Here is a 144,179-nt window from a genome sequence, read left to right as displayed (position 1 = left end):
AGATCTGTGCTCAGTGCAGTGGTTACAAAACTTTAGCCTTGATATGCACACCCAGAGAGTACATCCCCGTTGAAGCACAAAAGCAAATTACGAAGTGAGAATAACTAGTTAACGAGAAAGATGTTGGTAAAGAGAAAAGAAAGAGGTTGTTGTAGCAAAAGCCAGATTATGGAGGGTCCCCTATGCCATATTCAAGAGTTTCCAACTCTTTCTATGCAAAACTCTATAAAATAATGTAACAGGAAGTGATAGAATCCTCATGACTCACAGGGGAAAGATTTACAGGTTCACGAACCAGAGGCCATCAATGCTGCCCTCAAACCACGGAGCTGATAAGAAGAGCCTCAGCCGCCCCAGTTTGCAGGTTCAGTTGTACTTAGGCAAACTGCATTTGAGTGTATCATTCCCACCTCTAAACTTTTCTTGAGTTAAAAGCACAATTTAATATTGATGTTTTTTCTGGAGCATATCATGACCCCTCGGGACTTCAAAATTAGTCAGGAAATATCCCACAGGCAGGCTCGTCTGACATGCTTTCCAGACTTCGCAAGAGAATCTCAAAGGGTTTTATTTCTCAGGGAAATACAGTATTCCTCCCTCAGCCCAAAGTTAGCTCTTTATCTTCAAGTAACTATAAACAAATACAGTTTTGGCAATCACCACTGGGAAAGATAATGCTGATGCGGTTATCAAAAATTCCACTTTCACTCAGCCTCTCTTTTTCCCAGGATTTCACAGCTGTTTCATGTTTCCTTGCATTCTTCAGTTGCACTACATTTTGTTCAGTATTAAATGGGCAAAGCAGAGACTCTGCTTTCTTTAGAACATGACTTTCTGTCTCTGAACTGGAAGCTCTGTTTTAAGTGTTAAGACTCTCGGTTCCCAATTTACCAGTTGCTCTCCATTTAAAGCAGCAACAATATCCCCAGGGCAATTGAGTAAATGAGGTTACATTCTCTACAATTAATGAAACACATTAATATCATTACACTTTTCTCCACTTCTTTTTCCAAATTTTTAAATAAGATTTCCAGGCATATCTGCTTTATACTGCAAAACCAGAAGAATGATACTGAATAAAAAGGAACATAAATGAGCAATATTTTACATTAAGGGGGAAAAACCATTTTACAGCATTTTTAGTCCTGTATGCCCTTTCTTGATGAATTGTGTTGACCCAAGGCTAAATTGGCTTAGTGGACTTTTCTTAAAGATACAACATGCTAATTTGCTTTTATATTAAACATTTAATTTAATTTAATATATTTTCTGGGCTTATTCTGGAAAATATTTTCCTCATTTCTTGGTAAGAATAGACTCCAATTTTACTAGCATCAGAAAGCAATAACAACAGAAAAGACTAGTGCCATCGATGACAACATTAGAATACTACTACAAACGTGTGACTTAAATTATAGCTCTATATGAATAAAAGATGGGGAAATTCTCTAGTGTTATCAACAGATAAACAGATAACTGATAGCTATTAGTCTACTTGATTATGACTTTTTATATATTTTTAATTTTTCTACTAAAAATTTATCTTACTTTTGAAGTCAGAAAAATAATGTAAATTTATTTAAAATTTAAAAATATATGTAATTTGAAATTATGTATATATTGCCTTGATCCAAAACTGATTTAAGGCAAATTTTAGATATGTGTAGGCTTAAAATTTATATTTTGATTATCTCAAATAATAGATACATTCATCAAACATTCATTGTAAACCTACTGTGTGCTAAGCACTGTGCTAGGAGAATAGACATCGTTTGGAATATCTGGTTAAAGTGCACCTGCACACACACACACACACACACACACACACACACAGAAGATATAATTTGTCCCTCAGCAGATTTACCTTTCTAATTATGCTTTTCTTAAGCCAATATTAAAATCAGCTAGCACTCCCTAAACACAAATCCACTAATGGTAGAGGAAGTGGCTCTGGAGTAAAAGTAATCTCAGGGTATTAGCAGTTCAAGCTCTTCAGGCTCTCTCAGCTTCACACCAAAAGGACTACAGCAGGCCCTCTCTTGCAGAAAGTGTAGCAATGATTTACTACCCCACTAATTCCTCATGTGTTGTGCTGTAAGCAGCAGACCCTTGGTTGTCAGAGATGACGTCTTTCAGATGCGAAGTCAAGATGATCATTAAAGCACCCATAGCATGTTCCACCAGTGCAGGATGGTTGTTAGTTCTAATGATCCTGGCAGCATTCCAAGCTGGGAAGCCATGTGCTACCTCTCTTGAACATTCCCCTGAAATTTCAGCTGAAGAAGTTGCTTTTCAGTTACCATCCCCATCTATTTCTAGTGCTTCAGACAGCTGCTAGACAGATGCCCTGTCACACCCCAGACATGACTGATTTCAATAATAGGCATAACAATGTCATTGGAATCATTATTTTGGATTCAGGGTCCAAAGATGCTAGTTTCCGTGGAAGTTATAACTATAAAATTATTAATATTGCTGGCCGTAATGGTTGTACTAGGATGGAAGTTGCACTATTTTAGATATTTTCTTTTTTCATTTTTTGAGACAGAGTCTCTCTCTGTCACCCATGCTGGAGTACAGTGGCACTGTCTCGGCTCACTGCAACCTCTGCCTCTCGGGTTCAAGTGATTCTCCTGCTTCAACCTCTCAAGTAGCCAGAATTATAGTCACCTCACCTGGCTAATTTTTGTATTTTTAGTAGAAACTGGGTTTCACCATGTTGATCAGGCTGGTCTTGAACTTCTGAGCTCAAGTGATCCATCTGCCTTGGCCTCCCAAAGTACTGGGATTACAGGTGTGAGCCATGGTGCCCACCCAGAAATGGTTTTACTAGTTGTTATCTTGAATGTGATTTAATCTGGCATAAGTGAATATGACTGATGTTTTCTTTTTGTCTAGTACTTTTACACTTTCACTTACTATCATCTAATGGTTAGAGTAGGTACCGCCCTCTTCTTACAGCTGAGGAAGTTGAGGCTCAGAGAGTTTAATTCATAGCTCGTTTAAGGTAACTTAATAAGTGACAGGGTCTAATTTCTCCCCTATTACACTGTTGTCTACACCTATTAAATTGTGAGTTCCAGGAGGGCTTGGAGCAAGTCTGTTTCATTTATCCAGCACCAGCATTCTCTTAAAACATGAGAATAATTCAATAAAATTTTGAATTCAGGAGCAAAAAGGAGTTGAGTTTTAAACTCATGCCTCCCACAAAACTAGGATTTTTCAATCTGGAACATATTCTACAGACCCATTTTCTGGAAATTGCCATCCTCTACAATTACTTTGCAATTTTTTAATGATCCTATAAAGAAAACATGAGCATATTCTGGACTGTCTGGAAATTAAGTTCTGCCACTCAATTTCAGTGCTGTAATTTACATTTTTTTGTTTTTGATGTATTAAGCCAAAATGAAGGCCAACTTGCATCTGAGTTCATTATTTAAACTGTGTTTAAGATGAATACCATATTCACCTTCAAGACAGACATATTGCATGGATCATGTTTTTATGTATAACAGCATGCGCCATTTCCTTAGCAGTAGGTGTAATGCTAAAAAGACAATGACGAATTTTTTTTCTATTTCTATTTCCAGTTTCAGCAACAATTGAATGAATTACATACCCATTTAATGCAGTTATCACTAATGCAATAACACCAACATTATATTCAAGTGAACGAGAATGTCTTACAGATGTAACAAATAATTCTTGTTGTTCAAGGTAATGAAAAACAGTGCACCAAACCAAATGGTGTTTGAAGGTACGTCACATGCAGTCTGTATAAAATTTGAGGCTCAGTAATCTCAGAATAGCAAACAGGGTCTTAGAAAAGTTGTTATGTGTATATAGAGAACAATTGTTTTTATATATATATAGAAATTACATATCTATGGAACAATTGTTTTATATTTAGAAATTGTTTTATATATAGAAGTTATATGTATACATAATCAGTGCTATGTCTTCTAAGAATTTCATTCCTTTACTGAATTATCATATATGAGTGTGTGTTATATCATATACATATATAAATAATCATTTCTTTAATAAATTATCCCTATACAATTGTAATTATATAACTCTAACTATATATATATATAGTTTCACCACACAAAAATTCTGTAATAACATTGAAGTTAAAATACACACATAAACTTTTTGCATAGCCGTATACGAGGCTACATGCTTCTACTAGAAACCTCAACTTTTTAGTTTCAGTAAAATAAAATAATCTACCACATTAAAGGTAATGTTTTTAATGGGACTTTATTGGCTTTATGGTTTTGCATGCATTGAATTTATGAATTTGCTTAGAACTTCTAGTTGTAAAGGAATTGTAAGCATAAATATTTTCTATCTAGTTACATCTATATGTATTTAACAACATTATAACAATGATGACTTAATGCTATGTCTTCTAAGAATTAATTTCTTTACTGAATTCTCACATATGAGTGGGTGTCATATAATATAAACATATATGTAATAGTCATTTCTTAAATAAATTATCCCTGTATAATTGTAAATTTCCCAAAAGAATTTATTATATCATTGTTGTTTACAAAGTATAAGTGTGCTTGTATGTATGTACGTAATAAACTAATCTCAATGGAGGGAAATGATAGGCTTCAAAAAGAATTAAAAAGTGAAAACTAGAATGCCAAATTTCAAAAAAAGATGAAAAATAACAGCATTTTATTTTTTACTTTTAAGTCCTATTTTTTGTGTAAATAGTAACATTTCAAACTTTAAAAAAAAGCCTGAGATGAAATTACTTTAATGTTTTATCATTATACTTATACATAGTATTTTCAAATATCCAGTATCATATTTTACTCCTGAAGGGATATTTTGAGGAATTACATGTATATTGGAAACTAACAGCAATTTTGAAAACATTATTCACTAAAAATGTATCAATAAGTACAAACCACATTTTAAAAACATTTAACAAATTTGGGGTAAAAAATGGTAACAAGTTATTGTAAATAATTCAAGCAGAAAAATATAAAGAAAAAAAAATGAATTGTTGAGTCCCACCATTCAGAGACAGCCACTGTTAACATTTTAGAGTACATTCTTTCAGACATTCTACTGTATATTTACATACATTATAATGCGTATGTTTTATTTTGAAGCTGTTTCTAAGTAGGTACCAGGTACATGCAAGGAATGATTCAAGCAAGTGAATCCATTTAATAAAGGCAACTAACATCAGTCTCACTATTGAAGAAAACTAAGTAGAAGAACCCATAGATTATGCAATTGATTCGTGTAATTAAATTTAATAGTAAAGAAACAATTATTATGGGATAAAGGAATTACCAATAATTTAAACCAAGGAACTGTAACATGAGTTTCTCCCACTGGATCTAGCTTATGTTGAGCAATTATAATGTTCCTTTAAGAAAGCTTGAATTTGTAATAAAGTAATAGGAAGAGGGAAAGATGTTTTTATGTTATCGTTTTAGGAATTGCACGCAATTACATTATTTGCTAGTATCTCTAAATTAATTAAGAAGTCTTTTAGAAGTATTCTTAATAAAGCTGGCCAATTTTTAATTCAGGTTGACACCCCTGAAGATATAAGTATAATTGCTATTGGTTCAGAATCTGGAGATTATCTGATACCAGGCCTCAGCACATGTTCAAGCGTAGTAAAACCCTCATTAATTTAAACCTCTTCATTTGAATTTCATGACAATTTGAACAAGGTACACTGTCCTTCATTAATTTGATATAGAAGTTCCCAATAGGAAAAAAAAATAGATAAATAAACCCAACATGATCTCAGAGTACAATGTAAAGAATGAGTAGAACAAACAATTTTCAAAAATTTAGTGTTATTTGTGTGTACACAAATGTAGTGACTATGCAATGAACAGATATAACCTGCTCTTGAAGAGAAAGTATATTTATCATGACTTGTATTTGGAAATACTCCTAGTGTAATGTGTTTTCTATCTATTTGTCTGTCTGCCTATCTGTTCATCCATCTTTCTGCCTCATCTATCTAACTCTTAAAGTTCATATCTGCACTAATTAATAATGGCACCCTTCCATGCTTTTTCATATTAATTGCATTTAATTTATTGGGGAAAAGTATGTTATCATACTTGTTGAAACACTCACATTCATATAGACAGTATCTCATGGGAAATGTAAATATGGAAGATCATTTCAATATCTTGAAATCTTTTCTATTGTGAATAGTGCCACAATAAACATATGTGTGCATGTGTCTTTATAGCAGCATGATTTATAATGCTTTGGGTATATACCCAGTAATGGGATGGCTGGGTCAAATGGTATTTCTAGTTCTAGGTCTTTGAGGAATCGCCACATTGTCTTCCACAATGGTTGAACTAGTTTACAGTCCCACCAACAGTGTAAAAGGATTCCTATTTCTCCACATCCTCTCCAGCACCTGTTGTTTCCTGACTTTTTAATAATTACCATTCTAACTGGTGTGAGATGGCATCTCATTGTAGTTTTGATTTGCATTTCTCTGATGGCCAGTTATGATGAGCATTTTTTCATGTGTCTGTTGACTGCATAAATGTCTTCTTTTGAGAAGTGTCTGTTCCTATCCTTACAATAGCAAAGACTTGGAACCAACCCAAATGTCCATCAATGATAGACTGGATTAAGAAAATGTGGCACATATACACCATGGCATACTATGCAGCCATAAAAATCGATGAGTTCATGTCCTTTGTAGGGACATGGATGCAGCTGGAAACCATCATTCTCAGCAAACTATCGCGAGAACAGAAAACAAAACACTGCATGTTCTCACTCATAGGTGGGAATTGAACAATGAGAACACGTGGACACAGGAAGGGGAACATCACACACTGGGGTCTGTCATGGGGTGGGAGGAGGGGGGGAGGGATAGCATTAGGAAATATACCTAATGTAAATGACGAGTTAATGGGTGCAGCACACCAACATGGCACATGTATACATATGTAACAAACCTGCACGTTGTGCACATGTACCCTAGAACTTAAAGTATCATAAATAATAATAATAATAAAATGTAAAAAATATATCTTGAAATCATGGCTTAACCTTGAAAACTTCAAGCTACCAAAATGTTAATGGCAATGCTTCACAACCAGGACTTGTTTTTGCCCATCAGAGAATATTTGACAAGCTCTAGGGCATTTTTATTTGTCACAACTGGGGGTGCTACTGGAATCTAATCAATAGATTCCAGGGATGCTGTTAAACACCCTACAGCGTACATGGCCTTCCCCCACAACAAGGTACTCAATAGGGCCAACATAGTATTTTGATTTTAATGATGATGAAATTGGTTATTGACATAATTTAATACATTTATTGTCCAAAATGCCAAACATGAAATTGACTGGCTGGGCAGAGTGGCTCACGCCTGCAATCCCAGCACTTTGGGAGGCTGAGGCGGGCAGATTATGAGGTCAGGAGATTGAGACCATCTTGACCAACATGGCGAAACCCCGTCTCCACTAAAAATACAAAAATTAGCTGGGTGTGTTGGCTCATGCCTGTAGTTCTAGCTACTCAGGAGGTTGCAGTGAGCCGAAATCGCCCATTGCGCTCCAGCCTCGCAACAGAGCGAGACTTTCTTAAAAAAGAAAGGAAGGAAGGAAGGAAGGAAGGAAGGAAGGGACCAAAAACATTAGTTTGGCAATACTGAGGTCCACTGCAAATCACCTCCCAAAAAATATGACCTAGTTTGCCCCCAAGTTGAATCAGAAATATTAAAGTTGGTGAGATTTTTATAATAATTCCACATAAAAGAAGGACCTACAACAGACTTGTTGACCCAATGCATGCTCAGGTTATTCAAGATGAAGAAGAAGCAACTTGAGGCAAGGGAAGATGTGAAACAATTCAAAGCGATGCATATGACTCCAGCTGCTGCCATTTGAAGTACCACCGTGAGATACAGCAGCTTTCTCAGCAGGCTTGTCTACGAAAACATCAGGGACTCCCCTGGAATTGTGCAAAGTAAAACCTCAGAGTCTTTTTTGGAAGGTAGCAAAGAAGAAAATTTTATTTTTGTCATTGGTCAGAGTTTACCCCATGAGGCGTTTAACTCCCAAACACATTTCTGATTGGCATCATCTCTTCCCTTTTGTGACTTAAAGGATGCCAGAATCCTGCCTTTGCCTTTCATCAAAGTGTTAGTGTGGTAGAAGACTCCAGGTGTGTGGCTGTTTGGCTGGCATTGTCTCAAGCCCAGACCTATATTTACTGACTTAGAATCTATATTTTAACAAATTGGTGATTTGTGCATACAGTGAGGTTTAAAAAACACTACACTATACCACACGGCCTTTCCACAACCTCATGTGGGTCAATTATTCCTTGATATTGGTTCAGAACCAACTTGGGTGCACATCTCAAGGAACAATTGTTTCCTCTTCTTCGGCTATTTCCTTTGAAGACCTGGGGAAATTGTTCGTATGCCACAGACCTCAAAAGTGGGGTACACGCTCAAACCGTCTAGGAGGTTTACTTCAACATGAAATGGCAATGAAAGTTTAGGTTTCTGTCCTGGGCATGCCCAATATGAAATCTCTCCCAGGGAGTAAGGCAAATTTTGTCTGTGGCCTTGAAAATTATGGCCCATGCTTAGAGCTTGGAGCTACCCCAAGCTCTCATGAACGTGATTCAAGATCCTTTCTAATCTGGTCTCATGTTTCTAATGTTCCAGATACCATTTGCAATAACTGTCAACCAAGTGCTAAAGCATTATAACAATTGAATACTGGTGGCTTGAGTATTAGTCTTCATTCAACACACTTTTAGTAAATACCATCTCTGTGCAGACAAGAGGCAAAGTACTGGAAATACAAAATGGATCAAGACACAGCCTCGTTCTCAAGAAGTTCACAATCATTTTGGATGTATTGCTTGACATTAACAAATAAGCAGGCTCACAGTGGGCTTTAACACAGAAAAAACAGCACTAAATGATATACATTGATAACAAGGTCATAGTCAGTGAGAATGTTCATGATAATGATCATCTAATATGTATCATATGCAGATAAATTATGGTTCCACGCTTATGTGGCTCTAATAAGCAGTGTCCGGTATTTGTGGGAGCACAAATTGTAACAGTTGTAACTGTTGTATGTGCTCTACTTGCTTGCAGCAGAATATCTTGTTTGTGTGGGATTCTTCAGTCTGCCCTCCCATGGGAAAACTGATCAAGAGAAAGCAGAGGCATCTACCTGTGATGGATGTGTTGGAAAGTTTATTTGGCATGCATATTCCATGGCAGCATATGTAAATACATTTAAAAGGTACTGACATGTCCTGGGGAAATTAATTTTTGTGTATTAAAATTATTCCAGTCTACCTGGATATGTGAGGCTGCCTTGGATCAGTTTCTCTAATTTTTAACACTGGCTTGGTCCCTAAGCATAGCTACTGTGGGTCTGTTTCATGACTGGGATAAGTCCAGGGAATACCTAAACACTTTACAGAGTTTATTTTTAACATTGAAAACTTCTATAAGAAAGGTATATCTGGAAAAGGATAGAAAACGAACAAATAGAAATGTTATAGCAATTGCAAAAGTGGTCATGATTGTATTTTCATTCTCTACCCTAAAGGTGTCTTTGAATACCATTCCTGGAAAATTCTTGGCTCTTTAAAAGTATGGCATAAACTGACAAAATTCTCATTTCAGGGATAAACAATTCTCAAACAGACTCTTCCTATAAAACCAAATACTTTTAAAGCTTTGAAAATAGTTTTTTAGTCTTCTTTAACTTCCAACGACAGCTTGGGGGATAGAAAAGAAGAGGTTATTTGGCAGGAATCCAAAGGTTGAAATGCTTTCAGTTGACTTCATTTTTATTTCTGTCCAAAGTTTGACCATGTTTGCTTAAAACTGCACTGACCTTCATGAGAGGGCCAGTGGTTGGAAAAATTTCAAAATAAAAATAAAGGCTAATTCCAAAATTAAGCCTACAACATATGGTATAATCTCCTGAATAACATATGCAAATAAAATGTTTCTAACAGAGTTTCAATGCCATGATTGTATGAAACAGAGACTTGACATAACTTAAAAACAAGAAAGACAAGAGAGGGTGCTCTAAGGTACAAGTATCTGAGAAAAAATCCACATTTGCCATTTCAGAGAGCACCCTAGCATGTCACACATAGAACCAGAAGCATATAATCCTGGGGCTATTACCTGCTCTGTGTATCACAAAAAGAGTTAGGTAGCTTGAATAAGTTGCCAAAGGCCTAGGGTTCTTATTTGTTGAATAGAACTGTTAGCAACTTCATTTGGTGTGGGTGTTACATGAGGATTCATTAATTAGTGTTTGCATAGCACACCAAGGATGAAAAGCTCTGAACATTAATGATAACCAATTTCACATTCCTCAGCAATGCCTGCAGTGATTTCTGCATGTAGAGAAATGATAGAAATAAGCTTTCATACTTCATCAACACATCACTTAAAAGGTGACTCTTCAGTGGATTAAACAGAATGCAAAATTGAAAACTGGGAGACAAGGGAGTTTGCAACGGTATTAATTATATACATGGGCATTTTAGTGATTGACAAATGAAAGAGAGAAGCACACAATTTACATACATCTCTGAGCAAGTGAAGTTTGTTTGGTCGAATAATTTAAGGAACAAGACTCTTTGCTATTTGACCCCAAAGACGATGGATAATCACTGTTTCACATTAGACCATCAATATTGGCTTAAATTTTTCAAATGTCTACAAGGAAAATACTGGCACTATCTAGTTGTTAATAGACTATTTTTTTTTCTTTTCAAAGTAATTAGTATTGGCTTTATTTTGTTTGACATAATACATGTTCAGTTCAAGGATAACAATTGCAGACACTGGGTTATTTTTCTTCTTCTTTTGTTTTTCATTCAAATTAGTTTTTAGGTTAAAAGTAGCAGTCTTGCCTCCTGGGACATCAAGCATGAAATATTTTACATTATCCCTAAATTCTCTCAAGTATTTTTTCAGAAATAAACGATCTATCCCAATTGATGAGATCCACAGAAAGGAGTACAACACTCAGTGTCATAATTTTATCATTCACTCAGCTTTATTTTGTAACTCAAAGAGGAAGTTATTTATTTCTTTTCAACTAGACATATGTGCCTTAAAGTATAATGAGTTTCAGCAAAAAGAGCTTTCCTGCCCCTGTAGAACATTTTTAAATTTTAGACTTATGTGGAAAATTCTATTTTGCAATTGATATACATACAACATATACATATGGATAGAATCCAATGAATTTGGTACGATAGCTAGACATGTTCAAATTAGCAGTCTTCATTTGGAGCACAAATCTTGCTAAGGCACCAGCAGAACCTGTCTAGGAAAAAGATGGAGTTCAAGATGGCCAGAGTAATCACTGTAACATCCTTTAGTGTTTCATAGAGAAAACTAAGGAAAGATGACAATAGCCTTTAAAAGTGCCAGGAAAAGGAAAAAAAGGATCCAATTTCCAACGAAAAATAAGTCAGGGGTCAGACCAGATATCAGCATGCATAGCTCACGAGAAATATGCCCCAAGCTCCAGCTGCTAAGTGATTTCTTTAAACCGTCAGATCATTGTCTCTTTTGATAGATATTTAAAACAAATAAATAAACTTGTTAGTGGGGTAACAGGTCATGGAATCCTCCTGCTTGCTACAGAAGAAAAAGAAAATAAATCGGACCAAAGCAAGTTTATATCTGAGATTCACTTCCTAGTCTACAGCTTAGAAGACAGCCTAGTAAAATTGTTTGTGTGTGTGTGTGTGTGAATGTGTGTGTGTATATATTACCACGTTGAGTGACAAAATGGTAGCTGTCATAATGTGCCAGTTAACATGTTCAATAGAAGCTGATTGTTGAGTGTCCCCTGGGAAAAGAAGACAGAAACATGACAAAGAACAAAGAACTTGGATCAATAATGCTTGGGGAAATAAGACAGAGAAGGTTATTTACTTGCATTGATCCGCTGCTGCCGTGGTGTAAACTTGGCCTGTTTTTCTTTTGTTAACCTTTAAGCCTGAGTATACTCAGAGGCAACCAAGGAGCCAACTAACAGGTGTAGATTAAGGATCGAAGGAGGTCACCGTACCTCTGTCACCACCAGGCACCCATGTAACAACATCCCTGAAGAAATTTAAACATCAATAGCCATAATAAGGGCAAATTTATCAAGCCTGGCCAGCTCTAGTTGCGAACCTGACTGCGTCCAGCTGGTTTGCCCTTGCTAAAGCTCAATTGATTTGGACATTCTTTTACTAGAGTTGATTATCAATTGTGACATAGCAAATTTGTTACCTTCCAAGTGCTGAGCGTAATGTAGCCATTGGAGTCTCTGAAGTGAAAACACCTGGACTTAAGTTACCCCTCACTAGTGAAAAGACTGAAGGGGGTGACAGTCTTGCTCTTTGGTGCACAGACCAAGCCAGCTGCACTTTGGATGCAGTCTGGGCTTCTCCCGGAGAAGAAGATGAAGAAGACGCAGAAAGAAAGGATTTTTCAGATCAGTTGAGATTTGTTGAGAAAAAAGTTAAGTTCCCTATTGAAAGCCCCATCTGTAAGCTAGATCAAACTCCTTTTTTTTTTTTTTTTTTTTTTTGAGATGGAGTCTCACTCACTTGCCAGGCTGGAGTGCAGTGGCGCAATCTCGGTTCACTGCAACCTCCGCCTCCCAGGTTCAAGCGATTCTCCTGCATCAGTCTTCCAAGTGGCTGGGACTACAGGTGCACGTCACCACACCCAGCTAATTTTTGTATTTTTAGTAGAAACAGGGTTTCACCATGTTGGCCAGGATGGTCTCGAAATCTTGACCTCATGATCCGCCCACCTTGGCCTCCCAAAGTGCTAGGATTACAGGCATGAGCCACCACACCTGGCCTAGATCAAACTCAAGACATGCTATTTTCTGCACCTGGAACATCCTTGCCCATCCATCTCCATTTACACAAATTAGACCCAATCTCCAAGCCAGAGCTTGGAAGCTCCTTCTCTGGAATTTGTGATGTAAGTAGTTCTCTCTCTCTCTCTCTCTCACTACTCTGTCTTACACTTACTTTTCTAATGTCTCTTTCTTCCCTTGAAAGAATTTATCTACTTGAAAGAGATAAGAGTAGATAAACTCTTTCCAGTAGGTAAACTCCTTGAAAGCAGGTGGTTGGTTTACATACTACTGTATTTACTAGGTCACAATACTGCAAGTATCAAGTATATTTAATAAAACTTGCTGGTGGCTGAGTTCTATGGCTCATGCCTATAATTCTGGCACTTTGGAAGGCTGAGCGGAGTGGATTGCTTGAGCCCAGGAATTGGAGACCAGCCTGGGCAACATGGTGAAACTCCATCTCTACAATAAATACAAAAATTAGCCAGTGTGGTGGTGTGCACCTGTAGTCCCAGCTATTCACGGTGGCTGTGGTGGGAGGATTGCTTCAGCCTGAGAGGCAGAGGTTGCAGTGAGTTGAGATGGCACCATTGCACTCCAGCCTGGGTGACAGTAGTGAGACCCTGTCTCAAAAATAAATAAAACTTGCTGGTGCATGATTGTAAACGAATAGAGAAATATCATAATTTAGATGTAGGTAATAATTCCAAATTGAGGGATTAAATGATTAATATCAGGGTCTAATCAGAGGCAAAATTGCACATAGGTGGTTCATGTTCCATAACTAGATTTTCTTTTCTGGGGCAATTTCCCATGACTAGTATAGCTCTCTCTTCTCCACCTCCACCTCAGCTGCATCTCCAGGCCTCTCTTCTATGTACATTGAGTTCCCTTATCTGCCACTAGCAGTTATAACTAGTTACTGGTTATTTATGGGTCAGTGTAACTCAGTAGTAGGGCTCTGAGGGATACATATATTTGCTAACATTTTGTTAAGAATTTTTGTATCTAAGTTCGTGATAGGTACTGGTCTTCATTTTTCTTTTTTATACTGTTTTGGTATCAGGATAATGCTGGTTTCATTCAACTATTTTTGTAAAGAAAGTTACCAGTGGTGGAGTAACTGACCACCCTTGTAGAAAGCTTTGTACCCATAGCATCCTTTAGATTTACAGTACCAGGTATTTCACATATAAAGTACCCTGCTGGTATGCACAATAGCCATGTGGTAGAAGTATGTCCTACTACCTCTGCTCCACTGTTAAGGAAATTGAGGCTTAGGGTGGCTCATTATTAGCCCAACATCACCCAGCTAGGAATTGGATAGCTTATACAGGAACCAGCATCTTCTGACTTAACACTCCTGTTCTTTGGAGGCCTCTGGATTTTAATCTGTATCCATATAGTGCTATTTCATACAAAACACAAACTATACAAGAAAAAGTAGGATTTATTCTGTAAAAGATTGTAGATGGAAGAAGTAGGGAGCAGATATGCATTACAGAAAGTACAATTCCACATTGTTCCTGCAGAGTACTTCTCACCTACTTTCTCTCTTGATCCATAAGGCAGGTGGGATCACATTCAGAAAACCACTCAGACCACCTTATCCTCCAGTGCCCAAAAAGGATAAGTAATTTAGCAACTTGTAACCATTCCAGCTTCACAATGCATTGTCAACTGTTTCCTACCGAGGGCTGTGGTGGAACTCGGAATCCCTATGAAGTGTCAATGATCTGTGGCAGGATGATCTATATAGCCAGAGTGTGCCAGGACCCCCAGGTAAAAAGGCGCCCCTCCACTGTCCTCCCCTTCCCTTGTGGAGAAGGTCTATGTGGTACAGTCCTCATTAAGACCCATGGTAGCCTTGCTCTGCAGTGTCTGGAAAGCTGCTGTCTCCCAGCAATGTGTCCTTTTCCTAAAACACAAGAGTTTTCAGTTCACTCTTTCCAGGCCTGGTATCCACATCAGGAAAACAAAATAAATTAAAAACCCGAAACACCTTTCTAATGAGCCCTAATTGCTGCCTCTGCTGATGAGATCTGCAGAAAGGCCGAGCTTGGAAGGGGCCTTAGAAAACAGACTTCTTTGTTTTGTGAACTAGACTCCCCCAAGGCGGCAGTAAGTGCTGGACTTGAGGACATGTTGCTTTCCAGTTGCCCATGTGTCCTGCCTCCTGCACGCAAAAGCTGGAGGGTCTCCTGTGGTCGCAGTGGGGTTTCCTGAAACGATCCCTCACCTAAAGATGACAAAGAGCAACACTGAACTCTTCCTTTTTAATTTTGCCTTATTTGGTAGCAAAATGCAAGCAAACATACTCTACACAACATGATAATGCCATGTTGTGACAACTGGAGGGTAAAGGAGTCAGGAATGTGTTTCCAGGAGATTGAATGAACCCCACAACTAGACTTTTGAGTGGAACAGCCAATATGACCATTTTCTTATTCATACATTTATCACAGAATTCCTCGTGGTATTGGTGAGGCCAGCCTGAGCTATGCACTCAAGATAAAGTAGTGCACCTGGCTGCACGGTCGTTCCCTAATAGAGCTACCTGCAAGAACAAGATAGATACTAAACATAGTTGTCAAGTACATGTCAATTTTCTTTCCATTTTTCATAAATCTTAAGAAGGAAAACCAGAAGGTGCTACTGAAATCATAATAAGGGAATGATTTAAGGTAAAGATTTAAGGAAGTTTCCTCAGAAGAAGGACCATTTAAGCCTTAGACATGAAGTGGAAATAGGAGGTAGTGGGGCCCAGAATGAAGGAGGAAGCAAAGAGAGTCAAGTCTTTGAGGGGCAAAAGAGCCTGTTGCATCTGAAAAGCTGAGGAAAATTCACTCTCTGGAGTAGGGTAAATGCTGTGTTGGGGCCATCATCGAGCAAAGAGAAAGGATTTTGTCCCATGTGCAGCAAGAACTCGCTGAAATATTTAAATTAGTTTGATGACATCATCTGGTTAACATTTAAAAAACCATCTTGGGCCATTCTTTGTCAATTGGAGGTTGGCAAGAAAGAAAGTAGAGGTTCAGAATAGGAGGGTCTTGAAATAACCAATGAAGAAGATGATCAGAACTAAGAGTGTAGGATGTACACACACACACAGAGACACACACACACGCCCCTATTATGTGGATACAGGTTAAAAGATAATTTAATATCTTTAGAGAGATGAGAGACTGTATCACATACTTTAAATAAGAGTAGGTTATGTATATAGCTTTATATAATTAAAGATCTTGAAAAAGACAAATACAATGATCAAAATAAAGAAGTAGAATCTAATTCTTGAGAATGGATGGAATGGACAAACTGGACATAGCTGAAGAACAATTGTCAGCGTACTGAAAACCAAAGGAACTCTTCCAGAACACAGATCAAAGAATGTGAGAAAAATCGAGAAAATGAAGCGACATGGACGATTTGGATGATATTCTTCTTACCTCCCTTTCTTGGAAGGGTCAGTCTACCCCTCCTGCGTTATGTTAAGTGTAGGGAGAAAAAGATAGGCATCAAGCTGTTGCATGCTCCTATCCCAAGCCAACTCACGTTAGTCAACAAGAGAATAACTTTCTTCTTTCTGTTATTTCAGGGCACTCTCCAGGCAGGGTGCTGCTAATAGATGACAGAAGCACAACATGGATGTAGAGCCACATAATTAATTATCTACACTGGCTTTCAACAAAGTCAGGAGGAGGGAAAAATGTGCAGGAGGTATGGCTCTAGAAGGTCTCCACTCAAGTTCAATTTAACTAATTTATACACGACCCGATTTATTTCCTTGTGATTTTTCTTTTTTTTTCCCCCTGGGGAAACAAACCCATTCCAAACTCTTTCCAAAGTTATTTCCCATTAAGTATCAAGACAGACAACAAATAGCTCCACTTTTAATTTGCACTTATTTCACACCTGCTATTTTCTAATTATAATGTCATCAGCATGTAGGAGGATTTCCCAAAGCAATGATGGTCCGTGTGTACATAATTCAGGCTTTATTGAAATTTTAACCTCATTTGGTCAAACTCCAGTTTGTAAGTAGTAGAGTCAGGATTGAAATCCAGGCAGTCTGTCTCCAGAGGCCACTTCTGTAAACACTAGGCTGGACCCTGAGCTAAGGCAGGCTTTCCTAACAGCGACATTATTGATATTATGGGTCAGATAATTGTTGTGGGATTCTTTCCCGTGCATTATAGAATGTTTAACAGTGTCACTGCCTTCTACCCACTAGATGCCAGTAGCAACCCTCTGCAGACATTGCCAAATGTCTCCAGGGTGGGGGTGACAACAGTGCCTCTGGTGAGAACCACTGGCCTAGGGTACCCACCGGAAACTTAAAGCAAGCACTATACTTAGGTTGACTATTAAACCATTCCCATTAACATCTATGCACCTGACTTTTATAATTCACCATTGTTTTAGATGGTCTAATCAATGTGTGTTTTTTTTTTTTGTTTGTTTGTTTGTTTTTTTTTTTTGAGAGGGAGTCTTGCTCTGTCGCCCAGGCTGGGGTGCAGTGGCCGGATCTCAGCTCACTGCAAGCTCCGCCTCCCGGGTTTACGCCATTCTCCTGCCTCAGCCTCCCGAGTAGCTGGGACTACAGGCGCCCGCCACCTCGCCCGGCTAGTTTTTTGTGTGTGTGTGTATTTTTTTAGTAGAGATGGGGTTTCACCGTGTTAGCCAGGATGGTCTCGATCTCCTGACCTCATGATCCGCCCGTCTCGGCCTCCCAAAGTGCTGGGATTACAGGCTTGAGCCACCGCACCCGCCCTAGATGGTCTAATCAATGTAATAAAATAAAACAAGACATATAATGTATATCAAACCTACCACTATTTGTAACTGTGAACTCATTTACAAAGAAGACGTTCCTTTCTGATGGCTTCTATCTTATCTTGGGAGAGTTTTAAGAGATGTCATTTACTGAAGTCAAGGAGGAGGGAAAAGCATGGCGTTCTGAGAAGAGACAAAAATATGAGATGTGTCTTAGGGAGAGTGAGAGCATGGTGAGAGACAAAACAGCTTGATTATGGGTCGCATTCATTGTGGTTGAGGTTGCTGATCATGAAGTCTTCATATTTTTATTTCCAAAAAATTGTAGCAGAGATTTTGGTCAGCTGCTTGCCAATGGCCCCACCAACATCTTCCAAGTGGGCTCCTACTCCCTCTCCTTAATAAGCACTTTTATTCCAGTTATGTGAAAACTACCAGCTGCTATCTTTTCCTAGACTGCAAACAAAAATTCATTCATAAATATATAAAGTTTTATAAAATTCAGTGTTAAGAATATGTAAATCAATAAAGTATTTTTTGGAAAGTTTATCAGTATATATCAAAGAGAAGAATGTTCCTACCATTGTCTCAACAGTCCAGTTTCTAGGAAATTTTCCTAAAGTAATAACTGAACAAGTACAAAAAGATGTAACCAGCAGCATTGCAATAGTACTAGAAAACTGGAAACAATCTAAATATTCTCCCTAGGGGATCACTTAAGTAAACATCAGTGCGCACATGCAGTGGTCTCTGATACTGTGTTAAAAAATAATGTTGATAATGTATTATTGAATAAAATATTACAGGTTATAGGCAAGCATTCATGGTGTAATTTCATTTGTAACATACTGTATTTAGGAATATAGGTACTTCTTTAAGGCTATTTTTGTTTGTTTGTTTCAAAGACAGGGTCTTGCTCTGTCACCATGACTGGAGTGCAGTTGCCTAATCACAGTTCCCTGAAACTTCAAACTCCTAGGCTCAAGCAATCCTCCTGCCTCAGCACCTAGATAGAGTAACTGGGATACAAGCATGCGCCACAATGCGTGGCTACTTTTTTACATTTTTTGTAGAGTTGAGGTCTCTTTATGTTGCCCAGACCAGTCTTAAATTCCTGGCCTCAAGTGATTCTCCTGGCTTGGCCTCCCAAAATGCTTGGATTACAGGCATGAGTCACAGTGACCAGCCATCTTTAAGACTATTTTTCAAAGTATTACCTATGATTATATCTAGGCAGTGGTATTTGGATAATTTTCATGTTCTTTTTTGTACTTTTTGGATCACTCGACTTTTCTACATAGAGCATACTTTTTTTTGATAAAACAGCAAAGTGGTTTCCAAAAGAATAAAAATGGTCAAATGACTGACATTGACAGTCAGTGCTGAAGACAAAATGCTTTGATAAACTGAATAGCAGAAACTTTGATTGTTAGATCCCTCCTCTTTGAGATGGCTAAGTCCATTTTATACATAAGAAGGCTGACTCACAGGATCTGGTCTAAAAGAAGAAGCTGATGTGCTTTGCATGTATATTTAGTCTGCAAAGCTATCATTCTATTGAAACTCTACAGCTAATTTAGCAAAAACAAATAATAATATTCAACTCTGCAGCCACAGTCAAGACCTGTCTGTGTGTTCATTTTTTCTAGTGTATGGCCTCTGTGTGGCTGGGTACAAGCAGGCCTGCCTCGCCCAGAGGCCTGGTACATTCTGACCTGCTCACTAGTGTTGGCCAGTTGGCTGCTTGGCACCTTTCCCGGCAGTCATTGCTCTCCAAGCACGACATCTATCATTGCTCCAGTCAGAAAGATGACACCTACCTGATGGGTGGGCAGAAGCGTCTTCTTTTACCATATGCTGGGAATTGTCAGGGACTGTTCATGCCAAGGCTGGCTACTTTTAGTGCCAGGAAACAGGCCTTTTCCAAAGCCTGCCAAAAAAAATACAAATAAAAATTTAAAAAACCAATTTTCACATATCAAATTTTGCGTTGAGTAGTTGTGTAACAAGTGATGCAGAACAGAGAATTATGGACATTTTTCTGGCGTCGACACATGCAACACAGAAGAGAAGAGCAGTTCTCATCTGTGAAATGAGAGAGAGAGAACAAAAAAAATTTCTGACCTACATAAATATTAGGTTTAGACCTAGCCTCAGGCAGAGACAGTGGGTGGCTAACCTATCCAGTATAATTTAATGAACATCGAAATGCCCACCTGGGGTGGAAGCTGCAGTTCTCACCATATGAGTCATTCTTTGGGGTTAAAGCATTCTCTGATGAAGGATCCTGTTGAGTCCCTGTCTGATCTTTGGGGGGACAGAACAACATTAAGCCACTGTCTCCAATGACCGTATTTGTGCAGATTACCTGAGTAGATAGAGTGGATAGGTCTATTTTAATGAAATCATGCAAAATCAGGAAATGTTGGAGGCAAAAGATGCCACTGTTTGCTGTTGCATCGAGACTTCTGTGGCATCAGGGAACACGACAAGGACACAGGCCTGCGATTCTGAGGAACATCTCCAAAAAGAAACTCCGAAGAGAGGGAGGAATCAGAGTCCTGTCAAAAATGAAATAGGAGAATGGCCCCAAGCACAGTTTGGGAACTCAGACTGGAAAGACCCCCTGAGCTAAGCTTCGGACACTGTCAGAATGGAGAGAAAGAACCCAGCTGAGAGGTGCTGGGAGAGTGAAAGGCAGAGACAGAATGAACTTCAAATTTGAGGAAAAAGAATGGGGAATGCAAGAGGCTGCTGCTGCATGGGCAGAAGATAATCATCTCGCAGAGAATGGGGAAGACACAGGGGTGGATAGGGTCAGGCAGTTCAGGCACATGTCCAGGGACTTGCTCAAGGAATTTATTCCATTGCCCTGGAGCATGTGCTCAGAGCAGGCAAAGCTGCTTTCACACACCTATCAACTCCACAGGCTGCTGCAGGGTGTCCAATCTTCATTTTAACTTAGAGCAGTCTCATCAGGTCTTCTACAGTAGCCTGAGGTTTCTGCTCCTGAGGTTTCTGTTTGCTTTGTGTTTCCACCTGGCTGTGCCCATCCTCACCGACTTTTTACAAGAGCATGTGTGTGCAAGTGTGTAGGAGGGCATGCTTGTGTATATATACTTGTAAAATATATTGCTAATTGTTCCCTTAACAAGTTTCTGCTCTCAAAACATACTTTGATGTTTTTATTTATTCCTTTTTTGGTTATTTGGCCATTGTTATAGGAAGACCAAAACAGAGTGATACGGTTTGGCTGTGTCCCACACAAATCTCATCTTGAAGTAGCTCCCATAATTCCCACATGTGGTGGGAGGGACCTGATGAGAGGTAACTGAATCATGGGGGCAGGTCTTCCCTGTGCTGTTCTCATGATAGTGAATGAGTCTCATGAGATCTGATGGTTTTTTTAAGGGGGAGTTTCCCTGCACAAGCTCTCTCTTGTCTGCCACCAGGTAAGACATGCCTTTCACCTTCTGCCATGATTGTGAGGCCTCCCCAGCCATGTGGAACTGTGAGTCCATTAAACCCCTTTTTCTTTACAAATTACCCAGTCTTGGGTGTGGTTTTATCAGCAGCCTGAAAATGGACTAATACCCAGCGCTATAATCAAAGGCAATACACTCTCCAACACTTTTTCCTGACGTTTTGTGGGAAGTGAGAAGTATTCTAAAACTTCCTTTCTTCTCCTGGGAAGCTTAGAACTTAGTAATTCTGCTAACCTATCTTTGGAATTTCAGAAGCCATTAAGGGGAGAAAAATCAACAGAAAAATCTTTATGTTCTAGTAGCCCTGGTGTTAGACCCAGGTTCCAAACCTGGTTAGCAGTTTGCTAGCTGGGTGTCTCTATGTGTTTCAGGGTTCTCATCTATACATCAGGGAATATAACAGAACACAACTCATATAAATACTACTTAAAAGAGATTTGACTACACATTTTTTTTTGTCTACTAATGTAGCAAGAGGCAGTTAAACAGGATATAAAGACAAGTAAAGACAGCAACAAAACATTGGTATTCATACCATATACATGGTTTCTACAAGTCAATAAAAAAAAGAATATGAACAGATAATTCTCAAAAAATATATAAATAACCCACAAATGTATGAAATGACACTAAACATTCTTTTAAAAGTAAGAAAAATGCAATGAAAACATATTCGCATTTATGTTCCCTAAGAAGTTGGTAAAATTTTAAAAGTTTGATATTATCCAAGTTGGCCAGTGGAGTGGAACACAGGCTATCCCCAACAGTGTTGGGGCAAATATAAATCATTGTGACTGTAAAAAGAATGTTATTGTTATTTTTTAAATTGACACATTATACATATTTGTGTAGTACAATAAAGTGTTTCCATACATATTTTTTGTCATGCAATGATTCAATCAGGTTAGTTAGTGGATCCCATCACCTCATGCATTTACCATTTCTTTGTGGTGAGAGTATTCAGAAGTCTCTCTTCTAGCTACTTGGTAACATACAATATTTTACTATTAACCTTCATCAACCTATTGTGCAACAGAACACGAAAACTTATTCCTCCTATATAATTCTAGCTTTCTACCCATTGATGAACCTCTCCTTATCCTCCCCTCCCCACTCTCTTCCACGGTTTCTGGTACTTACTGTTCTACTCTTTGCTTCTATGAAAACTTTTTTTTTTTTCTTAGATTCCTCCGTATGAGTGAGATTATGTGGCATTTGTGTTTATATGTCTGGCTTATTTCATTTAACATGATATTCTCAGGGTTCATCAATGGTGTTGCAAACAACATGATTTCATTCCTTTTTACGGCTGCATAGTATTCTGTTGTGTATTTATACATTATTTTCTTTATTCATTCCTTCACTGTTAGACATTTAGGTTGATTCCATACCCTTGCTATTATAAATAGTGCTGCAATAAACATGAATGTGTGGATATCTCTTTAACATACAGATTTTATTCCCTTTGGAATATATACCTAGTAGAGGGATTGCTGGATCATATGGTAGTTCTAAGTTTTTGAGGACCCCTGATACTGTTTTCCATAATGAATGTACTAGTTTACAATTCTGCCAACAGCCTGTAAGTGATTCCTTTCCTCCACATCTTCCACAATATAGTGAGGTGGTATCTCTATTGTGGTTTTAATTTGCATTTTCCTAATAATTTGAGATATTGAACTGATGACCTTCTGTGTATTCTTTTGAGAAATATTTATTAAGTACTTTTTTCCTTTTTTTTTTTTATTTAGATGGAGTCTTGCTCTGTCACACAGGCTGGAGTGCAGTGGCGCGATCTCTGCTCACTGCAAGCTCTGCCTCCCGGTTTCACGCCCTTCTCTTGCCTCAGCCTCCTGAGTAGCTGGGACTACTTGCGCCCGCCACCATGCCTGGCTAATTTTTTGTATATTTAGTAGAGATGGGGTTTCACCGTGTTAGCCAGGATGGTCTCAATCTCCTGACCTCATGATACGCTCGCCTCGGCCTCCCAAAGTGCTGGGATTACAGGCGTGAGCCACTGCACCCGGCCACGTTTTCCCATTTTTTAATCAGGTTGTTCATGGCATTTGCTGTTTTTATGTTCTGGATATAACCCCTTGTCAGATGTATAGTTTGAAAATATTTTCTCCCATTTTGTCAATTGTTTTTCATTTTGTTACCAGTTTCTTTTACTGTGCAAAAGTTTTTTAGTTTGATGTAATCCCATTTGTCTTTTATTGTGTTTGTTGCCTAAGCTTTCAAGCTTTTATTTTAAAAATCCTTGCCCAGTTTATTGTCATGAAGTGCTTTCCTTATATTTTCTTCTAATAGTTTTATAGTTTAGGGCATGACATGTAAGTCTTTAATCCATTTTGAGTTTATTTTGCAATATGGTAAAAGTAGGGGACTAATCTTATTCTTTGGTGTGTGTGTATACAATTGTTCCAGCATCATTTATTGAAGACTTTCTTTTCTGCATTGTGTGTTCTTGGCACCTTTGTTGAAAATCAGTTGTCTGTAGGCATGTGAATTTATTTTTGCATTCTCTATTCTATTCCATCATTTTTTATGCCAGTACCATGTTGTTCATGTAATGTGTTTTAAAACCAGGTAGTGTGATGCCTCTAGCTTTCTTCTTTTTGCTCAAAATTGATTTGGATATTTAGGATCTTTTGGGGTTCCCAATTTGGGGATCGATTTTCTATTTCGGTGAAGACTTTTTATTTCTGTGAGTCATTGGTATTTTGAAAAGAATTGCATTAAATCTGTAGATTGCTTTGGGGAGTATGGCCATTTTTAACAATATCAATTCTTCCAATCCACGAATATGGGATTCTTTCAGTTTATTTATGTCATCTTCATTTTTTTTTTTGTTAAGGTTTTATAGTTTTCCATGTATAGCCTTTTCACCTTATTGGTTAAGTTTATTCCTGAGTTTTGTAGCTATTTAAAGTGAAATTGTTTTCTTGATTATTTTTGACAGTTTGCTATTAGTACATAGAAACACCACTGATTTTTGTATGTTGATTTTGTATCCTTCAATTTAACTGAATTTGTTTAGTAGTTCTAACAGTTTTTTGGTCAAATGTTTAGGGTTTTCTCTACATAAGATCATGTCATCTGCAAACGGGGACAATTTGGCTTCCTCTTCTATTATTTGGTTCTTTTTTTATTTTTGTCTAGTCTAGTTGCTCTGGCTTGAACTTATAGTTCTATGTTGAATAGAAGTGGTGACAGTGGGCATCCTTGTCTTGTTTCTGATCTTAGAGACAAATCCTTCAGCTTTTCCCTGTTTAGTATGATGTTAGCTGTGAGAACATTATGTATGGCCTTTATTATGTTGAGGGACAAGCCTTCTACACCTAATTTGTTAAGACTTTTTACCGTGAAGCGATATTAAATTTTCTCAAATGCTTTTTCTGCTTCTATCCAAAAGAAGATCACATGGTTTTGGTCTTTTGTTGTTGTTAATGCGGTAAATCACATTTATTCATTTGTATGTTAAGCAATCTTTGAATACCTGTGAGGAATTCCACTTGATCATAGTGAATAATCTTTCTCATATTGTTTTAGACTCGGTTTGTTAGCATCTTGTGGAGAATTCGTTATCATCAGTGTTGGTATGTCATTTTTTTTTTTGGTGTATCTTTGTCCAGTTTTGGAGTCAGGATAATGCTGATCTCATAAAATAACTTTAGAAGTATTTTCTTCTCCTCAATTTTATGGAATACTTGGAGGAGAATTAGTATTCCTTCTTCTTTTTATCTTTGGTAGAGTTCAACAGTGAAATCATCAAATCCTGCATTTTCATTTGATGGAATGCTGTTTATTATTAACTTAATCTTCTTACTCATTTTTATTCTGTTCAGATTTTTGTATTTCTTCAAACATATTTATAAATTTTCATTTAGTATTGGTAGATTGTACATGTACATGGATTTATTCATTTCTTCTGATATAAAATTTATTAGCATATAGTTGTTCACAATAATTTGTCATGATTTTTTGTATTTCTGTGATATCTGTTGTAATGACTCTTTATTCATCTCTGAATTTACTTATTTGAGTTTTATTTTTTCTCAATTAGTCTAGCTAAAGTTTTGTGCATTTTTTTTTCTTTTCAAAAAATTAATTCTGGAGAGGGGAGCCAAGATGGGTGACTAGACTCATCCAGGAAGAGCATCTCCCACTGAGACATCAGACCATCAAGAATACTAGCACACTCCAAGTAGATATTTGGAAGAAAGGCATTAAGGGTGAAAAGAGGGAGGACACAGTCCCTGAGCTGAGGAAGGTGAAAACCCTGCAGAGTGCTGCCAAGCACCATGACTCATTCCAGCCCCCAGTGGTTCCTGGAGAAGGGGAGACTTAAATAGGTGAAGAGTGGTTCATGCCCTTCATGGGCCTCCAGAATCCTAGCTTCAGGAGACCCTCATGATGCCCTCAGACATTTGAGCTTGTAGGAAGAGATGCATGAAGAAGTGGCAGGGATAGTACTCTAGCCTCTGTGGAGCCCAGAGAGTTTGGTGTGAGAATGGCTGCAATGGAGCATGACCAGGGACACCCATCCTCCAAGACATGCCATACTCCTCTAAGTGGCTTTGGGCTTTGTTGGCTCTCTAACCTGGACACAGAAGGGCTCTCTTGCCCATGGGGACAAGGTCAGTTTGTTCTGAACACCCTTCATTTGCTGGCTTCTTGCTGGGTCCCTTCTGACCACATCCACTTGCAGTGCAGGCTTGGATTCCAAAACTAGGATTTCTTGTGCAGCAGACACCACAGCAGATCCCACCTAACCACTGGACAACTTCAGCAGACAGGCCTTAGTAGACACAGGCGTGCCAAACCCCTCCTCCCACTGCTTTTCCAGTGTGCACTTGCCTGTGGCTATCCCCCACAGCTAAACAGGTGCACACATGGAATTCACCATTTTGGTGACACTGGTTCACATGTGTGCATGGGCCTTGCCACCCCAAAGTCCCACCCCTGACAGCATGCATGCACTCAGACACCACTGCATTACCCCCCACTGTTGCTGGCAAACACATGTGCAGACATCACCACACCACTGCCCTATTGCTGCTGGCACACATACAAACACGTACCCCAATGCACTGCTGCCCAGTCACCAGCATGTGCACATAGATACAACTCCACTATCACTCACTCCTCCAGTGAAGTGCTTTTGCAAGCATCTCCCATTGTTGTTGCCAACAGACTGAGAAACTTGGCCACTCCAGTGAAGCAAGTGTTTGTCCTCAAGGGGACAGAGAACACAGCTGTGGACCTCCTACCAACACTCAGGGTTAGAGCACACAAGCCAGAAGTGCTGAGCTTAGCCTGGGCCCCCTAATATCATCCAGAAATGAAGCCAGTCAACTACACCCAACTTATGCTACAGTCAAAACCTCATGAGCATCAAAGAATACAAAAGCAAAAAGCATCATCTAAAAGACAAAAATGACAAAGATTAAAAGAGCATAAGGCCACACAGATGAGAAAGAACCAGCACAAGAACTCTGGTGACTCAAATAGCAGAGTGTCTTCTTGCCTCCAGATGATCACAGTAGCTCCCCAGCAATAGTTCGTAAATAGGTTGAAATGACTGCAATGTCAGACATAGAATTCAGAATCTGGATGGCAATGAAGATGAAAGAATCTAGTAAAACAATACAAAACATGAAAGACAAAAGAGGCATTTTAAGGAAGAACAAAACTGATCTGATAAAGCTGAAAACTCACTACAAAAATATTATGAAACAATTAGAAATATTAATAGCAGAATAGAACAAGTTGAGAAAAGAACTTAAAGACTGTTTTTTCGAGTAAGTTTGTCAGATAAAAATAAATAAAAAGACATTTTGAAACAATGAACAAAACCTCCAAGAAATATGGGATTATGTAGAGACCAAACATATGACCCTTTGTCATCCCTGAAAGAGAAGTAGAGAGAGCAAACAACTTGTAAAATACATTGGAGAATATTGTCCATGAAAAATCCCCCAATCTCACTAGAGAGGTTGACATTCAAATTGAGAAAATTCAGAGAACTCCAATGAGATACTATATGGGATAACCATCTGATGACACATAGTCATCAGATTATCCAAGGTAAAGGCAAAGAGAAAATATTAAAGGGAGCTGGAGAGAAGGGGCAGGTTACCTACAAAGGAAACCCCATTAGCCTAACAGCAGAGTTCTCAGCAAAAACCCTACAAGCCAGAAGAGATTGGGGGCCTATATTAATCTCCTTTTTTTTTTTTTTATGGAGTCTCACCCTGTCGCCAGGCTGGAGTGCAACGATGTGATCTGATCTCGGCTCACAGCAACCTCCACCTCCTGGGTTCAAATGATTCTCCTGCCTCAGCCTCCCAAGTAGCTGGGACTACAGGTGCCCGCCACCAAGCCCAGCTAATTTTTGTATTTTTAGTAGAGACGGGGTTTCACCACATTGGCCAAGATGGTCTTGATCTCCTGACCTCGTGATCTGCCTGCCTCAGGCTCCCAAAGTGCTGGGATTACAGGTGTGAGCCACTGTGCTCAGCCTCAGCATTCTTAAAGAAAAAATATTTCAACCAAGAATTTCATATCTAGCCAAACTAAACTTCACAAGTGAAGGATAAATAAAATCCTTTTCAGACAATCAAACAGGAAGGGAATTTGTTACTACCAGGCTTGCCTCACAAGAGGTCTTGAGGGGAGAGCTAAACATGGAAACTAAAGACTACAGTAGCCACAACAAAAACATACTTAAATGCATAGACCATAAACACTATAAAGCAACTACACAATCAAGTCTGCATAACAACCAGCTAACAACACAATGACAGGATCAAATCAGCACATATCAATATTAACCTTGAGTGTAAACAGGATATGTGCCCCACTTAAAAGGCAGTGAGTGACAATTTGGATTAAGAAAAAGTGTCTCCCATAAAATGGCAGACAGGAGATAGGCAGCTAACAAGCAGCTCCTGCTTAGATGGACAGGACTGTGTCTGGAGACTCACATTGTGAACTTTTGCTCCATGAACCACTGCAGGAACATACCAGAAAAACTGGAAGAATTCACAGACCCTTTGAAAGAAGAGGCTTGCCGCTGCAAACCCCATGAGACAGCCAAAACACTGTGAGTTCCCAAAAAGTGAGGGGGAAAAATCAGCCTTTAAACACACATCCTCACTGGAGAACCTGAAAATTCAGATCACGGGAGAAGGATTTAACCTTACTTAGAGCTGAAATGGATTTAGGCAGCCATGCAAAATATAAAAGTAGAAGAGGCATCAGGACTCTCCTGGTTCTTAGTTTGAGCCCCAGAGAAGTCATTCCTGGCCTCATCTCACAGAGGTCCTTCTGGAAGGGAAGGTGGCCAGCAGAACTGGGGAGGGGCCACAGGGCAAATAAAATTCCTAGCTGAACTTTGTAATAATTTTGACTGATCACAAACTTTCCTGAGCAGAGTCTGAGGGGGGCAAATGGGAAGTGCAGATACAAGTACAGAAGCCCTATCCAATGGTGAGGGCAGGTGAGGAGGCAAGGTCTGAGAGCCCTGCCCACGTTCTTAGTAGGAAGTCTTGTGCCCTAGGGTAAGATCTCAGCTCTGCTGACCTGGATATAAACTCAGTGCAGTTGGGGAGCCATGGCGTGAGAGAGACTGGTCTTGCTGGCTGCCTAGGAGCTAGGTGAGGCCTGTCACTTCTGGCTTCCTCCCATTTCCCTGGCAACCTGTATGAAACAGCAAGGGCAGCCATAATCACCCAGAGAACATAACTCCACTGATGTGAGAACCACCCCCAACTCCCCACAGTGGCAGCAGCAAGCCCCACCCAGAGAGTCTGAGCTCAGACCTGTCTAATCCTGCCCCCACCTGATGGTTTTTCTCTACTCACCCTGGTAGCTGAAAACAAAAGATGTAATCTCTTGGGAGTTCTATGACCACCTCCCCGCCCCCCACCCACCCATCACCTAAGAAACCTGAGTACTCATCCTGGCCAACACAGGGCAAGATTATGTCCCCCTCCTACTACTGCAGCTGGCACTCTCCTGAAAATGTCACCTCCTGGTTGGAGGAAAACCAACTCAAGCCTCTACAGCAACTCAGAACAGAACATCCTTGCTCCAAAGAAGGAGAAAACAACAGTTAATTCCACCACCTTTAACACCTGGACAAAGAGAAGTCCTGAGACTGTCCATGTAACAACTTCACTGCTGGCACAACCAGCATTAGAGATAACCAGTGCACTAAACAAAACTATAACCAAGGACTCTCACAGAGTCCACTTCACTCCCCTGCCACCTCCAATGGAGCAGTTGATGGTATCCATGACTGGAAGACCTGAAGACAGATCATATCACGGGACTCTTTGCAGACATTCCCCAGCACAAGCCTGGAGTCTCATAGCCCTGCTGGGTGGCTAGACCCAGAAGGGCAATAACAATCACTGCAGTCTGGCTCTCAGGAAGCCCTATCCTAGAGGAAGGGAGAGAACACTCTATCAATGGATCATCCTGTAGGATAAAAGAAGCTGAACAGCAGCCCTTGAGTTCAAAATCATTCCACTGAAACAGTCGTCCCAAATGAGGAAGAAGAAAGGTAGTTCTTGTAATATGACAAAGTAAGGTTTTATAACACCCCTAAAAGATCACACTTGATTTCCAACAATGGATCTAAACCAAGAAGAAACTTATGAATTACCAGATAAAGAACTGATAAGAATGATTATTAAGCTACTCAATAAGGCACCAGAGAAAGGTGAAATTCAGTTTAAAGAAATTAAAAAGCACAATACAGGACATGAATGAAAAAGTCTCCAGAGAAATAGATATCATAAAGAAAAGACAATCACAACTTCTGGAAATGAAAGACACACTTAGAGAGATGCAAAATTCACTGGAAAGTTTCAACAACAGAAACGAATAAGTAGAAGAAGGAACTTCAGAGCTCGAAGGCAAGTCTTTTGAATTAAGCCAATCTGACAAAAACAAAGACAAAAGAGTTTAAAAAATGAACAAAGCCTCCAAGAAATTTGGGATTATGTTGAACATCTAGGCATAAGAATAATTAGTGTTCCTGAGGAAAAAGAGAAATCTAAAAGTTAGAAAACTAATTTGAGGAAATAATCAAGAAAAACCTCTCTGGTCTTGCAAGAGATCATACAAATACAAGAAGCTTAAAGAACACCTAGAAAATTCATAGCAAAAAGATCATCACCTAGGCACATAGTCATCAGGTTATCTAAAGTCAAGATGAATCAAAGAATCTTAAGAGCTATGAGGCAAAAGTATCAGGTAACCTATAAAATAAAATCTATCAGATTAATAGCAGATTTCTCAGCAGAAAACCCTGAAAGCCAGAAGGGATTGGGGGTCATATATTTAGACTCCTTAAACAAAATAATTATTAGCAAAAACTTTTGTATCAAGAGAAACTAAGCTTCATAAATGAAGGAAAGATAGTCTTTTTCAGACAAACAAATAACTTAACATCCCTTCATGAATAAAACCCTCAGTAAAATTGGCATAGAAGGGACATACCTTAATGTAATAAAAGCCATCTATGACAAACCCACAGCCAATATTATACTGAATGGGGAAAAGTTGAAAGTATTCGCCCTGAGAATAAGAATAAAAAAAGGATGCCCACTCTCACCACTTCTATTCAACATAGTACTGGAAGTCCTAGCCAGAGCAATTAGACAACAGAAAGAAAAAAAGGGCATCCAAACTGATAGTAAGGAGTCAAACTATTGCTGTTTGCTGATGATATGATCGTATACCTAGAAAACCCTAAAGACTCATCCAAAAAGCTCCTAGATCTGATAAGTGAATTCAGTCAAATTTCAGAATATAAAATCAATCTACACAAATCAGTAGCTCTGCAAAACACCAACAGCGACAAAGCTGAAAATCAAATCAAGAACTCAACTCCTCTTACAACAGCTGCAAAAAATTTAAAATACTTAGGAATATACCTAACCAAAGAGGCAAAAGATCTCTATAGGTAAAACTAGAAAACACTGCTGAAACAAATCATAGATGACACAAACAAATGGAAACACATCTCATGCTCATGGATGATAGAATCAATATTGTGAAAATGACCCTACTGCCAAAAACCATCTACAAATTCAATGCAATTCCCATCGGAATACCATCATCATTCTTCATGGAACTAGAAAAAACAATCCTAAAATTCATATGGAACCAAAAAATAGCCCACAAAATAATGTTATTCACAGCAACCTGGATGGAGTTGAAGACCATTATTCTAAGTGAAGTAACTCAGGAATGGAAAAGCAAGGATTGTATGTTCTCACTTATAAGTGGGAGATAAGCTATGAGGACATGAAAGCATAATAATTATATAATGGTGTCTGGGGACTAAGGGGAAAGCTGAGATGAGGGGTGAGGGATAAAAGACTACGCACTGGGTACAGTGGACAGTACTTGGGTTATGGGTGCACCAAAATCTCAGAAATCACCACTATAGAACTTATCCGTGTAACCAAACACTACGTGTTCCCCCAAAATGATTGAAATAATAATAAAACAAGAAAAGAAAAAAGTTACCATAATTCCACAACCCAGCAGATATTACCACCAGCATTTTGGCCTTTGTACTTTCAGATATTTTCTATCTATACAAATGCATGCATGTGAATAAACATTCTGCAAAAGTGAAATAATAGTACACATATTCTGTAATCTATTTTCTAATTTTATAATATGATGTGAATATCTTTCCTTGTCAAGATATGTACAGGTATGTCATCATTCTTGATGACTATAAAAAATTCAATTTTATGACTCTACCACAATTTAAATAGCCCCAGATGTTGAACATTTAGTTTGTTTCCAGTTGTAAATACTGCTATAACAAACATTCTTGTATGTCCATCTTTGTTCACTGATTTATTGCATCAGAATAAATTCAGAAAATTTACAAAAAAAAAAAAAAAAAAAGAGAAGAAAGACCCATCTATATGCTCTTTTAAAGAAACCCATTTCACGTGTCATGATATCCATAGGCTCAAAGCAAAGGTATGGAGAAATATCTATCAAGCAAATGGAAAACAAAGTAAAGCAGTAGTTGCTATTCTAATTCCAAACAAAACATACTTTAAAGTAACGATGATGAAAAAAGGATAAGAAGGGCACAACATAATGATAAAGGGTTCAATTCAACAAGAAAACTTAACTATCCTAAATATGTATACACCTAACACTGGGGCACCCAGATTCACAAAACAAGTTCTTAAAGATCTACATAGAGGCTAGATAACCACATAACAATAGTGGGAGATGTCAATACCCCACTGGCAGTATTAGACACATCATCAAGGCAGAAACTATCAAAGATATTTGGGACCTAAACTTGACACTTGACTAAATGGACACAACAGATGTCTACAGAACATTCCACCCAACCAAAACAGAATACACATGCTTGTCATCTGCACATGACACATAATCTAAAATTCACCACATGCTCAAACATAAAGCAATTCTAAACATATGTATACACCCTAACTACACTCACAGATCACAGCAAGATAAAAATAGAAATCAATACTAAGAAGACTTCTCTAAGCCATCTGATTACATGAAAACTAAACAACCTGCTTCTGAATGACTTTTGGGTAAACAGTAAGATTAAGACAGAAATCAAAAAATTCTTAGAAAGTAAAGAAAACAAAGATAAAACATATCAGAATCTCTGGGAAACAGCTAAAGCAGTGTTAAGAGGAAAATTTATAGAGCTAAATGCTAATATAAAAAAGGTAGAAAAGCGTCAAATTAACAACCCAGCATGACACCTAGAGGAGCAAGGAAAACAATAGCAAACCATACCAACCCCAAAGCTGAACTGAATGAAACTGAGATGCACAAGAGCATTCAAAAGATACATGGGCCGGGCGCAGTGGCTCACGCCTGTCATCAAAACACTTTGGGAGGCCAAGGTGGGCAGATCATGAGGTCAGGAGAGCGAGACCATCCTGACTAACACGGTGAAACCCCGTCTCTACTAAACATACAAAAAATTAGCCAAGCGTGGTGGCACGTGCCTATAGTCCCAGTTACTTGGGAGGCTGAGGCAGGAGAATCGCTTGAACACAGGAGGCAGAGGTTGCAGTGAGCAGCGATGGCACCACTGCACTCCAGCCTGGGTGACAGAGCGAGACTCAGTCTCAAAAAAAAGCATAAATGAACCCAAAAGTTGTTTTTTTGAAAAAATAAATAAAATCAATAGACCACCACATAGACTAATAAAGAAAAAGAGAGAAAATAAAAATACACACAATTAGAAATGACAAACAGTATATTACCATCTACCCCACAGAAATACAAAAACACCTTCAGAGACTATTATGAACACCTCTATGCATGTGAACTAGAAAACCTAGAAGAAATGAATATATTCCTGAAAATATACATCCCAAAATTAAACCAAAGAGGAATTGAAACCCTAAAAGATGAATAATGAGTCCCAAAATTGAATCAGTGGAAAAAAACAAAAAACAAAAACAAAAACAAAAACCTACCACCTAGAGGTCGGGTGTGGTGGCTCACATCTTTAATCCCAGCACTTTGGGAGGCCAAGGCAGGTGGATCACCTGAAGTCAGGAGTTTGAGACCAGCCTGGCAAACATGGTGAAACCCCATCTCTGCTAAAAATACAAAAATTAGCTGGGCTAACGTGGTGGTGGGTGCCTGTAATCCCAGCTACTCGGGAAGTTAAGGCAGAATTGCTTGAATCCAGGAAGCAGAGATTGCAGTGAGCCAAGATTGCGCCATTGCACTCCAGCCTGGACAACAAGAGTGAAAATCTGTCTCAAAACACAAACAAACAAACAAAAAAAACCCTACCAACTAGAAAAAGCTCTGAACCAGAAGAATTCACAGCTGAATTCTACGACACATATAAAGAAGAGCTGGTACCAATTCTACATAAACTATTCCAAAAAAATTGAGGAGTAGGAACTCCTCCCAAAGTCATTCTATGAGGCCAGTATAATTCTGATACCAAAACTTGGCAGAGACACAACAAAAAGAAAATATCAGGACAATATACTCGATGAACATACATGCAAAAAATCTCAGCAAATACTAGCCAACTGAATCCAGGAGACCATCAAAGCGCTAACCCATCACAATCAAGTAGGTGTTATTCATGAGATACAAGGTTGGTTCAAAATACACAAATCAATAAATGTGATTCATCACATAAAATGAACTAAAAACAAAAATAGATCATACTTATTTCAATAGATGCAGAAAAGGCTTTTGATAAAATTCAACATCATTTCATATTAAAAACCTGCAGTAAACTAGGCATCAGAGGAGCAAACCTCAGAATAATAATAATGATCTATGACCAAACCACAACCAATATCATACTGAATGTGCAAAAGCTGGAAGCACTTCCCTTGAAAAACCAGAGCAAGACAGGGATGCCCACTCTCACCATGCCTATTCAACATAGTATTGGAAGTCCTAACCAAAGCAATCAGGCAAGAGAAGGAAATAAAAGGCATTCAAATAGGAAGAGAGAAAGTCAAATTATCTCTCTTCACAGATGATATAATTTTATAAATAAAAAAAAAAATCTCTGCCCAAAGGTTTCTAGATCTGTTAAACAACTTCAGCAAAGTTTCAGGTTACAAAATCAATGTACAAAAAGCAGTAGCATTTCTGTACACCAATAACGTCCAAGCTGACAGCAAAATCAAGACTGCAGTCACATTCACAATAGCCACTAAAAGAGCAAAATATCTAGAAATACAGCTAACCAAGGAAGTGAATGATCTCTACGATGAGAATTACAAAACACTACTGAAAGAAATCAGAGATGACACAAGCAAATGGGAAAACATTCTATGCTCATGGATAGGAAGAATTATTATTGTTTAATGTCCATACTGTACAAAGCAACTTGTGGATTAAACGCTATCCCTATGAAACTACCAATGATATTTTTCACAGAATTATTAAAAACCTATTCTAAATTTCATATGCAACCAAAAAGAAGCCTGAGTAGCCAAGACAATCCTGAACAAAAAGAACAAACCTGGAAGCATCAAACTACTTGACTTCACACTATACTATAAGGCTATAGTAACCAAAACCAGCACAATGATGGTACAAAAACAGACACATAGACCAACAGAATAGGTTAGAAAACCTAGAAATGAAGCCACACAATCTACAACCATCTTATCTTTGGCAAAGTGGGCAAAAACAAGCAATGGAGAAAAACTCCGTATTGATGAAATGTTACTGGGATAACTAGTTAGCTATATGCAGAAGATTGAAACTGGACTCTTTCTCCCACCATATGCAAAAATAAACTCAACATGGACTACAGATCTTAAGTGTAAAAACTAAAACTGTAAAAGCCCCAGGAGAAAACCTTGGTAATACTATTCTGGACATAGACCCTGACAAGGATTTCATGAAGAAGTTTTCAAAAGCAATTGCAACAACAACAATAAAGACAAGTGGGACCTAATTCAAATAAAGAATTGTTGCACAGCAATAGAAATTATCAGTGGAGAAAACAGCCAACCTACATAATGGGGGAAAATATGTTCAAACTATGCATCTGACAAAGGTCTAATATTCAGAATCTATAAGGAATTTAAACAAATTAACACACATAAAACAAACAATATTAATAATGGGGAAGACACATGAACAGACACCTCTCAAAAGAAGACATACACATGGCCAACAAGCATGTGAAAAAACGATCAACATCACTAATCATCAGAGAAATGCAAATCAAAACAGTGATGAGATAACACCTCACATTAGTTAGAATGGATATTAAAAAATAAAAAACAGACGCCCATGAGGTTGCAGAGAAAAGGAAATGCCTATACACTGCTGGTAGGAATGTGAATTAATTCAGGCACTGTAAAAAGCAGTTTGGAGATTTCACAAAGAACTTAAAACAGAAATACCATTCAACCCAGTAATCCCATTACCAGGTACATACCTAAAGGAGTATAAATTGTACCATAAAGACTCATACACACGTATGCCCATTGTAGCATTATACACAATAGCAAAGACGTGGAATCAACATAGATGCCCATCAGTGGTGGACTGGATAGAGAAAATGTTGTACATATACAACATGGAATACTATGCAACCATAACAAATGTAAAAATTATGTCCTTTACAGCAACATGGTGGAGCTGGAGGCCATTATCCTCAGTGAATTAATACAGCAATAGGAAAACAAATACTGCATGTTCTAACTTATAAATGGAAGCTAAACGTTGAGTACACATGACCAAAAGAAGGGAAAAATAAACAGTTTGTCCTACTTGAGGGTGGAGAGTGAGAGTAGGGTAAGTATCAAAAAACTACCTATCAGGTACTATGCTTATTAGCTAGGTGATGACATAATATGCACACCAAATCCCAATGGTGCACAATTTACCCATGTAACAAACCTGTACTTGTATCCCCTGAACCTAAAATAAAAGTTGGGAAGAAAAAAAAATCAATTATTTGCTCCATTAATTTTTTTAAATTTTTTTGGTGGGTCTCGATTTTGTTTATTTCTCCTCTAACTTTTGTTATTTCCTTCCTTCTATCAATTTTGGATTTGGTTTATTATTGTTTTCCTAGCTTCTTGATGTGTATTAATAGGTTCTTTATTCAGTATTTTACTTCTTCTTTGATGTAGGTATTTATTGCCATAAGATTCCCTCCTAGAACTGCTTTTACTGTGTTTTGGTATAATGTGTTTCTATTTTTGTCTCAATTTTTTTTTTATTTACCTTTCAATTTCTTCATGGACCTATTGGTTGTTGACGAGCATGTTGTTTAATTTGTATGTATTTGTAAAACTTCTGAAGTTTTTCTTAATTTCTAATTTTATACTACTGTGTATAAGAAAAAATATACTTGATATAATCTCCTTCTTATTAAATTTGTTAGGACTTATTAGGGGCATAGCATATGATCTATCCTGGAGAATCTTCTATGTGTAGCTAAGAAGAATCTGTATTCTCTAGCTGTTACATAAAACATTCTGTAAATATCTGTTAGGACTATTTGGTCTATGATGTTTCAGTTCAGTTGTTCAGTTTCTCTGTTGTTTTTTGTCTGGATGATATGTTCAATGTTGAACATGGGGTGTTGAAGTCACCTACTATTATTGTATTGCTGTCTATATCTTCCTTTAGATTTAAAAATATTTACCTTATCTATTTGAGTGATCCAGTGTTGGGCACATATATATTAGAATTTTTGTGTCCTCTCACTAAATTGATCCCTTTTTTGTTATGTATTGACCTTCCTGTCTTTTTTTCCACAATTTTTGACTTAAAGTCTTCTTTATCTGATAAAATTATTGATACCTTACTTGCTTTTGATTTTCATTTGCATGAAATCTTTCTTTACTTTGTTACTCTCATTCTATCTTTGTCTTTAATGGTGAAGTGTGTTTCTATTAGGCAGTATATACTTGGATTTTATTTTTATATTCACTCAGCCACTCTGTATCTTTTAGTGGGAAAATTTAAATCATTATGTTGAAGATTGTTATTAATACACAAGGACTTACTCCTGCCATTTTGTTAGTTGTTTTTCGATTGCTTTGTAAATCTTTTGATTATTTCTTTTTCTCTTGTTGTTTACCTCTTTCATTTGGTGGTTTTCTGTGCTTCAAAGCTTTATTTCCTTTTTCTTTTTTATTTTCTGTATCTGCTGTAATTTATGTGATTTGCATGACTCTAACATGAAGAGTCTTGTAGTTATAACTGATTGATTTAAACTAATAGCAACTTAACATTGTTTGCATAAAAATACTTTAGAGTTTATCCCCACAAACACAATTGATATTTTATTGCCTCAATTTACTTATTTATGTATTATATGTTTCTTAGCTACTAATTATAGCTGTTGTTGCTTTGATTATTTTCGATTATTTTGTCTTTAAGTCTCCATACTATAGGATTGAATGATTTACATAATACTTTACCACACTAGAATATTCTGAGTTTGATTAATGACCTTACCTCTGCTGCTGAGTTTTAAACTTCGTGTGTTTTCATAATAGAAAGTATTTTCCTTTTATTTTGAGTTGTAGTACTCCTTTAAGCATTTCTTGGAAAGCCAGCACAGTGGTGATAAATTCCGTCATTGTTTGCTTGACGGCGAAGGTGTTCATTTATCCTTCATTTTTAAAGAAGAGCTTTACTGAATATAGTATTTTTGAAAGACCTTTTTTTCTTTTTTTCAGCATTTTGAATATATCAACACATTCTTTCCTGGCTTGCACAATTTTTGCTAAAAAATCTGCCAATGATCAATTGGAGATTCTCTTATATGTAATTTGATGCTTTTCTCTTTCAGCTTCTAGAATTCTTTTCGTTTTTTTCTTTTGATATTTTTATTACAGTGTGCCTTGGAGAGAATCTTTTTGGACTGAATCTGATTGGGAACCTATGAGCTTCTTGGATCTGGATGTCCATATCTCTCTCAATATGTTGAAAGTTTTTAGCTAATACTTTGTTACATAAGTTTTCAGTGTCTTTGTTCATCTCTTCTCTCTCTTGCACCATTACATTGCAAAGATTTGTTTGCCTGTGTCCCTTGAGTTCCACAGACTTTTTTTATTCTTCTTTATTCTTAAGTCTTCTTTTTTCCCCTCTGACTGAGTTATATCAAAAACCCTATCTTCAAGTTCAAAAAAATTATTTCTTCAGCTTGAACTAATTTGTGGTTGAAACTCTCAATTTATTTTTTATTTTATTCATTGAATTCTTTAGTTCCAAGGTTTCTATTGGGTTCTTTTTGTATAATATCTCTCTGTTGAATTTCTCATTCTGATGTTGAATTATTTTTCTGATTTTTATTAAATTATTTGTCTGTTTTATCTTGTGTCTTACCGAGCTTCTTTAAGATCATTATTTTTCATTTCTTTTTCTGCATTTTGTAAATGTCCCTTTTTGGGGGGTCTGTACTGGAGACTTACTGTGTTCCTTTGGAAGTGTCATGGTTCCTTGTTTTTCATGTTTGTTGTGTCCCTTTATTGATACCTGTACATCTCGGGGAATAGTTGCATTTTCCAATTTTATGGAATAGCTTTCATAGGAAGAAACATTTTCCCTATGAGTTGATGGGTCCTAGCATATCAGTAGGATGCAGTACATTAATTTCGATTCTGGATAGATTCAGTCGCATGGACTTCGTGCAGTTTCGTCTGCTATAATCTTTGCAACTAGTGTGTCTGATTGTCTCAGTAGTCTAAGCTGAGGAAGTTTGTGATAATGATAGCATGGTTTTGTTTCAGGATAGGGCACTTGGCTGGTTATGGACTGAGCATGATGGGCAAGACCGCTCTACCACAGTCTGTCAAAGGGTCAGGACCACCACAGGATGAGCTCTTGGGTTGGCCATGGTCATATGCAAGCTCATCATCAGGCTGGTTGTGCTGCATGGGTATGCACAGGTGACGTTGGCCAGCCAACTTTTCAGCAATTTTCCTGATGTGAAAGTCTGGCTGTTTCCTGGAGGAAGTGGAGTGCTACATGGGTTTGAACATCGTGGTTTTGTTTGTTTCATCTGCCCTAGGCTCCAAGCAACAGGAGTTCTATTGTAGCAAGTACTGTCGTTAATATTATGTTATGATAGCAGAGACTCAAGGATGAAGAGAGGCAGTGGCTACCGGCCCCCAGAGCAGGATACACTCTGGCAGTAGCCAGAGGTGAAGCTGGCTGGGCTTCTGGGTCAGGTGGGGACTTCGAGAACTTTTCTGTCTAGCTAAAGGATTGTAACCACACCAATCAGTGCTCTGTGTCTAGCTAAAGGTTTGTAAATGCACCAGTCAGCACTCTGTAAAAACGGACCAATCAGCACTCTGTAAAATGGACCAATCAGCACTCTGTAAAATGGACCAATCAGCAGGATGTGGGTGGGGCCAAATAAGGAATAAAAGCTGCCCCCCCCCCCCCCCCCCCCAGCCAGCAGCACAACCTGCTGGGGTCACCTTCTCCTCAGTGGTAGCTATGTTCTTTTGCTGCTCACAATTAATCTTGCTGCTGCTCAGTCTTTGGGTCCGCACTACCTTTAAGAGCTGTAAAACTCAGCTTTAAAGGTCTGTGAAGGTCTGCAGCTTCACTCCTGAAGTCAGTGAGACCACGAACCCACCAGAAGGAAGAAACTCTGTACATATCTGAACATCTGAAGGAGCAAACTCCAGACACACCATCTTTAAGAACTGTAACACTCACAGTGAGCGTTCGCAGCTTCATTCTTGAAGTCAGTGAGACCAAGAACCCGCCAAAAGGAATAAATTCCAGACACAGTAGGTTCAGTTTCAAGAGTGTATCATGCCATTATAGGTTAGATGACAGGAGTGATGAATGCCCACCGTAGGCTTCTACTCAGGTAATACAGTAGTGGGAACTTCAAGCTACTCTCCAAACTTAATTCCAGGACTGTCAGAATTAGAGGACTCTCCTGTGGCAAGGATTGCTGGCATTTGAGGTAACAATGAAGACTGCAGAAGATCTCTAGCATACCTTTCTCCATAGGAAAAAGTCTGTCCTGATTTTGAGCCAATCTAAGCAGAGGAAATAGTGTAGCAGAGGCAAAATGACTTTCTTCCCTCTTCATTGTGCTATCATGGCTGTCTAGATTCCACAGGGATTTTGCTGCTTTCCTTGGGCTCTCTAGCATACTGCTTCAGTAACTTCAGTCAAATCAATATACTGTTGTTTATTTGTTGTTTTGGTTTCTTTTTGTGGGGGAGGATGAGTGCCAGAAAGTCAGCCATCTTGCTCAGCAATCTGTCACCATGACTTTTGGATGGGCTATTAAGCAGTGTCTTTCTAATGTTAATATGTACATATTCATTTGCCCATAATTTTGAATGGCAGGGATTAGAAACATTAGTGAAAATCCATAAAATATAAATGTATGTATGTATTGCAGAATTGTTGCCTAGCAAAAAAGAAATGCTATCAAAATGTTCATCAATAATGAAATATTTAATAAACTGTGGTACAGTATAATAAACAACCATTGAAAAGAATGAAGTTGATCTATACGTACTAATAGAAAAAGTAAGTTGCAAAATGGTTTTACTTTTAAACATTACATGTTTATTTGTGCTTACTGGAAGTGGTAGTGGAATACGTCTATGTGTATTTTTATCATAGTGCTTTGCTCTAAGGAAGGTTTAGAGAAGCAATGTATGTCCAAGATGGCGTCTCCAGAATCGTTTTGGACCACAAGTTATAGCTGACTGAGCTATTTGTCAAAAAGTCTTCAGGGAGTGGTGAAAAAAGCCACAGATACTTGCATCCTGCAAATAGGATTTAAAAATTCAGCTTTCCAACTCTAATATGAGATTTGAACAATGTTGTTTTATAGACCTCAATGTTGTCTAATTCTGATCTTGCAGACTTGCCACAGGAATTAAATAAAATTATATTTATAAATCATAGATCAGACAATGTATTCTCAAGATATGCCATCATCATTTTCAATGTACAGAAATGCATATTTATCTTAGTAAAATTTTAAGCAGCATAAAAAATGATATTTTTGGCTTTGGGTTGGAATAATAACTAGTGGTAGGTAATGTCAATATACATTATGCTAATTAGAAACTCTAATTGCCAATTTTCTTGATTAATAATTTAAGGAAAAGAGTGAACTACTGCTTAATGGAAATTGTTAATGGAACCAGTCTCTCAAATTTATGGAGCAAATCTCTCAAATGTTGAGGGGAAACAAGGAAATAGGTTTGTAGTGATAGTCAGCCTAAGCTTTGCTCAACAGGACACCCTGTATGGCCTTTGCTTAGTCTCCTACAGCCTTTGCATTTGCAGTTTGCACGGGAAGAACGCACTTCCAAACTCCAGGAGACAAACACATCTTTTGAGTTTTGAATCTGAAAACACACTGATAAATGTGATTTTCCTCCCCCTTTGAGGAAGGTAGTATTGAAGTGTTAGAAATCCAGGCTAAAGGATTATTTCAATATCCTCTTGAGGTAAAATCCTTTAATCATAAGAAAAGTCTATTTTCTATTACTCAGCAGTTTATTTTTTCACATGAAAAATTCTTCCCACTTACCTCATCATCTTCCCCTGCCCCACCTAACGTACTTATTCTCTATATTCTTATTTACTCACACATGCATACATATCACGAAATGCGGTTTGATTTTAAATAAAAGGACAATTCTGCAGAAATGCAGAGAGCATCTTTTGGTAAAATGACTTTGAGGTCAGTTTTCAGGGTCCCTTGGTTTTTATATGCAATCTAGCCACATTTCCTCTCTCTGCTTTGCTTGCTTAACTTACTAGAAACTTGGGCACAATTTTGCTGTTGTTGGCAGTTTTATGGTATGGATTCGTGGAGGCTATTTACAAGATGCCAAGGGATGTCAAATCAGGAACATGTGTTTTTTTATTCCATGGTCCTTCCTTGACAGCAGAAATACTCTGCAGATTATCAGATCCATTTGATGATATTTAACATCTTTTTTTTTTTTAATCCACTACAGGTTTTGGAGGAGATGAATTTTAATGTTTCTTCATGCTGAAACTGACAAAAAAAATCCTTTAAACATTTAAAGAGAGGAAATGGGAGCTTTACATTTCAATGCAAAGAGAGCTCATTTCATTTACTTAAACACTTCACAATTACTTTCTTGCCAAAGAAAGTCAGCTTTTTATTTTATTTTTTTAAAGAAATAGCACTCTGCGAACATTCTAAACACTGAGCAGAACTAATGACAACTTGGTTATAGCCATTCTGAATTTGTCAGTATTTGTTTTGCCCAAGTTATCATGATATTGCTGAGGGCTGATTCAAGATTATTTTGTTCCATAAAATGTTAAATTTTTTCTAACTAAAACAGTTATGAAAGTACCTACCATTTTTAGAGAAGATGCAGAGTCATCAAATGTGAGTTAAGATTAGAGAAGAGGGAGTCTGTGTTTCTCATAGTTTTTCTCACATTGTTCAGTTGTTTTTTTTTTTCTTTATCTGGACTCTTTGCTGCAAGATGCTATGCCATGCCTTTCAGATTCTTGCTTCCCAGTCTGTTTCAGCTCCTCCAGAACTCTCTAAAACCAACACCATGCATCCTTTCTATTAACTAATCAGGGCTATAGCACAGGCCTTCCCAACCTGGAGGTCAATCAAAGTGTGTAAGCATTACAGTGATAAGACTGCACTGGGCTCTAAGCTCCCATATGCTAGTGACAGCTAGCTCAACCTGATGGTTCTGGGTGGCTGACACATGCTCTCTGCCTTTCATGTGCGTCTGTGTGAAAAGACCACCAAACAGGCTTTGAGTGAGCAACAAAGCTATTTAATCATCTGGGTGCAGGTGGGCTGGATCCAAAAAGAGAGTCAGTGAAGGGAGATAAGGGTGGGACCATTTTATAAGACTTGGGTAGACAGTGGAAAATTACAGTCAAAGGGGGTTGTTCTTTGGCTGGCAAGGGTAGGGGTCACAAGGTGCTCAGTCGGGGAGCTTTTGAGCCAGGATAAGCCAGGAGAAGGAAGTTTGCAAGGTAATGTCATCAATGAAGGGAGGAACCAACTGTTTTCACTTCTTTTGTGATTCTTCACTTGCTTCGGGTCATCTCGATGTATATGTGCAGATCACAGGGGATACGATGACTTAGCTTGGGCTCAAAGGACTGACATTCCTGCCTTCTTATATTAATAAGAAAAATAACATAAAATAGTATTAAAGTGTTGGGGCACTGAAAAATTTTGGGGGGCGTGGCATGGAGAGATAATGGGCAGTGTTTCTCAGGGCTGCTTCGAGCAGGATTAGGGGCACCCTGGGAACCTAGAGTAGGAGAGGTCAAGTTGAAGGAGGATTTTGTGGTAAGGGGTGATATTGTGGGGTTGTTAGAAGGAGCATTTGTCGTATAGAATGATTGGTGATGGCCTGGATATGGTTTTGGATGAATTGAGAAACTAAACGGAAGATAACAAGGTCTGAATAAAAGAAGGAGAAAAATAGGTACAGTCATGGGGGTCACGTGTGGTATCTGGAATAATGTGGGAGGCCAGATTGAAGTCCAGGCCAGGAACTGTGGTGAGTGTGGGAGACTCAACAAAGAGTGAGTATAGCTGAAGGAACCGGGGAGCAGAGAGTGTATGCATCAGGTGTGAGGAAGAAAATAGATTTTGGAAGTTATGAGAGCTGTAGAGAGTTGAGCATGATTTGTGATTTTGAGGGCCTCTAAATGTATTAGGGCAGTGGTAGCCGCTGCACAGAGACATGATGGCCAGCCTAAAACAGTAAGATCAAGTTATTTGGACAAAAAGGCCACAGGGCACGGTCCCAGTCCTCCTGTTAAAATTCTGACTGCACAGCCCTGCACTTTGGCTGTGTGTAATGAAAAGGGTTGGGATGAGTCAGGGAGAGCTGGTGGGGTGGCAGTCTCTAAAGCTGTCTTCAAGGAACGGAAAGAGGAGTGGGGAAAGGATTTAGGATCTTTGGGGTCAGCTAGGTTTCCTTTTGTGAGTTTATATAATGGTTTTGTTAGGATGGCAAAACCAGGTATCCAAAGGCGAAAGTATCCAACCGTGCCTAGGAAGGAAAGGAGTTTTTGTTTTGTAGGAGGTGTTGGGGTTTGAGAGATCAGTTGGACATGATTGGCAGGGAGAGCATGTGTGTTTTTATGAAGAATTATGCCTAAGTAGGTAACGGATGGAAAAGAAATTTGAGCTTTGGCGGGGGATATCCTTTGGAGAATGAATGTTGAAGGAGCAGGAGGCTGTCTTTTTGAGAAGATTCAAAGGAGGAGCTACAAAGTAGAAGATCATCAATATATTGAATAAGGTGAGAAGCAGAGGGGTGGAAAGAAAGTAAATCATGAGAAAGAGCTTGGCTGAAATAATGAGGGCTGTCCCTGAAGCCTTGTGGCAGCACAGCCCAGGTAAGCTGCTGGGACTGATGGGTGTCAGGGTCAGTCCAGGCAAAAGCAAAGAGAGGCTGGGATGAGGGGTGCAAGGGAATAGTGAAAAAAGCATCTTTAAGATCAAGAACGGAATAATGAGTTGCGGAGGAAGGTATTGAGGACAGAAGAGTATATGAGTTGGGCACCACAGGGTGGATAGGCAAAACAATTTGGTTGATAAGGCGCAGATCCTGAACTAACCTGTAAGCCTTGTCTGGTTTTTGTACAGGTAAAATGGGGGAATTGTAAGGAGAGTTTATAGGTTTTAGAAGCCCATGCTATAGCAGGCGAGTGATAACAGGCTTCAATCCCTTTAAAGCCTGTTGTGGGATGGGATACTGGTGTTGAGCAGGGTAAGGGTGATTAGGTTTCAATGGGATAGTAATGGGCATGTGATTGGTTGCCAGGGAGGGAGTGGAAGTGTTCCATACTTGTGGGTTAAGGTGGGGGGATACGAGAGGAAGACGCAAAGGAGGCTTTGGATTGGGAAGAAGGGCGGCAATGAGATGTGACTGTAGTCCAGGAATAGTCAGGGAAGCAGATAATTTGGTTAAAATGTCTCAGCCTAATAAGGGAACTGGGCAGGTGGGGATAACTAAAAATGAGTGCGTAAAGAATGTTGTCCAAGTTGGCACCAGAGTGAGGTAGTTTTAAGGGGTTTTGAAGCTTGGCCGTCAATACCCACAACAGTTATGGGGGCAAGGGAAACAGGCCCTTGAAAAGAAAGTCATGTGGAGTGGGTAGCTCCCGTATCGATTAAACAGGGGATGGAGTTACCCTCCACTGTGAGAGTTATCCCAAGCTCGGCGTCCATGATGGTCCAGGGGGCTTCCGAGGCGATGGGGCAGCGTCAGTCTTCAGCCGCTAAGCCGAGCAGATCTGGGAAGAGTCAGTCAGAGAGCCTTAAGCTAGAGTTTAGGGGCTCTAGAAGTAGCTTCTGGGCGAGCTGGGCAGTCTGATTTCCAGTGGGTCCCTGCACAGATGGGACACAGCTTGGGAGGAATCCAGGGCTACAGGCATTCCTTGGCCTGGTGGCCAGATTTCTGGCACTTGAAGCAAGATCCGGTTGGAGGAAGTCCTGTAGGAATGCTTGACCACTGCGGCTTAGGCATATGCGGCTTAGGCATTTTGAAGTTCTTGTGTGCTGGAGATGTGGCTGAGTTTTGTCTCACAGCAGAGGCAAGTAATTGTAACTCAGAAATGCATTGCCGTCTGGCTGCCTCCTCTCTATTGTACACATTGAAGGCGAGGTTGATTAATTCCTGTTGTGGAGTTTGAGGGCTGAATTATAATTTTTGAAACTTTTTTCTAATGTCAGGAGCTGAGTGGGTGATAAAATGCATATTTAGAATGAGACAGTCTTCTGACCTTTCAGGGTCTAGGGCTGTAAAGTGTCTCAGGGTTGCTGCCAAATAAGCCATGAACTGGGCTGGGTTTTTGTCTTTACCTTGGGTAGTTTATTTAAGTTTGTCATAATTAACAGCTTTGTAAGCTGCCTTTTTAAGCCCTTCAACTAGGCAGGAAATCATGTAATCTCACCTAGCTATATCATGAATCTGCCTGATGGTTCCATTAGAGATCCTCTCTGGGAACTGTTCTAATGCCTTCCTGGAGGTCTGGCTCATGGAGCAGGTGGTTGTCAGCATGAGATTGGGCCAGAGAAAAAACTCTTTCCCGTTCATCTGGGGAGAAAGTAGAAGTTAGGATGACATTTAAGTCACTCCAGGTTAAATTGTAGGACAGAGTTAGATATTGAAATTCCTGAATATATTTAGTGGGATCTGATGAGAAAGGGCCTAAAGGCTGACTGATCTGAGAGGGGTCTGATAGAGAAAAAGGTACATGTACCTTGACTATGCCTTCAGCTCCAGCCACCTCTCTAAAAGGAAATTATTGGGCAGGTGGGGAAAAGCTAGTCACGGAACCAAATTGTAAGCTGGACTGGGTGTGAGGAGGGGAGGTGATAGAAGGATTATAGGGTGGAGGAGTGGAGGTTGAGGAAGAATTGGGACCTGGATCAGCCTGGTGACGAGGAGCCTGAGGAGGAGGAAAGGGGTCAGATGGCTCTGTAGAAAAGGAAGATTAGAAAGACTCAGCGACACTTGGAGTTGGGACTGAGGGGACAGGCAGGAGGGAAAGAAGGAGGATTTGGGAGGAATTGCATTGGGAACACACACTAGGGAGGGAACAAAGTGTGAAAAATCCCTGGATGTAAGGCACCTCAGATCATCTGCCCATTTTTTGACAAAAATTGTATAGGTTTTGCAGGATGGAGAAATCAAAAGTGCCATTTTCTGGCCATTTAGAGTCATTATCAAGTTTGTATTGGGACCAAGCAGTGTTGCAGAAGAAAATAAGGCATTTAGGTTTTAGGTCAGGTGTGAGTTGAAGAGGTTTTAAGTTTTTGAGAACACAGGCTAAGGGAGAAGAGGAAGGAATGGAGGTTGGAAGGTTGGCCATAGGGAAGGAGGCAAGCCCAGAGAAAAGAGAGGGTGGAGACACAGAGAGAAAGAGCGGGAGGTGCTTGTTCCCCAAGAAAGGGGAGAGAAAAGAGAGAGTAGAGACACAGAGAGAAGGGGTGGGGTGTGCTTGCCCCCCAGGAAAGTGGAGAAGGGGTGGGGGGTGCTTGCCCCCCAAAATAATGGTGCTTGCCACTAAGGGTGAAGGATCAAGGCAGGTGTCCCCGTGGTGATCAGACATCTCTGAAACGTGGGTGAATAATCAAGCAGGTGTCCCCACAGTGATTAAGCACCAAGGGAAGACTGTCTTCCCGAGTCTATGACCGGCGCCAGAGTTTTGGGTTCACAGATAAAACACGTCTCCTCTGTCTCTACAAGAAAAGGAAAGGAACTGAAATTAAGATAAGGGAGAGATTGAAAGATGGCACCAAGATTGAAAGGAGAAAAAGGTTGGGGGGTAGTGAGAGAGGTTGGAGAAGAGAGTAAAAAGAGGCTGCTTACCTGATTTAAAATTGGTGATATGCTCCTTGGGCTGGTTGGTCTGAGGACCAGAGGTTGTAGGTGGATCTTTCTCATGGAGCAAAGAGCAGGAGGACAGGGGATTGATCTCCCAAGGGTGGTCCCCCAATCTGAGTCATGGCACCAAATTCACGCGTGTCCGTGTGAAGAGACCACTAAGCAAGCTCTATGTGAGCAAAAAAATTTTTAATCACCTGGGTGCAGGAGTGCTTGGTCCGAAAAGAGAGTCAGCGAAGGGAGATAGGGGTGGGCTGTTTTATAAGATTTGGGTAGATAGTGGAAAATTACAGTCAAAGGGGGTTGTTCACTGGCTGGCAGGGGTGGAGGTCACAAGGTGCTCAGTGTGGGAGCTTTTGAGCCAGGATGAACCAGGAGAAGGAACTTTGCAAGGTAATGTCATCAGTTAAGGCAGGGACTGGCCATTTTCATATCTTTTGTGGTGGAATGTCATCAGTTAAGGCAGGAATTGGTTATTTTCACTTCTTTTGTGATTCTTCACTTGCTTCGGGCCATCTGGACGTATATACATGCAGGTCACAGCGGGTACGATGGCTTAGCTTGGGCTCAGAGGCCTGACACTTGCTGTTCAGTATTCTCTCTGGAGTCTTTGACTTAGTCTCAGTCTACAGCCACAGATCTTGTTTTTCATTACCTCTGAGGATCTGTATCCTTGACACAACTAGTTCCATCTAGTTGGTGTTCGACAAATATTTGAGTGGGTGAATGAACGAATGAAAAAATGAGGTGTTACCAATGTCCCATCAGACTCCAGGGAAAGGATGAGAAAAAAACTCCACTAATAACAGTAAACACCATTCACATTTTATTCCTGATATTTTTCTCTTTACCATTATCTATTTATTGATTTTAATTGACATATACTAGTATGTATTTATTGGGTACAGTATGATGCTTTGATTCGCATATACATTGTGGAACTACTAAAACAAGCTCATAACATATATGTCACCATACATGCTTATTATTTCTTTATGGTGAAAACAATTAAAATCTTACTATTTTAGTAATGTTGAAATATACACTACATTGTTATTAACTATAGTAACCATGCTGTGCAACTGACCAAAACGTTTTCTTCCTAACTGAAACTTACACCCATTAATTAAAATCTCCCCTTCCCCCTCCATTGCCCAACATCCTACCCCAGCCTCTGGTAACCACCATTTTACCCTCTACTTCTACTAATTCAACTTTTATAGATTATACATATTACTTTTGAACATCAAATCTTATTGATATCTCTTTCTAGACTGGTAAACACTACCAAGAAGTCTGGATACTCCTTTTAGTATTTCACAGGAAGAAAGGCTCCCTCATTCCCTGGATCCCCGTGCAAGAAGATAAGAATTTATCCCCTGGGACCCTGGTTCTCTCTGTTCATCACAGTCAGGAAAATTAACTGGAGTATTTGAGATGATGAAAACTTATTTTTTTCCCTCTCTAAGCAATGCAGCCACATTGGCTGGCACCACATCCCCCAGCTTCTGCAGCTCCATAGACTCTGATGTACTCTTTAAACACAATGCAACAAATGAACCGAAGTTCATTTGAACAACAAAAAAGATGCTGAAGTCTCTGTAGCTGTTATAGCCAAACATCTTGTTGGGATTTTGAAGGAGGAGGTGGAAGCCCTCCATCAATGCCAGTTCTGTGGCCATAGCTTCCTACCCCTCTTCTGTCTCACCTCATTGTCCTCCTTTTCTTCCAAGATTAAAATCATGATTGAGGGAGATACTGTTTTTCCAGATATTTTAAGTAAAGCAGATGCATTAAAGGCTATACAACTGTGCAAAATATAAAAGAGAAAAAGATAACTATGACCAAAATGTAGGACTATACTTTGCAAATTCTAAGTAACATTAAAATGTTAAATTTCTTCATTTTAAATGTAATTCACTAAGTTTTTTACTATGACCTTCCAAAGGACATGAGACAGCTTAAATTAAAAGACATACATTTGAAAATAATATAAATAAAAACAGACAAAAATATAGAGCAAAAAAATAAATATTTCTACCCTATAGATTAATATTCTTGCCATAAATAAATAAATAAATATCAAATAAGAGTCTAATTTTTTTCTCAGAAGCGAGGGTAAAAACTGTGTGACACAGTAATTTACGTAGCTTTCACCATCTGAATGAAAAAAAGCACAGTGGAATCCTTAGGGAAACAAAGATTTTACTGGCAACAAAGTCTTTAAGAAATTTCTCACTTCAGACCTGCTATAAAGAAAGAGGATCATTTTTGCTCCTCAAATGGAAATCATATCATCACAAAATCTGACCCTTTAAAATTAAATGTTATACTCTCAGTGGAAGAAATTTTTAAAATCCTGAATAGGAATTATACACTTAAATAAAAATATCTTTTTGTTATGTAATAAGTTATTATTATTACTAAGTTTAATACCAGTTTGAAATTTAGACAAAAAGGTAAGACTAAGAAATAGAGGGTTTTTTTTGTTTTGTTTTGTTTTGTTTTGTTTTTGAGATGGAGTCTGGCTCTGTTGCCCAGGCTGGAGTGCAGTGGCACGATCTCGGCTCAGTGCAAGCTCTGCTTCCTGGGTTCATGCCATTCTCCTGCCTCAGTCTCCCGAGTAGCTGGGACTACAGGTGCCCGCCACCAGGCCTGGCAAATTTTTTGTATTTTTAGTAGAGACGGGGTTTCACCATGTTAGCCAGGGTGGTGTTGATCTCCTGACCTTGTGATCCACCTGCCTTGGCCTCCCAAAGTACTGGGATTGCAGGTGCGAGCCACCACACCTGGTGAAAATAGAGCTTTTTAAAATAATTTATTCAAGGGAAAAAAATGGAGCTGGCCCAGAGTCTAGTTTCATGGGTTGCACAAAATTAGTGCTCAATAATCCAGCCAATTGAACAAGTTTAGAGGGAGAAATGGCATAATGGAAGGACTCACTGACAACCATTCATGAGTCACTCTATATTTAGTGATTCCGGATAAATCTTTCTTAAGCAGTTATGAAAAGATTTTGAGAAATAGCAGCCAGAAGGGTGAAGGTTTCTGCAGGAGAGCATGGGAGAAAATGACTATGTAGACAGATGTTTTTCCATAAGATTGCCTGAAGCATTTTGAATCTCTACCTTAAATTCTTACATCTGCATAAATAATGCAAAATCTTCACATTAACCAATCATTTTAGAACACTCAAGATTTTGCAGTTTGCATTCTAAGGGTGAAATATTAAGCTGAGTCTATCTCAGCATTGCTCTCTTTCCAAATGCTCTGATCATCCAGTTTTTCTCTTTGATGGCCAATTCATATCATTCTCAATAGGAACTCATGACCAGAATGATGAAAACTACAGTAAGCAAGCGGAAGTCATTAGTCGTAAAGGCTAAGGCAGATGACCAGATAATTTGGATCAATCCCACTTGTTATTGGCGCTAATTCATTGGATTCTGTGTGCTAATATTTTATTTCAAGTTTTTGCTTCAATATGCGTGGAAAATACTGAACTTGGTTTTCTTTTTATATTGGCTTTAGGAATTTAGATACCAGTATTATACTACCTCAAAAAATAAATTATTATGAGGTTTTCCTTCCTTTTAAATGTTCTTTTTTTATTTATAAAGCTATTTTCTGGTCTTTGAACGTATAGTAGAATTCCCTGTGAAACTCTCTAGACCTGATACTTTTTGTGGAATATTTCCAATGGAAACTAAAAGCATTCTATTTGTAATGGGGCCAATTTCAGTTGATTGCACTTCTTTAGTAAGTTTTCAAAATTTATTTGCATAGAAATCTGCAAGATAGTCTCTTAAACATTTTTAAAAATTTTCTTTCCCAGTGCTGTTTCTCTTGTTATTTCCTATTTTGTATGATCCTATTTTTCTTGATAAATTTAGCTGGTGGTTCTTCTATTTTGTTAATTTTCTTAGAAACCAGAACTTACAATTTTTAAACTGTAGTTACTGTTTTTCCATTATTGACCTTACTGGTTTCTGCGTTATTTATTTATTTATTTATTTATTTATTTATTTATTTATTTGAGATGGAGTCTTGCTCTATCGCCCAGGCTAGAGTGCAGTGGCGCGATCTCTGCTCACTGCAAGCTGTGCCTCGCAGGTTCACGCCATTCTCCTGCCTGTCTCGCCAGCAGCTGGGACTACAGGCGCCCGCCATCATGCCCAGCTAATTTTTTGTATTTTTATAGAGACAGGGTTTCACCATGTTAGCCAGGATGGTCTCAATCTCCTAACCTGGTGATCCGCCTGCCTCAGCCTCCAAAGTTACGGGATTACAGGCGTGAGCTACGGCGCTCGGCCTGCTTTCTTTTTAATACTTTCATTCTTCTGCACCTTTTAGTTTTATCTTATTGTTCTAGTTTTTGAACTGGGCATTTAATTTTATTTATTTTAATTTTTACTAATGTATGTGTTTAGTATTACGAATTTTTCTCTGATCATTATGTTAAATATACTTCAGAGATTCTGATATGTAGTGTGTTTGTTGTTTTTAAACATGCATAATTATTTCCTATGTGCAATTTCTGTTTGTATTTCTTCTTCTACTCAAAGTAGTGAAATAATAAAATCCAAAATAATATTCATGGTAAAAATATTAAATGTCAAAGATGAAGATACAAATCTCTAAGGCCTCCAGAAAAAAAGATCTAATAACTTAACACAGGTGAAAGAAATAGACAAGCATCAGTTTCTTCTAAACCAACAAATAAAGTAAGACAATAATGAAGCAATATTTAAAATGAGAAAAACAAAAATGCAATTTAAAAATGTGAGCTTTTATATCTCATCTATTGATCCTTCAGATATCAAGGCTATAAAAATGAGCTTTGGATTAACTTATCCAGATACCCCATAAGCCATCTTAATAATTTTCAATTTTTTCTATTTCTGCAACATTTTTGGGGTTATAGTTTGAAATATTAGCTGAGTTCAATTGGTAAATTTTTATTTATTTTCAGAGACTCTAATAAAAGAAACATTATTTATTCTTTGTGTTTCTTCCACTTTCACTACTTTCTCACTGACCCTTTCATTTTCACTTTCTTGGTTATTTTCCTGTCTTTCTTCCATGCCTTATAAAATTATTATTTGAGTCTATCCTTCTTTGGGCCCCCTGCAATGTATTATTTATTTGCGAGACAGTTTTGCCTTTTTCTTCCATTTCTTTCCCTAATTAAATCAATTCCCTTTGTATTTCTTCTTTTTTGTTGTTGTTCATTTTTGTTTCTATTTTTTAAAGTTCTGACTCAAGATGGGTTTTCATGTACTTATTGCTTATTTGAGTATATTTAATTTTGTTTGAAGTGCTAACATACAGTTTTGTTCTGTTTCTTCCTCCAAACCTCCTCCCCACCTTCTCAGAGGAATGTTCCTCAGTTATTATGTGTGAAATTTTGTTTCCTGATTTTCTGCAATACATCTATGTGAATTTCACTCATCTGTCCGTTTTTATGGTATGTAGACATTTTGTATAATTACTAGTTTAGTAGCAACCTCATCTAACACCTCTAAGTCGATTTTCTTTGATTTAAATTGAATGCTCATTGTTTTGCCATTTGGCTCCTATCCTTTTACCATTGTTCTAATGAAAACTTTTATGACTAATCAGATAGTAGAAAGACTGGAACTAGAAATAAAATTTTGTCATCATGTTATATTCTCATCAGTGTAATTATCTCTCACAACTAAAACTTTTTAAGGGAAGTCCAGATATTTTGGCTGGTCTTTTCTGTTTGTTTTTGTGGTTTGGGTAGGAGATTGCAAGCATTTCAAAATTTTTTTTTCTTTTTTTTGAGATGGAGTCTTGCCCTGTCACCCAGGCTGGAGTGCAGTGGTGCAATCTTGGCTCACTGCAGCCTCTGCCTCCCAGGTTCCAGCGATTCTCCTGCCTCAGCCTCCCGAGTAGACTAGCTGGGATTACAGGCACATGCCATCATGCCCAGCTAATTTTTGTGTTTTTAGTAGAGATGGGGTTTCACCATGTTGGCTAGGCTGGTCTTGAACTCCTGGCCTCAGGTGATCCACCCACCCTGACCTCCCAAAGTGTTGGGATTACAGGCGTGAGCCATTTCACCTGGCTGCATTTCAACTTTATGGTTCTCTGTTGTCTGGCAAGACCTTCCTTTTTTTTTTTTTTTTTTTTTTTTTTTTTTGAGACATAGTCTTGCTCTTGTCCCCCAGGCTGGAGTATAATGGTGTGATCTTGGCTCACTGCAACCTCCCCCTCCTGGGTTCCAGTGATTCTCTTGCCTCAGCCTCCTGAGTAGCTGGGATTACAGGCGCCTGCCACCACACCCAGCTAATTTTTGTATTTTTAGTAGAGATGTGGTTTTACCATGTTGGCCAGGCTGGTCTTGAACTCCTGACCTCAGGTGATCCACCCGCCTCGGCCTCCCAAAGTGCTGGGATTACAGGCGTGAGCCACTGTGCCTGTCCAACCTTACTCTTTTTATTCTTCATTACTGTTGCTAAATTCTGCTTCTCTCTTCTTCTTTTCCCTCCTCAAATCTGTGCCACTTTAAATCACACTTATCCTTTTAAATTATGTTTGCTCTGTTAAATTCAGCCTACCACTTTAATTTACACATATTTTGAAACCTTTGCTTATAGTCCATACCTGTGAAACAGGAGAGTTCCCTGACTCCCCTTGCAAGATGTGCAACGGGGTTGTGGCTTGTCTGTTCAGCTACCATGGGTGCTTGAATCCCTTATAGGAGGGGGATCACACTGATGGGCAGGTGCAGGAGCGGGGCCAAGCGCTTCTGGGCTCTGGCCCCTCAGTAGCGTCTAGGGTGGGTGCCTGTGACTCTTGAAGCAACAGTGGGTGTGCTACGATTTGTCTTTTAGCTCCACTGTCTGCAGACCGCTTAAACGTTAACCAGCTCAGTGCCCTTTTGGTATCCTAGTTCTTGTCTGGCATCCAGGCAGAATCAGGTCACACACAGACTTGAAGTGGTTTTATTGAGTGGTGGAGGTGGCTCTCAGTGGGATGCATGGGGAATTGGAAAGGGGATGGAATGGTAAGATGATCTTCCCCTGGAATTTGGCTGTCCAGCGGCTGATCTCTTCTCTGACTGTCCCCAGATGAACTCCTCTTGACGTTCAGATACTCCTTCTCTTCTCTCCTCCTCCACCACACTGTTCTACCACTCTTCTGCTCTTCTGTTCGTCTGCCCTTGGAGCCTGAGATTTGGGGTTTATATGGGTCAGGATAGTGGGGCATGGCAGGCCAAAAGGCAACTTCTGGGTGTGAAAATTACAATACCTGTTTAGGGCCACTTTCCAGGCTTGAAGGTGGAGCCTTTGCCAGGGATCCACCCTCTTCTACCCAGTATTTCCATCTCCTGTCCAAATCACCTGGATCCACTTGGATACTTTTCAGACTTAGGGAAGACCTACCTTGTTTTCCTGAAGCAGTTTAAGTTCAAGTTTAGGCCGCTTCACAGCCTTTCATCTTCTGTCTTTCCCCACAGTCGGGCATTACTTTGGGTGGAGGCCTGGCAGGAATATGAGAGATTTTAAACTGGAAATCATTGACTTTTTTTTTTTTTTTTTTTAATTAGAGTGATTTGAAAGATTGCACATTGTCTTTCCCCAAGTTATGCAGAGGATGTGATTTACAAGTACAGTCTATTTTTCTTTCTATTATTTTGTCTGTTTTGTACTGTATTAAGGAGGCATGGAGTGGGCTGCCACCACAGTCTTCAGCCACCCTTAAGTTGGATTTTCTTCGATTTAAATTCAATGCTCATTGTTTTGCCACTTGGAGCCAGTCCTTTTACCATTGTTCTAATGATATGATTATTGCTCTAGTGCCTTTTGTGACTTTTGAGATGGTAAAAAGACTGGATCTGGAAGTACAATTTTTTCATCATGCTATGTCATCAGTGTAATTATCTCTCACACCTAAAACTTTTTAAAAAGCACAAATACATTTCAGTTCACTTGATCCTCACATAACCATGATGAAGTATTTACTGTCTTTATTGTACTAATAAAAAGCAAACAAAGCCCCCCAATACCTAAATAGGCTAAGCGTCTTGCCCAAGTCACACAGTTAATCTCAAAGCCAAGAATGTCAAAGTCCAATGTCCCTTTTACTCAAGTTATGGGAAAAAATAGAAATAACATAAAAATAAATGTGCTATAGGTGTAGAAACAATTATTAAGGCATCAGTGTTGTTTAACATCTTTACAAAGTGTAGTTAATTAGGGAATATGTATTTATTAATCCTTGACTCCACGGCAATTTTGGTTGTGGAGTTAATTCTTTCTAGCCCCTGTGGATTCGGGGACTTATCTTGGTAACACTGTGGCAATTCACTTCAAGACTAATATTTTAGAGTAAATAATATGAATTAAAATATTTACTCCAACATAGATTATTGAAGGTTGACAATTGCTTTAGTGTTTGATATAGTTTCCTAAGATGATCAATTTCATTTCTGAAAATGCAAGTGGGGACACCTCTTTGCTTCAGCTCCACATTCCTTTAAAGCTAATAGAGTAGTTTAGATTCAGTATAGAATGACTTGATAGAAAAGTTTTTAATCAACTTGAAGCACTTGGGTTTTGGAGATAGAAAAAAAAATGAGTAAATTACTTCTCACTTATTAAATGCTAAAATTTTCCACTTCTTATTTTTCCCCTTCTTATTTTAAATGTAATTGTGTAGAAAAACTCTTCAGGAAACAATTCAGGGATCTTCTTTACCCTCTAAACCCCTCATCTATGTATTTCTTCCCATTTACATGCATTTATACACTAATGACCCCTAATCTTAACACTAAAATGACCCTTCTCCATAGCAAATCGTTGATTTACAAAATTCAGACATCTCCATCATCTGTGTTCAGACAATTGTGCTGGGAATCTTTTCTTAACAAAATGTTGTGTCAAATTCTTAACAGCAGGTTGCATCTGAAGACTGACTTGTGGCAGAAATTAGTGACTTTGATTTAAACACCCTTTTCTCTAAATGTTTCAAAGAAAGAGTGAGAGGGAATAAAAAGGGCAATTTGTTAAAAAATAAAATGAAATAAATGATAGCCAACACTTAAAAGTAATACATTTATATTGGTTTCTTGTAGCAATTCTGATTTTCTCCCTTTAGGATTAAATGTCAGCTGAAGGTTGAATCGGGCAAAAACTGAAAGAAGACAACAGTTTGAAGCCTTCGTTTTCCATTTCCAAACATAATGCCAAATGACTTAAAATGAATGAAGATGTTTTAGAGCTCTGGGTGTCATGATAAAACATAAGCTTACACATTCACATTGACCCACATATTGTTCTTTCTAAAATGTTTCAAAATGGGAAAATCCTGTGTGTCATTTTATTTAAAAAAATCAGGAAGCACCATTGCATGCATGTGAGCTGAGTAGATGTGCACACAAACATGCGTGTGTGTACACGAAGCACAACCAGCATTTGGAATATCCTCCCTCAGGCAAAGCAAGGACCTGTAAGTAGTACTATTTTTCCTATCAGCCCCAGAGAGTACAGAGGCAGCCCTGTGTGTTATTAATGGATAAAATCTGAACAGCAGCCAACCCCAAGGTGAACCCTATGCATTTAAAACATTTCATCAGACAGCTAAGGTTTTTCTTTTTCTTTTTTTTCAGCAGATATCTCTCCAGCCGCCACTCAATAGATCCCGAGAAGAGAGCAATAGCTGGCATCACTAATGTGCAAATTGATAGTATGAGCTCCCCACCAAAATATAAACAGCTCTTTATTCCTTAAGTATCAATATCATAGGCTGGGCTGGTGTGAGGAAAGTCTGTGGATTACCGTAGAATTATCTGGCAAAAGGAAGTAGTAAATGTAAAATCTTTGCCCAAACAGCTGGCTTCCTGAGTTTCTTTCTGTGATGTTTGAATGCTCTGCTGAGTTCTAACAGCTGGAATCTAGACATTTGTCTAGTTTATGACTTCAATTTTTTATAAGGGTTAATGTGGGTGGTTTGTAAAGTTAGAGGTAGAATAAAAATAATTGTTTACTTATTATTATTTTTATTTGTCTCTGCTTAATTACTAAAATGATTTGAATGTTGGCTGGTTATTTTCATTTGCTGCAGATCTGTTCTTCATTCGGTTTTGTTCCTACAGAGGCTGACTCCTGTGGATTGTATCACCCTGGTTACCTGGCCAACTGGCTTCAAACTGGGCTTGACCACTGGGAGGTCCTGAGAGAAGACTGGAGGACAAGAAGAGGCAGAGACTGTGGTATTTCTTTCTTCCTACTGTGGGCCGATTCCTGGCACTGGCTGTGTCCTTCCAGGAACACAGCTCCCAAAGAGAGTCCCATCTGCATGGCCCCAGCTCTCACTGTGCTTCGCTAACACGACTTCCATTCATGTCCCTTTAGGCTTGAAGTGGCAAAGCCTGTCTACTCTTGCTAGTCTCTGAGTGCCTCATATCCCTAATTTTTCCCTTTTGCTCTATCCACAACTCAGGAAGTAATTTCTTCATTAGAGTCCCCTGTGCCACATGGACTGGATTCAACTTTCTGCTATTTTCAGTATTAAATTAGTTACTATTTGTAGAATGCTTACAACAGTGCCTGACACATAATAAGCATGCTTTATGTTTGTTAAATCAACCAAAATAAACACATATAATTATAACACTGAATCATGTGTTCAGAGGAAAGGGGTGCTGTGTTTGTCCAGGCAGAATCAAGAGCTCACCCCCGGCATAAGAGTTTGTGGAGTCAAGGGGTTAATACTCAGGAGAAAGAAAACCCCCAAGGTGACCAAAACAATAGCAGCAACAACAAAACAGAGTTGTATGCCATATCCTAGTTCCTAAGGTTGCTGTCTTGGCCTCAAGGATTCTTTTTTTTTTAATATTGGTTAAACATGTGTTTCATTTTTCCAAAGGTAGAATTTGAAACAGTGTTTCCCTCCTCCTAACTAAAGAGAACAAAGACTAAGGAGGTATGAGTAAAACAAAAGGAAATTTTATTGACACATCCTGGCAACCTTTAGGCCAGTAGAGAGGAAGAGGAGGAGGGTGTAAACGCCTAGAAAAGAATAGGAAGTCAGAGCCCCTTGCCACTGCAGCCTGGGTGTGTGGCCCATTGATGGTGGCGACAGTGCAGTGGACTATGTCAAGAAAGGCTGTAGTCCCCAAGGAACTAGATCTGCCTTGTCTTGTGGGAGAAATGCAGAGCAGGAATTCAGCAGTCTGGCAGGTGAAGCAGCAAAGGTCCAGCAAAGAATGTGAATCCTGTCATTGAAGACCATCTTAGGGGTTTTTTTTGTTTTGTTTTGTTTTGTTTTTTGAGATGGAGTCTTGCTCTGTCACCCAGGCTGGAGTACAGTGGCACGATCTCGGCTCACTGCAACCTGTGCCTCCCAGGTTCAAGCTATTCTCCTGCCTCAGCCTCCTGAGTAGCTGGAACTACAGGTGCCTGCCACCACGCCCAGCTAATTTTTGTATTTTTAGTAGAGACGGGGTTTCACCATATTGGCCAGGCTGGTCTCGAACTCCTGACCTTGTAATCTGCCCACCTCGGCTTCCCAAAGTGCTGTGATTACTGGCATGAGCCACCACGCCCGGCCTGGGCCCTTCTTTTAACTGAATGTACTTTATTGAATCTGACCAGTCTGACAATGGCTGGTCTGTGCCTGCACAAGAAACTCACCTATACCGTCAAATGATATTGTTCCAATCTAGACTGTACACATGAATGCAACTGCTACACTATTATCATGTTTTGTTGCAAATTTGTCCCCAAAAAGATTGCCCTAGGAACCATTGTTATATACTCTGCAATGCAAATCTCCATTTGCCTTTCAAGAAGCGCCATCCAGTAGGAACTGGCCTCATCTCGAAATCTATTACCCTTTTGCCACTTGTATGTATGCCCAAGTCTGAATTTTTTGTCTAGAACACTGCCTGGGGAGGCTATATCAGAACAGTTTGTGGTTGCAACTCAATGCCATCAAGAAGAGTTAAGGCGCTGGAGAATCCATTTTAAGTTCAGCAGAAGAATGCAGAGTAGGCAATTTATGTTCTGTCCTTTCACAGGTGTTCTTACACAGCTTAGAGGCAGACACATGTCTTTAGACTTCCAATTTCTAGTTGATAATTTCTGGCTTCCACAGATGCATGCACACATGAATAAGCATGTATATGTGCATGGGTACACAGAAACACACATACACAAACTAGGCACAATCCCATACATCTCCCAAGGCAAGCATTACTTCTATTCTAAATCCATAAGAAAGAAAAAAAATATTTTCCTAAGTTCTCCATCATTTGAAAGGCAGCCTTTCAGAGTGGAGTTCACACTGAGCCCCGTCTGGTTCAAGGCAAATAAGAATAATGCACATTGCTAAGACATATATCACTTTTTTTTTTTTTTTTTTGTAGAGATGAGGTCTCTCTCTGTCACCCAGGCTGGAATGTGGTGGCATGAACACAGCTCATGGCAGCCTCAAAATCCTGAGCTCAAATCATTCTTCCACCTCAGCCTCCTAAGTAACTGGGACCGTAAGCATGTGTCACCACACCTGGCTTCTTTTGTTTGTTTGTTTTATACAGATGGGGGTCTTACTTTGTGGCTCAGGCTGATCTCAAACTCTTGGCTTCCTCCTGCCTTGGGCTCCCAAAATACTGGAATTACCGGCATGAGCCACCATTCCTGGCTGAGGGAGTGGTATTTTAAATTACTATGTTTTATTCTTAAATAAAATATGTTCATGATAATTAAAACAAGAAACAAGATTTATAATGAACAGTAACAGTATCCAAGCCCATCCCAGGTCCATTTTCCTACTCCAGAGATACAACCATTAATGGTAGTTTAGTTTTGTATTTTTAGCAATATGTATATAAATATGCTTTCATATTTTTAATTATTTTGCAATAAAATGAATTTCTTTTTTGTCTTTATAGATCAATGATTTTTGTACTTTTTCATTGTGGTAAAATGTACATATAAAACTTACAATCTTAACCATTTTTAAGTGTACAGTTCTGGCATAAAGTACATTTACAGTGTTGTGCAGCCATAATCATGATCCATTTCCAAAATTTTTTCATCTTGCTAAACTGAAACTTTATATCTATTAATTGGCAACTCTTCATCACATCTTTGCCTCAGTCCCTGGAAACCACCATTCTACCTTGGCCTCTATAATACATTTGACTTCTCTTCATATCTTAGATAAGTGGAACCATACAATATTTTTCTTTATGTGACTGACTTATTTCATTTCAAGTTTCACCCATGTTGTGACGTATACCCAAATTTCCTTAGTATTGAAAACTGCGTAATATTCAATTGTGTTAACTTATCCATTTGTCTGTGGACACTTGGGTTGCTTTCACCTTTTGACTATTGTGAATAATGGTGCTATGAATATGAGTGCACAAATATCTTTTTAAGTATTTGCTTTTAATTTAATCTTTTGGGTAGATATCCAAAAGTGGAATTGATGAATAGTATGATAATTGTATTTTTAAGTTTTTGAGGAATCACAATGGCTATATCATTTTACATTCCCACCAACAGCACAAAAGAATTTCAGTTTCTCCACATCCTAGCCATGTGCACTTGAGAAGAATGTGTATTCCGCTATTTTTGTGTGGAGTGTTTTTTAAGTGCCTGTTATGTCCATTTGATCTACAGTGCTGTTCAAGTTCTCTATTTCCTTACTGATCTCCTCTCTGGTTTTTGTATTCATTACTGAAAATGGAGTATTAAAGTCTCTTACTATTATTGTAGGTACATATATTTCTCCATTCAGTTCTATAAATGTTTGCTTCATATATTTAGGAGCTCTGCTGTTTGGTGCATATATGTTTACAATTGCTATATTTTCTTCACGAATTGATCCTTTTATCATTATATAATGTCCTTCTTTGTGTCATGTAACAGTTTTAATGTGAAGTCTATTTTTTTTCCTATTACATGCCACACAAGAGACAGGCAATGGTAAATAAAAATGTTAAAACATTTCCTACCATTTCAAATGTGTGTTTTTTTGTTGTTGTTGTTTTTTTTTTTTTTTTTTTTTTTTTTTCCTGCATTAAGTGTCTATTTGGTTGCTCTTTGGTAGATCTTTGGCTGATTTCCAGAGCACCTGTAAAATTACTTTGGTTAGTTTCTAGTTGCTTATTCTGTGTTTCCATGGGGGAGCCTCCAAGTCTGCCATATTGCTGATGTTACTCTCAGTTATATGGAGATACATATAATATAATATACACACACACACACGTGTGTGTTTATTTATATTTGTATAATCACTACCACACTTAGGACACAAAACAGTTAGAATTCAGAAAAATCCCATCCTCTTAGAGAACTCTCTCATATTATCTCCTTGTAATCACACTGTCCATCCCACACATAGACCCTGGCAACTATGGAGATATATATTACACAAACATAAATTCATACTATACCCACTACTCTGCAACTTGCTTTTTGTACTTATCAGTATTCTAGACACCATTGTAAATCAATGCATGTGGACACATTTAATATTTTAATGAAAGCTTAGTTTTCCACCATCATTGGTTTATCTGGGCTTATATACATGTATAAAATGATCTTCTTTACTAGACTTTTCAAGCTGTACTGAATATATATATTGAAATTGGTCATTCAATACTTGTACTAATGTAACTGTAGGATAATTAGAATTTCTATGTCAAAAGTTATATGAACTTAAGCTTTTAATATATATAGCCAAGATACTGTCCAAATTTTACCCCAATTTTCACTCCTACGAGAGTAAAGTGCCTTTCTCTCCGTGTACTCATTAACGATGATTTTAATAAAACTGTTAAACATTGACAATCTTAGAGAAAAAAAAGTTACAAAACTCTGTTGAGTTTTGCATTTATTCAGAATGAACAAGGTTAACATCCTTTCCTTTGTTTAGCCATTTGTTTTTGTTTCCTGGAGGATTACCTTCTAGAATGTTTTGTCCTTTTTTTTATTTGATCGCCTTTTACACTGATGTTTAAAAACTCATTGTACATTGATGAAATTACTCTTTGTAATGATTTTTTTCAGTCTGTTATTTGTTTCTACTTTGTGATATTTTGCCATCTAAAAAATTTAATTTTCATGTGCTTAGATTTTTATTTTCCTTTCATGCACATGTGTCATGCTTAGGAAAGCATTATCTTTTAATTTATAATAAAATCTAATAATATTTTCTTCATTTTAAGGTTTAACTTTTGAATCTTTTATTTATTTAGCTTTGTTGTGTGGTTTAGGAGGTAAGGTGGAGATCTACCTTTATTATTTTTCCCAAATGGCAATTGAGTTGATCCAATGCATTTTAAGGAGAAACACATTTCCTTTCACTATTTTGAAATGTTAGTTTTATAATGACTAAATTCCAGTATGCAGTTAGATTCACTTCTGGACTCTCTATTGTATTCTTTTGATCTGTGTATTCTTTAGTGCAATTCTTTGCCAAATTGCTTTAATTATTGTACCTGTAAGAAATATTTTACTATGTGCTAGGGTTAGTCAAGCTTTGCTATATTTTCTTTTTAAAAATATCTTGTTTATTCTTAAATGTATTTTAATGAAATTTATGCAAACAAGCAGAAAGTTTAAGACAGAAATCAATAGTAGCAACAACAAAAATAAATAAGATAATTGGAAATAAACCTAAAATTAAGAAAACCTTACACTTCTTTTAAGGACCACAAAATAAAACATGAATAAATGGGAAGAAATAGCTTGACCTCATCTAAAAAGAAAAAATTTTAAACTTTTCAATATTCCTATTTATTAAATAACTGCAATCTAATTCCAACCAAAATTCTAACAGGAATTTTCTTTTTAGTTTAACTAAATGTTACTAAACTTTATCTTTAAAATCTGTGTGAGTCTTCTTAGTCATTCCTTTAACAACACAAACAATCAGCTAAAGCGTTTGAATTAAGGGCCTATTTGTTACATAAGGTCCTTTTGGGGTTCCAGCTTTTGGGGGTGTGGTTTTATTCTTCCAGTTATGTAGAAACACTGACATTGTGTCTTTATCTTCAATATAAACATATACATAGATCGTATGATGACCAGCTTCTAAGGAAAGAAGGCTCTCCCTTTCCCTAATAGCTACATCATTTTCCCGATTTAGAGACCTGGAACATTCTTTAAAAATCCAAATGCCACATACCACCATGCAATGAAACGTTTACTCTATCTTCATTTAAAATGTAAACTTCTCAAAGGCAAGAGTGTTCACTTTTATTCTAACCCATGTTCTAATATGAAGGGGCTTAAGAAACATTTAGATTGTGAATAGGTGCCACACTTTCACGCATTCCTAAGAAATAATCTTCCTATTTCTTTTCCATTCTCTTTTTTCACTTTTTCATCTGATTTTTGTTTTGTTTTTGTTCTTAATCAGAGAAAGTATGACTGTAATTCAATGTGCATCTCTAACAGAAGACTGAATTTTGGAAAACATCAAGATTTCAGAAAATCAGGAAAATTATATATTGTGCCATGTGTTGATAAACTGACTTTTTTGTCAAGACCACCATATAAGAATGTGTTTTCTGCTGGGAACATGTTTCTTTGAAATGTAGGGCTGCCTAGCTAAAATGCCAGATCTTCTACATGTTTATTGAAATTTCTGTCTGCTTGTATAGGCTTCAGGATCCTTTTACTAAATGTGACTCGGTTCGGGGAATCCAAATATGTAGTGGGAGATCATGCCTAAATTAAGAGTTCTTCACACTTGACAGGCTGACAAAACATCCTGTAAGTGAATCTCAGAGGATTCAAGATGAAAAAGTCATGCTCCACTGGAGAAATTGTTTAAAGCAAAGGGAGGTTGTATTTAACATTCAAATGTGCTATTTTCTTCAGAACATTTTTAACCCTAGACACTATGTGTATTATGGCTAAAAAACAAGAGCTATAAATACATATACACATCTTTCTATGGCTACACCAAACCTGAGATACACACACCTCACACATGCATATACACACACCCACAGTTTTTCCAAGTTAGATATTTTTACCAAAGTTTTTTCTAATTTCCAAAGTCTAAGGCTTTAACTATTGAAACAATCAAAAGAATAAGAATTTTACATTTTTAATTGTCACAATTAATGTTTTTCCTCAGCTGGAAAGGCCTGTCAAAATAGATCCTAATTAAGGAGTTGTAAATTATTAACTTGTCCTCCAAATATAAGAGATTTAAAAAAATTTTTTACAACCATTTATTGCAGATGCAGTATGTGCAAACAAGGAATATCTACTGTTGACAAAAGTCAATGAGGTAAGGATCAGTGATAACCAGATCACTTTCAAGAGACGATTTGTTAGCACTAATATAGATGTCAGTATTCTGATGACTTAGAAGTATAGAGAAACATTTAATACAGTTTTCAAAAATTATTACTGTTAATATTTTAAAACCACTTAATTTTAAAAATTCTTGTCCAAAGTTACAAACCATACCAGAAAAATTAGGTAAATTCATCTATATTCAACTTAAGAACTTCTGTTCACCAAGGCAAAGATTTTTGTTTTGTTTTGTTTTTTAGACAGAGCAAGACTCTGTTGCCAGGCTGGAGTGCAGTGGAGTGATCTCGGCTCACTGCCACCTCTGTCTCGCGGGTTCAAGCGATTCTCCTGCCTCAGCCTCCCGAGTAGCTGGGACTACAGGCACGTGCCACCACACCCAGCTAATTTTTGTATTTTTAGTAGAGACGGGGTTTCACCATGTTGGCCAGGATGGTCTCGATCTCTTGACCTCATGATCCACCCGCCTCGGCCTCCCACAGTTCTGGGATTACAGGCGTGAGCCACCGTGCCCGGCCCAAGCCAGAGATTTTAAAACTGTTATCTACATGTTGAAATTGAGAAATGACTTAATATAGGGCCAAAATCAAGGCAAGAAAACCGAAAATAAACCAAGACATACATCTTAAATCATGCTTTTTTCCAGAGATGTTTATTATTTTTGATGTGGGTGTGATTTTAAAATTATAAAATAACTTCATCACTCTCTTTTTATTCTTATGCCGTATCCTTCTTCTCCAGTGCAATGTTTGGCCCAAGTATGCTACAAAATAAATCAATGTGGACAAAAAAAAAAGAAGAAGAAGAAAATAAATAAATAAATGCTATTTTTCAGTGTTCTTTTTTTTTTAAAGGACGCTGTATTTTTCCATGGAAGAACTACATGCTGCAATGTGTTCATCTTGCTCTTCTTGTGAAAGAGTCAGTTAAAATGGGAATGCTTGTTATTTAAATGGACTTGTATCAATGTTCTCTATGAAGTAAAAATGTCAGTATCCTGCACTGACACATCTTATCCTAGTAAAAATTCTTTCTTGTTTTAAAAATTTTGGCTTCTCCCAAAAGCAGATTTGATTTGTGAATACTTCTTAACTTGGATCCAACAGAGACTACTGAGCATATACATTCATTCTAAAGAAATTTCCATTGGACTTTGGTGCTATCACATGAAATACCAAATGGTTTGTAATCTACACACTGCTGGCCACCATTGCTCTCAAATAGATGTTTTTAATGTCATGTGACTTTGCTGCCCTCCTGTGGCTGCTTCTTGGGGTGCCTGGGTCTTGGTTTATGTCTATGGGTTCCAGTGACCCTTTAACTAGGTCACCCCACACTCTATACTGAGTTCTCCTGGCCACGCATGCATGATCCACCTCTTATCTTACACCAACCAATGAACTGCTTGCAGTCTGTCTCATGACTACTCACCCCTGCCATTGTAGCAGGACAGCAGCCATCGATAATATATAAATGAATGAGTATAGCTGTATTCCAATAAAACTTTATTTATAAACTTTCGTTTACAAAAACAGGTGGGGAAGTGTAGGCACTGGGTTTGCTCCATGAGTTGTCATTTACCAACATCCATTCTATAGTTATTTCCTATTGTATCAATGTTGAACAAATTTTCTTGATAAATACATTTGAATGAATTGTCTATTTTAAATCACAAAATATTTCAAACTATTCCATTCATAATTGAATTTATGCAAATATTGACACTGTCCAGTCCAAACTTTATACTCCATCATTATGATATTTAAGTTGCAATATGACTTTTCCAAGTGACTTCTCCAAAGAGCTAGCAAGCTATCCATTGCAATTTATCTATATATATATATCGATTTCAGGAAAATGGTTCTCTGCAGAGCAGCATGTCTGTACTTACAAAAGAGTACCATGTACACTGTGTTTTTCCTTAAAATGACCAGTGTCCCACATTCAATAACCTGCTAAGTCCTGCTGATTTGTTTTCTACGTCTCTTTCCAATCTGTCAGTCTTTAGTTCAGACTCTTAGAAAAGTTTCATCGTATTAAAAATATCTTCAAGTGTATTTTTCTGTTCCACCTCTAGTCTTAACATTTCTACACCCTCATTCACATCATTGCCCAAAGGACCTCTCTACACTGTAGCTCTCCCTTTATCTCTCCCCTGGTCCAGCAGCTTCTTGATCATCAAGTCCAAGCTCCTTAGCATGGCACAAAAAACCTCTCAGGAACAGCTGCCTTCTCCTCTCATAAGCTTCACCTCTCAGGATCCTGTTAAGTCTCTTTCCATGGCACCTTGCTCTTATCACGCTTTCCAACTTTAACATGCCCTTTCATTGAGCTTTTCTTCAAACTGGTTTTCCTAGACTGCCTGTGCTCACTTTCCTGTCAGCTCGTTGTTCTCTTCATCCATTCATTCATCCATCCACTGGCCATTTACCAATATTCATTCAACAAATATTAATATTTGGTAAATGCATTCCCAGTACCACAAAAAGAAAGTCTCTCCCAACTCCCTTCCCTCTATCCCCAATGTGCTTTGTACATACCTCTATTAATCTTTATCATAGTCTACGCAATTTTTTTTCCTGTTTCTGTGTTTCATCCATTAGACTCTAAACTCCTAAAAGGCAGAAGCAGTGTTTTAGTAATCTTCACATTCCTAGCACCACGCATTTTATGTAGTAGGCAATCAAGAAAGATTGAATGAATAAATGAGCAAATTAGTGAGTGAGTGAATAGACTAATGAATGGCTTCCACGCTCACTGATGAACAGAATGTGTTATACTCCATTTAATGTTATCCAAATAACAAGTTCTATGGCTGGCATTAGCTGAACATCAGAAGAGAGGCATGTAAAAATGTTACTGCTCCTCAGACTCTACTTCCCTTAACTGACTTGCGAGAACTACCTTCTCAGCTTGTCAAGTATTTTTTTAAAAAAGAGACACATTTGATGCTTTAGACTTCAATTAAGTAACAGCTCCCCCTGCTGATGGTGGGATAAGTAGGGACCTCAAAATCAACCACGATGCTGCATATCTGTAAGCCAACTTGGCAAGGTGTAAAGCAAGGTGATCCAAAGATCAGGCAGCCTGCTAGACTTAACGTGTCCAAGTGAGAGGTCAGGGGCAGGGTGCTGGCTACAATAACAAAGCAGCCCCATCCTCATCCAAGGACAAATGCAGCTGTAATTTTACAGCTCAGAAGCATTTGCAGCTCCCCCTTCCAACAAGTCTTTAAAAATGCTGATCTGGAAGACCGAAGCAACCCACTTGAGACTCGTTCTCAGTATGGCAAAAGTTCTGAAACCCAGACTGCAAAATCTCAGGAAGCAGCTGGGTTCCTAATTAAAACAAATCGTTAATAGATTTAGCAGTCCAAATTTATGCTTTTCAATTAAAAATGCTGTTGCAGTTGGTGTATCTGCGCAAGAGTATATGTGTTTGGGTGTGCGTGTGAATGTGTGTGAGTGCGTGAGTACATGTGCAAACAAACACGCCTACACTCCGGACTTGGGGTATTCCAGAGTTTAAGAGGCTATTATAAAGGCTGGGTCAATACTAAGATACAACGGTTAATTAAATCAATTCTTAGTTGTTTTGGTGACTTCCTTGAGTCACTGCACATGTTTTGGAAATAGTGGTATTTGAACAAATCAGGCTTTCCTGCCACAACTCCTTTAAGGAAATATTTTTAGCTGTTTTGTAAATGTTAGCTACCTTTTGAGAAGGTATTATTTTCAATTTAAACAAAGAAGACAATTTAAGGTGCATAGCATTCTCTCAAGGCCATCCAGTAAGTCAGCAGAAAACACCCTAACCCCAGTGCCCAGTTATATATACATATAAACAAGATGGCACGTCTCTGGGTGAACAAGCCAAATTTTATCAATGAGATGGACACCCTTTCCTTGGCCACAGGTTTTTAGAAATTGTACTGAGTAAAAATTTATGGTGCCCATAAGCAGAGCAATTAACTCCCTCCTCACCCGGAGGATGAGTTCATTTGTCTTCATCCCATTCAACAATTGCTCTACTTACATTACTGGGGTGTTCTCAGAGCACCAAGTGCTCAGGATAGGAAATAAGTCCTGAAAACCGGCTTACACTGAAACACATTTCCCGTCCTGCTTTAAGACGGAGTTTCACTCTTTGTTGCCCAGGCTGGAGTGCAGTGGTGCAATCTCGGCTCACTGCAACCTCTGCCTCCTGGGTCCAGGCGATTCTTCTGCCCTAGCCCCCCGAATAGCTGGTGTTACAGGTGTGTGCCACCAAACCTGGCTAATTTTTGTATTTTTAGTAGAGATAGGGTTTCACTATGTTGGTCAGGCTGGTCTCGAACTCCTGACCTCAGGTGATCTGCTTGCCTTGGCCTCTCAAAGCACTGGGATTACAGGCGTGAGCCACTGCCCCTGGCCTACAATAACTTTTGTAAGTACCTGGTCAAATGCTAGCATCATGTATCGCCCATGGTAACGGGATGATAATTAGGTGTTATAAAAATACCTCAGTAAAGTAATTTTGGAGTAATTCTTAGTTTATATTTTCTTTCTCTTTCCTCTGACCCCAAGCCTTTTTTAGCCCGCATCTTCTGATGGCATTTCCATTATTTTGGTTTGTTTTTCAAGTTCTATCAATAAGCTTCTGCTTCAGATTCCATACTAATGCTAGCTGGATAAAACAGACTTTCTCCTATACAAAGAGTCCACAAAACTGGCCTCCAGGTGTATATAAATCTCCTGAAGTTATATGCAAAGTTCTTTCTGTGTATATGTATAACTGGAGATCCAGAGCCTTATTCTGCTTCTCAATGGTTCCATGACCCAGTTATGTTCTGCTGCACTATGGAATTTGTATATAACATTCTAGAAAAATATGTTTAAAAATAAACCAGGCCAAATGGTACTATGGTAAGATACTGACACTGTATATGAAGTAGCATAATGTGCTTCAAATGTAGTCCATAATTTATAGCTAATTATTATGATTGCTAGAACAAATACTAAAAAGAGAAAAATAGCTAAAAAGTAAACATAGATGCTAAAATAGAGTATTAAAAATTATAGGACCTACACAAAGAAGGTAGGAAGGGGCAAACCAAAGAACGAATACCAAATGGAATAAAAGAAAACAAAGAAGGGTGAGATAAAAAAACTATATTAGTTACTATAATGAATGCAAATGGATAAATTATTCCACTTAAAGGGCAAAGATTGTCAGAATGAATTTTTTTTTAGCAAGATCACCTATGGGGGTTCTCCTTACAAGAAACATACTTGAAATATATCAATACAGGCTGGTGGAAACTGAAAGTGCAAATAAAAGATATTCTATTCCATCAGTAGTTTCAAGAAACATAATGCAGCTATTAATATACCAATATCAGAAAAAAAAAAAAAAAGCTTCAAGACAAAGAGTAAAACTGGAGACAGAGAAATTTCATAGTGGTAAATGAATCAATTCATCAAGAAAACTTAATAATCCTAAATGCATATCTGACTAATAACAGCTTCATAATATGTGAAACAAAAATGAATACATCCTAAAGAAAAAAAATAGATACACACCTGGAGATTTTAACATAATTATTAAATTAAATCCTTGCTACATAATTGACAGAACAAATTTTTAAAAAGACATGCTATCGTCTCATTTCCTGGTTGTATAATTTTCCATCATTTTTGTGTCTATGAGAGAAAGTTCACTTTTATAAATGAGTTATATTAAATAATTGCTCCTTCTTTATATGTTGTTTTAAGAAGATATTTTTAGAAGAGAGGAAAGGTACCTCCGTGTGAAACTGAGAAAAGGATGTGTGTAGGAGGGAGGGGGAAAGTTCTTATTTGAAGAGTTATTTATTTATTTATTTATTCATTTATTTTTATACAACATCAGTTTGTGCCTTTTTCTCTTCCCTGCTTATGACTCCTCTGTCCCTACTCTATGTTCTTCAGACTTGTGGGGTTTATTTTATTTTCTTGCCTCAGGAAAAACAATTATCAGTGTGTAAAACAATAGATCAGCAAGAAGAAAGCAGCCAGATCAGGTAGAACTTACGTGCTGCGGTTTCCCAGAGACCCATGGCCCATGCTTTGCTTTCTGGAACCTTTCCTTCCAAAGTGGTGTCTGGGGTCCCAATCCATCACAGCGGCTACTTCACACAGCTGCTTCTGGCCACAGGCTTGAGACTCTATACAAGAGGCTGGTCAGCGTTTCGGGGGATCCTGATGGCAAAACAAAAGTACAAGACAAATAAAACTGTCGGCTGGATGAAAACCATCACCACCCAGGGAGGAATTAAAATAAATAATTTGAGAAGAGTCATATAATGTTGTTTTGGGGAATCATTGAATCTCAGATCTGCCGGTGGTCTTGAAGCTCAGTTAAATCAGCTCCTTCAGTTTACAGCTGAGGAAATATACAATTCAAGATGGGGAGTGATGTGTTACAATTCTTGCTATGGGTTTAAACACGATCCCAGTGTAGAACCCAGGTAGGGTGATGCCAAGGCAGGGTTCTTGCAGTTGGGCCTCCATAGGTGGAACAGTGAACTGTGCTTCCTCTATGAGAACGGGGGTGGTAGGTTGGCGGGGTACAGAACATCTGAACTAGAAGTGTAGGTGATAGTCTAGGTCCTGAAGGACTGGATTTTCTTTGCCCAAGGTTTTCATCACATACCACAGCCCACCCTTCCCAGAAAGAGTGCCAGCACACATCTTGCTCCTGTTTCCTATTCCCCAGACCAGAAAGCCAGCATAAATACAATAACCCTCCCAACAAGAGTGCTACATGGTCCTACCAACTGCTTCAATACTCCCTGTCACTTTTCTCTCAGAATCTCAAAATGCTGACCCATTTCTCTGGAAATCGTAATTAACAAAAGAATAAAACAGCAACAATAGCAGATCTTTGGGACATGAATTAATTATTATATGACCATTAATTTTAATATGAATTTAAGTTTCCACTATGGACACTACACAATATTTCACAGGAATTTTTGCTTACAATAGATTGATGGGATGTTTATATATGAACTGGCATGCTATTTCTAAGCAGTATGCCAGGATTATGCATTTTCATAACCAGAGAGAAAACCAAGCCACAGAGGCTTTTACTTGCCCAGGTTAGAATTTAGATTTCCTGGCTCTCTGCCTTGTACTCAGAATGGAGTTGTCAGAATTCATGAACTACTGTTCAGAGACACCTGGCACTATCTTGCTAAAGTCTAGGTGCTTGTGATGCACGTATTTAGGAGCTAATAAGGTCGCTTGCCCACCCACCCCCACCCCAGTCTCATTAAATCACCTTTAGTGCGGGCACAGGACAGAGATGATGTTGCCCTTTGTTTCCATAAGAAAGATGGCTTTCTGTTCATAAGAAAAATGGCTCTCTGCATGTGTGTGTGTGTGTGTGTGTGTGTGTGTGTGTGTATGTGGGGGGCTATTACAAATATTTGGGGGAGCTGCATTAAATAGATACAAATATTCCAATGCATAATATATTTTTGCCTATGTCTCAATAAAATGGATGGGAGCATGATCTAGCAGGAATGGACTCCAGAGTCAAACCTAGGTTCAAATCCTGGATCAACCACTTGAGAGCTCTGTCACTTTGGGAAATCTATACAGCCTCTTTCATCTATTTCTTCAGCAGTAAAGTGGAAATTTAAAAAGGTGTCCCTACCTTGAAGTTTGTTTTCTGTGGATTAGAGATAATAAATGTGGAGTGCTAAGTGTTTCACGGTATGTGTGCTCAACAAATAGAATCACACAGCATTACTCACAGCTCAAATTGTGGTGGAGCAATTGCTGAGCGTGCAAGACTACTGACCGTTCTTGCAAAGCTACTTGGCATAAGGTATATTTAACTTATTGCTCCAGAGGGATGTTGAGGATCATCTGCTTGAAATAAACAAATTCAATTATTCTGCAATGTAGTGGTCTAGAGCAATTCACTTGCTACCCAGAGGTGTGTAATGAACCCATTAGAACATTTTGCATATTTGGGGCAACTGTTGGGGTGTGGGATAAAGCATGCATAACTAATTCCATAGGGCTCTATCTAGAAATTCTGAGAACACCTTCAGACTGAGAGCAAACCACAGAACTGTCCTAGAAGTGAGGAGGGAGACTGGAGGGAGATCCCTGAGATTCTTCTGCTGACTCTAGAGGTCACTTGACCCTGACACATAACTTTTACTGAGTTGACTATATCTCACTTCCTGTAAGTGCCTGTCTCTCATACTCACTTTCAAGGACTTGGCCAATCTCCTTTTGTAAATAGAACAATGCTTTATATTTCTCTATTACTCTAGAGTGACTATATCAATAATGCAGGAAACGCATCTGTCCAGCACAATGAGATTATTTTTCTGATTTCGGTTGACAGTTATGGTAATAGTTTGGCAAACAATCTACTCCACCATCAATGACCACAGATTACAGCTGTTTTTAAAAATCTCAGCCGCTTCTGGAAACTTGGAAGATGGATCGCACACTGAGAGAGAGATGGAAAGACATGCCATAAGCCGTAACGGTAGAAAAATCCTTAACTCTTTCTGTACATAAAAGGCTAAGAAAATATTAAGAAAAGCACAATGTGCTATCTCTGGGTTCACTGTAATGAGAACAAGGTGAGGAATGACAGTACTGAGACACCGTTAGGACAGTCTAACATTGCCACGGGGGCCATAATGCAACAGAGAGAGTCTGCAATATTTCAGAGCACTGCATTTTATGTTGATAAATTTTCCAAGTCACCCAGGAGTTATTGCAAATATTTACAGGAGAGAAAATTGAGAAAGAATATTATCTTCCCTATTGGTCTTGATGAATAGAGCCACTAGCTAGTCAATAATAATGACCCAAGCCCAAGATTGTCATACGTTTGTTGAAAAAATAAACAATAAAACATGGTTTACCTTTACTTCTGCAAAAGTGATGAATAAAAGTTGATTTTTAAAAATTGGAACTTCTTAAGTCTTAATAACATGAGCTTTTCTTAAAAGTTCATAACAACTCTTAGAAAGGTTTGATTTTTGACATTTATTTTCCCCCTGTGGAATTTTTCCCTTTACTTTCGTTTCATCAGAAGCAGAATGCTGATCTTGCTACTGGCCTGCAACCTTGGCATTTGGCCAGCCATTGTTATCCAGGGACCAGGAGACAGAATGCTGGCTGTGCAAGTCTCCCAAGGTGCGAGCTTTCTTTCTGTCTGAGTTAGGAGGCGAAACCATTTGGAAGAGCCATTGTAAAGGGGAGGGCTTTGGGCTATGCATACTCCTCATATCCAGGTGAGTTCATTTTTCTTGTGAACTTTTCACCTAGGCCCCAATTAGTATCCTATTAACCTCCTTAAATATGGAATTGCTAAGATCTTAGAATACTCCAAAATGGACTATTAGCCAGCCCATTTCCTGGCTCCATCAGATGAAAATGCCAAAGTAGGTCATACAACAGAATTATCTTGATTAATGTCAGCTCTCTTGCATGGGCCATGATGTCATGCAAGTTAAAGGAGATTCAAATTTAATGCATCATTTCGATGACTGATTAAACATGGGATTTTCTGAAAAACATTTACAATTCCGGGTTTATAGGGATTCTCCTTTTTTAATATGACAAACATTTAAAATATGCTAAATTGATCAATTATACAAATGATAAATTCCCTTGAATATAATTTTTCATGTTCATGTTCTCCAAGGCCTAATATGTAAAAAGGTTTATTATCCCCAGTAACTACTATGTTAGACAAAAAGCTGTCAGCATTGTGCCCCTTTCCTATCCATGGATGCAGGCTATTGAAAAAAAAAAAAAAACTATGAAGATGCCACATCTACTCCAGAGCCTACTCAGAATGGCATTTCCAAATATAAATGGCTTTGCTAAGGCTAAAAAAAGCAACAAACTTTACATCCTTTATCATGCATTCCTAAAGGACTCCCTTGAAAAAAGTACTTAAAAACATTGTATCTTGGAACATCTCATATATTGGTGCAATTTATTTGCAATAGTTAGATTTAATTTGTTTTCACGTATAAAGCAGCTTTAGGGACTTATTAGCAATTTCAAATGTTACAGGAAAATATGTTGAATCTAAAGTTCATTATCACAAGTAAACTCATTTAAGTGAGATTATTTGTTTCTTAAAATGTATAACTAGTTCTTTAAAAGGCTTCTTGTCTTCTGTTGCATAATTTTACTTAGAAATAAAGCTTTTGGATGCAGCAGTTATGTTCTAAAGTCAGGATTGTGTCTCTTTTGTGTTTATAAGTAACATGGACACAGCCTGCTACTATAAACACTGAACCCAGCTTAACATGCCCTGTGTTTTCCAGATGAAAATGCAACTTACTTTCGTGATTTAGGTTATGAAATTTTAAAATGATGTCATACTTTAATATGCAGGGGTTCCTTCCTGTAATAACCTGCAATGTATATTCATGTTTGCAATTTCTAGCAAGAGGTAAAATAACAGATAGCTTTTATGAGCTATCTGTGAACTTTGAAAGTTCCACTTGTCTGAATCAGAGCTTCATAGACACCCACTTAGCACAGACTGGGTTGTGGCAGGGCTGGAGTAATTGCCTGCCAAAGGGATCCTGACCAACCCTCCTCTTCTTTCTGATCAGGCCACTGATCACTAAGAAACCAGTGGTGAGCTACTACCTTTTAGAACATGAATAAATAAAGGAGCTTGCCACGATCAAAGATAAACATCCAACTTCAGATGGATGTTTATGCTACTGAGCCAAATGTAATGTTCCTAAACATTAGGGAGCTTCAGGACCCCATATCTCTACTCTCTGAAATTCAACTTTTCTCAGATTCAAAACAGGGATTCAGCTTTTCTAGAATCTATGTGTCAAGGTGCACGTATCTGTCATCAGAGGAATTCCATCCTCATATTCTAACATCAGATTATTCCAATACATGTTCTATTCATTGGTTGCCTTAGTTAGAAAATTAGGCAAAATTCTAAGGCATGTTTATGTGGTGACATAAAGAAATAATGTATTTTAGTAAGAGTGGTTAGAAAAATATCATACTCAAGGACTTCAGTCATTTTTTTCTCCATCTGAGAATTTATATGAGTCCCTTTAACTCATTTAAGTATATTCTAAGCATCTTTATCTATTCATGCACTTTTCAAGCAATGTGACTTATGTGTTGTATGATTAAAATGTAGAAATTAAAACTCAGGCCTGGCACAGTGGTTCATGCCTGTAATCTCAGCATTTTGGGAGGCCGAGGCAGGTGGATCACCTGAGGTCAGGAGTTTTGAGAGCAGCCTGGCCAACATGGTGAAACCCCTTCTCTACTAAAAATACAAAAAAAAAAAAAAAAAAAAAATTGCTGGGCGTGGTGACGCATACCTGTAATCCCAGCTACTCCAGAGGCTGAGGCAGGAGAATCACTTGAACTCGGGATGCGGAGCTTGCAGTGAGCTGACATAGGCCACTGCACTCCAGCCTGGGCGACAGAGCAAGACATTGTCGAAAGAGAGAGAGAGAGAGATAGAAAGAAACTTAAACTCAGAGATTTAAAAATCACACTGGGCCTTTCTGCCCACTCCTTTACTTTTCAATTTTATTTCATTTATTATTATTATTATTATTATTATTTGAGTCTTGCTCTGTCACCCAGGCTGGAGTGCAGTGGCGTGATCTCAGCTCACTGCAAGCTCCGCCTCCTGGGTTCAAGTGATTCTCCTGCCTCAGCCTCCTGAGTAGCTGGGACCACAGGTGCCCGCCACCACATCTGGCTAATTTTTTGTAGTTTTAGTAGAGATGGGGTTTCACCATGTTAGCCAGGATGGTCTGGATCTCCTGACCTTGTGATCTGCCTGCCTCGCCCTCCCCAAGTGCTGGGATTACAGGCTACTTTTTATTTTTATAAATTGTAAATAAAGTATTGTTTATTTGTTTATAAAGTACAAAATAAATATATGTTAGTTTTTAAAGAAATTAAAATTAAATAAAGTTGGAAACTCAGTTCCTCAGTCTTACTAGCCGCTTTTCGAATGACCTTTAGATTCAACAGATTCTTATTCTTCACTCCAACACCTTCCCTCTTGCAAGTTGCTAGCACACCGATGTCCCAAGGGAGTACCTAAAATACCAGTCCGCCCAGGTAAGTATGGACGCACTCCTTCAGCCTGGCACACAAAGTTTCAGGAGCTTCAGCATCAATTGGCACAGCCTCCTTCCCCATGCTATGCCTATTCCCTTGTGACTGCCTGACAGCAGCACTTACTCAGGCTGTTCCCTCTGCCTGAGCAAGCGGTGCTTAGAGCCTTGTGTCTTCAACCCATACCTAAGCATCATTATATGTCGCTTTCCACTTTCTCCTTCCCAAACCCTACTCTGCACAAAATCTAACACTATACTCAATTACAATATTTGGACATTGACTTCAATTCCCTTCCCTACTGGTCAGTAAACCCAAGAGTAGATTTTACAATGGATTTCTTGGCTTAATTCAGTGATTGCTACAAGGTAGATGTGACATGAATGGCTGCTAAATCAAATAAAAGAATGTCCTCTGCTCCCTGTTGACCATACAAGAAGTGGGCAGGTGTGAATGTCTGCATCCCTGGCAGCGCACAGTGTGAACTGTCTCTGTCTCACTATCACAGCTTCTTTCTTGTCTTTGGTGAATATGACAAGTAACTGAAAAAGTTGACTCCTCTGAGCCTAGTGGAGATCTTACACTGTTTGACTCAGTTACTTCCCTAAGTCTGCTCATGCATTTTTTCCTGGTTTACTCTAAGCGCCTCCTTTACAAAGTATCAGACATAGGTTAGGGCTGCCTCACCTTATTTTAACAACATTAAGAGAGATGAATTTTCAAAAATGAGACTAGCCAGTGAACTGTGATGGCAGAGTAATCCCATTACTTTCAGAGGACTTGAGTCTGTTAGAATCACTCAAGTGTTGTAGGGTTGTAGTTTAAAAGGGAAAGGATATGATAGTCGCTTGGGGAGGTGGTTTTCCTCAAAATAGAATTCCCAATCTTGGAAGGGTTGTGTATCAATAGAGGCAGGGTCTTTAGGGAGTTCACTAAGATCATTAAAACAATCCAAAAGTGTTTGCTAAAATGGGTCAAAGAAGTTGATACCAATTATGTCCAGTTGTCTTCTGTCTGGGATAAGTGGGCTTCTGTTTCTAAACAAATGAATTCTCTCGTTTTGATTCTTTCTAAAGTATCTCTGATGTGTTGGTATTCAGCCTTTTTAGAGTTAGGATTCATGGGGAAGGTTAAAGGGAAAATTAACAAATGTGAGAAAGAATGGCCCACTGAAAGAACCTTTCAGAAAAAAGGAGTAAGAAGAACCCTTAAATATTATTGATGCATCACTGGAATCCTTGTAACTATATTTCAGTGTTGATCTTAAATGTGGGTTACATAGAAATAGAGAGTAACACATATTTTGTTGGAATGATTAGGCTCTAAAGAAGTGTCTCTCACAGTTAAGTTTTCGGCCTTTTGGTGGGGCTGTAAAGGTCTTCTTGAAGGGCCAAGAACTTACCCCAAGTTTGATCTCCTTCTGTAAATGACATGAAATTCCACTGGAAGTTGGTAGCTATTAAAAGAGTTATGAAGAGTCACTAACATGTGATATTGATGAACTAAAATTAGCATGCTGAGGGAGTTTACTCTAGACCTTAATCTAGTATGGTGCCAGGAAGTCTGGCTGCTACAAAAAGCTTAGCATTGCTGTGAAACTCCTACCATTTAGGGAGGCAAGCTGATTGTTGGAATTCCCATAGTTTCCAGAAAGCTTTGTTATCAGAGCATCATTAGTGCCTTATTGAGTTGTTCTTGATTTTCAATTGCTACTAAGTTTGTAATAACATTTTACTTTTGTTAGTTGTTAGGGTCTTTTGTACTTGCTCTACCTCACCTTTTGGGTTGCTATTAGTTGGGTGCTCTTTGCTCAAATGTCTTAGGAACCCCTCAGTGGCCTGGCAAAGCACATGGCACACAGGTGTGGTATGGAAGTGCAAGCTAACATTTATCAAGGCTCACTAGTGCCTGAACATTTTCGAAGCCTGTTAGTTGTATGATTAATGTAATTGTCAATGCAACCTAAACTCCAGTTTCCTCAAACCCTTCTAACCTTCTAGATCAAGTCTCTGTTTAAAAACATCTCACTGTTTGAAAGAATTTACTTTTTCTCTCAATATTTATTTGTATGTGTGTGTGCATATGTGGTTTTTGTTTGATTGATTGATTGATTGATTGATTGAGGCAGGGTCTTACTTGCCCAGGATGGAGCACAGTGCCCAGGATGGAACACAGTGCCCAGGATGGAGCACAGCCCTCTTGTCACATTTCACTTTTTTGCTTTTTCCTGAATCATTTAAAAGCAAGAGATTTTAAAGAAGAGACTAACACTTCACTACTGAATAATTTCATATACATCTCCTACAAATAAGGGTATTCTCCTATAAAACCACAATGCTTTTATGACATCTAAGCATATACAAAATTGTACTATATTTAATTTCTAGTCTATATTCAAATTATCAAATTACCCAAAAATATCTTCCATAAATTAATTTTTCAGCTAAGGTCCAATTAATGTTGACAAATTACATTTGATGAGTTCTACCCTACCTTTTTATTTAAGACATGGACATTTTGAAAACTCCAGGCCAGTTGATTGTAGAATATGCCTCATTTTTTATTTATCTAATTAACTTTCTCAAAGTGTTGTTCATTTTTCTCTCCTATCCCTTGTATTCCCCATATAAACTCGAAATTAGATAGAAAGCGTTGATTAGATTTGTGCTCACTATTTTGGTGAGGTTAATCCATTGATAATGTGTACTTCATGTTGAATCACGTGAGAAACTACATAATGTCAAGCACTCTTTTTATTGATTAGGATGTTTGACTTGTTTATTTTGTTAATACGATAACTGTTGGATCTATCCATTATAACAGTAGATTTTTCCTTTTGTAATTTATAATTACTGTGTGGGGTGATTGTATTCGTTTTTCCATTCTTGCTGTAACAAATGACTTCAAATACAGCAGCATAAAACAAAACAAATTATCATTTTGCAGTTCTGTAGATTAGAAGTCCAAAACGGATCTCAGGAGGCTAAAGTCAATGTGTTGGCAGGACTACATTACCTTCTAAATGCTATAGGGGAGAATCAGTTTCTTTGGATTTTCCAGCCTCTAGAGGCCACTCACATTACTTGGCTCTTTCCTCTGTCTTCACAGCCAGTGGTGGTCAAGTCCTTTTCAAATCACATCACTCTAACCATCTCTCTGTCTCCTTCTTCCAATTTTAAGAACCCTTGTGGTTCAACTGGATCTATTTAAATAATCCAGTGTAATCTCTTTATTTTAAAATCAAATGACAAAGTATTATAATTCCATCTATGACATTAATCCCCTTCTGCCATGTCACCTAACATATTCACTGGTTCCAGGAATTAGGACACAAACATTTTTGGGGAGGCCATTATTCTACCTTCAACATGATATTTTGGTGTTGTGCAAATAACCTGTTTCCCAGCAACATATCACTTGATAGTTTTAACTTCCATTGATAATCCTTGGTTTTGTCAGTAATTGGGTGATGCAAGCATTGGTGATCTACTTATATTATTCCTCCTACAGTTATGAGCTAGTATTCTTCCTTAAAGAAATGTTCTATATTATCTCCTCTATCTATCTGTCTTCCTTTTTAATATCACTATAGGCTCTTGGGTTTTTAAATTATTATAATAAATTGATGTATTAATTTTGTTAATGTTATAACTGCTGGATTTGTTCATTGTAATAGAAGTTTTTTTTTTATAATACATTATCACCGTTTTTGGTTTTGATCTACCAAATTTGGCCAGTGGGAGTCCTGTAAATCAAGATCCTATGTCCTTTTGAGATATGCCCTTATTTTCTGTTACAAGCACATGCTACAGCTCACCTTGCACTTTCTCTGAAGGAGACGTGAAATCAGCTGTTCCCTCATCCTTCTATTCAAAGACAGCAGTGGAACTTAGAACTCAAGATTTGAGTGTTAGGTGCATTACTGCTACTGGGATATTAAGGTTTTTAGGCTGGGAATGAATAGATGCAATAGAGAGATAGATAGATAGATAGATAGATAGATAGATAGATAGATAGATAGATAGATAGATAGAGTCATGTATAAACCATGAGTTTATATGGATATTTCCAATTCAAATTTAATATTAATATTGTAGTGTGTTGCTCAATTTTTCCCAAATTTTGTACTTTTTTGTGACAGTGAAATTCTTAGTTTCTAATCCTACAATATGGAAAAAGCATTCAAAATTACAATCAGCAATGATCTTTTCGTGTATATTTAAGATTGACTTTTGATTCTCTCTGTTCTCAGAATATACCTCATTAAAAACCTATAGTCAGAGTAGTGTCCAAAAATTACTTGGAAGAAGTATGTCTTCTGTGTTGTCATGTTATCAGTTTTATAAAAACTTAGGTTTATTTTTCTATTTTATTCAATTTTATGGTGATTTTTTTCTTTTTGATTTAATATCATGCTGTGAATGTGTAAAATGTTTCTGTCATTCAGAAGTTAAACCTACAAGAAAGGTGTCCTCTGTCAAGTTTCTCCCTCATCACTACCACCTCCACCCTTTTCCCTTTCTTTTCTTCTTTTTCTTTTTCTTTCTTCCTTTCTTTCTTTTTTTTTTTTTTTTTTTTTTTTTTGAGACGGGATCTCACTCTGTCACCCAGGCTGGAGTGCAGTGGTGCGATCTCTGCTTACTGTAAACTCCGCCTCCCGGATTCAAGAGATTGTCATTCCTCAGCCTCCGGAGTAGCTGCGATTACAGGCACGTGCCCCTGTTTCCCTTTCTATTGAGAATTTTCTTGTGCATTTGCTAATAATCCTTCAAATATTTCTCTTTGGAAAAATAATGTACACATATATAACCTTTTAGTTTTTACATTAAAGTAGCTCACTACTGTTATATACTTTGATTGTTTTACCTAAAAATATATCCTAGAAATCATAGAGTGGATTCTTTGTTCTTGTCCTGACACAGATGTCATAATTTTACGGGGTAGATACTATTACTATCAGCATTTTGCAGATGAAAAAACTGAGGCATAGAAAATGAGTAACTTGCTGAAAGTCATTCAGTTTGTAGGTAGGAAGGGTGTGGACCTAAGTAGTCTGCTTTCTGAATCTGTTCTTTTAACCACACCCTATAAGCATTCAGACACAAATGCACATCCTTTTATCTTGCCCTGTGGCAATGTTAATGAAGCTGGCAAAGTTTCTTCTTTTTTTTTTTTCCTTCTTTCCCTCCCTCCCTTCCTTCCTTCCTTCCTTCCTTCCTTCCTTCCTTCCTTCCTTCCTTCCTCCCTTCCTTCGTGTTGTTCTAACATCATTTAATTTTAAGAAAAATTGAGCCTCTACTGTCCAGTCATTATTAGAAGTTCATGAAAGTATCTCAGTTATTTTACTTCCTTAACACATATATTAGAGTGATAGTCATTGATTTTCGGAGCTAGAAGAGGTCTTTGAAATGATTTAATCCAGTATCTCCATTTTACAGGTTCAGGGTTCTGAGTATAGAGGTAAGAAGACTGATCTAAGGTCAACTAGTTAGAGGCAGAGTGACACCTGGAGCTCTGGTCTCCTAAGTACTAATCTAGAGTTGTTTTTCACTGTAATACAAGACTCAATGGGAAATACATCAAGAGACAGATATCTAATGTCTCCAGTAACACACAGCTCAAGAAAAATGGATACTATCACACTTTGTGCTATAGCCTTTGACTAATGAATCCAATAATCCAAAATCTTAGCTCAATCCTCTCTAAGTCCAACAGTAAACATTTGACAGACTTCCACTAAGTACAGTGAAATCTTCTCATGTAATATCTACTCATCACATATGAAGAGTTTAAGCACACTGAGTTGTTATAATAACATTGCACCAACTTAATAACATTGAAAGTAATGGCAAGAGTCACAATTACTTTTGCACCAACCTACCAGCACAGCACGAAGCTGAATGGCAGTTTAGCAGCTGCATATCAAAAACTGAGTCCAGCTAGAGATACATTCCCAGGAGCCTGCCTCTGAAGTGCTAACCTGCAGAGATTTGGAAAGAAACACATTTCTTCACTATTGTGGAATGTGTATGTTGTGTTGTCTGTGGATACATTAGTAGGTCTCTCTCCTAAGTACCTAAGGGGAAGTTTCTGAACATCAGCCTCACTCACCAATGTCCCAAGAGCAGAGTGTTAATAGTGCACTAACAACATCCTGGACAGCTGATATGGTATCTTACATCTCCAGAATGGTACCAAAGCAGTTACTGGGGGATTAAAAATGAGAATTTGACAGCTGTTGTAAGATTTCACTTTACCCTTACCACTGTGAGTTAAAAACGAGTATCAGGTCAAACATTACTGTGAGTTGAAACCGTCAACTCAGTTCTGGATTATTAACCCGGGAGGCAATTCTTTTTGGGGAGTCTTTCCTGCTTGGTAGAAAGTCTGAGTTCTAACAGGGCTTTGTTTGTTTGCACTTTTCCTATAACCAATTGTCTCTCTTTTCCCTCAATTTTTCATTAAAACAAAAACAAAAACAAAAAAACAATGGAGTAGACAGGTTCACAGTGGTTGATGTTTGAATGTGCCGTTGGCTTATTTTTTCAGTAGAGTCTGTTAATCCATTTTTCTAAATGTTTAAAATAGCATGACAATGTTCTGGGAGGGGGATCACATGCCTGCTCTAAAAAGTCCTAGATTCAGAAGATATTCTGATGGGCCACAGAGCAGTCTCAAGGATGGTAATGGAGTGTGTTTTCTCTGCCATTGTTCCTTTTGTTCCTCACTTCTGGCCTTTCCCCTAGCTTGTACCAACAAAGATTCTCCTAGTAGCTGCTGCATCATACCAGGAGCCCCTAAGTTTCTCCTTGGTTCCATTTCTGGTATTAATGCAGAAGGAGTCATTGGTGCTGTTATAAAAATATAATTATGATAAGCAAGACTGAGAAGCAGCTGTTTAGGGCCACGGGAGAAATGTCCAAGAAAGAGGCGCCAAGGAAAGGAGTTGAGATTAGCCTTGATAGCTGGGTAATGGGTTGACTGATTTTTTTTTTTCTGATTAATTTCTTTATAAGAAATAAAACTAAAATTCCCATGTCATTTTGGGCTTCAGAAACTCCACAAATCCATCTTCTAAAGAAGGTAAAAAAGTAAAAAGAAAGATTAATCTCACTTTCTCACTTTCACTAATTAGACAGGAACAATAACCAATCAGCTCACAGAACATAATAATACCAACAAATGCAGCATGCTTGCCTTTATATGGTAAGTCCACAGACACTAACGAACAGGAGTCATAACTGATCACTTCATGCCAGGAAATTAAGCAAGAGTGGCCTTCTATATAATAATAAAGGTTGTTAACCATCAAAGACATTTAGACTTGAAAAGGCCTGGAGAGCTTCAAAGATAAAAAAAACTTAGTCCAGAGAGAGGACACACATTCTTAGAGTTCTAAAGAGAATTTTGGAAATGCTTATCAAATTTAGTGCATTGAAACATTTACATATTAATAAAACCCAAAATCAATCAAATTAAGGTTTAGATTTCTGGCTAAAATATTAACTCACTCCTTTTGAAATGCATTTATCTTTGGTATGCATGTGTGTGTGTGTGTTCGTGTGTGTATGTGTGTGTATTTATATACAGTCATCCCTCAGTCATCATAAGAGATTTACGCCAGAAGATTTCTCAGGTACCAAACTCTGCGGATGCTCAATATGGCATGTCCTTTGCATGTAACCTATGCACATCCTCCCATATATTTTAAATAATCTCTAGATTACCTACAATACTGTTAGAGGGAAAACCTTTTACAAATCAAATTTAACAGACTTAAAATGAGCAAAGAATGATTTTCGAATCAGGCTGCCCTCGAACCAGAATAGGTTCAGAGAGAACTCAGAGCTGCCACATGGTTGAAGAAGATTTAGGGAGAGAAAAAGGAAAGTGGCAAGTAGAAAATGGAAGTAAGGTCCAGGAAAACCTGGATTGGTTCTAGCTCAGAATTTGCCTTACTTAAACAGCTATCTGATTTGAACAATTAGCTACTTGTGATTGGCCAAAACTCAGTAATTGGCACAAGAGTAGGTTATAGTCAGCTTGCACATTCAGCTGGGTTACAGCTCACCTATGTGTGGAGAAACTTTAGGCTAAACTTCGAATATGTAAGAAGGCAGCTTTAGGCTAAAAACTATACATAATACAATGTAAATGTTTTATAAATAGTTGCCTATAACGTATTGTTTAGGGAATGATGATAAGAAGAAAAGGCTGCATGTGTTTGTTACAGATGTTGTTTTTATTCTGGAATTTTAAAATCTGTTTTTGGTTGAATCCATGGATGCAAAACCCACGGATATGGAGGGCCAACCAGGTATAAAAATTATGTGTATAATTTTGCAAGAAGAAAAGCAATGACATATAAAACAATTTTATTCTCCTATTTTATTCATTAATTTATCCTGTATTTAATAATGCTTGTATAGCTTTTGCCTTGTGCCAAGCATTGTTCTAAGTATTTTACAGAAATGGACTCATATAATCCTCTCAACAAATTAATAAATTAGGTACTATCATCCTTATTTTAGACATGAGAGAGTTGAATCACAAGGAGTTATATAGCATATCCAAGTTCACAGAGCTAGTAATAGTTTTACTTCAAGAAAGTTTTGTCAAAATTTGACATAGCAAAAAATTCCTGGCCTGGTGCGAAGGCTCGTGCCTGTAATCCCAGAAATTTGGGAGGCTGAGGTGGGTGGATTGCTTGGACCCAGAAGTTTGAGACCAGCCTGGACAACATGGTCTCTACAAAAAATACAAAAAAGTTAGCTGGGCATGGTGGCCCACGCCTGTGATCCCAGCTGCTTGGGAGGTTGAGGTGGGAAGATCACTTGAGCCTGGGGAGATCAAGGCTGCAGTGACGTATGATCGCACCACAGCACTCCAGCCTAGGTGGCACAGTGTAACCCCGTCTCAGAAAAAAAAAAAAAAAAAAAAAAAAGAAAGAGAGAAAAGAAACATTCCTCAATTTTTTTCTCTTGACTTCATTGTGTCTCCCTACAAAATTTGTTGAGTGAGTTCCCTCCATTTAGGCCTGGGTAAGAAGGCAGCACTTCCTGTGCTTCTGAATGAAGTCCAGGCAGACTTCATTCTGGTGGATGGGTAGTTTCTACATACTCACACGTAGCCTCAGTCCCTCATTGTATATATTATCATGAGATTTTCAGGTTTGCTGAAATAAGAGAGGAGACTCACAGTAATAGAATATTCGAAAAAACTTGGTTGTGGCAGAAAGAGAAAAATGGTGGAGCTAATTGTAAGTAATGATCTCAGGGAGTAACAAGTTCAAAGAATGACTCATTCCCCTCTTTTTCTAACTCGTAAGTTTTATGGAATCACTGGGTGCAATAACGCATTGGCTTTTAACTCTAGAGGCTTCAGCCTTCTATCACAAGGGTCACTGAACCATGAAGAGTGCTGAACTCCTGTCTCAGGCCTGGCAAACGCACACACTTACGCGCTCACATAATTTTAAGTGTAGCGTTAAGTCTAGTTGGTCACCTCTACACAAGAAAACTCCATGTCATTCAATATGGACTATTTATTGAAGAATCAGAGGTTTCATGCCATAATAATGAGAATGATATCAGAATAGCAATAATATTGTCAATTTATTGAGTATTTACCATGTTCCAGGCGCTGTGCTTTGCAGTCACATGGATTACCTTGTTTAATCCCTACCGTAATTATACCTCAAGTTTTACAACTGCATTTAACTGCCTTTATGATTTGAGGAAATCAAAGCTCAAAGAGTTAAATGAACTTTGCAAGTCATACGGCGATTAAGTGGTAGAACTATCTTCAGTTTTTCTTGGACATCAAGCTCTTAAGTGCTACATCAAGGTTCTCACACATTAGTTTCACTTGATATGTGTACCTCAAGGAATGTATCGACATTATCTGCAGATCCTACTTTACCAAACAGTGGGCCATCTTTTGTTTATGCTCTGTAGGATATTCTCTGATTCTTACGTCATCTCAACAAACTACTACTCACCAGAATCTACACATCCAAAGGAAAGAAATCCTCCAATTTATGACTGATTTATTGTGTATACTCACCTCATTCTAACCAGGAGCCACATAGTAAAGCCAGTGATAAAAACAATTAAATTTGGTTTAGAAAAAAAATGTAAAATCTTTTCTCTTGAAAAGATTTTGTGTTCCACATCCTGGTTTGCCCAGGTCATTCATTGTTATGGACGAATAGTAGAATGATGCAAAAGAAGAATGTGATTATTACAGAATAACTACTCCCCTGGTGACTTGAGACACATAGGGGTCTGTTGTTCCTTCTGCTCTCCAAGGGATGATTGTATGTCTCTGATGGTGTTGGAAATACACTGAGATAGGGAGTCATTCTTCGTGGTATTCTAGCTGATCACCTGCCTGCCTGCATGGCGCAGAGATCATTTGGTGGAATAGGTGAAGCTGTAAAACTACACTGATCCACTCAGAGATAGAAAGGTCTGCAGAGCACAGACTTTAGATCTCCTAAAGAGAGCTCTTAGAAAATCAAAACATGCCCTTTGCTTTACCCACTTGGAGCTGATTTGAACAAGCAACAGGAAAACAACACAGAACGGTATCCAGTATACTTGGCAGAGTTTATTGCCAATTGGAATTAACGGAACACTATCTGTTATCCTGTTATTCACGTCACCACTAACACCAGTAACATTTACCAAACACGAATCTTACCTGGCACTTGGTTGGTGTTACACAAATTAATCATCATCTTCTAAGAGCGTTTTTGCTTTCTTGTCCAAGGCTCAACCTAACAATGCCAGACTGTTTAATTTGTGAATGCAAAATATTATTTATGTTCACAAGTGAGCTCATTTTATCTTGCAAATTTAAGTGTTGCAAAGATAGTGATGTGTGACAGTTGTTTTCTTAGAAACTCCTATTTGGGAAAACTAAGCAGGTTGACTATATCCAGAGCCTTTGACTCTATGCTGACTCAGCACATTACATGATGTAGCATATTTAATATTCAGAAGCCACTATTCACTCCAGGAGATAGTGACAAAGCTCACCTTCAAAGAAGTTTAAATTCTGTGTCAACAGGTATAATACATACAGAATCAATACCAATCTATAAATTACACGTATAACACCATACTCTCGTATGTCTAAGGAAAGTCAAAAATTACAAGTCAGGGGCTAATAATGCCCAGTCAAAACCAGTAGTAGAGACATATGCAACTTTCATCTACATGGTAATTAAGAGGCTGCATGCTCTGCCAAAGAGATCTTCCTTCATTGCAAAATGGCGGCATTGATTAATTACAATGAGAAATTGTCAGTTCTAGGTATATTTGGTGTGATCAGTTTTACATCACAGAAACAATGGCCATAAATTCACAAGCCACTTCCTAATAATGAGGCAAATTTCTGGCCCTAAAGCCCAGGATCAATGCCGTCTGCCTGGTCACAGCCAAGTGTCTGGAACACTGGACTCATCATTCCTTATTCACCACCATGCTACAGAGGTTGCTGTCAATTTTGGAAATAATTAAAGAGGGAGGATTATTTGCACGCTACTATTGGCAGAGAAAAAGAAAGCTTGCAATGATCTTCATTAAGAAGGTGGGACAGAAATATGGATGTGGGGTGCAAAGCGGGGTCAGAGTTGATTTTGGTTTTGCAGTACTCTGGGATGGAGTTACTAGATACAGAATTATAAGTATATAACCCTGTGTTCTGGGCAGAGTTTGAGAGAAAACCTTAGAATAGATGTAGGATTCTCCTTAATTATGCCTGCCTATTTATGCTCTTATTCTGTACTTGCTTTTTATTGCTATTATTTTCTTTATCTAAATCACTAAGAAGATTCTGTCTCGAGAGTCAGAACTCTTCATAAAGCAAGGCATTAACCATTGTCCCCATCCTCCCGTGATGCCATGGCCACCACCCTTGAGCCTCTGCAGAAAGGTGTTGGGACTTCCAGAGTAGTGGGGTTGAAATGGATGATCTGGATCTCGATCATTCTCTCTGCCTCAGGCTTTGGAATGATGCCAACTTACTGCCCACCTGGGCACAGTGCTTTGATCAGGACACAGACCCTGTCAGGGATGTTTATAATCCACACGGAGAGATTAAATGTCAGTACCTTTCCCCAATACAACATCCAAATAAAGATGATTTCATTGGGGGCCAAGCCTTAAGAACATCCAGAACTGCTCAGAGCCATCACTAATTGTTCCTATTTTTCATCTGAAGAGCTTGGCAGGTCCATGACATTATAGCAAAAGTCTTCCCACTAGGACCTTGCCAATTTCAGCTTTAATTCCATCAGTAAACAACTTTGACTGTGTTGGGAAAATTCTATTAATCATTCATGTTCTGCAAATAATGATACACAAAGGAGCTGTCAGCACTAGGCAGCAACTTTCCATTTGTTTGGTAATTAAGAACTCCAGGCCACCTAATGGTGCTGAGATGCAAATTCATTGCCTGGTTGGAGCCACTGGAATGGGCTGAAAAGGATTCACTTGCACTTAAACCCCTAATGTCAGATGATTTGATGGATTTTTCCTGCTTTTCTTAGGTGAACAGCAAGAATATTGCTTCAAGCTGAAATGGTACACTTTGAAAAAACCACGTGCTTCTTTCAAGGAGATACAAACTCTTTAGAACACATAGTTTTTGTTATTATTTTACTTTAAGTTCTGGGAGACATGTGCAGAACATGCAGATTTGTTACATAGGTTACAAGAACACATACTTTTCAAACCTGTTTCTGAGTGATGTTTTGATGATACAAATATATAAATGTACATTTTTCCTGAGCTGAAATTTTTCATCACCTGAATACCATGAAATTTACTTTCATTAAAAACATGAGTGGGATTTTGTTTTCCTCCATAGAAACGCTATCATTTAGCAGAACCCAGAAAACTTTAGAACTGAAAATCTCCATGCAACGGGTAAACAGGTCATTAAAAAAAAAAAAAGAAAAAAAATCTGAGTTGTGCATAACTACATCTATATTGAAACTCAAAAAACAATTTGATACTTAGAGTTTACCAAGAATTCAACCACGACATTAGGAAAGGCCGTGAAACTAATCATCTGGAAGGCCAGAGGTTGCTAGTGGATCTCTACTGGTTTCTTATATTAATCAGAAAATTTCACCACAATGTCACACTTAGGAATCCAGATGGCATTCAAATGCTCCAAGTCCCCTATCTCTATTTTCTTTCCGCCACTACCTTCTTCTTATCATAAAAATGTCCAGTTGAACATTCTATGTCTCATAGGAAGCTACTGGGAAACGGTCCAGTCAGGTGCAACTCGTGCATTTATGGAATTTTTAAAAAGGGACATTCTCAGTGACACTTTCTGAACAACACGCTGTATTCTTTTTTTTTTTTTTGGTGAGACAGAGTGTCGCTCTGTTGCCCAGGCTGGAGTGCAATGGCACGATCTCGGCTCACTGCAACCTCTGCCTCCCTGGTTCAAGCAATTCTCTGCTCAGACTCCCGAGTAGCTGGGGTTACAGGGGTCTGCCACCAGGCAAAACCAAAATCCCCTCTGACCCAGCTTTGCACCCCACATCCATATTTCTGTCCCACCTTCTTAATGAAGATCATTGCAAGCTTTCTCTTTCTCTGTCAATAGTAGCGTGCAAAAAAAAAAAAAAAAAAAAAAGAAAAATTTTGCATTTTTAGTAGAGACAGGGTTTCACCATCTTGGCCAGGCTGGTCTTGAACTCCTGACCTCGTGATCCACCTGCCTCATTATAGCATCCCAAAGTGCTGGGATTATAAGCATGAGCCACCGTGTCCAGCCCAACACTCTGTATCCTTGCCTCTTGGTTACTTGTTCTTCAAGAAGTTTTCCCTCTAGCTGAGAAAAACGTGCTGCAGCAGAATTCCAGGACTTCTTATTAACAAACGTGATTCAGATTTAATTCTTCTTGGATATGTTTAGATTTCAAGTGGGGCTTCTATTTTTAAGTAAAATGTTTTTGTCTATAGCTGAATATGTACTGTAAAATGTAAACTTTAATTATGGCTTTATATGAGCAATCCTTTTTAAAAATGTAAAAGTGTAGGGAATTTATAGTTCCTTAATATTCATTTGTTTCTTATAGTTAGGTAGTAGTCTGCCTTGTATTTAATTCTCTTTCCAGAGACTTCTTCTCAACATTTTCCTTCCCAGTAAATTTTATGGACTTAGACAATAAGAAAATATCCTAAAAGAATCATATTAGAAAAAGCTTTTACTCAATGACCCATTTGCTAGTTAGGGAGATTATTATAAACTCAATACTAATCAATTATGCCTAAAACAAATTGAATACAAAACATAACCAGAGAAAATAACATTGCCCTATACTCTTTTCTTCCTTTCCACATGAAAGGTGTTTATATGAATGCATGATATTCCATTATGCTGTTTAAATTATTTAAAAGCATTTTTCTGTTTTCTTAAATACACAGGCTACATTGACTATGCACGTTTAAATTTCCATTTTGCCTCTATATACATATATATATGTCACACAAATAACAAATGGTTGCATTGATGTGTCTCCAATACCACATTTGTGATTTCTTTTTGGAAAAAAATGAAAATAAAAAAGTCATTCTGTGATGTTTTAGCTCCGGAGGAAGTTTTCACATGATCAACTCACACAAATTGATAATTTGGGTATGTATATTTTGAGAGCTGCATGAGACAGGTGGAAACAGTAATGTTATTTTATTTTATTTTTTTGAGACAGAGTCTCGCTCTGTTGCCCAGTCTGGAGTCCAATGGCACGATCTTGGCTCACTGCAACCTCCGCCCAGGTTCAGGTGATTCCTGCCTCAGCCTCCCAAGTAGCTAGGACTACAGGCATGTGCCACCACGCCTGGCTAGTTTGTTGTATTTTTAATAGAGATGGGGTTTCACCATGTTGGTCAGGATGGTCTCAATCTCCTGACCTCGTGATCCACCCGCCTCAGCCTCCCAAAGTGCTGGGTTTACAGGCATGAGCCACTGCGCCCTGCCACAGTAATGTTATTAAAACACTGACTCCATTTGCCCCCGACTTTCTGCGGTGATCTGGGTGAGAGAGGTTTGTTGTGCAGGAGGAGAATGAGGAAGATGTGAAGAAGACCAGGCTCCGTGGATACCCATCTTCATGACAACTTCGCTACCCCCAACGCAGAATTATTTCCTTTTTATTCCACCTCAGTCTCCTTTACCACAGCTGCAAAAAGGTCAGACTCACATTTCAATCTTAGATCACTACTTCCTAGCTTTTTGGCCCTTTCTCACTCTATACACCATATTCCACCTACTTTTCAACTTCACCAAGTCCTGATCCCTGCACTTCTACTCTCAGGATATTCCTGGCTTCTTTTCCTTTCTGTGCTTAACCTAGAACTCTATGGATAATATCCCAAATATCATCAACCCAACATTATCTGTGGCCTCATGCTCTCTACCTTCAGCTTCTGCTGGGGCCAGCCTCAAAGGCATGAGACCATACACCCTCAGAGGGCCCATATCCTCAGAACGTGGCCCTCATCCGTGGTTTATGATTTTCTACTCATAATCTTAAAATTTTGTCTAACTACCTTTGCGTTTGTATTTTGCTGGTGAAGTCCAATGGGTCAATGAACATGTGTCAGGGGCTGGGACCCTCTGTTCATGCACAGACCTACCTGCCACCCCCTGTTCACCACCTTGGGATAAGTTTTTACCTGTATGCTCCCTCACCTCTACTAAAAATCACTGCTGCCCTTCACCTGCACTGAGTCCTGGAGAAACATACGAGAGGATCAGGGTTGGGCACCTGCACCTCAAGTCATGAGCTACGGGTGTCTACACCAACCTCATGAGTACCCTAGAGCCATAGAGAACATCTCAGCAGTAAATAGCCAATAAAAAATACCTTCACAGGTGAAGAGAGAGATCATGGAAGAAAGGAAAATACCTTTCTTCTGCTTTATTTTTTTTTTAGATGGAGTCCCACTCTGTCACCCAGGCTGAAGTGCAATGGCACAGTCTCGGCTCACTGCAACCTCTGCCTCCTGGGTTCAAGCAGCTCTCCAGCCTTAGCCTCCCATGTAGCTGGGATTACAAGCACCCACCATCATGCCTGGCTATTTTTGTAGAGATGGGGTTTTGCCATATTGGCTAGGCTGGTCTTAAATGCCTGACTTCAGGTGATCCATCCTCCTCGGCCTCTCAAAGTGCTGGGATTATAGGCATAAACCACCACACTCAGTCTTCTCTGCTTTTTGAACAAGGGGCCCCTATATTCATTTTTCACTAGGTGTCACAAATGAGGAAATCATCCCTGGCCTTGGCCTTCCAGCAGGGTCTCACAAAGCTGTGGACTGGCTGTGCTTCTAATCTCATCTCTGCATCATCTTCCAAGCTCACTGGTTGTTGGCAGAATTCATCTCTTTGTGGCTGTAGACCTGAGGTCCTGTTTCTTGACCAAAGACTGCTCTCAACCCCCATAGGCAGTTCTTAACTTCATGTGATAAAGATGCTTCCATATTCAAAACCAGCCCCTCCATGACTCCTGTGAAATTTCTCTCACTTCAGAAAGGCCCTGCCCTTTTTCGGGGCTTGGTGAGGAGGTCAGGCTCAGCAGATAATTTGCCTACTGATTAACTCAAAGCCAACTGATTAATGACATTAATTATATTTGCTATATATCCCCTTTGCCATGTAAGATTACATAATCTCAGTGAAGTCCCATGTAATCCAGAGGTTTCACCCACACTTACAAGGAGGAACTAAGACAAGGCATGCATAGGAAGGGGTGGGGATCTTGGGGACCATTTTAGAATACTGCCCACCACATTAGCTGTTCAAGGAAAGAGGGACATCTCTAGATAAGGTGTCATTTCAAAATGGTAAGCGCTGGGAGCTGCATGCTCCAGGTGCCATGAGGCACGGAGGAGGAGTTCTTGACCAGAGTCGACGATGTGAGAAATCCTGGCCTACATGAGGACACTGGAGTCTTAGAAGAACTAACAAGTGACACTGAGGCCCAGCTTAAGTTGAAGACTACGAGGTATGATGTGTTTGCTGCAGACATCGGCAGCTGAGGAGAGTCCATGCAGAGACTGTGATGCTGGAAAGCAGAGGCCAGGGCTGACTACCTCATTTGTGTTGTTTTAAACTGCTACATTCATGGTGATTTAGTACACAGCAACAGAACATTAATACACATGGGAAGTTCTTCAATATCAGAAACTGAAAGTTTTTTTTTCATTTCTGTTCCCCACTCACGTTCACAACTCCCAATTCTTAACAAGGGTTCAATGCTTCCATGGTTGCATGCTCTTTGAATTTTTAATTTATTCAAGGAAGTCAATAATGAGTTATCATGTTTAAATCCCATTATAAGTAGCATAATTATTATTATATTATTTTTATAAACCTCACCTCAAGAGGCCGAAGGGGGACCTTCCTTTCGTCTGTTTTTCCCTCACACCTCACACTCCACAACCCGCACCTACACACAGATAAAGTTTCTTTTCAACGTTCCCCTACACTTTTCAAGATAAAGCTCATGCTCTCTTCTCGGAAACAAACAAAAAAACAAATTTAGCTTCCAGAAGCTTACATCTCAGGAAATTGTTATTCACAAAGTGCTTTGAAATCTCCAGCACAAAAAATACAAAGAATAAAGTGTCTGCTGATGTACACATATTAAAAACATATGCCATAATATAAGCCCAAGGATCTCAGACCCACAAATAATACAGAAGGCAGCATTTAATTTCCTGGTGGAGAGGCTTCCCATTATTTTCTTTCTCTAACTCCCATTTCCATCAAAGTGAAGAACAAACGCAATTGTCCTACACAAGCAAAATATAGGGAGCTAAAGCCATTATTCGAGACCATTTGGAATCTAAATGTAGATAAACGTATAAACTTACAGGACCTTTGCAATCATGATCAACTGTGGTTAAGAATTGGTGTTTCTGAATGTTAGAAAAGTGCTCAGTCCTGCAAAGGGCCATGCTCACAGCAGATCCCTACTGTAAATCTGGTCAATTTGTTTTTAAATTTAAGTAACATATATATGACATAACATTTACATTTTAAGTGTACAGTTCAGTTATATTAAATATGTTCACATTGTAGTGCAATCTCCAGAACATTTTCACCTGGAAAAATGAAACTCTATACTCCTCATAACAATAACCTCCCATTTCCATTTTCTTCCAGCCTCTGGGATCACCCATTCTTCTTTCTGTCTCTATAAATTTTACTACTCCAGATACTTCATATAAGTGGAACCATATGATATTGGTCTTTTTGTGATTGGTGTATTTCACTTAGCATAATGCCTTCAGGTTCATCCATGTGATAACATGTGTCAGAAGTTCCTTCCTTTTTAAGGCTGAATAATATTTCAGCTTTAGGTATGTGACACCTTTTTGTTTATCCACTCATTTGACCATGGACACTAGGGTGGTTCCTACCTTTGGTCTATCATAAATACTACTTCTATGAACATGGGTGTGCAAATATCTCTCTGGGACCCTGCTTTCAATTCTTTTGGGCATATACCAACAAGGAGAATGGCTGGATTATATGGTATTTCTATTTTTAATTATTTGAGGAACTGCTGAACTGCTTTCCATAGTGACTGTACTACTAGGAATCTGGCCAGTTTTTCAAATGATAATTTCTTATTCTTTCATTATTAAAATAATATTTATACATATATGTATATATACATTTATAGACACTAATTGTTCTTTTTGTTAATTATGTACAATTGACATTTGGTGACCCAGACAAAACTGCTAACTTTAAAACTATAGATTAATTTTATGTAGTTTATTGAAAAAAAGGGGGAGAGGGGATACTTATGAACATGATGGGCAAGTTCAAATTCTTAAAGAATGAAGATATTTTAAAATATGTTAGATTTTAAATTCCTATTCTATCAGTCAGGTCAGGCTGCCATAACAAATACTAGAGAGACTGGGTGGATTAAACAACAGAAATTTATCTTCTCACTGTTCTAGAGGCTGAAGGGTCTAAGATTAATGTGTTCACCTGTTCCCTTTATGGTGAGGGCTCTCTTCCTGGCTTGCAGACAGTCATCTTCTCACTATGTCCTTATATGATGCAGTGAGAAAGAGAAAGAGACTCGTTTTCTTCTTTTATAGCCACAAATTCTATATAGAATTAGGGCCCCGTCCATACAACCGCATTTAAATTTACTATCTCCTGATAGTCCTACGTGCAAATACAGTCACATTGGGGGTTAGAGATTAAATGTACAAATTTGGAGAAATATAATTCAGTCCATGGCACCCACCAACAGTACACAAGGATTTCAATTTCTCCACATCCATACAGGCAATTGTTTTTTTTTTTTGCTTTTTCTGGTAGTAGCCATTCTAATGAGTGTGAGGAATCTGGTCAGTTTTTTTTTAAAAAAAACGAACTCAATAATTTCCTATTAAAAAAATGTTTCATTTAAAAATAATATTTATATATATACATTTATAGACACTAATTGTTCCTTTGTGAATGATGTACAATTGATATTAGGTGCCCCAGATGAAACTCCTAACTTTAAAACTATAGATTAATTTTATGTAGTTTACTGAAAAAAAAACTGAAGAGGGGAGGCTTATGAACATGATGGGCAGTAAGTTCAAACTCTTAAGGAATGAAGATGATTTTTTTAAATGTTTTGGACTTGTATACTTTTTTCATATTCCTTACCATGTAAGACTCTTTACTCTCAGAGTCGAGGATCTTTGCGGTTCTCAATGTTTTGGTGATAAAGTATAAGCCACAGGAGCGATAGGTGCCAGGGCTAATTTCAATTACAATTTGCTGTATAGAGAGCAGCAAGTCATTCAGTTTCTCCCACCCCCAATTTCTCCAATCGTAGTAGAGGAATACTTAACTTATTCAATCTATGACATAAGATTTTTGAAAGGATTAACTGAGGCCAAAGATGACAATATTTCATCCATGCTAATGAAACTTTAAATATGTTGAAGAGATCTTTGCAAAAAGTATTCTTATGTTCAGTGGCTGCAGAGCAAATCATTGTCTCTGCTTCTTTGGCTATAACACAGATTTTGTGCAATTCCACATTGCACAGAGTGCTAGGAGATAGCTGTACCAAGATGGGGAAGGACACCAATGGTGATTTTGGTGCTCATGTCATGTAGTGGGTATTTAGCAATTTCCACAAGCCTTATTATGTAAAATAAAACACATGGTAACCCACACAAAGTGAAATAAATAGTCTCCAAGCTGTGGAAAATATTCTATTATCTAAACTACAGCTGGCTCAACTATCGTATGTTTGCTTATCACTTTATTTCCTTTTTCTTTTTACTGAATTGGAAAATATTTTAAGTCACAATTATAGATTATCAGTAATGGCAGCAACTGTTTGGTGGCATCTGTCAGATAATTCCAGATATTTGGATCTAATATGTGCCCTGAATTATGAAGATGTTTCTCCCAGAAGACTACTTTTAGCACATCATCAGATGCCATGTTCAATCTCACCTGACATTCAAAAACTGGAACGGGAGATGGCTGCACTAGATTCTCAATCCTCTCTTGGTTGGACTCAGCCCTGAATAATATTTCTTCATGTGTAGTACAGTATTTGAAGTATTTTTAATAGCCTCAATAATATATTATCAGTTCATTTTTGTCAAAATGAAAAATATTGAGCCCCCTTAAAATGCTAATTTTTCTTTTCAAAAATAGTAATCATGATATGAATACCCTATAATTAGGTTCAGGTAATTCAAAATAATGAATAACTAAGATGTATCACTTGAAGTCATAGAAAGAGTCTTCTGGCTTTATCCATCTCATGAAAAAAGCATTTGTATATAATTTTACAGTTGACAAACCCAAGTGATAAAGTTTCATTAGCATGGATGAAGTATTGTTTTCTTTGGAAAATCAGATTCTTGGCTTCACTAATAATTTCTTCCTCCAGGATGCTAAAGAGGCTGGCCTCAATATTATCACAGTAACAACTTTCTATAGAACTTCTTAATACTGAGTGTAGATTGGGGTAAACTTGTTGGCCAACTATTCTCTGTTGTTCTCCTACAACCTGTTTTATTCTTATAGCAATGGTGTTTTTTGCTGCACACTTGGAGGCTGTTCTGTTGTTCCTGGTTCCAATGTGACTTTTCTAATCTCACTTCACCTTATGCCCAATGATCAATAATTAATTAAATACTCACATCTTCTGGAGCACAGGTTTTCAACAGTAAACACAACTTCATCAAACACTCTTCTTTCATATATGCACTATATACAACAGAATATTAAAATCAGGGTTTTTGTCTCAATTTTTGCTGAGTCACCCCTTACCCATCCCTAAAAATAACATCAATCAAATCCATATTCCCTAAAAAAGATATTAGGCAATATTTTCAGGATTTGTAAAGACTATATATAAAAACTTGTTTTGAAACCTTCTCCTATCACCTACCTCCAGACTACAAAATCTAAGATAGAGATTGGAGGATTTCTTTGAGAATTTTTAAAAATCCTACAGCCTGTTTTTTTCACTCCTCTTCCTAAAGGGCAGAAGAATGAAATACTTCTCCTTATCTTAAATCTGTTGAGGTAGGCTTCCTAGAGATTACTTAGATTATTTTAGTATATAATTCTTGAAGTTTGGAAGGGTAAGGTGGGACATGGTGGGCAAAATTTAAAAATAGGAGGCTAAGTACATATTAACCAATAGAAAATCTAGGTAGGAATGCCTGTCACTACTGGCCAAAGGAGAAAGAAGGGGAAATAAATGGCCCATGTTAGAAGCCTGTTGCATTTACACTCATGAAGCCACCAGAATCAGTGAGGGTTTTCTTACAGACTAGATAGGGAAAAGGTCAAGGAGAGGGAACAGCCTGGAGACATATTAATTTTTCCCAGATTAACTGCCTGGAGGAAATATTGAACCAACATAGGATGAAGCACAGTATAGCTGATAGATACCTGAGTGACTTTTAGGAAGAAACTAAATTGTTCTCATTATGAGAAGTAGACTCTAAGATCTAGTGGGGGCTAATAATAGTATCCTTACTAGGCCCCAAACAAGGAGGAGAATTTATCTACCATTAGAGACCAAACAAAGTTAGCTCAAGATATCCACCATGGCCAGAGGAAATCAATCCAACATGGCCAGAGGAAAGCAAATCATACTGATCCCAGCCAAGAGAAAAACACAGCCTCGGCTCACAATGATGAGAGAAAGGAAGAAAAACTCATCAAGGGAATAAAGGTGGCGGCCACTTATCACAGGTTCTATGTGAAACTATCAAAGCTGGCTCAAACCAAGGGGAGAGAAGGAGCTTTCTTGAAATGTGTTTTTGCTTATTGCCTAGGCATTTAATTCCTGAACAAAGACTATTTAAATCTTAAAGATTAAAGGATGTTTTTCAAGTCTGAAAATCATAGGACTCAAATTAGCTTTCAATTCAGGGGCCAGGAAATGGCAAGCCCCGCTGTGTGAGTTTGGAGGGGTGAAGAATAGTGGAGGGAAGGTGTGAGAGAATAAAATTTTTTTCTTTTGGCTCCATGTAAGTTATGTATACCCACGCCAGAACTGCAAGAACATCCATGGCATAGACTGCAGCTCCCACCTTATGAAAAGTGTTATCTATATAAGAACAATATTGCATGATAAAATAATTTTATTTACCAGGTGCAGTGGCTCATGCCTGTAATTTCAGCACTCTGGGAGGCCTAGGGGAGTGGATCACCTGAGGTCAGGAGTTTAAGACCAACCTGACCAACAAGGTGAAACCCCATCTCTACTAAAAGTACTAATATTAGTGGGGCGTGATGGCGGGCGCCTGTAGTCCCAGCTACTCAGGAGGCTGAGGCAGGAGAATTGCTTGCACCAGGGAGGCAGAAATTGCAGTGAGCCGAGATTGTGCCATTGCACTCCAGCCTGGGTGACAAGAGCAAAACTCCATAAAAAAAAAAAAAAAAAAAAAAAATCAATTGATAGTTTTGTTTTTCTTCCATGAATAATACATTTTTTTTACATGTGACTAATTTCACAAGTCTCCTGTGTAACTCGTAGCTATTCAAGGCGAAAGTTGTGTAACTTTGAAAGACCCCTGAGTAATTCCAGTTTGTTCTTTATTTTTACTAAAAAGCGTGACAGGTATTTTACGCTCATTTTAGGGAGGAAAAAAAAACAGAACTCAATTGGCTTATCATAAAGGTGATAGATTATGTTTTATAAGAACACAAAGCACCTGTTTCTTGTTAGTCTTTGACTGAACTTCACACTAGTTAACACTCTGGGAACCAGTGAAAGGTTAATTTGTACTATAAAATTCAATTCTCAGATATTCATTGTCATGCTTCTAATCACATTTCTTTTTGGCCACCAGGCCAAATTCAATTGTAACAATACATGCAGGTTTGCAATATGTATTCACACTGGAGACCTGGGCATTGTTTCTATTTATGCTGATATTCTAGGTTATAATAGTGCATTACTTTTTACATCTGAATGAACTAGCCGAATATCTATTTTGGGCAGTTGAAGATACAAAGCAATATAGTCATTGATACAGTTTGGATGTTTACCCTTGTCCAAATTTCATGTTGAAATGTAATCCCCAGTGTTGAAGGTGGGGCCTGGTAAGAGGTGATTGAATCATGGGGACAGATTCCTTATGACCTGATGCTGTCCTCGTGATAGTGAGTTCTTGCAAGATTTGTTTAAGTATATAGTGCTCACTTGCTCCTGCTTTTGCCATGTGACATTCCTGCTCTATTCCTGCTTCTGCTTGGCCTTCTGCCATGAGTAAAATCTCCCTGAGGCCCCCGAAGGCTTAGCAAAGCTGGCACCATGCTTGTACAGCCTGCAGAACTGTGAGCTAATTAAGCCTCTTTTCTTTATAAATTATACGGTCCCGGTCTTTATAGCAATGCAAGAACAACTTAATACAGTCGTGATGGCAAAAATTAAAAACTATGTAGTTAATGAAACATAGAAGATACAATTTCAAATGATTTGTAAAATGTTAGCAGGGATGAGTTGTACCTTGGTAAATTGATACAAATAAACATTGTCTGAAGAATTCACTCTTTGTTTGATAAAAAACTATCTTTAAGAAACTGATAATAATGAGGCAAGAAAATTTCTATAAAAATAATAATAGGCAGGGCCCCGTGGCTCACGTCTGTAATCCCAGCACTTTGGGAGGCCAAGGCGGGCAGATCACAGGGTCAGGAGATCAAGACCATCCTGGCTAACACGGTGAAACCCTGTCTCTACTAAAAATACAAAAATTAGCTGGGCATGGCGGTGTGCACCTGTAGTCGCAGCTGCTGGGGAGGCTGAGGCAGGAGAATGGTGTGAACCTGGGAGGCGGAGCTTGCAGTGAGCCGAGATTGCACCACTGCACTCCAGCCTGGGAAAGAGAGTGAGAGTCCATCTCAAAAAATAAAAATAAAAAAATAAAAAAATAAAAAAGTAAAAAAAAAATAATAATAAAGTTTACATTTTAAACTTAAAATGTATGTGAACTAAATTTTTTTAATTTTTTTCCTTTGAAACTTCCAAACTTCTCACAGATCACTCCCAAGCACTGGTGCCACAGCACCATGTCATCCTCATCCTCTGCAGAATAGCATGATACATCACTGGATGTCTTCTTGTTGATTGCCTTCTCTAAGGCAGACATTGACTTAGGCATTTGGAACACAGTGTTGAAGAACACAATTATGTAGCCTACCCTCCAAAAGCTTACACTCTAGCAAAGAAGTCATATAAAAACTCATCATTAGGCCAGGCGTGGTGGTTCACTCCTTTAATCCCAGCACTTTGGGAGGTGAGGAGGGCGGATCACCTGAGGTCAGGAGTTCGAGACCAGCCTGACCAACATGATGAAACCCTGTCTCTACTAATACAAAAATTAGCTGGGCATGGTAATGCATGCCTGTAATCCCAGCTACTTGGGAGGCTGAGGCAGGAGAATCACTTGAACCCAGGAGGCAGATGTTGCAGTGAGCCAAGGTAGTGCCATTGCACTCCAGCCTGGGCGACAAAAGCAAAACTCCGTCTCAAAAATAAATAAGTATAAATAAAATAAAAAATAAAAATCCATAATTAAAATAGCATCAGGAACACTTGACCTGATAAAGAGGTGGATCTTGTGAAGTCATATAACCTGAGCCCTGAGGTATGAGTAAAGGATAGGCACTTGAAGCGGGGTTGGCAGTATGTGGTGTGTGTGTGTGTGCACATTTGTGCATGTGTGTGTTGGTTGGGAATGTTGGGTGGGGTAGTAAGTAGAGCAAATGAAGCAGGGGAGCACAATGCCATAGATAATCAAAAGGAATTACCAAAGATAAGATAATTACAGAGCATGCCTAGGAGTTGAAGTCCTGCCAGAAAAATGGGAAATGGATTCACCAGAGACAAGTGGGGGACCCACAGCAGCAAGTATAAAGTCAATTGTTGAATGTGCATAAACAGAGAAATTCCTAAGCATGATGATGAGACGTTGTATTATTTGCTTTCTTAATCCTGATAATCAATTATATATAGTAATAATAATACTCCCATTTTCAAAATTTACACTGCACCAGCCATAATAGCATTTCTATTAATACATTTCTGATAACATTCACGAAAGATCATACACTTAAAAGCTGTGAGATCAATCAGTTGTAATACATCAAGCTCCACCTCAGAGCAGCAGATTGCCACCTCTGGCTACCACTCACAGGTAGCAAGAGCAATTTCATTTGGATCCGTTGTGCTTTCTAGTTTACAGCATGTGCATTGTACTTGTGCTTAGATGTGAAGCATTTTATCAGCATTATTAAGCTTATCATGTGGGAGACATGCAAAAGCACTGAGAGTAATGGAACTATTGGTAAAAAAAATACATACTCTTACAATGAAAACATCAACAATTTTATTTTTTTACTAAACGTTTTAAAAAGTTTGAGATACAGAGAAATCTCTTTCACCCTTTATCCAGTTTCCCCCCATGGTAACATATTGGAAACTATAATGTAATATTATAACCAGGATAATGGCATTGATACAGTCAAAATAGAGAACGTTTTCATCACTGCAAGGGTTTACAATGGCACCCTCTTATAGTCACATTTAGCTACCTTCTCTCAGCCTCTTCTTTAACCCCAATCCCCCTTATCCGTTCTGCATTTCTATAATATTGTCGTTTTGAGCATCTTATGTAAAGGAAATTATATGCTATGTAACTTTTTGAGATTGAAGTTTTTTTTAATTATTCAACATAATTCTCTGGAGATTCATCTAGGTTGAGTGTGTCAATAATTCATTCCTTTTCATCGCTTAGTAACACTTCTTTGTATCAATGAACCACAGTTAGCTTAACCATTCACTCATTGTAGAACATTCTGGGTTATTTTCAGTTTAGGTCTATTATAAATAAAACAGCCACAAACATTCATGTACAGGGTTTTGTGTGAACATAAGCCTTCTCATCTCTGGTGTAAATCCAGCACTTGTTAATAGAACATGTCCACATATTAATAGCATGTTTAGTTTTTTAAGAAATTGCCAAACTGTTTTCCAGAATGGCTGTGACATCTACCTTTCTCACTGGCAATGTATGAGTGATCCAGGTTCTCTGCAGCATTGCCAGTATTTGCTTTTGACTCTCTCTCTCTTTCTCTTTCTCTATCTATATAGTCAAAATACATGCATATATTTGCTTTTGACTACATATATATATTTGCCTTTCACTATTTTTTGCTTTTGAATATATATGTATACATAATTCATTGTGTATATATGTATATTGTGTGTACATATGTATATTATGTGTGTGTCTACATATATATGTATACACACATATATATATACAGTTTTTAAATTTTAGCCATACTGTTAAGTGTGCAGTGGCTATCTTGTGATTTTAATTTATATTCCCCCAAAGACTAATCAAATTGAACATTTTATCATACACGTATATGCCATCTGTATATTCTCTTGGGGAAAATGTCTCTTCATGTTTTCTCCCCACATTTTGTGAATGGGTTATCATTATTATTTACTGTTGAGTTTTGAGAGTACTTAATATATTTTTAGATACCAGTCTTTTGTCAGTTTGCAAATATTTTCTCCCAGTTGGAAGCTTGTTTTTTCATCCTCTTAACAAGATGTTCCACAGAAAAAAAGTTTTTAATTTTGGGGAAGTCCAATTTATCAATTTTTTCTTTTATAAAACTTGTTTTTAGTGACTAGTTTCAGAACTCTTTGCCTAGTCCTAGATTCCAAAGGTCTCCTATTTTTTTTTTCTCTAAAAGTTTTATGGTTTTACATTCTACATTTAAATCCTTGAGCCATTTCAGTTAATTTTTGTACAAGATGTAAGAATTAGATAAAAGTTCATTTTTCTGTTTTGCCTCTGTATGCTAATTTCCTTAGCACCATTCCTTGAAAAGGCTATCTTTCCTCCATTGAATTGCCTTGGCACCTTTGTCAAAAATTACTCTGGCATATTTGTGTGGGTCTGAGTTCTCTGCCCTTTCTTATTGATCACGAAGTACAATGTTAGCTGTAGATTTTTCCTGGTAGCTCAAATTGAGAAATTTTCCCTCTATTCCTACTAATCTGAAAGTTGTCTGTTTGATTCCTTTAATCATGAGAGGGTGTTGAATTTCATAAAATGCTTTTTCCTGCACGGGCTGATATAGTCATGCAATATGTTTTTCTTTAGATTGTTAATATGATGGCTTACATGGATTGATGTCAGAATATTGAACCATTCTGCATCCTTAGAATAAACCTCACTTCGTCATTGATCCATGCCTAGCTATTTCTTTTCTGAGAGTTAATTCATTATGAAGTTAATTTTTAAAATATTTATACAAATATTCAAATTATCTATGACATATTGAGTACATTCTGGAAGTTTGCGTTTTTATAGTAACTGGTCCATTTCACTAAATTGTCAAAGTTATGTGTGTAAAATTATGGAAAATATTTCCTTATTCTTTAGATAGTTGCAGGATCTGCAGTAATATTTCCTGTTCCACCCCTAATATTGGTAATTTGTGTCTTCTCTCTTCTATCATTGTCAATCATACTAGAGTTTTGTCAATTATATTGACTTTTTATGAAGAACCAGCTACGTTTAATTGATTTTCTCTATTGTCTTTCTTTTTCCCAGTTTCATTTTCTGTTTTATGTTTATTATTTTCTTCCTTCTGTTTTCTTTGTGTTTATTTTGCTCTTTTTATTTTCAAATCCTTGAGGTGAGAGACTAGATTATTTTGAGACTTTTCTTCTTTCTTAATGTATGCATTTAGACTTACAAATTTTCCTATCAATACTGCTTTAGCTGCATCCCACTAGTTTGATTTCTTGTTTTTCATTTTAATTTGGTTCAATTTAGTTTTTTTTAATTTCTCTTGAGACTTTCTCTTTGACCTTCTATCTAGAAATGCATTATTTAGTTTTTCAGTGTTTGAAGATTTTACTGCCATCTTTCTTATCAATTTCTGTCTAGGTTTTATCGTAATCTTATGTCACATTATTATGATTTTATTATTTTTGAATTTGTTTAGGTTTGTTTTATGGTTAAGGATATGCTTTATCTTGGTATATGTTCTGTGAGTACTTGAAAAGAATGTATATCATGCTGTTTCATGAAGGGTTCTATAAATGTCAATTGAATTCTGTTGGTTGATGGTGTTGGGTTATTCTATATCATTGCTGATTTCCTGTCGAGGTATTCTATCAGTTGTTGAAAGAGGGAAATTGAGCTTTTTAACTACAATTGTGACTTTGTCTTTGTCTTTTCAGTTCTGTCATTTTTTGCTTCACATATCTTGCAGCTTTGTTATTTGCTATACATACATTTAGTATTGTTATATCTTCTTGTATTGAATCTTAAAGAGTATTGTATAACTTTTTTATTATTAATGTCCCTTTCTATATCTGGTAATTTTCCTTGCTCTAAAATTAACATTATCTGATATTAATATAACCACTACTGCTTTAATTAATGTTTGCATGATCTTTTTTCTTCCTTTTACTATCACTCTACCAGTACTTTAACTGGTGCATTTAGACCATTTATAGTTAGTGTAATTGTTTGTATGTTAGGATGAAGTCTGACATGTTATTGTTTTGCATTCTTTTTATTCATTCTGTTTTTTGTTTCTGTTATATCTTTCCTATCTTCCTGTGGGTTACTTGAACATATTTTGGAATTCTCTTTTGATATAATGTTTTCAGTGTGTCTCCTTTACAGCTATTTTAGTGTTTTCTCTAAGTATTACATTAAATATACATGACTAATAGTAGTCTACTAGTGTAGTGATCTTACAACTTTGATTATAGAAATCTTGCCTACCTTTATATTTCTTTACTTTCCCCCAATTAGAATATAATTATCCTAAATATTTTATTTGCATACATTTAGAATCACACAAGGAGGAAGGGGAAATAATAGAGGAAACTGAAAAAAGGGCATTCTGTAGAACTTACTCATATTTTGGGTTACCATATACTTTCTTCTTTCCTTATATTTAATGTTCCTTCTTTATTGTTTTTTCTGATTAAATGAGTTATTTTGGCTATTCTTTTAGAATACATCTACTGGCAACAAATTCTCTTAGATTCTCTTTATCTGAAAGTATCTTGATTTTATTTTCATTACTGAAGGAAATTTTGTTGGATATATAATTCTGGGATGGCTGTTCTTTGCTTTCAGCACTTGAAAAATATAGTGCTACATTTTTCGGGTCTCCATGGTTTCTGAGGATGAATTCTCTATCATTTGAATTTTTTCCCTATAGGTAAGGTTTTCTTATTCTTTCTCACCACTTTGATTTTTTTTGTTTTTATGTACTTTTGGAATTGTAATTGTGATCCATCTTGGCATGTATTTCTTTGGACTTCTTCTGCTTGAGGTTTTGTCAGTTTCTTGAATCGGTAGATTTATATCTTATGATTTGAAAAATTTGGACTTCTTTTTCAACATTTAATGCTGTTCTTATTTTTTTAATTGACAAAAAAATCTATATTTTTAGTCATTATTTCTCTGAGTATTTTTTTCATCTGTGCTCTCTCTCTTCCATTCTCTCAGACCCCAAAGACATAAATGCTACAATTTTGGTTATGGTCCCTCAGGTCCCTGAGGCTTTGTTCAATTTTTTTAGTCTATTTCTTATCTTTTGTTCAAATGTGGCAATTTTTATTATTCTGCTTTCCAGTTCACTAATTTCTTGCTCTGACCCTTCCATTCTGCTGTTTAGCTCATTCACAAATTTTTCTGTTTTGTTTTGTTTTAATTTGGTCATTGTATTTTTTGGTTTTATAATTTCAAATGTCTAAAATTTACAAAATGTGTTCTTTATATTTTCTACTTCTTTGCTGAGATTTCCTGTTTCTCTGCTGAGGCCATCTATTTTTTTTTTTTTTTAATTAGTTTCAAGAAGGTTTGTATACCTGATTGTTGAAGCATTTTAATTATAGCTGGTTTAGAATTTTGTTAGATAGTTCTAATATTTCTGTGATCTCAATGGTGGCATCTATTTATTGTCTTTTTTAATATAGTTTGAGATCTCTTGGTTTTCAGCAGGTTGAAAAGTTTAGGAGACCTCCCAAATCACCCTCAAGTCAGTAATTCACTAGACGCATTCACAGAACTTAGAATTCAACAAAGATCATTTTATGTCTTCAAGCAACTTATAGTTGTCATTTATTGCAGAGAAAAGATAGAGATTAAAAGCAGCAACCAGAAAAGGCATATAGGGCAGGGTCCAAGGGATATAAGTTTTTGATGTCTTCTCTCATTGGAGGTGGAGTATTCAACTGGAGTTTCCCTTCCCTTCCCTTCCCTTCCCTTCCCTTCCCTTCCCTTCCCTTCCCTTCCCTGCCCTTTCATTCCCTTCCCTGCCCTTCCCTGCCCTTCCCTTCCCTTTCTTTCTTTCTGTTTTTTTTTTTTTTTAGTGCAGTGGCATGACCTCGGTTCACTACAACCTCCGCCTCCCAAGTTCAAGAGATTCTCCTGCCTCAGCCTCCTGAGTAGCTGGGATTACAGGTGCCCACCACTAAGCCCAGCTAATTTTTGTATTTTTAGTAGAGATGGGGTTTCACCATGTTGACCAGGCTGGCCTTGAACTCCTGATCTCAGGTGATCCACCCACCTTGGCTTCCTAAAGTGATGGGATTACATTGGAGTTTTCAATTGTCTTCTCCCATTGGAGGTGGGAAGGCAGTGCTCATTTGTCTTAGCAGTGATGGGTGACAACACATGGAGTTTCACCAATCAGGGAAACTCCACCAAGCCTTGGTGTCTACAGTTTTCTTTGGGTGTTGGTTACATAGACGTGGTTGACTGCTCATGTTGTTGACCTTAGTTTTTCGCCCCTTTAGAGATGAAGTCACATGGCCCAAAGGCCCACCATAAATCACACTGTTATCACAGACTATGCTGCATAGCACAAGGCTCCTGTGTAAACAAAGGTACCCTTATTAAGCAGGACATTCTGAGAACTTGTAGGTTAGCACCCAGGATCCAGGGGGAAAGGCTAAATCTTTCTTCAGGCAAGGTTAATCCTTTGCTTCACAGTATGAAGCCTTGACATATGGTATCATGTTATGAGAGTCTGGATCTTATTTAAAGTTCTGCTTCAGGTGGCTTTCTCTGCCACTGCTCCAGCAACAGAAGGAGAGACACTGTGTTTTTTATTTTTGGTTTCCAACTTTTATTTAAGTTCAGGGGTACACATGCAGGATGTGCAGGTTTGTTACAAAGGTAAATGTGTGCCCCGGTGGTTTGCTGCACAGATCATCCCACCACCCAGATATTAAGCCAAGCCTCCATTAGCTATTCTTTCTTTTTCCTTCTCTTCACCCTCTCCTCTGACAGGCCCCAGTGTGTATTATTTCCCTCCCTGTGTCATTTAGTTCTCACTTGTAAGTGAGAATATGTGGCATTTGGTATTCTGCTCCTTTGTTAGTTATAACAAAGGATATGTGGTCTACAGCTCCATCTATGTCCCTGCAAAGGATATAATCTCATTCCTTTTAAAGGCTGCATATTATTCCATGGTGTATATGTACCACATTTCCTGTATCCAGTCTATCATTGATGGGCATTTAGGTTGATTGCTTGTCTTTGCTGTTATGAGTGGTGCTGCAGTGAATGTACTCATGCATGTGTCTTCATAATAGAATGATTTATATTCCTTAGGTTATATAACCAGAAATGGGGTTGCTGGGTCGAATGGTATTTCTAAGTCTTTAAGGAATAGCTACGCTGTCTTCCACAATGGTTGAACTAATTTACACTCCTACCAACAATGTCAAAGTCTTCCTTTTACTCCACAACCTTGCCAGCATCTATTGCTTTTTGACTTTTTAATAATACTCATTCTGACTGGTGTGAGACAGTATCTCACTGTGGTTTTGATTTGCATTTCTTTCATGATCAGTGATGTTAAGCTTTTCTTCATAGGTTCATTGGCTGCATGTATGTCTTCTTTTGAAAAGTGTCTGTTCATGTCCTTTGCCCACTTTTTAATTTTCTTTTTGGTGTAAATTTGTTTAAGTTTCTTGTAAATGCTTGATATTAAACCTTTGTCAGATGGATAGATTGCAAAACTTTTCTGCCCTTCTGTAGGCTGTCTATTTACTCTGTTGATAGTTTCTTTTGCTGTGCAGAGGCTCTTTAGTTGAATCAGATGCCATTTGTCAATTTTTGCTTTTGTTGCAACTGCTTTTGGCATCTTTGTCATAAAATCTTTGCCTGGAAAGGCAATGTCTTATTACTGCCAGGTGGAAACAGAAGTCCAGGTTTACCTCTCAGCTTCCATTGGCATGCTACAGGAGTCATTCTTTTTACTCTTTGGTAGGAGTAGGAGGCCTTGCTTCCCCACATGGTCTTCGCTGACACAGAGTGATGGTGGCCTCATTATTGTGGGTGATTCTGAAAATCCTCACCCTCCAGTAGGCCTCCTCTGATATCACTTGGTAAAGGAGAGGAAGAAGTGCCTCATTATTGCCAAGTCAGGGAGGAATTTCAGGCCCTATGTGTTCCCACTGACACCACGTGAGGAAGCATCATTACCACCTCATGGAGATGAAAGTCCCAGATTTTTGCTCAACTTCTTTGACATCACTTCAACGAGTGCTGGACTCTTTTCAGAGCCTCATGAAGGAGGAAGTGTAGGGTGCCCAGCTGGGCTTTGTTGGCTTGGGAGGAAAGGAAGTTACAATTGTACTGTGGCGTTGGGCTGAAGTAGTATAGTTATTGTCTACGATTTGTATGTCTTGCTAAGTTGCCCTTTTTTTGATCCTATAGCTACAGAGATGAGGTCTTTTTTGGAGCATTTATTTTCTGGGTCTTTGGCATTTCTGGGTTGCTGGTTTCTTTAGCTCCTGGTTTGTGATAATGAAGCAAAAAGAAAACTCACGGAGCTCCCCAATGTGCCATTCCATAAGTTCTGAGGTTCCTAGACTGTCTACCTTCCACTCTGACATTTCAGGGTCTTATTTTATTTGTTCTCTACATAATGCTCAGGGCTTTTCAGTTGTATATAGTGAGATACTTTTTTTAAAAAAGTCCATTCTATATTTTCTTAAGTGGAAATCCTCCAGGACACATTTTGAAGCTGAAAAACGATGACAAATATTTTGAAGGACACAAAACAAATCATAAAACATGTAAAATGTGTTAATCTGTGCAACAGATGATAATAAAAAAATACATAAACAAGGGATTGTCAAAAAGGAAAAAGAAAACTTTCCAAGGGTGTGACTAGAAGGTCAGTTTCAACACTGGATGTCTGGTTTTCTGATAATAATTCTGGAGAAATCTGGGAATTTATTTGAGAACTTAAAGATTAACAGTGAAAGTTTTACAGGTTCAAAGCCCTTTTAAATGTAAAACTGCTGTAGCTGTTAAGGCATTCCTGATAAAGTTTGTGGAATTCACAAAAGAAGAGGAATGCATGCTTCTATTGATTTCCAGTGTTAATAAAACTGGTCTGTTTGGTAAAATGCAGGCTGATGGAAATGTACCAGCAACAGGAGAAAAGCATGCTCCACGTACCACTTGAAGTTTTTTCAGAAACAGAGAGTTCCCTAGACGGTCCAGGCAGGAACATATTAAATAGATGAAAATACAGTCGTGCATCACTTAAGGATGGGGATATGTTCCTGGAAATGCATCATTAGGCAGCTTCATCATTGTGCATACATTATAGAGTGTGCTTACATATACAAATGTAGATGGTAGAGTCTACTACACACTATTGCACATAGGCTCCAAACCTATACAACATGTAACTGTGCTGAATACTGTAGGCAATTGTAACACAGTGGAAAATATTTGTGTATCTCAACATACGTAAATGTACAAAAGGTACAATAAAAATATGGTGTTATAATCTTATGAGACCTGAGCCATCTATACTGTTGTTGACTGAAACATCGTTATGCTATGCATGACTGTAGTCACTTACAAAACATTTAGAAGATTCGAGGAAACAAATCTTAGGGGAAACACTATTTGATTTTAGGTTTCAGAGGCAGTGGGAACTATAGGAGACAGACACCAATGATCTCAGCACGCTTCTGCACTAAAGTGGTTGATTAGCAGAATTCCTGTAAGCCATCAGCAGTTTCTAACCCCTGATTGTTTCTACCAAAGCTCCTTACCTTCCAGCTGCTGTTGAAGAGCTCTGTTGCTGCTTTACTTCCTCTTTTCAAATATTCTATGTGGCATTTTCATTACTTTTTCTGACAGACTCTAAAACCAGATTTGCTTTCAATGATTCTGGGAGGTGTGGTTCCCATGTTTTCAGTCCCACAATACAGGAGAGAAGATAGAAGGTATAGAATAGTATAAACTTGCCAATACATAGCCGGGCATACCTGGTGTTAATGTGATGCACTTATGAACAGTTAGATGAAAATAACAGTACATTCTTTTTTACCCAGGAAATAATCATATAGATTTTATTAATAGAAAATGATTGCTCTCTTCTTATAGATTAAATAGAGACAAATAAAATTTAAGCAACGAATTCTGGCAACCAAGGTTGCCAAAAAAAAAGTGTTGGAACTGGGATTTGAGGTGGAATTCAATTGTCCTCTTAGGTATCAAATTTTACTTCTCCTTTAAAAAGCTTTGAGGGATAAAGTATTAAGCTTAAGGTCATAGCTAAGCACATTCGTGTATAATTAGAGAGCATGATATAGTCAGAAAACTGCAAATATGATACAATGGGTTGTGTATGTGAGGAAACAAGTAGAAAATAGATGTGTACAGAAAAAAAGAAAAAATGCATATATTAAACATATATAAATGATTACTGTGCTTTGATGAGCATCAACACTTGAAAGGAATTGTGTAAGGAATGGCAGAGGCAAGAAAAAACCTGGAGAGAAACGATTCCACTAAACTCAAAGAGCAAAGAGAGATTATCTTCTTTTTAGGAGGCATAGTTCTTGAACTCCTCCAAATGCCTTCATAACAAACAGAGCACCTGGAGAGCCAAAGCAAAAACTTACAAGAACTTTTGTGAGAAAGCTTTTGAGAAACCGCCAAACTGTATTCCACAGCGGTGACATCTTCTGCATTCTCACCAGCAATGTAAGAGCGTTCCAGTTTCTCACATTCTGGCCTATATGCAGTACTTTCTATTTCTTGTTGTTGTAACAAATCTAATGGGTCTAAAAGAGATATCCCATGGCAGTTTTGATTTGCATTTCCCTAACGACTAATGATCTTGAACATTTTTTTCATGCGCTTATTGGCCATTTGTGTATCTTCTTTGGAAAAATGGCTATTCAATTAATTTGCACAGTTTTATTTTAGTTTTAGCTTTTTAAAAAATTTTCCAACTTTTAAATTCAAGGGGTACATGTGCATGTGTGTTATATAGGTAAATTGCATGTAATGGGGGTTTGGTGTACAGATTATTTCATCATCTAGGTAATAAGCATAGTACCAAATAGATAATTTTGTGATCCTCACTCTCCTGCAAGCCTCCTCCCTCAAGTAGGCCCCAGTGACTATTGTTCCCTTCTTTGTGTCCACAAGTATTCAATATTTAGTTCCCACTTATAAACGAGAACATGTGGTATTTGGTTTTCTGTTTCTGCCTTAATTCATTTAGGATAATGTCCTCCAGCTGCATCCATGTTCTAGCAAAAGACATGATCTCCTTTTTTATGGCTGTGTAGGATTCCATGGGGCATATGTACCACATTTTCTTTTTTTTTTTTTTTTTTTTTTTTGAGACGAAGTCTTGCTCTGTCACCCAGGCTGGAGTGCAGTGGCGCGATCTCAGCTCACTGCAAGCTCTGCCTCCCGGGTTTACGCCTATTCTCCTGCCTCAGCCTCCCCAGTAGCTAGGACTACAGGTGCCCACCACCTCGCCCGGCTAGTTTTTTGTATTTTTTAGTAGAGACGGGGTTTCACCGTGTTAGCTAGGATGGTCTTGATCTCCTGACCTCGTGATCCGCCCGTCTCGGCCTCCCAAAGTGCTGGGATTACAGGCTTGAGCCACCGCACCCGGTTCTTTATCCAATTCACCATTGACAGGCATTTAGGTTGATGCCATGTCTTTTCTATTATGAACAGGGCTGCAGTGAACATATGTGTGCATGTGTCTTTATGGAAGAACGATTTATATTCCTTTGGGTATATACCTAATAATGGGATTGCTGGGTCAAATGGTGATTCTGTTTTAAGTTCTCTGCGAAGTCTCTAAGCCACTCTACACAGTGGCTGAATTAGTTTACAGTCCCACCAGCAGTGTATGAGTGTTCCCTTTTCTCTGCAGCCTTTCCAGCATCTGTTATTTTTTTACTTTCCAATAATAGCTATTCTGACTGGTGTGAGATAGTATCTCATTGTGATTTTGATTTACATTTCTCTGATGATTAGTGATGATGAGCATATATGTTTGTTGGCATTCGTATATCTTTTGAGAAGTGTCTGTCCATATCTTCTGCCTGTTTTTTTTAATGGGGTTATTTGTTTATTGCTTGTTTGTTTAACTTCCTTATCGATTCTGGATATTAGACCAGTGTTAGATGCATATTTGTGAATTTTTTTTCTCCCATTCTGTAGGTTGTCAGTTTACTCTGTCGATAGTTTCTTTTGACATGCAGTAGCTCTTTTTTGAATTAGGTACAACTAGTCAATTTTTGTTTCCATTGCAATTGTTTTGGAGTCTTTGTCATGAAATCTTTGCCAGGGATGATATCCAAAATGGTATTTCCCAGGTTTTCTCCTTTTTCTTTATTTCCTTTTGTAGTTTCAGGTTTTATATTTAAATCTTTAATCCATCTTGGATTGATTTTTTTTATACGGTGTAATGTAGGGGCCCAGTTTGAATCTTCTGCATAGGGCTATCCAGTTATCTCAGTAACATTTATTGACTCGGGAGTTTTTGCCCCATGGTTTGTTTTTGTCTTCTTTGTAGATCAGATGGTTATCAGTTTGCAGCTTTATTTCTGGATTCTCTAACCTGTTCCATTGGTCTATGTGTCTGTTTTTGTACCAGCATCACGCTGTCATGCTGCTTTGGTTACTTTAGGATTGTAGTAGGGTTTGAAGTCACATTTGCTCTTTTTTTTTTTCCTTTGAGATGGAGTCTTGCTCTGTCTTCCAGGCTGGAGTGCAGTGGCACCATCTCGGCTCACTGAAAGCTCCGCCTCCCGGGTTCACCTAATTCTCCTGCCTCAGCTTCCCAAGTAGCTGGGACTACAGGCACCCGCCACTACACCTGGCTAATTTTTTGTATTTTTAGTAGAGATAGGGCTTCACCGTGTTAGCCAGGATGATCTCGATCTCCTGACTTCGTGATCCGCCTGCCTCAGCCTCCCAAAGTGCTGGGATTATAGGCGTGAGCCACCACGCCGAGTCCATTTGCCCGTTTTTAAAGAAGGTTGTTTGTCTTTTTTGTTACTGAGTTTTAAGTGTTCTTTAAATATTTTGGATACTGAACTCTTAGCAGATATATACTGCACCTCCTTCTGAATGTTCATAAAATCAATGTCACATAAAAGTAAATAATACAAAATTATCTAGTCCAAAGATCATGCAATGTGGAGAGGAAAAAAGTTAACAAGAAAGATAATAGCATTCCTATAGATAATTAAAGTATATCAGAAAGATGTGCTCATGAAAGAAATCACATTTATATTCTACTATTTCAAAAGAAGTTTAACATATTTTAAAAATAACATGAAATATAGAATAGAGAAATCAAATTAAAAACTAAAATACTGCAACTCACTTACATAAGAAATAAAACTAGATTATCATTTTTAAATCAATGCTTATTTCAGAGGAAAATGGGGTGAATTATTCAAAAGATGAAAAGTTTCCAGAGAAATTACCTTTTAAATACATATAATAGTTATAAATTACCTTTTATCAACATGCAAGAACTCAGAAAAATTTTTATAAAATCTTCCTGATGAATATACTAGAAACTAATTTTGAAATATCTAAAGTGACTAGAGAGGTGCTGATGTAAGACTGGCTGTGAGCATTAAATATGCAGTTATTTGATAACCATGACTACATGAGAGTTAAAAAGCAGACAGTATAGTATGTAATGAAAATATGCTGCAATATTATAAAAGCAGTACCACCATAAAAATAAAATCTGGGGTAAATGAGAACCTAAGCAAAAATATTTACTGTTTTCAGTAATCATATGAATGTTGGTAATATTTGCATTATTATATTGAGAGAAATATGTGCATAATGTAGTAAATCTAGGGAATTTCACCTTTGTCTCTTTTTTTTTTTTTTTTTTTTTTTTTTTTTGAGACAGGGTCTCACTCTGCTGCCCAGGCTGAAGTAAAGTGGCACAATCACGGCTCACTGAAGTCTCAAACTCCTGGGCTCAAGCCTCAGCCTCCTTAGTAGTTGGAACTAAAGACATAAGCTACCACTCCTGGCTATTGTGTGTGTGTGTGTTTGTAGAAATGACATTTTGCCATGTCACCCACATTGGTCTTGAACTTCTGGGCTCAAGCAATCTGCTCATCTGACCTCAAAAACTGCTGGGATTACAGGCATGAGCTACCGCACCTAGCTCACTTCTATCATTTCTTATACCCTTAGGAGCCAGAATTTTTGTTCTATAAAAAAGGTGGCATGATGTAATAGCAAAGTTCAGTTAAGTAAAATCTTGTAGTGCTGAATTTTAATTGGAATTATCAATAGGAATTGATACATTTTCTATCTATCTATCTATCTATCTATCTATATCTATCTATCTATCTATCTATCTATCTATCTATCTATCTATCTACATATCTATCCAGCTTGCCTAACTCTGTCCACTGAATAGTGTTTGAAACAGCAACCATCCCAGGAGCAGTAATTATCTTGAATACACTGATCCTGTACTGAAATACCTTTTCCCACTGTGGTTGTCTGTGAGGGTTCCTATAATAAAGTCCCACAAACTGAGGGTCTTAAACAACAGAAATATATTTTTACCATGGTTCTGGAGGCTGGAAGTCTCAGATCAAGGTTTCAGCAGACCTGGTTTCTGGTGAGGGCTCTCTTCCTGGCTTGTGGATGGCCACGTTTTCACTGCATCCTTATGTGGCCTTACAGAAAGGGAAAGATCTCTGGTGTCTCTTCCTCTGCTTGTAAGGACTCTAATCTTGTTTTGTCAGGATCCCACTTTTATGACCTCATTTAACCTGAATTACCTCTTTTTGGCCCTATCACTAAATACAGCCACATTGGGATTAGGACTTTACATGAATTTTAGGTGGAAACAATTAAATTCATAACACCCACTAAAGGAGAAATGGCTGATTCCAGATTTGGGGCAAGAAATATATAATATAAGCCTTAAACGTTTTGCCTTACCAAATAGCATGAAAGTTATCAAAGTTCACTAAATATTACCAACATTGTGTCAAAGGGAGTAAAGAGCCAATTTTTAAAAACTCACACTGCAAAAGATGTGAAAATGTGAGCATCAGCAAAGACAGTAATTACAATGGATTAAAACTCATCAAATAGTTTTAAATGCATTAGTTCATAGGGATATTAAAAACACAGTAATTGGTTGTTTCAAAAGAATGATAAGAACATATTCATTTTATACAAAGTGATGAAGAGAAAGAATCAAGCATTCATCCTGCCTTACTACATGAATGATCCCATTACATGACCAAATGAAAAATACCTCTTTATAGAGAATATTTTAGATAACACATAATAAAAAAATAAATGAAAGAGCTGGGTGTGATGGCTCACGCCTATAATCCCAGCACTTTGGGAGGTCAAGGTGGGCAGATCACCTGAGGTCGGGAGTTTGAGACCAGCCTGACCAACATGGAGAAACCCCGTCTCTACTAAAAATACAAAATTAGCCAGGAGTGATGGCACACACCTGTAATCCCAGCTACTCGGGAGGCTGAGGCAGGAGAATGGCTTGAACAGGAAGGCGGAGGTTGCGGTGAGCTGAGATCGTGCCATTGCACTCCAGCCTGGGCAACAAGAGCGCAACTCCATCTCAAAGTAAATAAATAAATAAATAAATAAATAAATAAATAAATAAGAATAGCTCTTGTAATCTCCAGTGAATGAATGGATCTAGACATTGAGCATCAATGATTGGTAACATCACAAAAACACACAAGAAGAGCTAGAAGCCTTTTGTCAGAAGAGCAGAGTACCGCTTTCTTTCTTGCCAAGGGAATCAATCCTGACTCTCGTCAAGTCTGTGGCTTCACTTGACACTTTTCAAAAAATTCAGAGGACATGGGAGCCTGAAATACCATACTGTGAATATGCAATCCACAACGTGTAGACTGTGGGAAACTGTAAGTCTTCAACAGTTTACCGTAAAAATAAGAGATAGAAAGAAAATCATTAGGCTAAAAGAAGTTTAAAAGACATCAAATTTTAAAAGAAATTAAACTATAGTATGTAAGGATGTCCACTTGGATGATAAAACTATACAGAAATGCAAAGAAGTGATCCTTATCATTCAGAAGGTGTTGTAATGATGTGGTGGCATGGTAGAGAGACTGTGATTGGGACTGGATACACAGAAGGGATTTCTGGCGTGCCTGACCAATATTCAATTTCTTGACAAGGATAATAAATAGAAGACTGTTCAACTTACAACAGTTTATTAAACTATAAGTTTACTTTATGTGGTTTCCCCTATTTGTATTTTTTAATTACTATAATGGCAATTATTACTATTATTATTTTATTTTACAATAAAATGGAAACAATGTCATAATCACATATGCTATGTAACAGAATAGAATTTTCCAAGTGTGTATATGGTCACAAGATCATGGTGCCACTCAGGCTAAGTTTTGACACTTTGGGCATGTCATTTAACTCCTCTAAAGTCTCTATTTTCTCATCTTCACGATAAACATAGTTTGCTGGGCTGCAATGATGATTAAATAAGATAAATTATGCCAAATACCTCACATGGTGTTTGTCATTGGAGAAATGCTTATTGAGTGATAACTATAACTGTCAACTAAATGGTGGAACTTAAGGGTTGGGTAGAGAATCTAGATTCAGAAGGAAGTGAATAATATGAGAGAATATGAGAATTGAGGGCAATCAAAAAATTGCACAAGAAAGTGAAGGATCACTGAGAAAAAAGGAACATCAAAAAAAAGGTCCTGGCCAGGTGCAGTGGCTCATGCATGTAATCCCAGCACTTTGGGAGGCCAAGGCCAGCAGATCACGACATCAGGAGCTTGAGACCAGCCTGGCCAACACAGTGAAACCCCGTCTTTACTGATAATACAAAAAAATTAGTCAGGTGTGTTGGTGGGCGCCTGTAGTCCCAGCTACTCGGGAGGCTGAGGCAGGAGAATTGCTTGAATCTCTGAGGCGGAGGTTGCAGTGAGCTGAGATCGCGCCATTGCACTCCAGCCCAGGCGACAGTGTGAGACTCAGTCTCCAAAAAAAAAAAAAAAAAAAAAAAAGTGCTGGGGACAGAACAGGGGAAGGAGTGAAGAGGCCTGCAGTGTTGGAGTCTGGTATCAAGCATGAGGCTGCATTATAAGATATTCTTTAGAATATTCATGGGAGTGTTGCAAAAGGATACACTTTGAGTGTGCCCAACAGAGACTTTGTCTACATAACCATGCCACTGAAGGCTGGCCCTCATCCGTATTCTTTAGGTCCCTAACGTTGCACTGGTGGCAGCCACAAAGTGAAGTTGAGATCTGATGTTTTCCAAGTGAAGAGATGTTACCTGCCACCAACTCTTGCTCAAATTAATCTTTGCCCTTCCCTAGGCATATGCAGTGGCACTTTGCAGTACCACTATTTTCTGTTTGAGATGAGTGTCCTTCGATTAGTTGAATTAACTATGCATTTAAATATAAAAAGTATGCATTTCAGGGAAGGTAAACAGAGTCACCACTTCTCTCACACTTGTGAATATTAGTCATCTTGTTATAACTTAATAATTCATTATTTTACAGTTTTTACTTGGTCTTGCTGCTACAAATATATATGTCTAAGAACTTTTGTGATTATCGTAGAATGTGAACACTTTCCGGAAGTAAAATATAAGTAAATCTTAGCCTTTCCTTAGGAACTTTGGCTTGTGGATTTGTCTAGAAAAATAGTTGAATTATGTGCCTCAAATACCCTTTTCTCAAAAGCACGAAGCTCAAGGTCAAATAAGCCATTTGCTCTAGTTTAACATGGGTGACTGTGGAGATGAACAGATTTGACATATTTAAATAAAACATTCTAATAGCATGTTCTGGTCTTGGGGGCCTCAGGCAGCATGAGATGTATTTGTTAGACACCACGGCTTAATTACTCTCATAAATGAATTATACCAATTTCAGTTTAAAACCTAAGTGTTACAGTTGAACTAGGGTCAAATTAAACTTCCTGTCAATTATGCAGATTACTTAAGCAATTATGTAAATTGTTAATAAATTCTTAAGTGATGTGGAATTTTTCTTGAGAAAATAATCTGTTTTATGCTATCGACTAAAAGACTTGGAGAGCATGGGTATTTCGGAAAAATGAAACCTCTCACTAAATATCTATCTTCAGAGTTCTCTTGGGAGCATTTGTTATGACAAAGTTAGACCTTCTGATTTCTTGAGGCTGAAAAGTCACAAATTTTCTACTCAAGAACTCCATTTTATGCTGTGAAGACTCACATTCTTCACTGTGCAAAATAGCAATAGAGTTCTGAGGGTTGAGGATGGGGGGGAATGGTGGTGTTAATAAAAAGATCTACTTTAGTCAGTTTTATGATTATTTTAAGATTCTTTGCAGACAACGCACCCCCTTTTTGCCTGTCTCTTGGGCAGAGGGCACTCCTTGCTCGCCCATCCTTCATACGATATTAAACCATGAGAATATGTTGGCCAATGAGATCCAGGACTGAAAATGCCAAGGGATCTCCCTCTTATATCACTGTTCACTGCAATTTTAATGAACCTGCTTTTATTGTCTTTTACCTCCTGGGTCTCCCAATTTTTTTTTTTTTTTTTTTTTTTTGACAGAGTCTTGCTCTGTCGCCCAGGCTGGAGTGCAGTGGCGTGATCTCGGCTCAATGCAACCTCCGCCTTCCGGGTTCAAGCCATTCTCCTGCCTCAGCCTCCCGAGTAGCTGGGGCTACAGGCACCCACCACCACACCCGGCTAATTTTTTGTATTTTTAGTAGAGACCAGGTTTCAACTTGTTAGCCAGGGTGGTCTCCATCTCCTGACCTCATGATCCTTCAGCCTCGGCCTCCCAAAGTGCTGGGATTACAGGCATGAGCCACCGCACCCGGCAGGGTTTCTCATCTTAACTTGCATCTTAAGCCTCCATTGAGTACATATTTACTCTCTTCTTTAAAATGCTTTGAAGACAAGTATCAGTCTGTCCCCCTTTTATTTCTGGGTTGTTTTTAATGTAAAGTTCAAAAATACTCTTTAGTAGAATGAGGCCTCTTTTAAAATATGAACATATGCTCTTTTATTAGGTCAGTTCACTCAGGCTGCAAAGAGAAAACAGATCAGGACTTTACAGGTGATGGAGTTTTATAATTCCCAGGGAGGTCAGAATGAGCGGTTAATTAGTGAGGTCCCGAGGAGTCCCGGAATGTGCTCTGATGCCATAACTTTTTTGGTGCAGGACAACAATCTCAGTAGTCTCTGCCTTCCTATGATTCAGCATTTTCCTGTCTCTACTTTTCTCTCTGCCTGCTTATGTTAACTGCCAGCTCCTTGTATGTGTCTCATATGCCTATTTCTTTAAGAGAGTGGACTTTATTGAGTGGTTTTGTTGTTGCACAAAGTAGTTTCCCATTTGGGGGAATATTCTTAGAGCAAGGCAATTCATGGGCTTTGGGTCAGTTGGGACCAGAATGGAGAGATTGCATGCTGCAAAGCGTAGTGACCATGGCAAGCAAAATCAATATCCATGGCCAACGTTCTTCAGAATGGGACTAGAAAGCTACCTGATAGGCATACATCTTCATGAGGAAAAGGGAAAGAAATGTCATATTAGTGTCTACAGGTGAAAAATTCAGTTCTCTCCTTCTCTCTTCAGAACTATCTATGAGCCTCACATTTGCTATAACTGAAAAATTGAGCTTATAGCCTTTTACATATGTTTCCTCTTTCTAGGTATGTTAACGGGGGAAATCTACAAGTCCCAGAAAAGGAATGATAAAGTATACCTGGATTTGGAAGGGAATGCTCCACTGTTGTAAGATTCAACCAGTTGTTTGAATCCAGTTGAGGCTTTCCAAAGTTCACCTATGACTAATTGAAGCCCTAATAAAGGCAAAAACTCTGACCTTGGTCCTCTGTGTTCCCTGTCTTGTGTAAATTAACAGCTGAACATGAGTTATGAAATGCGTGACATATCAAAAAGGAAAGCACCTGATACTGGGAAATATGCATATTGATGAGAGGAATGAAAGAATTCCATGAATGCTAAATTATGGGTCTACAGAGGGCTGCTTTTGTTAAAATCGACATGTCCCTATCTGTAAACCCCAGAGTATTCGATGGAAAGCATAAGGGGTAAGTGTACCTGGGAAACCTCCCTTAAAAAAAAAAAAAAAAAAAGAAACATCTTTGTGATACAGAGGAAAGACTTTATAAAATATTAGATGAAAAAAGCCCTTTCAAAACGTGTTTGCTTTGTAGTGCTTCCCTTTCTAGCTTCTCCGCATACTTAAAAGTCATCACCACCTTGAGTAGATTGCTTACTTTTAAAAAGACATTGCACCTTTCCTAGTTCTGACACAGAGCTACCAGACCTGCATTTTGAAATGTCTTACTGTCATCACCATAAGCATTTCTGTGAAGGCAAGAAAAGCCAAACAAAGCTCTCTCTCTCTCTCTCTCTCTCTCTCTCTCTATATATATATATATATATATATATATTTTTTTTTTTTTTTTTTTTCTAAGCTACTCAATGACAATGCATCCAGGACACCCTCTATGGCCCGGGTTTCAGGGCTACATATGACTGCAGACAGAAAGCTATTTCGAGCATTGAAAACAGCCTTATTACCCTGCCATTTTTGTACAGGTTTTTTTTTTTTTTTCCCTTCTCCATGACATTAGAGAGTCCGAAGTGACATACATTTTTTATAGCTTCATAAAGTCGTCTCCTGACCGGGTCACCCTTCTCATAACTAGGGAGCAGAACGCTTGAAAAAACCCATTCATCAACGTGAAAGCAGCCTCTGTCTGCGGGTTCCAATATGCACAGTCTGGCAAGATCCAGCTCAGTGCAAATGCGAACTTACTCCTTTGCTAATGCCAAATGACCCACTCACTTCTATCAGCACACTGAGGAGGACACGGAGGGCACAGTGTCTGTCCGCATCTGCAGAAGTGTTTCTTGACAGAGCTCAGCACCAAGTCTTCTTGCTAAATGTACTGAACACATTCAAAAATTAGTTTTATATTTATACTAATTAAATATTCAATTAAACAAAGATAAAATTATGGAGGGAAATTTATTCTTGCCTAATGAACTATAGCCCATTTATTACTTTTCCACAGATACACCATTAAAGTTCCAATGACAAATTGCTGGAATGGTTACCCTCCCTTTTATTTCTTTAAATGTTTTTCCTCTATGCTTTGTTTAGACATTCAAACAAAGAATGGCCTATCCAGGCATGACAGGTATGTTAAAGAAGGTAGGGAAAGTGGAACCAGGAGAAAATGGTTGTTCCTTAAACTTCTTGTGATCGGCAGAAATTTCCTCCATTAAAGCAGAAGACCATTCAAAGGGATCTCTCCTGTGGAATTTAATGGTGTGATTCAGGAACGTGCAGGCTTTGGGATTTGAAAGCAACATACTAGTCATGGACGTTAGCTCTGTTAAAATTGAGGTCTTCTGACAGGTGCAACCAGCCCTCAGGTCAGAATGAACAGAACATTTCACCCCCACCCCTGCACATGATACCCTGAGTTTCTGTACTGAATCTTTTGGTTTTAGAAACCTGAATTCATATTTGAGTTACAATGACAAATGAATAAAGAATGACAAGTCACACTTCGGGAATGTGTTTTCATTTGGGATTATTGCTTTCACGGTATTGAATTGCTTGTACGCACGTGTGTATGCGTACATATACATACACATATGTAATACCAAGATTATATATGGTATGTATATATGTCCATAAATTTTAGGTAGCCATAAATAAAAATATCTATATGCACACATGTTTGCATAACTTGATAAACAGCTCAGAAATAATTACAGCATAATTCAGAGGACAAAATAAAATGATTGCTATAAAACTATTTGGTGTATGTTAAAGAAAATCAAAACAAGGTAGAAAACATCCTTGCCTCTATCTTCCCATGTTTTGGCCCAATGTCATATTGGTAGATCTAGAAAATGAGACAATATAATTTTTCCAGACATCCTGCCAACCACACCATGCATATATGATGTAGATATGTCACCACTAACGTCTATAAAGGGGTTGCCCCTGGGAACGAAGTGGCACCCACTCTCTGCCATGCTGTTGACTTCTAGGCTGGGCCTGAGCATGGAAGACTGCAGTCCTTCCATCATCTAAGAACTAAAATCATTGTGAGCATCACAGTGGGGTGGTGAGTGAGTGAGGAAGAGCACTACGAAATAAAACATATCTTGCCATTTATTTATTCTGAGCAGTAGATGCAAGGCTGTTGGGAATGTTTCCACTTACCTTCATAATTTTTCTTTCTATTAAATTGAAGACTTTTCCGAAAATATTTCAAAAACAGCTTTAGAAAATGAGAAGAATTCATCTGTTTAAAGTGGCCGTTGACAACATCTGAGTGTGCCTCTTATTTTTGAAACAACAGATGGTGATGCAATGACATCTCATTTGATTTTAAGACTCAATTATAAATTCAGGTATAAAATAAAATATTGGGATTAATAAAGATCACATCTGTGGGCTTCCCCAGAACCTTCAACTATAAATATGAACCATGTAGTCCCTAAGGCCCAGCTCCCTCTCCTTATCCCGTCCCAGAACTGATGATTTAATACACATTGTCATTTGCTCACCCAGAGGACCCTACTTCAGTTAAGTTGTCTAATTGTTTATTGTTAACAAACTTAACCATTTTAATTTATTTTCAAGAAAGTTTAGTGTCTTTCTTTTTTAAAAAATCATATTAAGAAAATGAATGATGAATGTTTTTAGAGGGAAAAATCAAGATTTGGAGTCATTGTTATTCAACTTAATACAATGAAGTGCAGGTCAGTAATTTCCTGATAAGATACATTTTGATCATTAAAAAGTAGCTTTTACCATCTCCATTTTCAAAACTTATGGTGTATTTGGCATAAGAAATTGGGTGAAAACAAAATATTTCATAAGGTACTTGAATACAGCCATGTTCATAAGAGCAAGTAGAGTATACAGAATAAAGTTGTTTTTGACATTTCATTAATATTTATTCAATTTCATGTTTGCTTAAATTGATGTAGAATATCATACCAGTTTTGGATTATAACCCTACACTTAAGAAACCCTTTACTTGAAAGCATCCTTATAAAATGAACACTCTCAGCAATACTATATGTAGAAATACCATGCCAACCTATATTTGCTTTTTCTACTCAACTTTTAATCTTACAAAAACTAAGAGTTAATTTTGTCTGTTGTCTAAGTGCTTTAATAAAGTCATGTCACAACAGTGAATAAATATCTGCAAGGTATGTTATGACCTTAAGTTAATATTCTCTGTTCAATCCTATTCTAAATATAATCTGTGATTACGTTTGATTTCCCTAAAATTCCCCTGCAGTTTTCAGGACAGATGGTACATGCAGCTTTCCTCCCCTTTCCTGACTACTGATCATTCAGCTATGTCAATTACAAAATGAACTGCACTTTCAGACTCGCTGGGAGGGCTGGACTGGAAATTTCATGGGGGCGGAGGCAGGGGGCCACATCATTCTCTATTGTCATTACATCCTCAGCACCAGCCCAGCAGCCTGTTAGCACTTAGTAGGTAGTCAATAAATATTGGTTGAATAAATGAGTTAATACAACTATACAAATAAATAGAAACTTTATTGATAGTACAAGCTTGTTAAAAAGTGTTAGAATGGAGAGGAAGTGACACTTTTCCCAATTACTTTACAAGTGAATGAGATCAAAAAGAAAAATGTAAGGAGAAAAATGTTGGGGAAAAGAGGATATAAGAGTTTTAAATAAATAACCAAGGGCCCCTGGAGACTACTGCCCTAATATCTGTTGTAAATTACTTGAACTGATAAATTGAGAGCTTCACGCCATCTCTAAATTGAAGAAAAACCTGTGGAAATATGCATGCTCCAGGATCCGGTTATAGATCTTTTTCGTTTGAATAATTGCCCTTTATATCTTACAGAATAAAATACACTTACGGTACCTTCGTGACCCTCAAGAAAAATTAAGTCAAATTCAGATAGAATAACCAAACTGCATCTACCTGAAAATGGCAGACAGTTGGAGTCAATAGTCAAATACGCAACTTGGATTTGACTTTATAAGTAATAATATGGATTTCCTCTTTGACAACGTACTAGAAGTGCAGATTCTGAAGATGCAAACAATCTGCCAGCCCTAAGTCCAAGTGCAGCTGGAAAGTTAATGGCTTAAGCAAATTTTGCTTTAGTTTCTTTTTTTTCTGAATAAAAAACATGAGGTCTAGAAATGAAAATGGACAGTCTTTAGTTCATTTCACCAATGAGAAATCTGAATCCTGGAGAAATTTATTTCCTCATGGTCATTTATCCTGTAGGTAAAAGTTTATTTGAATTTGGCCTTGTTACTCTAAACCTTCTGCTTATCCCGCCAAAACAGACTATTGCACCATAAAGAACTATCAGCAGAATAATTCTTTGTGAATCTCTACTCTGTCTCTGTATTCCCAAAGAAGAATCTATCCATAGCCAAATACGAGAAACAAAAATAGAAATTTCCAGCATGTGTTTATACTCAAGTACCTTTTTTATCCAGGACAGACCAAACTTTGTGCTTCCAGAATCCTATATTCAAGGGTTTCAGGGACCTTCTGTGTTTAATATACATCCCAAATTTAAAATAACCCTAATTAGTTGATCACCTCTTCAATTTCCCAACATTCTCATTCATAATCTGTATTAATGAAGATCACCCAGGACACAATTCTCCATTCCTTCTCTGTCCCACTCCCTTGACCACCAACTCGAGAGAGATGAAGTAACTAAAGCTGATGTGAATTTGTTCCCTCTTCTGCATCCTTTTTAAAGGTTACTGTGTTTAAAGGTTATTGTGGTCCACACTCCCATAATATCTCACCTTCATTAGTGCAAGTGTGAACTTCTATTCTTGTCCTGCAGTTAAATGGCTTATTTTCGCATTTGTTCTCTCACTTAGATGGGAAATTTATTCAATGCAAATACTGTCTTTATATGACAGCACAGGTTGGTTCTCACAGCAGCTGGAAATATGTAGTTAATGCAGAGAGCCTAACATGTAGTTGGCACTCAACAAATATTTGCTAGGTTATCAAGTGAATGAATCTAGCACAGTGTCTGGAAACATCGTGATCATCTGGTAAATCTTAACTAATACATTTTTCTATCATTGGCATCTTAATATTAGAAATAAATGAAAAAATGGAAAAAATGATAGTGTTCAACTCCAAACTTCTTTTGAGAATAATTTAAACGAAACAATAAAAAAGCTTCTTTGTTTTAATTCTGTGTGAGTAGAAAAAAATTGCTTCAGGCCAGGTGCGGAGGCTCATGCCTGTAATCCCAGCACTTTGGGAGGCTGAGACAGGTGGATCACGAGGTCAGGAGTTCAAGACTAGCCTGGACAAGATGCTGAAACTCTGTCTCTGCTAAAAATACAAAAATCAGCTGGGCGTGGTGGTGCATGCCTGTAATCCCAGCTACTCAGGAGGCTGAGGCAGGAGAATCGCTTGAACCCAGGTGGCAGAGATTGCATTGAGCCAAGATCATACCACAGAGCAAGACCCCATCTCAAAAAAAAAAAAAAAAAAAAAAAAAAAGAGAGAAAGAAAAGAAAAAATTGCTTCAAAAATTGAATCTATTTAAAATACTTATTTTAGGTCAAATCTGCATTTACTAAAAACCTCCAGATTTTCTAGAGGTTTGTCCTTGTCCAAAAGCACTACCACTCCATTTGTGAATAATTATTTTCCTAATGTCAAACTTAATTGTTTCTTGTTTCTGGAGCTTATTCATTTGTATTTGTTACTATTATATAAACTTCTTTTCTTTGCTCGAATTTAGTCTCCAAATCAAGCTTTTGTTATGTGTCCCATTTTTTGAAGAGGGAAGACAGGCAGAAACAGTGGTCAAATGATTCATTCAAGGTCACACAGGATGTCAACAACTCCACCAAGATTAGCCTCTCTGCCTGGGTACAGGATGTTCTGCCACAACTTGTCTTTATGGCCACCATACACATATTTATTTATATGCTATCAGTAAATGGAAGTAACAGGCAATTCAGCTGAAGCTAGTTGACAAAAAAAAAAAAAAAAAAAAAAAAACACAAAAAAACAAAAACTTAGCTTTAATGATTTAAAAAATAGTATCTGGATTCCAGTATTTACTAAGCAGAAACGAAAAATAAAATATTACATAGGTTTCCAGGATTGAGGGTTATTTGTACTGCCACTTCTGCCAAAACTTTTCCGAGAACTTGTAATGTAAGAAAATGCCATGGGTCAGATGTGCCAATGAATGACCAGTATAGACTGTGTTTGCTGTGATCTGCAGTGCGAAACTACTGTGATGAGTATACTTGGTATACTAGTTCAGTAATTTGTCTTTATTATTATAAAAATTTATATATTATAATTTTTTACTATAGAAAAATTATAAAACACCAACAAAAATAAAAAGAAAGAAAGAAAACATAATTTCACCTACTCACTGACAGCCACTTTTAACCATTTCAAACTCTCTTAACCTTGCCTCTGCGACACACAGATAAATGGAATCATATGGTATATATTTTCTAACCTGCCTTTCAGTGGGACAATGTGCCAAGAATACATTTTCATATCAATCAATATATGTATCATGAAAAGTAAACTCTATCATTCTGTGACAGCAACCAAAATCAAACTATTAGAACGAAAACCAGTAAAACTTGATTTCTGGTTCACACTTCGTGATCATAATGGAAGAGAAAATTCATTGTAGCTATTCAAATACTCAAGGTTGTATCAGATGGAAAACAGAGCTCTACAGGTTCTTTTTTAATTTACACATCATAATTCTACACAGTACAGTTTTACATTTTGATACATATATATGTTGTGTAATGATCAAAACAAGGTGGTTAGTATATTCATCACCTCATTCATTTATGATTTCTGTGTTGTGAGAACATTCAAAAGTATCACTTCTAGCTATTTGGTAACATTACAATATCTTACTGTTAACCTTCATCACTCCACTTTGCAATAAAGCAACAGAACTTATTCCTCTTACCTAATGGTAACTTTGTAAGCATTGACCAACCTGTCCCAATTCTTGCCTCTCCCCTTGCCTCTCCAGTCTCCAGAAACCACTGTTCTACTCTCTACTTCAATATATCAACTTTTTTTTTAATAGATTCTACATATGACTGAGATCATATAGTATTTGTCTTTCAGTGTCTGGCTTATTTTACCTAATATGATATTCTCCAGGTTCAGCCATGTTGTCACAATGACACAATTCTATTCTTTTTTATGGCTGTATAGTATTCCATTGTGCATATATACCACGTTTTAAAAATGCATTAATTTGTTTTTGGACACATAGGTTGATTCCATATCTTGCTATTCTGAATATGTTGCAATAAACTCATGGGAATGCAGATATCTTTTCAAAATATTGATTTCATTTCCTTTGTATATATACCCAACAGTGGGATTGCTAGATCATATGATGTTTCTGTTTTTAATTTTTTAAGGACACAGGAGCCTATGTGAAGGGGCTTCCGCTGGCCAAATCTGGGGCAATCTGAGTATCAAAACAATTAACTATTAATGGAATACACTACAGCCCTTTATAGGGAACTACATGCTCATACCGATACATATGAATTGATCTGGAAGTTTCCTAAGGAATGGGATATTTACAGATTTGGAGAGTGCCCCACAAAACACCATTCAGTTAGAAAGGGAAAGTCACACTGGAGAAGCCCAGCAGACACCATCTTCACCAAGTGATCAAAATGCACATCAGTAATGGGCACCTTGAAAGTATGTGCACCCAAGAATGTCACTGCTGTCACACTCCTGCCGAAGATGCTTAACCTGAATTCAATCATGAGAAAACACCAGCCAAACAAACTGAGGAACATTCTATAAATTCAGAACACTTCAAAAGTGTCCATGTCCTGAAAGTCAAAAAGCATCTAGGCAGAAGGAGACCAAAGAGATGACAACCAAATGCAACTCATGAACCTGAACTGGATCCTTCTTTTTTTTTTTTTTTTAATTATACTTTAAGTTCTAGGGTACATGTGCACAACATGCAGGTTTGTTACATATGTATACATGTGCCATGTTGGTGTGCTGCACCCATTAACTCGTCATTTACATTACGTGTGTCTCCTATTGCCATCCCTTCCCCCTCCCCCACCCCACAACAGGCCCTGGTGTGTGATGTTCCCCATCCTGTGTCCAAGCGTTCTCACTGTTCAATTCCCACCTATGAGTGAGAACATGCAGTGTTTGGTTTTCTGTCCTTGTGATAGTTTGCTCAGAATGATGATTTCCAGCTTCATCCATGTTGCTACAAAGGACATGAACTCATCCTTTTTTATGGCTGCATGGTATTCCATGGTGTATATGTGCCATATTTTCTTAATCCAGTCTATCATTGATGGACATTTGAGTTGGTTCCAAGTCTTTGCTGTTGTGAATAGTGCCACAATAAACATACGTGTGCATGTGCTTTTATAGCAGTATGATTTATAATGTTTTGGGTATATCCCCAGTAGTGGGATGGCTGGGTCAAATGGTATTTCTAGTTCTAGATCCTTGAGGAATCGCCACACTGCCTTCCACCATGGTTGGACTAGTTTACAGTCCCACCAACAGTGTAAAAGTGTTCCTATTTCTCCACATCCTCTCCAGCACCTGTTGTTTCCTGACTTTTTAATGATCGCCATTCTAACTGCTGTGAGATGGTATCATATTGTGGTTTTGATTTGCATTTCTCTGATGACCAGTGATGATGAGCATTTTTTCATGTGTCTGTTGGCTGCATAAATGTCTTCTTTTGAGACGCGTCTATTCATATCCTTTGCCCACTTTTTGATGGGGTTGTTTGACTTTTTCTCATAAATTTAAGTTCTTTGTAGATTCTGAATATTAGCCCTTTGTCAGATGGGTAGATAGGAAAAATTTTCTCCCATTCTGTAGGTTGCCTGTTCACTCTGATGGTAGTTTCTTTTGCTGTGCAGAAGCTCTTTAGTTTAATTAGATCACATTTGTCAATTTCAGCTTTTGTTGCCATTGCTTTCCTTGTTTTAGACATGAAGTCCTTGCCCATGCCTATGTCCTGAATGGTATTGCCTAGGTTTTCTTCTAGGGTGTTTATTGTTTTAGGTCTAACATTTAAGTCTTTAATCCATCTTGAATTAAGTTTTGTATAAGGTGTAAGGAAGGGATCCAGCCAAACTGGATCCTTTACCTAGAGGATATGACACAAGCCTGAGGACCAGCTGGGAGTACTATGTCCATGCTGACTTCTTGTTCAGTGTCTGTATCATGGGCGGGCAGGAGACGATCAGCAACTGACTCTCACATGGTTCAGGAAGGAAAATTCTTTGTAACCTAATTGAACCTTTTCCATAAGTTTGAGATTGAAAACAAACAAACAAACAAATGAAAAAACCAGCAAATAAAAGGAAACTCCATACTGTTTTATTTCATGGATGTACTAGTTTACAATCCCACCAACACTGTGTAAGTGTTCTCTTTTCTTCACATTCTCACAAACACTTGTTTTCTTTTCTTTTTTATCATAGCCATTCTAATTAGAGTGAGATAGTGTCTCATTGTGGCTTTGATTTACATTTCTTTGCTGATTAGTTGAGTATTTTTCATATGCCTGTTGGGCATTTATGTATTTTCTTTTCAGATATGTCTACGAGCATCTTTTGCCCATTTTAAAATCAGGTTATTTGAGGGTTTTTGTTTTTGTTGTTATAGAGTTCTTTAAGTTTCTTTTGTATTCTGAATATTAACCACTTGTCAGATGTATACAAATAGCTTCTCTCATTCTGTAGATTGTCCCTTCACTCTGTTAATTATATCTTTTGCTGTGAAGAAGATTTTTAGTTTAATGTAATCTCATTTGCCTACTAATGCTTTTGTTACCTGTGCTTCTTTTAAAAATTCTTGCCCAGCCCAATGTCATGAAGCATTTCCCTATGTGTTCTTCTAGTAGTTTCAAGAGTTTCAGTTTTTCCATTAAAGTTTTTCATCAATTTTAAGTTGTTGTTGTTGTTGTTGTTTAATACGGTGAGCAGTAGGGATCTATTCTCATCCTTCTGTGTGTGGATATCCAATTTTCCCAGCACCACTTATTGAAGGGACTGCCTTTTCCCCCATATGTGTTATTAAAACCTTTGTCAAAAATCAGTTGACTGTAGGTATGTGAATTTATATCTGGGCTCTCTGCTGTAGTGGTCAATGTGTCTGTTTTTATGCCTATACCATGGTATTTTGATCATTATAGTTTTATACTATATTTTGAAATCAGGTAGCATTATATCCCCAGTTTTGTTCTTTTTGCTCAGGATTGCTTTGGCGATTTAAGGTCGTTTGTGGTACCATATGAATTTTATAATTTTTTTCTGTGAATGTCATTGGCATTTTGATGGGATTGCATTAAATTTATCATTGCGTGTTGTACAGTCATTTTAGCAATAAATTTTCCAATCCATGAATATGGACTGTTTTTTCCATTTATTTGTGCCCTCTTTAATTTCTTTTACCAATGTTATGTAGTTTTCAGTGTAGAGATATTTTTCCTCCTTAGTCAAGTGTATTCCTAGATATCTTATGTTTTGTAGCTATTATAAATAAAGTTTTTCTTGATTTATCTTTCAGGTATTTTACTATTAGTGTATAAAAATGCTACTGATTTTTGTATGTTGTCTTTGTATACTGCAACTTTACAAAATTTGTTACTTCTAGTAGTATTTTGGTAGTCATATTTTTTCCATATAAGATCATGTTATCTGCAAACAGATACTTGACTTCCTCCTTTCCAATTTGAATTCTTTTTATTTATTTCTCTTGCCTAATTGATCCGGCTAGAACTTCCAGTACTACATTGAAAAAAATTAATAAAACTGGGCATCCTTATATTATTCCCGATAAGGAATACGCTTTTCCTTGTTCAGTATATTAGATCCCGTCTGTAGCTAATTTGCCGAGAGTTTTAAATTTTGTGAAATAATTTTTCTGTATCTATTTAAATGATCATATGGGTTTGCCTTTTTTTTCTGTTAATATGGTATGTTATATTTATTTATTTACATGTGTCAAACTACCCTTGCTTTTCTTGGATGAATTCCACTTGATCATAGTAAATGATCTCTTTAATCTGCTATGAAATTTGGTTTGCTAATATCTTGTTGAGAATTTTGCATCTATGTTCATCAGGGCTTGTAGTTTTGTTGTTGTGGTGGTGATGTTTTTGTCTGATTTGATATTGGGGTAATGCTGGCCTCATTAAATGAGTTCAGAAGTATTCTCCCATCTTCAATTTTCTGGAATAGTTTGAGAATAATTGGTATTAGTTCTCTTTAAATGTTGGTAGAATTCAGCACTAAAGTCCTGGGCTTGCTTTTGATGAAATAATTTTTATTACTGATTTAATTTTCTCACTTGTTATTGTTATGTTCAGATTTTACCATTTCTTCACAATTTAATCTTGGTCGATTTTAGTGTCCAGGCATTTATCTATTATTTTATGTTATGTAATTTGCTGGTATATGGTGGTTAATAATAGTCTCTTATACTTTTGTATTTCTGTGGTATCAGCTTTAATGTCTCTGTTTTTATCTCTGATTTTATTTTTTCAGTCCTCTCTTTTTTCCCTCCTTAACCTAGCTAAGGGTTTGTAGATTTTGTTTATCTGTCCAATACCCAAGTCTTCATTGTGTTGATCTTTTGAGTTGTTTTTATAGTGTCTATTTTGCTTATTTCTGCTCTAAACTTTATTATTTCCTTTCTTTTACCAGTTTTGGGTTTAGGTTGTTCTTGTTTTGCTACTTTCTTGAGGTGCATTATTAGGTATTTATTAAAAATCTTTCCTCTTTTTTGACATTGGCATTTATTGCTATAAACCACTCTGTTAGAACTATTTTTGCTGTGTTCCATAGGCTTTAGAATGATGCGCTTCAATTTTAATTTATCTCAGAATTTTTAATTTCTGTTTCAACTTATTCATTGGCTCATTGATTATTCAGGAGTATGTTGTTTAATGTCCATGTATTTGTAATGTTTCCAAAATTTTTCTTATTGCTCATAGCTAATTTTATATATTGTGTTCAGAAAATATACTTCATATGAGCTACTTAAATTTGTTAAAGACTTGTTTTGTGCCCTAACATATAATCTATCTCACATGGAGAGAAGGCTCCATATGTAGCTGAGAAGAATCTGTTTTCTCTAGCTGTTGGATGGAATAATCTGTAAATGTCTGTTTGATTCATTTGCTCTATAGTGCAGGTTAAATCTAATGTTTATCTGTCAATTTTCTGTTTAGATAATCTATCCATTGTAGAAAGTGAGGTGTTGAAGCTCTCTACTATTGTTGTTTTGCAGTCTATCTCTTTCTTTAGATATAATAATTCTTGCTTTATATATTTGGGTGCTCTTGTGTTGGTTAGATACATATTTATAATTGTTACATCCTCTTGTTTAATTGATCCTGTTATCATTACACCATGACCTTCTTAATCTCTTTTTACAGTATTTGACTTAAAGTCTATTTTGTGTGATCGAAGAATGGCTCCTCCTCCTTGCTTTTGGTTTTCATTTGCTTGGAATATCTTGTTATATCCTTTCGGTTTCCATCTATGCTTCGGTTTCCATCAAAGATGAACTGAGTTTCTTGTAGACAGCATATAGCTGAGTCTTACTTTTTTTCCCCCTAAATAATTAATTTAGAGACAGAATCTTGCTCTGTAGCTCAGGCTGGAGTGCAGTGACACGATTATAGTTCACTGCAGATTTAAACTCCTGGGGTCAAGTGATCCTCCCACCTGAGCCTATTATAGCCAATTGCATTGGGAACTCATGAATGGAGAGTCAGTGGTCACTGATCCTCAGGGCAGGACACAGTCTAGCTGTGGATTTAGTTTTAAAATAGTACTATGTTGTAGTAGTTTAGGGTACAGGAGTGGAGAGTACAAGACGGGCTCCTACTCTGAGGCAGCATAACTGTGTGAATTTCCAGTAACTCTCCAAACAGGATTCAAAGAGTAAGAGGACTGAGAGCTCTGAAGTACCTAGGACTAGGTGAGTTCCACCACAACTGGCTAATTTTTAAATATTTTCGTAGAGATGGGGGTCTCCCTTTGTTGCCCATGCTCTTCTTGAACTCTTGGCCTCAAGCAGTCCTGCCTCAGCCTCCCAAAATACTGGAACTGCAGGCATGAGTCACTGCGCCTAGCCCTTTTTTTTTTTTTTTTTTTTTTTGGTGGTGGTGGTGTTGTTTTGAAGTCATTCAGCCATTCTGTTTCTTTAAATTGGGAAATTTAATCCATTGACATTCAAGGTTATTATTGATAGGAAAGGTCTTACTTCTGCCATTTTGTTAATTCCTTCCTGGTTGCTTTGTAGATCTTTGTTTCTTTCTTCCTCTCTTGTTGACTTCTATGGTTTGTTGTTTTGCTGTCGTGCTTAGCTTTATCTTCTTTTTCTTTCTTATTTGTGTATCTGCTGTGATTTCTGTATTTGTGTTCATCATGAATCTATAATAAAGTCTTGTAGTTACACTAGAGTATTTCAAGCTGGTAACACCTAATTTTGTTTTCGTGGAAATATACTAGACTTTTTCCTTCTCCCCCCAGAATTTATTTTTGTTGCCTTAATTTACATCTTTATCTATTATGTGTTCCCTGGCAACTAATTGTAGCTATTGTAAGTTTTGGCTATTCTGACTTTAGACCTTCATATCAGAGGACTGAAATATTTATATAGCGCCATTTTGGCACTAGGATATTCTGAGTTTGATTGTGAATTTATTTCTAGTGGTTAGTTTTATATTTTTATGTGTTATAATAGCAGTAATTATCAACCTTTTATTCCCAGTTAAACACTCTCATGCATTTACTGTAAGGCTGTTGTAGTGTTAATGAATTATTTCAGATTTTCCTTGTATAAGAAAGTATTTCTCATTCATTGCTGAAGAAGAGTATTGCTGAATATATTCTTGGCTCACAGGATTTTATTTTTAATTTTAGCATTTTGAACATATCATCCCATTTTCTCCTGGCCTGCAAGATTTATACTGAAAACTCTGCTGATAGTCTGATGGAGATTCTCTTATATGTGACTTGGTATTTTTATTTTGCACTTCTTAGAATTCTCTCTTTATCGTTGCCTTTTAAGAATTTGTAATGTGCCTCAGAGGAGATTATTTTGTGTTGAATCTAATTGGGAATTCTTCACCTTCCTAGATCTGGATGTTTATGTATCTCTCATGATTGTGGATATTTTCAGTTATCACTTCATTGCATACGTTTTCTGTGCTTTTCTCTAGAGCTTCTCCCTCTGGTAATTCTATTATGCAAAAATCGGTTCACCTAATGGTGTCTCATAAGTCTCGTAGTCTTTCTTCGTTCTTTTTTATTTTGTCATTTTTTCCTTTTGCTAGATTATGTCAAAAGAACTGTCTTCAAGTTCAGAAGTTATTTCTTCTGCTTTATTTAGTCTATTGTTGAATCTTTCGATTGTATTTTTAATTTATTCATTGAATTGGAAAACTCCACAACTTATGCTTGGTTCTATTTTATGACATCTATCACTTTGTTGAATTCCTCATTCAGATTATGAATCACTTTCATGATTTCATTGAATTGTTTGTCTGTATGTTTTATACCTCACTTAGTTTCCCTAAGGTCATTATTTTGAATTGCTTCTTAGGCCGTTTATAAATATCCTTTTATTTGGAATCTGTTATTGAAGACTTATTGTGTTTCTTTGGGGAAGTCATGTTTCCTTGCTTTTTATATTTCTTATGTCTCTGTGTTGATATCTGCACACCTAATGGAACAGTCCCTTTTTCCAATTTTTGCAGTAGTTTTTGTAGGAAGAGACATTTTTCTGTACATGGGTCTTAGGATTGGGTATAGTGTATTGACTTTGATTTTTGATGGATTAAGAATTGTGGTCTATGTGCAGTTTCTTAAACTGTAATCCTCATCAGTGATGTCTGTGATCTGCTCGGTGGCCAAGGCTGTGGGAGTTTATAGTGGTATTGGAGAAATTTTGCTGGGGGTGGGGACACCAGACTGGTTGTTGAACTAGGCACATGTGGGTATGCCATTCTAATGGGCTGTGCCCTGGTCTCTCTAGGGAGATAGGGCCTTTGCCAAACTGGCTGTCAGACCTGGTGTGAGTTTGTGCAGCCGTGGCAGCCAGGCAACTGTGCAGTGATCTCTCCGAAGAGAAGGACCTCTGATTCTGTCTATTAATCCAGACACAATCTCAGAGGCTGGCTAACTGTGTGGCATTCTCTCTGGAGAGGCAGAGTTGCCACAAGACTAGGTTGTAAACTGGACATGGGTGTACATGAGCTTGGTGGGACAGCTAGCTATGAGGTGCAGTTGTATGTGAGCATGGTAGACTGACTGGCTGCTTAGCACCTTTCCCACTGTGCAAGTCCATCTGTTCCCCAGGCAGGTGGGGTGCTATGGAGGTTGAGACATGGAGGTCTTGGTCATTCCTTTGGGCCTAGGCTCCATGCAACCAGCGTCATGGTTTTGTATGTGAATGCGGTAGGATTACATTGGGACCTCATGAATTCAGAGTCGGGGCCACTGGTCCCAAGGGAAGAAGAGTCTAGTAGTAGGCTTAGTTTCAAAATGGTACTATGTTGTAGTAGCTTAGGGTACAAGGGTAGGAAGAGCAAGAGTCGCTCCTACTCTGAGTCAGTGTAGCTGTGTGAAATCTAGTAACTCTCCAAACAGGATTCAAGGCATAAAAGGACTGAAAGACTCTCCTGTAGCAAGGACTGATGACATCTGCAGGGATAATAAGGAAATCTCCAGCTTACCTTTCTCCCTTAAAGAAAAGTTTCCCTGACTCAAAGTTTATCCTGCAGGGAGACAGTGTAGCACAGAAAAGATGCCCTGCTTTCCTCTCTGTGTGGCTATGCTGAGCTTCTGTGCTACACAGAGGTTTTGTCAATTCCTTGCTGCTCACCAGCATACTGGACTTCAGTCACTCCAGTCAAAATATTGTTGCTTATTTATTGTTTAGGTTCCTTTTGTTGGGGGTATGATTGCTAGGCAACTCACAGGCCATCTTACTGACATCTCTGCTCTACCTGTTCTTGTATTTGTGATTACATGCTTTATTTTAGAATTAAATACATCTGCTCTTCAAAACTCGCTGAACAGAACTAGTCATAGAGGTCCATCCAATTACCAAATACAACCTTTCTCCATGCTTGAAGTTTGAAAACTAAAAATAGTTGAATCTCTGTAAGAATCTTTCATAGTTTCATAATATTTTATTTTCTAATAGTATTTGACTTCTTCAGTTTTCCTGTAAATACATTTTTAATTTCATAGACTGCAGTTAAATCTTTCTGTTTATTTATAATGGTTTACTTAAGGTAACCATGCATAAATAAAATTATCTTGTCTTCATATATATTGTTAAAGGCTTTAGATATGTAGTATTTAAACATATTTCAAAAAGCTAAATTCTAGCAAGCTGTATATAAGAGCATTTTTTAAAATCTCTTAACCTCAACTACACTGAATTTTATTCTGCTTTTATAAATTTTGTAGGCAAAAACTCAAGTGGTTGTGGCAGTTTTTAAAATCATAATTTGCATTATTTGTAGAGTTTGAAATACTTTCACTTTTGCTACTTCATTGATAGCCTGTGGATATAGCAACACCGCTGGATACACTGCAAATCTGCTGAATTCAAGAACCCTAGAGTTTCTAAATCAGGTATCCCACTGTCACTCTCAACTTCCTGTTGAATGCCTAATAGACATGTCACATTTAACAAGTAAAAAACAAACTTTATGCTCCCTACTACCCTATAAAGACTTCATGCCTTCAGCATAAACAAAGTTACTCAGGCCAAGCAACCAAAAGTCATCATGGATCTTCTCTTTCCCTCAAGCCCCTATTCAGTTAATAAAGTAATTTCTGGTTTAAGACTTATCCCAAATCCTGCCACTATTCTCCATTTCTACCACTCTATCCTGTTCAAACCAATCATTATCTCTTTCCTGAATTAATGCAAAAGTTACGTAATTGGTCCCCTATGAATATCAATTTAACAGCAGGGCTGATTTTTTATGAGAAAAATTCATGTAATGTTATTGATTTGCACAAAATTTCAATCATAATCAAAACAAAGATCAAACTTCTCTTCCAAGTCAACAAGACCCTCGCTTGCTATTATCCTCACTCTTATTCTATTTGGTTTAGCCACACTTTTATCTTTTCCTGGAACAGTGCACCTTTCCTTTTCCCCTCTGTAGGATCTTTAAAAATTTGTGGTTGCTAGTTCATATTAAAAGGTGGGAAAAAATCTTTTTTCACAGGCTTTCATATGACTCCTTCTTCACTTTATCCAGGTCTCTGATTAAATGTAATTTTCTCGCAGAGGCCTTTGTTGACTATTACACCCAAATATCCCTCTCCTTACCACATACTCATTTATCATTACATCATCATCATCATCTTCACTGTTTATTAACACTATCTACTTGCCCTCATAACATTAAGAACCACTTCAAACACAGACACACGTCGTTTGTCTCCTTTGCCTCACTACAATTCAAGCTCCATGAGAACAGTGATAAAGACTTCCTTATCACCCACTGGGCTTATAACCTCCAGTCAGGGATGGGCACAAAGTAGGTGTGAGTTCTCCAAAAATATTTTTAAATGAAAAAAGTAGTCATAGGACCTATGTGTTCTGAAACATGGCAAAGTGGTCACTACAATGAGGCCTCCAACGTGCCAAACACCAAGATGCTGAATAAATTTTTACTGATGTAATTTTTAATGTATTTCTGCACTGACAGGAAAAATTGAACTGAATGGTGAGCTGCAAACACGTGTTGGCAAACTTAACAGCAAAGAAGGGGATATTCTTTTGAAAGAGCAGTACCTGAGGAACATAGTCTGGTGTTTAATGGCTGCTCACACAATGAAAGACTGTCCCTTCGGCCCACGTGAAGAGGAGGATTTCAATCAAAGATTACACATAAAGGACACCTGATAGGGTTAAACCAGCAGTGAAAAGTAGAGTCAGGGAAAATTTAATTTGTTTTTGTGCTTTTGCTTCAAATGGGGAGAAAAAATTATCTCCTTTGAAAATGTATAATCACAAGCCTGCTTTTACTAGAAAGGTACCAGCACTGTTTCACCATCACCAAGCTTCACAGATCCCAATGCTTAGATAACTATTTAATGTCAAGAATAGTATCTAACAGCAGGAAAAAAAAAAAAAAAAATTATCTACTGATAAACAAGTAAATCATCGTCAAGTTATTACCTTGAAAATACCCATAGATTAGACTCAGTAAAATAGGAAAAAAAAAATAAGTGTGCCAAATAAGTAAGGAAACAAAGCACACCATATGTAATAATTAGCAAACTAAAAAAAAAAAAAAAAAAAAATACAGATTTGAAAAAACAACAGGTTTAGGGTTTCTAAAAGGACCTCAGATTTTAAAATTACCAAATACAGATTTTGAAAATGTGTAATATAATTTTTAAATAACAATTTTATTGAAAAATTGAGCAAATAACTAAAAAAAAAAAAAAACTATGAATGTGATCATGTAGATTGTAACAGAAATCCAATAGAATTTTAGAAAATAAAAATGCAATTGTTAAAAATCAAAACTACAGGTAAAATACACAGAAAATTGGCCGGGCACGGTGTCTCATGCCTGTAAACCCAGCACTTTGGAGGCTGAGGTGGGCAGATCAGGAGGTCAGGAGATTGAGGCCATCCTGGCTAACATGTTGAAAACCCGTCTCTACTAAAAATACAGAAAATTAGTCAGGCATGGTGACGGACGCCTGTAGTCCCAGCTACTCGGGAGGCTGAGGCAGGAGAATGACGTGAACCCGGGAGACGAGCTTGCAGTGAGCCGAGATCTCTCTACTGCACTCCAGCCTGGGCAACAGAGTGAGACTCCGTCTCAAAACAAAAAAAAAAAAAAGAAAAAGAAAAAACAGAAAATTAGCATAGATAAAGAAAAAACTAGTGAACTGAAATAGAGAGATGAAAAACTCAAATGTAGCTCAAAAATTAAGAACATGGAAATTATGAAAGTTTGGCAAAAATAAGAAGGAAAGAAAACACGTGTCATATATTTAATTGTGGTTTCTAAAGAAAAGGTCAAGAATAGAAAAAAATTGGAGAGTATAATGACTAAGAAATTTCCAAAATAGATACAAGAGAGTGAATAAATAATAATAGTAATAAAAGGAAAGCATTATATGTTTAAACAAATAAAAAGAAATAAATAAAAGAAAAAGAAAAAAGTTATCAGGCACACAAATAAACGAAGAAATACAAACCACGATAAGAGAAAAGACTCAGCAATTGAAATGGTCCCCCAAAAAGACAGATAATGAAATTACATTACCTAGTTACAGACTCTGTCGCCTCTCCTAAAATTATTGATAAATAGAAAAGTATTGATCATATAGAAACCTTGAATAAAAATACCAAACAGGCCAGTGCAATGGCTCCTGCCCATAATCCCAGCTCTTTAGGAGGCCAAAGTTTGGCAGATGGCTCGAGCTCAGGAGTTCAAGACCAGCCTGGACAACATGGCAGAATTCTGTCTCTACCAAAATAAATACAAAAATTAGCTGGTTGTGGTGGCATAGTAGTCCCAGCTACTCAGGAGGCTGAGGGTGGAGGATTGCTTAAACCCGGGAGGCGGAAGTTGCAGTGAGCTGAGATCATACCACTGTACTCCAGCCTGGGCCACAGAGTGAGACACTGTCTCAAACAAACAAACGAACAAACAAACAATTTGATCTAATTGACTTTTATCATTACAACCAAAAAAAGCAAAATATGTACTTTCTTCAAGTGAATAAAAAGTATTTACCAAAATAAGTCATATTGGGGGCCATGAAACATTACTAAAGTAATTAAAATTAATGCAAATACTATATTTTGTAACTGTAATGTAATTGATTTAGATATTGAAAATGGAAAAAATTTTGGAAAATATGCAAATATTTGAAAATCAAACAGCATATGGGTGAAAAAAGGAATTAAGAAATTAAGAAAGTATTTAGAACTGTATAAAAATAAAAATACAGCATATCTAAATTTTTAGTATATAGCTAAAGCAGTACTTAGAGGGTAATTCATAAGACTACATACATATACTAGAAAAGAAATGTCTCAAATCAATTATCTCTTTTCTGTTTTAAGGAAGTAGAAAATGAAGAGTAGATTTACATGAGTGTAAGGAGAAGAAAGGAAATAAAGAGTTTAGAGTGGAAGTCAAGAGTAGAGAAAACAAGAAAAAATAGAGAAAACCAAGAAAACCATAAGGTGACTCTTGGAGAAAAATCCACAAAAGACATAATTCTCTTTCCAGACCAGTCACAGGGGGAAAAAAAGAAGACAGACAATCAGAAGGTATCCTTCTGTCTCACTAAAACTTTGTACCCTTTCACCAACATTTCCCCTTTCCCCACTCACCATCCCCATTCTTTAGCTTCTGGTGACTATAATTAATAATAATATATTGTACATTTATGAATTGCTAATAGAGTGGATTTTAAATATTCTCACCACAAAGAGATGATATGTGAGGTAATAGATATGTTGATTACCCTGATTTTATCATTCCACAATGTATACATGTATCAAAACATCACATTGTGCCCTGTAAATGTATACAATTATTTATTAATTTTAAATAAAATATAATTAAAAATTAAAATTAAATGAAAGTTAAAAAAGAGAAGATAGAATAACTTATGTCAAGGATAAGAGAAGTAATATTACTATAGACTCAATAATAAAAGAATAAAAAATGAATGACTCATTGTACGCTAATAAATTTGACAACTTAAAATAAATGGATGGGTTTCCTTAAACTCTTAAAGTTCACTCAAGAATAAATAGGTATTTATTCATAGTAAAAATTTTCCCACAATGAAAATTCCAGTCTCAGATAGCTTCAATTAACAATTACACAAATGACTAGATAAAGAAAATGTGTTACATACACGCCATGGAATACTATGCAGCCATAAAAAAGAATGAGATCATGTCCTTTGCAGGAACATACACAGAGCTGGAGGCCATTATCTTTAGCAAACTAATGCAGGAACAGAAAACCAAACACCACACATTTTTACTTATAAGTGGGAGCTAAATGATGAGAACACATGGACACACAGAAAGAAACAAAAGACACTGAGCTTTAATGGAGGATGAAGGGTAGGAGGAAGGAGAGGATAAGGAAAAATAACTAACAGGTACTAGGCTTAATATCTGGGTGATGAAATAATCTGCACAACAAACCCCCGTGACATGAGTTTACCATATAACCAATCTGCAATGTACCCCTCAACTTAAAATAAAAGTTAAAAAAGAAAAAAAGAAGAAACAGTTCGTGTTGAATAAATATTTCCACTGGGAAAATGTGAAAGGATATAAATTTGGTTCATATTTTAAAAGGGAATACAAATTAAACAAATTGCTGTGAGCTGATACAATGTTTATACTTACTTACAATGTTGTTTGGATGCTATGTAATTGTCACAGTCGTCTATTTCCAATGAGGAAGGACATATGTAACAATACAGTGTTCTTGGTTCTGACTGCAACATTAAAGATTATTAAACATAGTAGGCTATGTTTTGTAAACATTACAGAAACATTATTTTATTTTTAATAAGTGTCATTTGGGCCTATTTT

General features: G+C 37.7%; 1 long non-coding RNA gene across 1 annotated transcript; it reads left to right on the top strand.

Annotated features, from left to right (window-relative positions):
- The first annotated feature begins 74,539 nt into the window (after window positions 1–74,539).
- On the top strand, window positions 74,540–122,322 carry LOC106999301 (uncharacterized). Its single transcript, XR_001446101.3, has 3 exons — window positions 74,540–74,676; window positions 77,420–77,518; window positions 122,145–122,322. It is a non-coding gene; the product is annotated as an uncharacterized LOC106999301 (long non-coding RNA).
- The last annotated feature ends 21,857 nt before the right edge of the window (window positions 122,323–144,179 follow it).

Source organism: Macaca mulatta, chromosome 7 (genome assembly GCF_049350105.2).
Source record: "Macaca mulatta isolate MMU2019108-1 chromosome 7, T2T-MMU8v2.0, whole genome shotgun sequence".
Lineage (NCBI taxonomy): Eukaryota > Metazoa > Chordata > Mammalia > Primates > Cercopithecidae > Macaca > Macaca mulatta.
The sequence above is the reverse complement of the archived record's forward strand: the minus strand, read 5'-3'. Positions and strand labels throughout refer to the sequence as shown.